The sequence below is a fragment of the Schistocerca serialis genome, chromosome 4 (genome assembly GCF_023864345.2).
Source record: "Schistocerca serialis cubense isolate TAMUIC-IGC-003099 chromosome 4, iqSchSeri2.2, whole genome shotgun sequence".
Taxonomy (NCBI): domain Eukaryota; kingdom Metazoa; phylum Arthropoda; class Insecta; order Orthoptera; family Acrididae; genus Schistocerca; species Schistocerca serialis.
In genome coordinates, this window is record NC_064641.1 from 478,975,488 (window position 1) to 479,119,666 (window position 144,179).

A 144,179-nucleotide genomic window follows, 5' to 3' on the forward strand; every position below is an offset into this window, starting at 1 on the left:
ACTTCCACCAAATTGGCCACTAAGTCACAAACTGGAATTTATGTGTGGATATTTAAAAAACGAAACGGCGACGCGCATGCGTACACTTATTAGAGATTGTAATAATCTAAATGATATTTATCATGCATTTCTATCGGCATATTGGTCAGAAAACACGCAAGACAGAGTCAAACATAGTCTTATTATGCAGCGTAATTTTAAACAGTCTGAGTTCCGCACGCCAGCAGAATACTTTGAAGACATGATTCGGAAGAATCAGTTCCTTTCCAGCCCTTACAGCCCGACTGAATTAATTCGCATTTGTGTAACTAAGCTGCCACAATCCATAAGACAAATTGTTTTAACGGGAAGATGTAAAGACGACATTGAGACTTTTAAGACTTTACTACAAGAACTTGAGTATGACAACGACGACGGGACTTCTTGTAATTTTTTTCAGTAACAGTAATTACAATAGATTTTCAGAGAAAAGGGTTAGTGATCGGAACGGACGTTATATGGGCAATTTTGAGAATGACAGACGAAACAGACAGGACAATAGATACCAGCCTTATGACAATAATAGACGTTCTAACAGAAATTACACAGACAATTATAATAACGGTAATTCCTACCGGAGTGATCAATCATACGGAAACAGTAATCGGTATCATCAAGACAGAAATTATTCATACAATAATAGAAATTCTTACTGCAGAAATAACCAGGGTAGTAGATCTAACAGTAATTTCAGAAGTGACAGTCGGAATTACACAAGAAATAGTTACGCAGACAGACAGGAAAATACAAATTTTAATAACAGACACAACCAAGAATTTGCATCTAACAGGAAGGACCTAATTGGCATCCTCCACGTGACAGAACTTCAGAGAGACAAGTGCAAATCGTAGAAATTGATCCGCGAAATGACGCGAATAATCAGAGACGTGACGCAAACAATCGACAATGACTTGTAGCTTCGGCTTCTGGCAGCAATATAGACGGTTCAGAAAGTCATGACACTACGACTTTACACTACGTACGCCTGGAAGACATGAGAGACATTTTGCTAGACGAAAAGGAAAACAATGTAGACGCATTTTTACATCCTGTTATTGAAGTATGTGTGGATAAGAATAAGTTCACTGCAGTTTTAGATTCTGGGAACCCATTGAATGTCATTAGTGAATCAGTTTTTCGTATATGTGTAAGAACTATTGCTTGTCCGGTGTTACCTGTTCCTAAAACTACAATTCGAGACGCTATTTCTGGAAAAAGTGTGGAAGTCAAACAACAGACCAACTTAAATTTCATTTGTCAAGGATACGAATTTTCTGCTAATTTTTTTATTGTTCCATTACTCAGTACACAAATTATATTAGGTATGGAGTCTCTTAACACACATAAGGCAATTTTGGTCCTCAGGGGATTCGCTACACTAAGTGAATATGTGCCGCAGCGTGCACAGCGCCCCGAGTTGTAGTGGTGCTATTTCCCTTTTAGTTTTCTGCACCGCTGCCTACTCTTCTACTATTCTTTGTATCTATCAAAATAACTCTTCAACTATCAATCTATCTAGAGAATCGGTAAAGAATAACCAGATATGACTATTTTACCCAAAAGTGATTTCAGAAATTACCGTTTGGACTTACTATATCTTCTGCAGCATTCATTCGTACTTTAAACGAAATTTTACCTGTTTATCTTCGTGACAATATTACTTCATATGTTGACGATGTTCTCATTGCTAAACGTTCTTGGAGTGAGCATAACAAAATTTTGGATTCATTTTTACGTATTTTTGCAAGAGTTGGCATTACAGTGAACTTAGAAAAATCTGAATTTGGTCGTTCTCAGGTGAAATTTCTTGGTCATATTATTTCTACAGAAGGTATTCTCCCTGATCCAGAGAAACTAGACGCTATTCGTAATTATGCTGTTCCTACTACAAAACGTGATGTTCGTAGTTTCCTTGGTGTCTGTAATTTTCTTAGATGCTTCGTTAGATTGGACTATTTGGCCACACCTCGTTTATGTGAACTATCTGGAAAGAATTCTAATTGGTGTAGGGATGAGGAAGCTCAATCAGAATTTGAACAACTTTGTGATGCTTTAGTTGCTGCTCCACTTCTTTCACATCCAGATTTATCTAAAGATTTTTGTTTGGCGACGGACTCATTATACAAAGGCCTAGGTGCTCATTTATTTCAAGAGATAGAAGAAAACGGCGTTGTAGTGCAGAAAACTATTGCCGATCTGTTCTCGCCAAATGCAAATTATGTCAAAAGGCTAAGCCGCCAACTATTTCTCACAGAGCACCGTTGTTTCCTATCATTCCAGCGAAATTGAAGGACATGGCTGCAGTCGATTTGTTCGGTCCAGTGGTTCGTTCTACTAATGGTTTTGCGTACATTTTGGTAGCAGTGGAATTGACATCAAAATATGTGTGTTTTACACCTTTACGCAAGGCAACAGCTCGTTCAGTATCTAATGCTTTCATCAAACATTTTCTAAAGAAGTGGGTCATGTTGATAAGGTTATATCAGACAATGGATCACAGTTTCGTTCTAAAATTTGGCTTCGTACTCTACGGCGTCGTAAGATTAAACCAATTTTCATTTCACTTTTTCAACCTCAATCTAACGCTTCAGAGAGATGGATGAAGGAAATCAATAAATTGTGTCGACTTTATTGTCATCAGAATCACCGAACGTGGGATCAGTATCTTCATATTTTTCAAAACATTCCGAATGAACTCCTTAATGATTCAACTTCTTTACCGCCTATATTGATATTAAAAAACAAAGCACCGACAAATCGCATTTCTGAAATCGTTCCTTTTCCGCCTTCACGAAAACTGCGGCATTCTGAAGTTGTCAACCTGACTCTATGAAATATTGCATCTGCGGCTGCTAGATAAGAGAAATCAGCTAAACATCCTGGTCGTTTAAAAATCTTGTCGGTTGGTCAAAAGGTGTTAATTAAATCTCACCGTTTGTCTCACAAAGGGCAAATTTTTTCTGCTTTATAACAGTCCATATAGAGTTCGCAAAATTATTCATGATAACACTGTCGAAGTAGTAACTCTTAAATCTTGTCGCTCTAAGGGAAAACATCATATTTCGAACGTTAAGATTTTTGTGGAATGACATACTTTACAGAAACTAACAGTTATACGTAAACACATGGAGAATGCAAGAATACCGCGCCGTGTTCCGACGGCGACACATACTCAAAGCAACAGTCAAGTCTGCGCGCCGCACAAGGCAGTCGTTGACCGCAAACAATTATTTCCTACGTCACGCGTACCTACAGCTGATCGAGCGTTCAGTGCGAATGCACTGACAGCCGTAAACAAATACACAGTCTAATTTCTCCGATTAAATTCAGTATAAAGCTATAGTGACTTGATAAATTATGTTATTAACGTTCAGTATTTTTCAGGATATGGTTGTATAAAATATTTAAGAACTTCAGGTAAATTCTGTGTGTGTCCGACGTTAAGAGGACTTGCTATCGAGAAATTTTCAGGAAGAACGTAATTTCGAAGAAGAAACTAATAAACTAAAAAGGTAACTATTAATTGAGTTTATTTTTCAGGTAACATATTTCCACTTAGGTACGTGCTTTAGACGTAATTTGCTGCTCGCGATTACGTGATTCATACTTCGTGTTAACTGATTTTGACAATGATTGATTAATGAACAGGGTTATTACTTGTGTATATTATGCATCGCTTGGCTGCTCTGCTTTTTCACTGATGTCATACTCTTTTATTATGTGCCTGCTGTGCGTATTTATTTAAATTGTAATTATCACCTGATTAGTTGTGCTGATGTGGTTAGGTATGTAAGTTATACTTTGTGATTTATCTGCTTGCGCCTTCATGTTTACTTATTAAGATTACATATGAACAATTATTTGCTTATGCTGATATGACGCTAATGACCTGTTTATTATGTAAGATACATATTTGCTGCTTTGCGTATGGATTGCATATTTACACATTTTTGTTTTGTTGTCATAACTATTCTTCAATTTAGAATATAGCAATGCTGATGTACAGTGTACGAACATAGAGTTTAGGTTACACTATGGTATTAATTATTGTTCGCTTGGCAGAGCCTCGTTGTAGGGATTGTGCTGCATCCACTTGTTGACATTCTGTTCTCTACTGGTATATTTACTCGCTATTGCATGTTTTGCCTACGCTCAGTGCTTTATATTTTTAAGATAAGAAAATGAACTGCTATAATTCGACGAACGACATTAGTACAAGAAACTTCATAGAAGTCGCATTAGCTGAAGGTTTTATGGAAGCTGCATAAATTTATGCTAATAGGAAGGAAGCTAACGACATATACGAACACTAGGTTTAGACCATTGACAGTTATTTCACTGCATTCTTCGTGAGCAACTGAAATAGTAAGTGACACTTGACACAAGAAATACTCCACATGTTTGCTTCTGTTTTGCCATGGTTCTTGAAGTGGTGTACACACTGTCAAATATTACGATCATTAACACTCTGTACTCGTACTTACTTTACTGATAGTTATTTAAACTAAAGGCTGTTAGAGGTCACATATGCATTTCTTTTATTTAATGATGGATAAGGTAACCAAAATGTATCTTATAATTCATAATGAGTAGAAGATTTGGGTCAGATGGATTACACAGAGGTTGTGTGAGGACATTGTGTCTTCGGATTGTATGGGATGATGAATTGAGGTTTGCACTAGGATTTTAACTGTACTTGTTCGAGGAGACTGACTAGAGAAAAGAGTTGTTAAGGAAGTGAAATGATATTTGCGATAAGGTTTATATGTGTCGACGTATTGAAGGGGTATTATTGAGGTATTGAGATTGTGTAAAGTTGATGATTATTGGAGTTTTGGTGGACAAGAGGTAAGGTAAATGATATTGATGATAAGGTTTATATGTATCGACGTAAGAGGTGTTATTGAAGTATTAAGATTATGTGATGATAATGATTATCGGAGTTTTGGTGGTTCAAATGGTTCAAATGGCTCTGAGCACTATGGGACTCAACTGCTGAGGTCATTAGTCCCCTAGAACTTAGAACTAGTTAAACCTAACTAACCTAAGGACATCACAAACATCCATGCCCGAGGCAGGATTCGAACCTGCGACCGTAGCGGTCTTGCGGTTCCAGACTGCAGCGCCTTTAACCGCACGGCCACTTCGGCCGGCGGAGTTTTGGTGGATAAGAGGTAAAGTAAGTGAGGAGCATTTTTTTTTTTTTTGTTGGTTAATATGGAACAAGGAGAATGAAGATGGCAGACTAGAACACTCAACTGGAAGGAAGATTGTCTACACACACACTTTGTTAAATCACTAAGCAGTATTTACTTTTTATTTATTTATTTATTTATTTTTTTTTTGGGAGAGGAAGTATCTGCATATCTTGGCACACTGACAGTTGTTCAGCAACCGTACATTTGATTTGGCTTGGCAAACATTGGTCTTGACATGATGACTATGATGTAGACTAACTATTATTGACTGTTATACATAGCTGCCACTACTACTTGATACACATGTCGAACATCAAATCTTTGACAGAATTGCAATTACACAGTTAACACTATTCAATTACACTGTAGTACTTAATGTGGATGAAAGATGAGTGAGTGTGTTTTGTGTGTTTTCCTTTCCTAATCCCAAATAATTGGTACCGACCTATCTCCTAAATATTATTTTCCTTGTTTGTTGTGGCTTGCACTGACACCCATAAATATTATAGGTTTACCGTTATTTGTGTATTGTAATAGTTAATATGACAATTATCTGATACCATTTGTGTGTTTGTTATAAATTGTATGTTTAGTGTAAGAGCATTGATAATAATTTTGTAAAAGCAATTGTGTGTGCATTCAAACTGTTGTTCGTGCTTGCACCTTGTTCAACATTGCTGGGTGCCACTGATGGAACTGCTTCTACTGAAATGATGTCACTTGTTGGTGTCTGCACCTGCTCAACATTGTTGGGTGCCACTGATGGAACTGCTTCTACTGAAGTGATGTCACTTGTTGGTGTCTGCAACTGTTCAGCATTACTGGGTGCCACTGATGGAACTGATTCTACACAAATGATGCCACTTGTTGCTGTCTGCTCCTGTCAACATTGCTGGGTGCCGCTGATGGAATTGCTTCCACTGAAATAATGTCACTTGTTGGTGTCTGCACCTGCTCAACATTGTTGGGTGCCACTGATGGAACTGCTTCTACTGAAGTGATGTCACTTGTTGGTGTCTGCAACTGTTCAGCATTACTGGGTGCCACTGATGGAACTGATTCTACACAAATGATGCCACTTGTTGCTGTCTGCTCCTGTCAACATTGCTGGGTGCCGCTGATGGAATTGCTTCCACTGAAATAATGTCACTTGTTGGTGTCTGCACCTGCTCAACATTGCTGGGTGCCACTGAAACTGCTTCTACTGACGTAATGTCATTTTTTGGTGTCTGCACCTGTTCAACATTGCTGGGGACCCACTGATGAACTGCTTCTACTGAAATGGTGTCGCTTGTTGCTGTCTGCACCTGCTCAACATTGCTGGGTGCCATTAATGGAACTGCTTCTACTGAAATAATGTCACTTGTTGGTGTCTGCACCTGCTCAACATTACTGTGTGCCACTCACTGATGGACTGCCTCTACTGAAATGATGTCACTTGTTGGTGTCTGCACCTGTTCAATATTACTGGGTACCACTGATGGACTGCATCTATTGAAATAATGTCACTTGTTGGTATCTGCACCTGCTCAACATTACTGGGTGCCACTGATGGACTGCTTCTACTGAAATGATGTCACTTGTTGGTGTCTGCACCTGCTCAACATTACTGGGTGCCACTGATGGACTGCTTCTGCTGAAATGATGTCACTTGTTGGTGTCTGCACCTGTTCAACATTGCTAGGTGCCACTAATGGAACTGCTTCTACTGAAATAATGTCACTTGTTGGTGTCTGCACCTGCTTAACATTACTGGGTGCCATTGATTGAATAATACTTATGTAAACTATTATGTAAAATCGTTTGTATGAAAGCATTTATATTCCTTACTGTATTTTATATATTAGATTATTGAAGGGTCAGTGCAAAGCCAAAATTTTAGCTAGTTCTGTGATATTTAATTATTAATATTATCTTTTATTTTTGTTTCTGTTTTTTTGGACGAATTTGGTGGTATTTTCACCACCAATGCTGGCAAAAATACCATCAAATTCTGGCCCGTGGAGGAGGGGCATATGAAAGGTGGCTACACTGAGCCACAGCGCCAGAGATTGCGCCAAAGAGTATTATTCAGCCGCCTCCACTGGCAGTTCTTGTCGAGAAGTCGTAGTAGGCAGTGCTTGTCGAGAAGTCGTGGTGGAGAGTGCTCGTTGAGATGTAGCAGTGGTGAGTCGTAGTTGAAAAGTTGCGGTAGTGAGTGCTTGTTCAGAACTTGTAGTATTGTTTTGATGGGCTAGACACCAGATGTTGTTGGATTGGGAATGCTGTAATGATCAGAATGTGCTTTTCGTCAATATATATGAAGGTAAAAAATTCCTTTTTTTCATTATTTCAATGTCTTAAACAATAATGCCTCTTGGTCACAGGTTCAGTCAACAAAGCATCCGGCTCGTCTTCTTGTATTAGACTGTATTTCTAGTTTCTATGTGCAATTATAGTATTTCTGTTTATTTTTTTAATTACTTCAGTATATATGGTGTTTAAAATATCTGGTCTTATTGAGGAAGAACCGTACCAGATGTGTATGTTGAATCACACTTCCACACACAGAACAGCTACACTTGTGATTAGTTGTTTTCTAGGTTTTATAGTTCCTGGGGACTTAATTAATTAATTGTGTTAACGGAAATTTCGTTTCATTCTTTTCTGTTGTTCTATGCAGTCAGATTGCGTACTATTACTAGTCAGGGCCAACCGGTTACGAAACTGCGTAACCGAACAGACAGCTACTAAATCAAAAAATTAAAAATATTTGCATTCTAAAATAATTAAGCCCCCATGCAATACACAGGCCTACATTCGAGGAAGAAATTTCTGAGAATGTAGGTTTGGAGCACAGCATTGTACGGAAGTGAAACATGGCCAGTGAGGAAACCAGAAGAGAATCGACCCATCTGAGATTGGGCCTACAGAAGATGTTGAAAATTATGTGGACTGATAGGGTGAGAAATAAGGAGGTTCTCCATAGAGTCGTGGGGAGAAAAGGAATGTATGGTAAACACCGAAAAGAAGAGGGGACAAGATGGTAGCACATCTGTTAAGAAATCAGGAAATAACTCAATGCTCCTAGTAGGGGATGTAAAGGGCAATAACTGTGGAGGAAGGCGGAGATTCAAATATATCCATTACATACTGAGAACGTAGGTTGCAACTGCTGCTTTGTGACGAAAAGTTTGGCACAGGAGAGAAATTCGTGGCGGGCTGCATCAAATCAGTCAGAAGACTGATGACTCAAAATTTATACAAAAATAAAAAAATTTCATATAAAATCTTTTTATATATTACTAATATTTTTGAATATGGTATACTAGAGTGGAATTCATAAAATTCTTGCTCGGTGATAGTCGAACTTTTGTGTTTATCGATTATTCCGTGACAGAGCGACACATCCTGCAATCATGTGTTCATTTTCACGTCACACACAATCGATTCGGCAGGATCCATATTTATTTTGGTATGCTTATTTGTTTTGTATTATAATTTGCAGTATGCCGTTCTAAGGGAGCGGCGTATTCAAAATGTATCAGAAACACATTACCCTTATCATAAATGCAGTCAACAACGCATCAACGACATAAATCTTCAAGAGATACTGTGATAACCGAGACTTAAGACTTGAATAGGCTGTGGCGTAATGAAAGAGGTCGTGGTATATGGTGTCGAAGGATGTAGGTGATACGTTGTACTTACTGGAATTAAGGTAAACATCGAAGGTAGGACCAACCAATATAACGTCCTTTTCACAAAACTTTTTTATTTAACATTATATAAGCTGTGTTTTACGGGTAATCGAAGGATTTAACCATGAAATTTTCTTTAACAAATGAACAAATTTGCAAAATTCTTTGACCTTAAACCTTAAGTTCAATAAGCTTTTAATCTTTGCAAAAGAAATCTGAAGTGCCGTATTGCAAAACAGCAAACAATATCACAATGATTACAAGACGGCCGGACCTGCAACCCGCCCGTTATCGGGTGAAACAGCGGTGTTTACTACCGCGCTGGACACACTCTGCCTTATTACATGCCCTTCTGCAACACACGAAAACTATATAAGCACCATTGATGAGAAGAATGATTCAATTACTCAAAACAGATGACTTAACTTTTAATTTGAATGCTGTATGTCATAAGGTTCGGTGTTAAGTTACGTCCGTATGCTTAGGGTTAAACAGATTAGCAAACAATTTGACAATGATAAGGCTTACTTCATAGCAACGAAGCTGTTAATTTCAATCGGCAACCATGGTGCGACTGGATCCCAATCTGTCCCTTTTGAGAATCTTATTCTGGCTCAAGTCCTGGTGACAGTTTGCTGTTAATAATTTAGAAGTTAAACTGACTGTCAGTTATTAAGACCACTCTGAAGGACTGTCTTAAAACATTACTTGTGAACACTTACTACAAGAGAACTCACTCGTCAGAACCGTAAGATCCAGCTAAAATACACTAATAATGATCGGGTCTTTCAAACACGGAAACAAACAGCTTAATACAACAGGTTGTTCAGATTATGACTAATGACTGAGAAATGCAATTACAATCAAAGAACAGAATGATAACGGCTAGGTCTAACCATAAGGTCCCTCTTTTGTCTAACGGCAACCTGTGTCTTAGTACAATCGTTCCGGCTGTATTTACGACCAAGAGCTGATTAATTAGAATATTAATGATGGCCATCAAACCAAAAAGGAAAGGCCATATAATAGGGGGAAAATTTTCAAACAAAAAATGTACAATTCTACTGCCTATATTTACGACCAAAGAGCCTACCATGTAAAACTCCGAGGGTCGTGTACAAACCAGAAAATAATAAGGAGGGAAGGTAGACAATGAAACAAATCACCACGAGGATTACAGAACGTTACTCCCGTTTATCAGCAAGCAGCACGGTTAGACTCACTGGAATCACAGTTAGGATCTGAATAAAAAACAGAGATGGGAACTTTGGCAACACGGTTAGAAACTGATATGGGAACAATGGAAACACGTGGAAACACGGTTAGACTCACGGATAGGGACATGCTTCAAAAACATGAAAGATGTGTTAAAGAAAGAAATTAGAGAAGAAGTACAACCGATTTTGAATGCTCACAATAACAGATTAATTTCAATAGAAATCACACAAAAGGAACAGGATAGAGAACAGGAAGAAAGAGATCGCGTGATAGTACAAATATTTTCAGAGTTAAATTTACAACGTGCAGACGATAAGGAAGAAAGATTTTAAAGAATCGAGGAATCCGTACCAAATGACAGAATAAATAACCTAACACAACAGTATGAACAGTTAACTACTATATGTGTCAATACTGGAACCCGAGTCGCGACACTTACGGAAGACGTAAATAAACAGAAAGAACAAAAAGGTGACTTATCGGAAAGAGTTGAGGAGATTTCAGATAAACTGACAAGTCTTAGTTTAAATGGGGACAGAGATTCAGATGATACAGCTCCATTGCCATTTGCAGAAACCGAAGAGTACCAGAACATTAATAAACATGTTGAAAATCAAGGAAAATTTAATGAACGCGTTAAAAGGGAATTTGAGGCGTTACGAAAGCAAGTCAAACAAATAGAAAGCGAAATCGTAGGAAAGGACAGTAGAAGAAATTTAGAATCACAGATAGCAGAGGGTTTTGAAGAAAATAATTTGTTTCATTTACGAGATGCAACAAGAGAGCGCCAGGCGCGCGAACTTGACAATAATCGACATTCGGACTGGGTCAGACGCGGTAGGACTTTGTCGCCACGAGGAGAAAACTTTGACTATAAACGCTTCTTAACTGTTCGGAAATTTAAGATCTTTCGCAGTTCTAAGAACGAAATACATCCATGTTCATGGTTAGATCAATTTATGTACGCACTTCTACCAAATTGGCCACTAAGTCACAAACTGGAATTTATGTGTGGATATTTAAAAAACGAAACGGCGACGCGCATGCGTGCACTTATTAGAGATTGAAATAATCTAAATGATTTTTATCATGCATTTCTATCGGCATATTGGTCAGAGAACACGCAAGACAGAGTCAAACATAGTCTTATTATGCAGCGTAATTTTAAACAGTCTGAGTTCCGCACGCCAGCAGAATACTTTGAAGACATGATTCGGAAGAATCAGTTCCTTTCCAGCCCTTACAGCCCGACTGAATTAATTCGCATTTGTGTAACTAAGCTGCCACAATCCATAAGACAAATTGCTTTAGCGGGAAGATGTAAAGACGACATTGAGACTTTTAAGACTTTGCTACAAGAACTTGAGTATGACAACGACGACGGGACTTCTTGTAATTTTTTTCAGTAACAGTAATTACAATAGATTTTCAGAGAAAAGGGATAGTGATCGGAACGGACGTTATATGGGCAATTTTGAGAATGACAGACGAAACAGACAGGACAATAGATATCAGCCTTATGACAATATTAGACGTTCTAACAGAAATTACACAGACAATTATAATAACGGTAATTCCTACCGGAGTGATCAATCATACGGAAACAGTAATCGGTATCATCAAGACAGAAATTATTCATACAATAATAGAAATTCTTACTACAGAAATAACCAGGGTAGTAGATCTAACAGTAATTTCAGAAGTGACAGTCGAAATTACACAAGAAATAGTTACGCAGACAGACAGGAAAATACAAATTTTAATAACAGACACAACCAAGAATTTGCATCTAACAGGAAGGACCTATTTGGCATCCTCCACGTGACAGAACTTCAGAGAGACAAGTGCAAATCGTAGAAATTGATCCGCGAAATGACGCGAATAATCAGAGACGTGACGCAAACAATCGACAATGACTTGTAGCTTCGGCTTCTGGCAGCAATATAGACGGTTCAGAAAGTCATGACACTACGACTTTACACTACGTACGCCTGGAAGACATGAGAGACATTTTGTTAGACGAAAAGGAAAACAATGTAGACGCATTTTTACATCCTGTTATTGAAGTATGTGTGGATAAGAATAAGTTCACTGCAGTTTTAGATTCTGGGAGCCCATTGAATGTCATTAGTGAATCAGTTTTTCGTATATGTGTAAGAACTATTGCTTGTCCGGTGTTACCTGTTCCTAAAACTACAATTCGAGACGCTATTTCTGGAAAAAGTGTGGAAGTCAAACAACAGACCAACTTAAATTTCATTTGTCAAGGATACGAATTTTCTGCTAATTTTTTTATTGTTCCATTACTCAGTACACAAATTATATTAGGTATGGAGTCTCTTAACACACATAAGGCAATTTTGGTCCTCAGGGGATTCGCTACACTAAGTGAATATGTGCCGTAGCATGCACAGGGCCCCGAGCTGTAGTGGTGCTATTTCCCTTTTAGTTTTCTGCACCGCTGCCTACTCTTCTACTATTCTTTATATCTATCAAAATAACTCTTCAACTATCAATCTATCTAGAGAATCGGTAAAGAATAACCGGATATGACTATTTTACCCAAAAGTGATTTCGGAAATTACCGTTTGGACTTACTATATCTTCTGCAGCATTCATTCGTACTTTAAACGATATTTTACCTGTTTATCTTCGTGACAATATTACTTCATATGTTGACGATGTTCTCATTGCTAAACGTTCTTGGAGTGAGCATAACAAAATTTTGGATTCATTTTTACGTATTTTTGCAAGAGTTGGCATTACAGTGAACTTAGAAAAATCTGAATTTGGTCGTTCTCAGGTGAAATTTCTTGGTCATATTATTTCTACAGAAGGTATTCTCCCTGATCAAGAGAAACTAGACGCTATTCGTAATTATGCTGTTCCTACTACAAAACGTGATGTACGTAGTTTTCTTGGTGTCTGCAATTTTCTTAGATGCTTCGTTAGATTGGACTATTTGGCCACACCTCGTTTATGTGAACTATCTGGAAAGAATTCTAATTGGTGTAGGGATGAGGAAGCTCAATCAGAATTTGAACAACTTCGTGATGCTTTAGTTGCTGCTCCACTTCTTTCACATCCGGATTTATCTAAAGATTTTTGTTTGGCGACGGACTCATTATACAAAGGCCTAGGTGCTCATTTATTTCAAGAGATAGAAGAAAACGGCGTTGTAGTGCAGAAAACTATTGCCGATCTGTTCTTGCCAAATGCAAATTATATCAAAAGGCTAAGCTGCCAACTATTTCTCACAGAGCACCGTTGTTTCCTATCATTCCAGCGAAATTAAAGGACATGGCTGCAGTCGATTTGTTCGGTCCAGTGGTTCGTTCTACTAATGGTTTTGCGTACATTTTGGTAGCAGTGGAATTGACATCAAAATATGTGTGTTTTACACCTTTACGCAAGGCAACAGCTCGTTTAGTATCTAATGCTTTCATCAAACATTTTCTAAAGAAGTGGGTCATGTTGATAAGGTTATATCAGACAATGGATCACAATTTCGTTCTTAAATTTGGCTTCGTACTCTACGGCGTCGAAAGATTAAACCAATTTTCATTTCACTTTTTCAACCTCAATCTAACGCTTCAGAGAGATGGATGAAGGAAATCAATAAATTGTGTCGACTTTATTGTCATCAGAATCACAGAACGTGGGATCAGTATCTTCATATTTTTGAAAACGTTCTGAATGAACTCCCTAATGATTCAACTTCTTTACCGCCTATATTGATATTAAAAAACAAAGCACCGACAAATCGCATTTCTGAAATCGTTCCTTTTCCGCCTTCACGAAAACTGCGGCATTCTGAAGTTGTCAACCTGGCTCTATGAAATATTGCATCTGCGGCTGCTAGATAAGAGAAATCAGCTATACATCCTGGTCGTTTAAAAATCTTGTCAGTTGGTCAAAAGGTGTTAATTAAATCTCACCGTTTGTCTCACAAAGGGCAAATTTTTTCTGCTTTATAACGGTCCATATAGAGTTTGCAAAATTATTCATGATAACACTGTCAAAGTAGAAACTCTTAAATCTTGGCGCTCTAAGGGAATACATCATATTTCGAACGTTAAGATTTTTGTGGAATGACATACTTTACAGAAACTAACAGTTATACGTAAACACATGGAGAATGCAAGGATACCGCGCCGTGTTCCGACGGCGGCACATACTCAAAGCAACAGTCAAGTCTGCGCGCCGCATAAGACAGTCGTTGACCGCAAACAATTACTTCCTACGTCACGCGTACCTACAGCTGATCGAGCGTTCAGTGCGAATGCACTGACAGCCGTAAACAAATACACAGTCTAATTTCTCCGATTAAATTCAGTATAAAGCTATAGTGACTTGATAAATTATGTTATTAACGTTCAGTATTTTTCAGGATACGGTTGTATAAAATATTTAAGAACTTCAGGTAAATTCTGTGTGTGTCCGACGTTAAGAGGACTTGCTATCGCGAAATTTTCAGGAAGAATGTAATTTCGAAGAAGAAACTAATAAACTAAAAAGGTAACTATTAATTGAGTTTATTTTTCAGGTAACATATTTCCACTTAGGTACGTGCTTTAGACGTAATTTGCTGCTCGCGATTACGTGATTCATACTTCGTGTTAACTGATTTTGACAATGATTGATTAATGAACAGGGTTGTTACTTGTGTATATTATGCATCGCTTGGCTGCTCTGCTTTTTCACTGATGTCATATTCTTTTATTATGTGCCTGCTGTGCGTATTTATTTAAATTGTAATTGTCACCTGATTAGTTGTGCTGATGTGGTTAGGTATGTAAGTTATACTTTGTGATTTATCTGCTTGCGCCTTCATGTTTACTTATTAAGATTACATATGAACATTTATTTGCTTATGCTGATATGATGCTAATGACCTGTTTATTATGTAAGATACATATTTGCTGCTTTGCGTATGCATTGCATATTTACACATTTTTGTTTTGTTGCCATAACTACTCTTCAATTTAGAATATAGCAATGCTGATGTACAGTGTACGAACATAGAGTTTAGGTTACACTATGGTATTAATTATTGTTCGCTTGGCAGAGCCTCGTTGTAGGGATTGTGCTGCATCCACTTGTTGACATTCTGTTCTCTACTGGTATATTTACTCGCTATTGCATGTTTTGCTTACGCTCAGTGCTTTATATTTTTAAGATAAGAAAATGAACTGCTGTAATTTGACGAACGACATTAGTACAAGAAACTTCATAGAAGTCGCATTAGCTGAAAGTTTTATGGAAGCTGCATAAATTTATGCTAATAGGAAGGAAGCTAATGACATATACGAACACTAGGTTTAGACCATTGACAGTTATTTCACTGCATTCTTCGTGAGCAACTGAAATAGTAAGTGACACTTGACACAAGAAATACTCCACATCTGTGCTTCTGTTTTGCCATGGTTCTTGAAGTGGTGTACCCACTGTCAAATATTACGATCATTAACACTCCGTACTCGTACTTACTTACTGAAAGTTATTTAAACTAAAGGCTGTTAGAGGTCATGTATGCATTTCTTTTATTTAATGATGGATAAGGTAACCAAAATGTATCTTATAATTCATAATGAGTAGAAGATTTGGGTCAGATGGACTACACAGAGGTTGTGTGAGCACATTGTGTCTTCGGATTGTATGGGATGATGAATTGAGGTTTGCACTAGGATTTTAACTGTACTTGTTCGAGGAGACTGACTAGAGAAAAGAGTTGTTAAGGAAGTGAAATAATATTGGCGATAAGGTTTATATGTGTCGACGTATTGAAGGGGTATTATTGAGGTATTGAGATTGTGTAAAGTTGATGATTATTGGAGTTTTGGTGGACAAGAGGTAAGGTAAATGATATTGATGATAAGGTTTATATGTATCGACGTAAGAGGTGTTATTGAAGTATTAAGATTATGTGATGATAATGACTATTGGAGTTTTGGTGGATAAGAGGTAAAGTAAGTGAGGAGCATATTTTTTTAGTTGGTTTATATGGAACAAGGAGGATGAAGATGGCAGACTAGAACACTCAACTGGAAGGAAGATTGTCTACACACACACTTTGTTAAATCACTAAGCAGTGTATACTTTTTTTTTTTTTTTTTTTTTTTTTTTTTGGGGGGGGGGGGGGAGAGGAAGTATCTGCATATCTTGGCACACTGACAGTTGTTCAGCAACCGTACATTTGATTTGGCTTGGCAAACATTGATCTTGACATGATGACTATGACGTAGACTGACTATTATTGACTGTTATACATAGCTGCCACTACTACTTGATACACATGTCGAACATCAAATCTTTGACAGAATTGCATTTACACAGTTAACACTATTCAATTACACTGTAGTACTTAATGTGGATGAAAGATGAGTGAGTGTGTTTTGTGTGATTTCCTTTCCTAATCCCAAGTAATTGGTACCGACCTATCTCCTAAATATTATTTTCCTTGTTTGTTGTGGCTTGCACTGACACCCATAAATATTATAGGTTTACTGTTATTTGTGTATTGTAATAGTTAATATGACAATTATCTGATATCATTTGTGTGTTTGTTATAAATTGTATGTTTAGTGTAAGAGCATTGATAATAATTTTGTAAAAGCAATTGTGTGTGCATTCAAACTGTTGTTCGTGCTTGCACCTTGTTCAACATTGCTGGGTGCCGCTGATGAAATTGCTTCCACTGAAATAATGTCACTTGTTGGTGTCTGCACCTGCTCAACATTGCTGGGTGCCACTGAAACTGCTTCTACTGACGTAATGTCAGTTTTTGGTGTCTGCACCTGTTCAACACTGCTGGGGACCCACTGATGAACTGCTTCTACTGAAATGGTGTCGCTTGTTGCTGTCTGCACCTGCTCAACGTTGCTGGGTGCCATTGATGGAACTGCTTCTACTGAAATAATGTCACTTGTTGGTGTCTGCACCTGCTCAACATTACTGTGTGCCACTCACTGATGGACTGCTTCTACTGAAATGATGTCACTTGTTGGTGTCTGCACCTGTTCAATATTACTGGGTGCCACTGATGGACTGCATCTATTGAAATAATGTCACTTGTTGGTATCTGCACCTGCTCAACATTACTGGGTGCCACTGATGGACTGCTTCTACTGAAATAATGTCACTTGTTGGTGTCTGCACCTGCTCAACATTACTGTGTGCCACTCACTGATGGACTGCTTCTACTGAAATGATGTCACTTGTTGGTGTCTGCACCTGTTCAATATTACTGGGTGCCACTGATGGACTGCATCTATTGAAATAATGTCAATTGTTGGTATCTGCACCAGCTCAACATTACTGGGTGCCACTGATGGACTGCTTCTGCTGAAATGATGTCACTTGTTGGTGTCTGCACCTGTTCAACATTGCTAGGTGCCACTAATGGAACTGCTTCTACTGAAATAATGTCACTTGTTGGTGTCTGCACCTGCTTAACATTACTGGGTGCCATTGATGGAATAATACTTATGTAAACTATTATGTAAAATCATATGTATGAAAGCATTTATATTCCTTACTGTATTTTATATATTAGGTTATCGAAGGGTCAGTGCAAAGCCAAAATTTTAGCTAGTTCTGTGATATTTAATTATTAATATTATCTTTTATGTTTGTTTCTGTTTTTTTGGACGAATTTGGTGGTATTTTCACCACCAATGCTGGCAAAAATACCATCAAATTCTAGCCCGTGGACGAGGGGCATATGAAAGGTGGCTACACTGAGCCATAGCGCCAGAGATTGCACCAAAGAGTATTATTCAGCCGCCCCTACTGGCAGTTCTTGTCGAGAAGTCGTAGTAGGCAGTGCTTGTCGAAAAGTCGTGGTGGAGAGTGCTTGTTGAGATGTAGCAGTGGTGAGTCGTAGTTGAGAAGTTGCGATAGTGAGTGCTTGTTCAGAACTTGTAGTATTGTTTTGATGGGCTAGACACCAGATGTTGTTGGATTGGGAATGCTGTAATGATCAGAGTGTGCTTTTCGTCAATATATACTGTATGAAGGTAAAACAATTCCTTTTTTTCATTATTTCAATGTCTTAAACAATAGTGCCTCTTGGTCACAGGTTCAGTCAACAAAGCATCTGGCTCGTCTTCTTGTATTAGACTGTATTTCTAGACACAGGCCTACATTCGAGGAAGAAATTTCTGAGAATGTAGGTTTGGAGCACAGCATTGTACGGAAGTGAAACATGGCCAGTGAGGAAACCAGAACAAAAGAGAATCGACCCATCTGAGATTGGGCCTACAGAAGATGTTGAAAATTATGTGGACTGATAGGGTGAGAAATAAGGAGGTTCTCCATAGAGTCGTGGGGAGAAAAGGAATGTATGGTAAACACCGAAAAGAAGAGGGGACAAGATGGTAGCACATCTGTTAAGAAATCAGGAAATAACTCAATGCTCCTAGTAGGGGATGTAAAGGGCAATAACTGTGGAGGAAGGCGGAGATTCAAATATATCCATTACATACTGAGAACGTAGGTTGCAACTGCTGCTTTGTGACGAAAAGTTTGGCACAGGAGAGAAATTCGTGGCGGGTTGCATCAAATCAGTCAGAAGACTGATGACTCAAAATTTATACAAAAATAAAAAACTATTCATATGAAATCTTTTTATATATTACTAATATTTTTGAATATGGTATACTAGAGTGGAATTCATAAAATTCTTGCTCGGTGATAGTCGAACTTTTGTGTTTATAGATTATTCCGTGACAGAGCGACACATCCTGCAATCATGTGTTCATTTTCACGTCACACACAATCGATTCGGCAGGATCCATATTTATTTTGGTATGCTTATTTGTTTTGTATTATAATTTGCAGTATGCCGTTCTAAGGGAGCGGCGTATTCAAAATGTATCAGAAACACATTACCCTTATCATAAATGCAGTCAACAACGCATCAACGACATAAATCTTCAAGAGATACTGTGATAACCGAGACTTAAGACTTGAATAGGCTGTGGCGTAATGAAAGAGGTCGTGGTATATGGTGTCGAAGGATGTAGGTGATACGTTGTACTTACTGGAATTAAGGTAAACATCGAAGGTAGGACCAACCAATATAACGTCCTTTTCACAAAACTTTTTATTTAACATTATATAAGCCGTGTTTAACGGGTAATCGAAGGATTTAACCATGAAATTTTCTTTAACAAATGAACAAATTTGCAAAATTCTTTGACCTTAAACCTTAAGTTCAATAAGCTTTTAATCTTTGCAAAAGAAATCTGAAGTGCCGTATTGAAAAACAGCAAACAATATCACAATGATTACAAGACGGCCGGACCTGCAACCCGCCCGTTATCGGGTGAAACAGCGGTGTTTACTACCGCGCTAGACACACTCTGTCTTATTACATGCCCTTCTGCAACACACGAAAACTATATAAGCACCATTGATGAGAAGAATGATTCAATTACTCAAAACAGATGACTTAACTTTTAATTTGAATGCTGTATGTCATAAGGTTCGGTGTTAAGTTACGTCCGTGTGCTTAGGTTTAAACAGATTAGCAAACAGTTTGACAATGATAAGGCTTACTTCATAGCAACGAAGCTGTTAATTTCAATCGGCAACCATGGTGCGACTGGATCCCAATCTGTCCCTTTTGAGAATCTTATTCTGGCTCAAGTCCTGGTGACAGTTTGCTGTTAATAATTTAGAAGTTAAACTGACTGTCAGTTATTAAGACCACTTTGAAGGACTGTCTTAAAACATTACTTGTGAACACTTACTACAAGAGAACTCACTCGGCGGAACCGTAAGATCCAGCTAAAATACACTAATAATGATCGGGTCTTTCAAACACGGAAACAAACAGCTTAATACAACAGGTTGTTCAGATTATGACTAATGACTGAGAAATGCAATTACAATCAAAGAACAGAATGATAACGGCTAAGTCTAACCATAAGGTCCCTCTTTTGTCTAACGGCAACCTGTGTCTTAGTACAATCGTTCCGGCTGTATTTACGACCAAGAGCTGATTAATTAGAATATTAATGATCGCGTTCAAACCAAAAAGGAAAGGCCATATAATAGGGGGAAAATTTTCAAACGAAAACTAGTGTCTAGGTACAATACTACTGCCTATATTTACGACCAAAGAGCCTACCGAGTAAAACTCCGAGGGTCGTGTACAAACCAGAAAATAATAAGGAGCGAAGGTAGACAATGAAACAAATCACCACGAGGATTACAGAACGTTACACCCGTTTATCAGCAAGCAGTTCCATGGTCGCAGCGGTTACTGAGTGGTACCGATGAAACCTTGGTAGAAGAGGGCAGCCAGGCCACGAGCGGTCGTCCGACATGAATGTTGCCAACCAACCGACGAGATGTCGGCCTGCTGCTTGTAGTCGACGCTGACCCCGGTGCTTCAGTACCTTCGCCCTGCTCATGCCCTCCTTAAGCAGCTCGTGGCTTGGTCTTGTCGCGACGGTACCGCCAATCCGCAAACTTTGTGCCTCTCTCTCGGGTCAGCGACCCCCGTATATATATCGGAAAGCAAGGACCTTTTAAGGACACAACCCACAGATACCAACTCTTCATCATAGATATCGGCAATGGAGTCGCAATAGGGTAGTCGATACTACACCTGAGCCAGTGGCGTCACACAGAACAATTTACTAATTCAATGGCGCCACGGCTCAGTAGGTACGCATCTCAGAACACGTTAATAATTATTTTCTTATCTGACCACATTCTGGCTCTTTCATATGAATTAATACCAATATTTCTGCAATATTTGATGTTATTTAACATTTCCATCTGCTAAGACAAGGAAAGATGAAATAAATATTTGAGTGTTTATTTCCGTATATGTGGCGATTCCGAGTGTATGGTTAGACAGGAACCTAGGAGGACAGTTTAAAGAGCTGGGAGTGAAACGCTTAGCAGTAGCATTCATATTCTTCTTTGAAACAAATATTTTACGGTTAGCCATGCGGGGTAGCCACACGGTCTGAGGCACCTTGTCACAGTCCGCACGACTTCCCCCGTCGGGGGTTCGAGTCCTCCATTGGGTATGGGTGTGTGTATTGTCCGAAGCGTAAGGTAGTTTAAGTTGGATTACGCAGTGCGTAATCTTAGCGACCTATGACAACAGCAGTTTGGTCCCATAAGATCTTACCACAAATGCCCAAGTTCCAAATTTTACGGGCAACAGTCATCTCACAACTACTCCTTAAAGATAATATCACTTCCGGTTGACAAATTTCTGCTGCTAAGGACATGTGTGAGCTGTTACCCAAGCGAGAGAGGATCACGTTGAAAGGTGGTGGCAGTTCCTGCTGTCGTCGATATTGCATATGACGTCAAAATGAGTGTTACCCGGAATCCAGCGTCATTGAGCGCGCGGTTTATGGTAGTCAGTTGCTACACCACCTGGCGTGGCTTAACAGTTTTTCTGGAGATACAACAAGAAACTACAACCATATTCTTAACAGTGTGCTCGGCTACCTTCGTAACGTAATACTACTGCTATCCTTAGAAGGTTTCCGAAGGCCCTTTGACCCAGATATGAACTCAGAAACCACCCAATTTCTTTAAATTTACATGCCAGTGGTTTGCAGGCGCGCAGATGGCAGCCGTTAGCGTCTGCAGATGTGTCCCATCTGGTTCACATTGGGCGATTTTGTTGGCGTGTACATCACTGTGGGTTCACTATCATGGTCCTCTAACCAATGTAGCGCAATCTGCCCTGATGACAGTGTGAGTTTGTAAGACATCGTGGTCTCCTGACCTTCATTGCTTACATATTCTGCCCTCAGAATCATGTTCCGCACATCAAGATGCTTCATTCGAACCCAGCGAGGTTGAAATACTCGAGGCTGGCGTACACACACACATTCAAGACACGACGGTCACAAAAGCTTTTAGTCCAGGAGAGGCAAACCGCACGCCAGGAGGCCGCTCCCTTCAGAGGACGAGACAACCTATCTACATCGGCGGGCGACAGCCCGTAGAGCAGACAACGTTTGCCCGAGTGAAAGGGATAATGACCCCGTGTTCAGCTTAAAAGCAAATTCCAGTACATTGTGTGGGAGCGCCCAGCGTACGCATTCTTTACAAACATAGCACGCAGTTTCAGAGGTTTTCACAGGGAGACAGCAAATGGGAAACGCCGATCCTATAGATTTCCGGATTGGTCTCCTTAAACGAAACGTCATTCTCCCGTTTTAGAAAAGCAATGCTGATTGGCAGACGATATTCCTGACGCCTTGAGCTGAAGGAGTAATGGAAGAGACTGAAAGATATACCCCTTCATGTGTGGCGTGGAGAGGGGCCACTCCGTTGTCGCTCTTGGAGCGAGAACACATAACGAGAGCGTGTGCGCTCGTACGTGTACTCAAAGAGCGAGGAACAAGTCTCTCCTTAGTACTTCACTGGGAGAGCACTTCTGTTGAGAGCAAATCGGAGTGTGACTCTATATTGAGAGCTTGCGATTAAGCGTTGTTCATGGTGTTGACCACCACACTTTGTGCAGTGTGAACGGACAGAGTTATAGTTAAATGCCTGCGAGCGAATTGTTGAGTGGCATCGTGGTGGACTGGTTATCTGACCGGTGTACCATGCCAATAGTTAGACAAGGGGCGATTAGAGGTCCTTTGTCAGCAGTGAGCGGCGCAGGCAGCAGTCATCGTAGCTTGTGCGCTACAGCTCTTGCAAGCCCCATATTTCCTCCACAACAGTACACTTCACTGAATTTCACACGCAACAGCCTCGACCGTGCCTAGAAACATTCTAACGGATAATTATTCAAGTTGAGTAGGCGCGGCTCTCAGCCATTCTGCCAAGTCAATAACAATCTTAAACTTTGTATAGAAATTTCATTAGCGAATCCTATCCTTGAGAGGTAACTTGACATTCCGAAAGGAGCCCGGAAATAACTTGTTCAGTTCATAACTAAAAATGGCATTGTGATTTCTCAGAATTTTTGGAAAAAAATAATAATTTACGTTAGTTTCATGTTTTTCTTACACTAACTATAGCACCCCTTCGTTCACAAGTTATCACGCCGGAAAATGCCATCACCATCAGTGAAGACATCAAGCATGAATCGATTCATGTGGTCCGCATTAATGTCTATGTAGTCTGCAGCTATCATGGTGCCTTCGGTTACTACCACAGATCCCATGGAAGCCCAGGTGGATATCCCACGCAGCATAATATAATACCCCCCCCCCCTACCCCCGCTGCACCATCGACCTGTGTTCCTGGTACAGTGCTTGTTTCGAGCAGCCGTTCGCCTGGGTGGCGGCGTTTCCGGACACAATCGTCGAAATAGGTGGCAAGAAATGTTGTTCTTCCCACCACACGACACATTTCCATTGATACACGGTTCTGTCTGGGTGACTAATGATCGCCCACTGAAGTTATTTATCAATATGAGAACACTCACGAGCAGTGGTCATAATGTTTCCACTCATCATTAATCATTAATGCCGACACTGTCTGTGTTCATGCTGTAAATGCATTCATTACAATACAATGTCTTTCAGTCATGCATGCGTGTCTAGGTGTCTAGACAAACAGACGCTGTCTTTGACGATCTACAGCTATGAAAGTCATGACATGTTGTCATGTAAGGTTCACCCATCGACATAGTTGAGAAATTTTTGAATCTGGCACTAGAATCACAGAAACGCTTTCCAATACAGCACAACCAGTGGAACAGCAATATCTACACGCGTAAAACTTACGTGACATTAATTTGAAAATATACGCAGCATCTTTGATGTATAAAAAAGAAGAGTTTAGAATGAACTACAAGAAGATCTTGAAATTAGTATACACAACTAGTGGATCCGACCGAAAAGTAAGAAGCTTATAAAACATTTTTCAGTGTGTGTACGGCTTACGTGTAATATTTTTAATACAAGAACTCAACTTATTGCCTTGTAAAAACTGCGAAACAGCACTGTTTTCGAACGTGTAGTAACAGACATACGAACGCTACAGCAACATACAAAAAGGCATCTCAGTAATAATGGATTTTACATTTTTAATAATATATGTACACCACTAGCGAAAAACGACACCCATCCTTCTCGTCCCCGTGGCGAAAACCGAAAACACAATTTTTTGTTACATCACATGTGTATGGCACTTGTGCAAGCAGATACACCTGATGATCGTGGTTGGTGGTGTTCCGTTTGACAATCATCTTCGTATAAAAGGAAAGGAGTTAAAACAAAATACTTAATTAAAAACATTGGCAGCTTGGAATGACAATTCCATAGTAACATTTGATGTAACTGTAATACAAAGTGCCTGATGCTGTCGTTGTGGTTAAAAAGATTACAAACGAACGTCTACCGTTCTACTAAATGTATAGTGTTGTTCGGTCTCTGTATTATGTGGGTATTATCTTCGAGAACGTTACTACTCTTATCTTGTACCAAGCAACTTCCTACTTCGCTGAATCTTTTCCAGTGTACACTTTACAGTGCCTGCCACCGACTTTGCTTTGTACAGTGAACAACTGACACCACACTACTGTTAACTGAACTTAATTGGGTTATTGTCACTGTACATCTCAGTTGAAAGCTAATAAAACATCGCTACCACCTTGCTCGCATCCGTCTGATAAGACAATAACGTACACTGATAAAAGAATCATCTATCGCTTTAGACCGAGCAATGTTTACATAAATGACACAAACATGAGCACTCATTCACACATTCCAGACAGACAGAACATCATTATTGTGTAATAATAATAATAATAATAATAATAATAATAATGGACTATAATATATACACTACGCGATCTAAAGTATCCGGACACCCCCAAAAACATACGTTTTTCATATTAGGTGCATTGTGCTGCCACCTACTGTCAGGTACTCCATATCAGTGACCTCAGTAGTCATTAGACATCGTGTGAGAGGAGAATGTGACGCTCAGCGGTGCTCACGGACTTCAAATGTGATCAGGTGATTGGGCGTCACCTGTGTCATACGTCTGTACGCGAGATTTCCACACTCCTCAACATCACTATTTTCACTGTTTCCGATGTTGTAGTTAAGTAGAAACGTGAAGGGACACGTACAGCACAAAAGCGTATAGGCCGACTTCGTCTGTTGACTGACAGAGACCACCGACAGTTAAAGAGGGTCGTAATGTGTAATACACAGACATCTATCCAAACCATCACACAGGAATTCCAAACTGCACCAGGAACCACTGCAAGTACTATGACAGTTAGGCTGCAGGTGAGAAAACTTAGATTTCATGGTCGAGCGGCTGCCACTGCAAGTACTATGACAGTTAGGCTGCAGGTGAGAAAACTTAGATTTCATGGTCGAGCGGCTGCTCATAAGCCACACATCACGGCGGTAAACGCCAGACGACGTCTCGCTTGGTGTAAGGAGCGTAAACACTGGACGATTGAATAGTGGGAAAACGTTGTGTGGAGTGATGAATCACGGTACACAATGTGGCGCTCCGAGGGCAGGGAATGGGTTTGGCGAACGCCCGGTGAACGTCATCTATCAGCGTGTGTAGTGCCCACAGTAAGATTCGGAGGCGGTGGTGCTATGGCGTGCTCGGGTTTTTCGTGGAGAGGACTTGAACCCCTTGTTGTTTTGGGTGGGACTATCACAGCACAGTCCTCCATTGATGTTTTAAGCTATTCGGTGATGGCGCTTGTATCTTTCAACACGATCGAGCACCTGTTCATAATGCACGGCCTTTGGCGGAGTGGTTACACGACAATAACATCCCTGTAGTGGACTGACCTGTGCAGAGTCCTGACCAGAACTCTATAGAACACCTTTGGAATGTTTTGGAACGCCGACTTCTTACCAGGCCTCACCGACCGACATCGATAACTCCCCTCAGTGCAGCACTCCGTGATGAATGGGCTGCCATTCCCCAAGAAACCTTCCGGCACCTGATTGAAAGTATACCTGCGAGAGTGGAAGCTGTCATCAATGCTAAGGGTGGGGTAACACCATTTTGAATTGCAACATTGCCGATGGAGAGTGCCACGAACTTGTAAGTCATATTCAGCCAGGTGTCCGGATAGTTTTGATCATATAGTGTAGTTTATGCTAGTATATGTGTTTTACTAATCAGTGTCTGCATTTAATGCATTAATCTCCTGTAAGAATTTCTTTTATTTATAAATTGTTATTATTTAGTAAACTCTGTAGCCAGCTTCAATATAACGTCAATGTGTAATCAAAAAACATTGGTGTAACTTTCTCCGCCTTAACGTAAATCACTCGCAGAAAAATCCAAACTTTCAAAATTACTCACAAGGAACATAGATTTAACTGGTTATACATACACAGAAGTTATATGGCGCGAGACTGTAAGATAAATTACAGTGTCTGTGTATTCTCCTGAAATCGGACTAATTTCGGTTAACTTGAGGCTATCTTCAAACTATTACTTTCCATAGGTAAGGCAGAGATTCCGAAATCAGATACTGGATTTTAGTCGCACCCAGGAGAAGATATAGACCCAGATCACAATTTAGTAGTCATGAAGAGTAGGGTGAAGTTTAACAGACTAGTCAGTAAGAATCAGTGTGCAAGGAACTGGGACATGTGTAGCGTTGCTCTTGGAGGACGAAAAGAAAAAGAATTGTTATTTTATTTAATTTTTTTTGAAAAATGTCGAAAAAGTGAATATTTTCGTGGGCCACTTGGCAACAGAATTAGGGATTGATTACACTTTTATAGTAACATACGTTGAGCATTAAATACCTGAATAACAGCAGCATATTGATATATATATTTGAGATCGTTCGGAAGAAACATTATCATTTCTGTGCATTTTTATAGTCGCGATGTAGTCATACCCGGATCTACACTATGGAACCGGAAGATTTATAGACTTTAAAAGAAATGCAACACTACACAAAAAAGTTGGTTCAGAAATAATAGGAAAACGATAATGTTCCTTCTGCCCCATGCTGCGTTCGGCCCGTCAGCGTGATCGTAATTTCTGGTGATGAAGTAACACAAAATAATTATAATTCAAGTAAATGAGGACATGGAAATCATCAAGATTAATTTACTAAAATAAGCAAACTTATCTGTAACACACCTTTTTTTTAATGCTACGTATCTTTTCATATTAAATTGCAATAGATGACCATTGTGGTTAAATACTTTATACATAACAGCCAAAATGTCCTCTTGATGCTGTCTGTTCGTGATCAGTTACAAGAAACTACATGTTTTCTGATTGAAAAAAAATAATATTTAGCATATTCAATCAATATTTTCACATAGAATATAAAATACAGTTGCGGAGCGCAGCAAGTCCGCGTCCACCTTTCATAGAATACAAACAGTAAAAGGTGAGGCGCCAAAAGCCTCATTTGTCTTGAAACAACAAAATTCTTTTTTATACCATTAATCGATACATGTACATAGAGATTTACAGGCTCCGCGCAAGAACGGTAAAGATGAAGAATAATAGACTCTGTCGCTGCTATGCGATCGTTCATTTCTTTTACTTTACAATTGTTCGATAACTTTAGGCCATCAGGCATTTACTATTGAGCGTATATTTATGTTTGTGAGACGAAAATTACTAATATTACACTGCCTCCCATGAGGAGGGAAGGAATACCGAAGGTATTACTTTCATCCTCATGCCCATTGGAATATTTGTAATTTTCGGGTGTAACATACAGGTTATTAAAAGTTTCAGTTCACATTCATTCCATAATAAAAGAATTAACGTTTCAATTTGTAATTACTGACGGTGGATCATTGTGAATTTCTTCTGTGTTTCTATCAGTGTTTGCATGGATTCAGTCTTTCTTGATGATTCTTAAAATTATGGCTATAAGTACACATATTTACAAAATTTATAGGGAAATAGAGTGACACTTCATTTTTCATCGTTGCAAAAGTAATTTGACTATCACAACTGGTACACAACTTTCTGTTTTGACTGTATTCATTATACTGTCATAGTCTTGTCGATTGATTGCCTTGTCTGTTGTCGCACTTAATTATACATTTATTTTCGTCGCACATTCACTATTTATGATAGACTTGAATTGTAGAGCGGCCACTAGTGATGGCTTCGACAAGGAAGTCCATATCTTTCACTTTCAGGGCTCGAGTGTGGCTCTCCGAATTATTTCACATATGAAACAGATAAAATATCTTATATTAGAATAGCCTACAAAACTAATTTTATATACATGTGGGATGGGATATAGGAAGGACCGGATCCTTTTACGTATTGTCGTGTGCTTATTTTCATTCGTATCGTGACCTCTCGTTAAAGTTTACTTTTCAACAGTGTTCAGAGGTGAACTTGTGACTTATCTCTGTGTACAATCAGTCATTATACTAATTACGCTAACTTCTCAATCTTAGAGTCTCTCAGAAGGTTTATGATACATACAAAAATGTTTTCAGTACTGGATGTGAATGTTTTTGCTACAGAATATAGCGCTCAGCAACTGCTGTGAGCAATCTTGAAATTCAGTCTGTGCGCGCGCACGTGACCGGAGCTTTCTTGCAGAGCGTTGATTTCGCGTTTGAGATGCCGTGCGTCGCTTTTGTTCGGCGGATCGTGGCTTTGTGCTTTTTAGATTGCTGGAGGGAGCTTCTGCCACCGAAACTGCCTCACATCACTTCCTGTCCACTATACAATTACGGATTCACAGGTAAGTGGTAGCTACCGCTGCAACTGCATGTGTGGAATGACGCTGATTATTACACAATGCACACATCAATGAATTTTTCACACATATGGTGCAGTAGAATACTGCCACTGAAAATCGTCGAACTTTAAAACTTCACTTGCACTGTGGTGAGCGTCTGCGTGAACGGTGTATTAAAATAAATTCTCGCTTCATAACATCACACAGTGTTTACAAATTGATTTACATACTAATATTTACAAGAGTTCATTTAAATCGAGAAATAATCTAATTGACCACTTTGAATCAGAACAATTGTTTCTTAATTAGTCTTTTTTTTATTTATGCCTATGGTCACAGGTAAGCTATTATAAGTCCTTTTTCTTTGACCAAATTCATTCCAATCTCCTTTACAAATTAATTTCATTCATAGTAATCTTTATCACGCTTGCTTATTCATTTTGTAGGCTCAATACATTTTCTTTGATGCTCATCTTATTCAGTGACTTGTGAGGGGAGCTTCATTTATGTCAAAGTTTCTCTCGTATGTGTTTGTCTTTAAAGAAAGTTCGAGGACAGATTTGAAAATAGCAAATCCGCCTCTGGATTTCGTGTAGAAATACAAACAGTCGAAAAAGAAAAGTGGGCAAAGCGGGCCTACTCGCGGATCGTCGACAGAATTTAAATTACTCCTCAACCAGGTCGAGAATTTAATTTACATTGCGCATTACAAAAGCGATATGCGCGTCGCGAACCTACTCATTTTTATACGTAGTGCCTCACTTCCCAAGCACACGTGCATCGTTACACGTTGATCCTGCGGAGTGGATTGGATCAAGGATCTTAAAGGATTTGCACTTAGGAAAGGGATTCAATAATCACAGAGAATAATAAATGTTAGAGTGCGCACTTAAAATAAAATCTATCACTTCAAGCATTTATATCTAATATATATCTTGCTGCAGCTTGCTTACTACTCTTTGTTCATTTCTTAGACTAAGTCAAGTTCATGCATTACGCATTTGGGTATTAATTATCATTTGTATACATAAGCCTCTCACTAGAGTGTTGTTGTTTGCTGCTGTCGCGACCTGTGAAGCTTGGGCGAGATTCTTATTCTATTTGCTGCTAGCTTGTGAATTTGCAGTATCGCTAATGCTCAATAGTACCGTGAAGTTGCTGTAATAAACCATGTTACTCATATGTTCTTTTACTCAGCTTGTTTATAGTCTGGACTCATCTTACTTTGCTTTATATAATAAACTTCCTTTTTATTCCATCACGCTTTTACTTAAGGTTAACGTCAGGCCTTTTTAGAACAATTGCACTGCGTTATCAATCTGTTCATGCTTAATCCTAGGTACCTGTTTACTTCAAAGAGATGTTATTTTATCGCTGGCACAGCACTGTGCAGGAACTTACAAGTTAAATCTACCGACTGTTTTGCGCTAACAGGTGGTGCCTTATTTACGTCACATTTGAAAACAGGGAATAACCTCATGGAATCGAATCTTTTCACACTACTTTCCTCTTTTGTCTGGACGTTTAAGTATTTCCTTTTAAAACAGGTCATTAATTTGTCCTCGATTAAATTTCACTTTCTAATACTAAGCACATATAATCATCATTTTCATATTACTATTTAGCGAGAGAAGTGCATTATTCGCTCCTTCCTGCTCATTTTCAAATTACTATTTAGCGGGAGAAGTGCATTATTCGCTCCTTCATCTTTCCTCCTTGTAGTACCTCGGGGCTAATTAATACCTCTCGAGTACATCATTTTTCTTACATACTAATAACTAAAGCTGAAAATCGCCTCTAGGACATGTCCTCCTGTTTACATAAAGATTATTCATGTAAATACTTGTCTACAACTTATTCTGTATTTTATTTTCCAGACGCGTTGTTTTAATACATAAGGTTTCCTTTTAGCACCGGTTAACGTCCGTAGCCAGTTCAGTTCAGTTCTTGTCACTCATTGGTTAATCCTGATCTCCAATACCATAGAATTTTCTTACAGCTTAAATTAACTTAATTCCTGGCGTTATAAAATTTTCTTAAATCATGATGATGGAACAATCCTTTGATTTTATTCGTGGCAGGGTCAGATAACAAATAGCTACCAATGTGTGGTTTCCTCATTATCACAAAGGGACCTTCATAAATGTGTTGCCACTTACGATTCTTCTTTAACAACAGGGATGGTTTAAAGTAAGTCCTGACTAATACTTTTTCTCCTTCTTTGAAATCGATAACTCTGTTTACCTTCTTATCAAATGCCTTTTTTCGGAGATTAGCATACATTGTCAATGATATGAGAGCTTGCCTGATTTTTGCGTCTAGGTCCAATTCGTTGTCTTGTAATTTTGGAAGGGGGTCTATCCATTCATTCCTTTCTTTTGATCTTGACATTAACTCATGTGGCGTGAATCTGGTCGACAGATGAGGAAGGTGGTTTACAATCTGTTCGAAAGGTGTTACGAAGTCTACCCACTTAGACTGCTTGTTCGGAATGTACGTCCTTATAAATCTGTTAAATTCGTTGAAGATTCTTTCTGCCGGATTCGATTGCGGTCGAAAGAGGGATACGAAAATTTGTTTGATTCCATGGCGAGCAAGAAAGGCACGCCACGGGCGTGATGTGAAATTTGAAGCATTATCGGACAAGATTGATTCTGGAACCCCGAATCGTGGGAAATAATCATTTTCAATGCGACGAATTATCGGATTTGCACAAGAAGATTTCACTGCGTACAGTCTTATGTGCTTAGAAAAATTGTCCAGGATTGCTACTAAGTATTTAGCGCCTCCCCTACCGGTGGGTAGTGGACCTGCCAGATCAATACTAAGAAGCTGTTTTGGCCTTTCAGCAATTATTGGATTTAGTGGGATTGAAGTGGAAATGTTTAAGGATTTTGCCTTTTGACAGATGACACAGTTTCTCAATAATTTATGGATTCTCTACTGTAGATTCGGAACATAACAGTAAGTCGAGATTTTCCTTTTACATTTTTCTGGTCCGTAGTGACCCCATGAAATGTGAGCGTACCACAGAAGTTGTTCAATGAAATTTCGAGGGATGCAAACACACCACCTCTCAGATGACTCAGACGTCTTATGAACTTTATAAAACTTGGACAACCTGTGGGCTGGATTTTCGTGAAGAATTTGTCTAACCTTTTTCCATTTTGGATCTGTATTTTGAAGAATCTGAATCTGCCTACATATCTGAAGAAAATACTTTCTTTGAATTGGATCTTTCATTAACAAAACTTTATAATTAGACATTTGTTCCACCAGTTCGCTGGTTTCTGGTAAGCCCTCAGGTGAGCGAGAAAGTGCGTCTGCTATAACATTATCTTTACCTTTTATATATATAATGTCAAAGTCATATTCCTGCAGGAGTAAGCACCATCGAGTAAGACGGGGGTGTTGCAACTTGCATGAAAGGAGGAATGATAAGGCTTGATGGTCTGAATAGACTTTAATTTTTCTTCCATAGATATAATAGTTAAATCTCCTAAATGCCCATACTACGGCGAGTGCCTACAACTCCGTAACCGAATAAGACTTCTCACACTCAGAGAACACTCGACTCGGAAAGCTGATCACTTGGATTTGCTCGTGTCCATTTACTAATTGAATCTGGAAAAGACAAGCGCCGATACCCACAAAGGAAGCGTCTGCAGTAATACAAAATTCCTTATCCATCTGAGGATGATGTAGAATGTTACTGTTAGCCAGACTGTCATTAATTTTCTGAAATCCGTTTTGGCATTCCGGCGTCCAATTCCAATGTGAATTCTTTTTTAAAAGGTTGTGAAGAGCGGGATTGTTCAATAGCTGATTGGGAACAAAACGTCTGACAAATGACGTAAGACCGATAAATCCTTTCAGTTGCCTTTTTGTAACAGGGGTTGGAAAGTTTTTTATAGCAGACAATTTTTCCGGGTCAGGTTTAATTCCTTCAGGGGTGATGATGTGTCCTAAAAATTTGATTTCACTTTTTCCAAACTTGGATTTCTTAAGATTTGCTGTAACACCATACTCTCTGAATCGTTGAAATACTTTTTGCAGAAGGGCCACATGATCTTCCCAATTTTTCGATGCTACAAGAACGTCATCCACATAGACTGTTACCTCATCTAAAAGTTCAGGACCTAGTACATAGTCAAGGGCAGAAATAAAAATTCCGGAACTCACATTTAGTCCAAACGGTACAACTTTGAAATGGAAAGATCTACTTGCAAATATAAACGCAGTGTACTTTCTAGACTCCTGCGCAAGTTTTACTTGCCAGTAACTGCTTTTCAAATCAAGGGTGCCCAAATACTTAACTCCATGAAACTTCTGCAGATGCTCTTCAAGAGCCTCTGGTCTCGTTCTTATGGATACTATAATTTTATTGATTAATCTTGCATCTAGGACTAGCCTTAAGCTACCATCTGATTTTAGTACAGATAATAAAGGACTCGAATAAGGTGGATGAGATACTTCTATTACATTCCAGCGTAACATTTTCCTGATCTCGCACTTGACAGCTACGCGTCTCGCATATGGAATGGAATAGCTTTTTCTACAGTAGGTTGAATGGGTCAGCCTTTTATTAGTCCAGGTTTCTTAGAAAATACTTGAACGTAATCTGTTAACAAATTGTAAAGCTCATTCTTCTGTTGTTTGGATAATTCACTGGACTCGCTAGCTTTACCGTATATTCCATTCTGACCGGGAATTAACACTTTCAAGATCTGTCATGTCTTCTGTCTGACTGTACTGTTGTCTTTTAGTCCATGGCCGTACTGCTATTTGAAGCACCCCAAAGTTTGTCTTCACCTTACTTCTTAACAAATTTACAGTTACTTGTTGCTGGCTCGCTACTAGCTACTAGAGTACAGATTCCACACTCGATGTCAATTTTAGCTTTCGTCTGCCTCAAGAATTCCATACTCAAGATACATGATAGGTTTTTAACAATAAGAAAAATGCACGTTACTGAAATAGACTCTATCTGGATTTGAAGCTGAGTCTGAAGATTTACACGTTGTGTTAGTGGACAAATTGCTCCCCAAACGGTGCAACCTTGAATTGGAAGTGATAAAACTTTGCATACAGAGGATATTTGCTTAAATAAACATAAAGATAAGACATTTATATTAGCTCCTATATCTACAATGGCTGTTACTGGTATGTTGGCAATTGATACTCTTATGGAAGCTTGAACTTGTTCGTCCCATACGTCATCATTGTCTTTCGTCTCAGTGTCTGCTACTAGATCATCCCGTAAGTTTGTCTCTTTGTCATACCTAATTGCTTTAATTTCGTGTGGACTAAGGGACAGCGTGCCCCCATTCAAACCTGCAGCATCCTCTAGGAGGCTCAAAGGTGCTGCTTTTAATTTACCGATCGACGCTTACTTTCCTGCTGAATTATATTTCTTAAAGTTTCTTCCGTCTGGAACTGGTGTTGGTTTTGTGGTACGAACTCGGTTGGAAATGGATCTTGTTGTCCTGGCGTATTCGCTTGCGCATAATAAATTTGCGTATTATGCGGGCGTTTAGGCTTCAGACTTCCCGAAGGTCCGTTCGCTTGTTGCGTGACGTGTATAGTTTTTGGCTGAAAGGTATTTTGCTGTGGCTTGTGTTGATTGTAACCGTTACTGAAAGGTGTACGTTGGTCTCCACCTTGATTATGCCATTTATTTCCTTTCCAGTGACGATCTGAATCGTAAGACTAATCGTTTTGATAATTACCGTTGATCGGTTGCGTGTTTCCATATTGCTGGGGCTGTGTATTATAAAGTGCATTTCCGTACTGAGGTGGTGACGAATTATATATTGGATTGTATCTCTGGCCGCTATTCTACTTATTTTTGTATTTACTGTTGGAGTACGTAGTGTGTTTATTTTTGAAACCGTTGTGGGCTTGGTACTGGCCGTCGCTGTGACGCGCTTTCGCTCGGCCACCATTGTTGCCTGCGTATTCTGTATTGTGCTGGCCGCCTGCACTGAGTGGGCGTTGCCAACATCAACTCTAGCGTCCTCGTAAATCAGATCTAACGAGTCTAACACAGATAGGAAAGTGTCCGTATCGTCCTCAGACACGTTTACTAATTTTTCTCTGATCGCAATCGGTAGCTTAGTTTTTAGAATCATAATAACATCTTTGGCGGTGATCGGCGAATCCCAGAACTTGATTTTCGCTAAATACTTTTCAAAATATCTTCTCAAACTACAGCGCTTACTGTTAAACACTTCGGCGTTGTAAACCTCTTTTCTCAGGCGCTGCTGCACACCAGAACTCCGGAATTTAGCTAAAAACATCTGTTCAAACTCTTTGTAACTTTTACAAGAGTCGACCATTTCGGTTCCCCATAGGGCAGCATCGCCTACGATAAATCCAGTAACGAATTGAATTCGCTGGCGGTCACTTCAGCTATTCGGGAAAATTCCTGAAAAATTTCGGAGGAACACTATAGGATGAATTTCTTTTTTCTGTGGGTGAAAAGTCGGAAAAACACGATGTTTCATCACGCTTTCCTCCTGCATTAACTGACAAAAGTGGGTGGGCTGGTACTCTGGTTAAATTGTGCTTCTATAGAACTATGAGTTTGAGCGTTATCAAATGGTGAACGATAATGTACCTGCTGTTGTTCATTACATCGTGGTCAATTATTCCACTCTCCTGACACGGGAGGTGGGGAATTTTCAACTTGACATTTTAGTGTACGAACTTCATCAACTATTTGTTGACGCCATTCAGGTAAATCTTGAGCTAACGTTCGTCTTATCTGGCCTAATTCTGACATTACCGTGTCTCCTGTTTTTCCAGCGGCTGCCAATATTTCAAAGGTCACGTTTTTGACAGTTTCCCTGAGTTCGTTCTTGACCTTGTTTTCTATGAATCCGTCTTTGTTTTTAATCCACTCTTGGTAGTGGTCGGACAGTGCTTCAGCATGTGCCTTAACAGTATTCGTTATTTGATCCTCTACATTAAGAGTCTCAATCTGTTTGGAAAGATCATCAACAACATTCTCGATCGTGTCTACTGCGGTTTTAACTCCTTTGACCTCATCAGAGATTGCAGTATAATCTTCTTTTAAGGTCGCAGATTGTTTTTGATATTCCATCACTTGAATTTATCTCTCCCTTGGCTGCTTCGGTTTTTTCATCTAACCGTTTTGAAATATCCTCTATTTTTGACTCTACTTGTGTGTCAATTTCTAGCCTCATGGTCGTGATCTGACTACTGATTTGGCTTTGGACATTACCCAACAGGGTATTTAAATCAGCTGTTATGTCTGCCTTTAGTTCGGCCTTTACCGAATTTAACCGTGTATTTAGGTCATTTATCTCCGTTTGCAGATCTGTTTTTACTGAATTTATGTCTGCTTTTACTGAATTGCACAGATTTGTAAGGACCTGATTTTTATTATGCCGTCTTTCGGCCTTCTCTTTTTCTTAGCGGGCCTTTTCATCAAATTTTTCCTGCTTTTCACGTTCCTGTCTTTGCGCTTCTCTCTGTCTTTGACTTTCGAACTTGAGTTCCATTATCGCTTCGATCATTGCGGCCAAGTAATTTTTTTCAAAAGCGGGAATAGTTTGCACACTAGGACCGGCTTCTAAAACTTCGGTCGAGGCTGCTTCTGCCTCCGCTCGTGTACCTATCGCGCGTGATCGTAATGGATAGTGAGGTCCATTCGCATCACCGCTGTCGTCTGCTTTTGTTTGTGTCCGCTGTTTACCGTCAGCCATGTTCATGAATTATTTGTCAAACGTCAAAATGCTACAGATATTGTTTGTCACTGCCGTCAGTCGTTTGTCTGTGACGTAGTGCTATGGCTTACTGGGACCTAAGATGAAATTTTAACTCTGGGTGACAACTGACGTTCATGTACGCCAAGAAGACAAGATGGTTCCTACTAATTACAAACAAATGAAATATCACACGTTTTACCAGTTTTGAGCGTAGTTATCCGCCATATCGTATTTTTTTTATGTACTGACAACAATGGTACACTTTCATTGAATTTAACTATATAAGAATGGACTATGGACAAATTGAAATAAAGCTGTTACAAAAAGCAAGGAAAGACAGGTTTACGTTCTGATCAACTCGAAGGATGCAACGTCACTACGAAAGCTTGGCTACTGCGTATAAAAATTTGACTTACTATGGCTGTCTTGATGGTGATACGGCTGGATACTCGCGTTTTTTCGTAATTTCATCAATCGTTCTTCTGAATTAATTAAAAGGTTTTCCCACTTCTCTTTCTCGGTTGAATTGCATCCACATGAAAAAATGAAACAATTATTAGAACTACGGTCGCAGGTTCGAATCCTGCCTCGGGCATGGATGTGTGTGATGTCCTTAGGTTAGTTAGGTTTAAGTAATTCTAAGTTCTAGGGGACTGATGACCACAGCTGTTAAGTCCCATAGTGCTCAGAGCCATTTGAACCATTTGAATTATTAGAACAAGCACTGAAAAATTTTTAAACACATACATGAAATGATTTTTGATCAAGTCCCTGTTCGGGCGCCAAGTGTAGCGTAGCTCTTGGGGGACGAAAAGAAAAAGAATTGTTTTTTTTTTTTTTGAAAAATGTCGAAAAAATTAATATTTTGGTGGGCCACTTGGTAACAGAATCAGGGATTGATTACACTATTATAATAACATACGTTGAGCATTAAATACCTGAATAAGAGCAGAATATTGATATATATATATATATATATATATATATATATATATATATATATATATATATATTTGAGATCGCTCGGAAGAAACATTATCATTTCTGTGCATTTTTATAGTCGCGATGTAGTCATACCCGGATCAACACTAAGGGACCAGAAGATTTACAGACTTTAAAAGAAATGCAACACTACACAAAAAAGTTGGTTCAGAAACAATAGGAAAACGATAATGTTCCTTCTGCCCCATGCTGCGTTCGGCCCATCAGCGTGATCGTAATTTCTGGTGATGAAGTAACACAAAATAATTATAATTAAAGTAAATGAGGAGATGGAAATCATCAAGGTTAATTTACTAAAATCATCACACTTATCTGTAACACACCTTTTTTTAATGCTACGTACCTTTTCATATTAAATTACAATAGATGACCATTGTGGTTAAATACTTTATACATAACAGTCAAAATGTCCTCTTGATGCTGTCTGTTCGTAATCAGTTACAAGAAACTACATGTTTTCTGATTGAAAAAAAAAATAACATTTAGCATAGCCACTCAATATTTTCACATAGAATATAAAATACAGTTGCGGAACAAACAGTAAAAGGTGAGGCGCCAAAAGCCTCATTTGTCTTGAAACAACAGAATTCTTTTTTATACCATTAATCGATATATGTACATAGAGATTTACAGGCACCGCGCAAGAACGGCAAAGATGAAGAATAATAGACTCTGTCGCTGCTATGCGATGGTTCATTTCTTTTACTTTACAATTGTTCGATAACTTTAGGCCATCAGGCATTTACTATTGAGCGTATATTAGTGTTTGTGAGGCGAAAATTACTAATATTACACACGGAAATATTAAGGAACGCAGAGAGATGCTTGAAGTTCTCTGAGATGTCGATACTGGAGTAGGCAGCACAATAGTTACATCACTTGAAGAAATGTGGACATCTCTTAAAAGGCAGAACTGAAGTTGGGCAGAAAAGCGAAGAAACCGTAGATAACACAAGAAATACGGTACTCCATTTGATCGACGAATGAAGAAAGAACAAAAATGTGCTGGGAAATTCAGGAATACAGAAGTCATTTAGGGACGAAATAAGTAGGGAGTGCAGGGAAGCTAAGATGGTAAGGCTGTATAAAAAATATGAAGAAATGGAAAAATAAATTAATGTCGTAAAGACTGACTCAGCGTGTAGAAAAGTCAAAATTCGGTTAAATTAAAAGCATTGGCGGTAACATTGAGAATACAATGGAAATTCCTCTGTTAAATGCAGAGGAGGGAACGGATAGGTGGGAAAATTACACTCAAGGCCTCAATGTGTGTGTGTGTGTGTGGGGGGGGGGGGGAGGGGTTACTTGTCTGATGATACGATTGAAAAAGAAACATCAGTCGACAGGAAAAATATAGGAGATCCAGTATTAGTATCAGAATTTAAAAGAGCTTTCGACTACTTGAGATCAAATAGGGCAGAATGAAGAAAGGGTAGATAACATTCCATCGGAATTTTTAAAATCAGTGGACGAATTGACAACAAAACGACTTTTCACATTGGTGTGTGGAATCAATAACAATTTCGATGTACCATCTGACATTCGGAAAAACGTCGTCCACAAACTTACGAAGATACCTTAGTCGACAAGTGCGAGAATTAGCGCACAGTCAGCTTAACAGCTCATGCATTCAAGATGCTGAAGATACGGAAGAGTGGAATAGAATGCTGAGAATGTGTTACATAACGATCAGTTTGACTTTAGGTAAAGTAAAGGCACCAGCCAACGGCCTTGCCGCAGTGGTAACACCGGTTCCCGTCAGATCGCCGAAGTTAAGCGCTGTCGGGCTGGACTGGCATTTGGATGGGTGACTATCCGGTCTGCCGAGCGCTGTTGGCAAGCGGGGTGCTCTCAGCCCTTGTGAGGCAAACTGAGGAGCTACTTGACTGAGAAGTAGCGGCTCCGGTCGAGGAAACTTAATACGGCCGGGAGAGCGGTGTGCTGACCATGTGCCCCTCCATATCCGCATCCAGTGACGCCTATGAGCTGAGGATGACACGGCGGCCGGTCAGTACCGTTGGGCCTACATGGCCTGTTCAGGAGGAGTTTAGTTTAGTTTAAAGGCACCAGAGCGGCTATTCTGACGTTGCGGTTGATAATGACAGCAAGACTAAAGAAAAATCAAGACACGTTCATAGAATTTGTTGACTTGGAAAAAGCGTTCGCAGTGTGAAACAGTGTAAGATTTTGGAAATTCTAAGAAAAATGAGTTAAGCTATAGGGAAAAAACGGATAATATACAGTGCGTACATAAGCCAAGAGGGAACAATAAGATTGGAAGACCAGGAACGAAGAGCTCTGATTAAAACGGTTGTTAGACAGGGGTGTAATCTTTAGCCCCTATTTTTCAATCTATACATCGAAGAAAGAATGATCTAAATAAAAGCAAGGTTCAAGAATGGGATTAAAATTCAGGGTGAAAGGATATCAACGATAGGATTCGCTGATGACATTTCTACCCTAAGTGAAAGTGGAAACGAGTTACAAGCTAGATTGAATGGAATGAACTATCTAATGAGTATAGAATATGGATTGAGAAAAAATTGAAAAAAAGACGAAAATAATGAGAAGCAGCAGAAATGCGAAAAGCGAGAAATTTAATATCAGAATTGAAGCCGCCTGGAGTGCCGTGCGGTTCTAGGCGCTACAGTCTGGAACCGAGCGGCCGCTACAGTCACAGGTTCGAATCCTGCCTCGGGCATGGATGTGTGTGATGTCCTTAGGTTAGTTAGGTTTAATTAGTTCTAAGTTCTATGTGACCTCAGAAGTTAAGTCGCATAGTGCTCAGAGCCATTTGAACCATTTTTTTCAGAATTGAAGATCACGAAGTAAACTATGTAAAGGAATGCTGCTACCTAGACAGCAAAATCACCTGTAATGGACGGAGCAAGGGGGTCAGAGAAAGTAGACTAGCTCTGGAAAAAAGAGCAATCCTGGCCTAGAGAAGTCTACTAGTATCAAAGATAGGCCTTAATTTGTGGAAGAAATTTCTGAGAATGTACGTTTGGAACACAGCATTGTATGGAGTGTCAAACAACAGGAAAAGGAGAGCATCTAAGCATTTGAGATAGGGTGCCACAGAAGAATGTTGAACATTAGGTGGAGTGATAAGATAAGGAATGAGGAGTTTCTCGGGATAATCGGAGAGTAAATGAAAACAGCGATAAGAAAAAGGGACAGGGTGGTAAGACATCTGTTAAGATAGCAGGGAATAATTTCCATGGTGATAGGGGGTGCTGCAGAGCGTAAAAACTGTAGAGGAAGACAGAGATTGGAATACATCCAGCAAATAATTGACTATGAAGGGTGCAACTGCTACTCTGAGATGAAGAGGTTGGCACAGGAGATAAATTCGTGGCGGACTGCATCAAACCACTCAAAAATCTGACGACAAAAATGTTCAAATGTGTATGAAATCTTATGGGACTTAACTGCTAAGGTCATCAGTCCCTAAGCTTACACACTACTTTAACCTAAATTATCCTAAGGACAAACACACACACCCATGCCCGAGGGAGGACTCGAACCTCCGCGCAGACCAGCCACACAGTCCATGACTGCAGCGCCTTAGACCGCTCGGGAGATCCCGCGCGGTGAAATCTGACGACAAGAAAGTACAAAAGAAAAAGAACGGTTATTTGCTACAGCTGCTAAATATTTGAAGAACACCATTTTTAAGCTATCAGCTGTACACACTCGACTTTATTCTTCACGTGTTCCGGTTATTGTTACCATCATCACTAGAAGAAGAACAGTACATCAAGTGGATCAAAAATGCATATTACTCATAAATGATTCAACAGCACACCAAATACAACGATAATCAATAGTGGGACGTAAAATAGAAATAATCTGGCTAATGTCATAAATGACACAAGTAGTTTAAAGTACTATATATGACAGATTACGTGAAGGACTGCTGACTGATAACTGGCAATGTCATCAAAGACAATCTTCCAATAACAGTAGCCGGTGAAGAACGAAGCAGAATATCATTTTTAAAGTGTTCTAGTTCAATTTATTTTATTATTTCTAATCTTACTACAAAAAATGTTTTGAGGTTAATTTCATTCACTTCTCTAAAATGATTTTGTAATTATCTCGATATCTGTTATTTTGTGCCGTCTTCTGTAAGCTGTATTTCTGAGATTACCCTGGCTCGGGCAAAAGACCGTTAGCTGCTGCACAGCATCGGCAGGATCGCTCTGTCTTCGCTGGACGAGACAGCTGCGAAAATGGGGCCGTCTCCAGATCAAATAACCAAAGTTAAGCCGAAAATTAATAGAGCGAAAACTTCAAACAATATTTTTATGTACATTAAATGTGTTGAATAAGCCAAGAGGATCTTCAAGATTAATTTAGGTCATGTATTTTAAAGCAGACTAAGGTTATTACTAACAATCAGAACTAGCGCTGTTGATATATTTGGACAAGCGAAATGCACTTTCATTTCAAACGTTCGTTTCCACATAACACGCAATATGCCCTCACAAATTACTCCTGCTTGACATGATAGGCCACAAAACAGGCACTTATTCATAAACATAATTTACTTGCCACAGTCAAAAATGGTTCAAATGGCTCTGAGCACTATGGGGCTTAACATCTGAGGCCATCAGTCCCCTAGATGTTAGAACCACTTAAACCTAACTAACCTAAGGACATCACACACATCCATGCCCGAGGCAGTATTCGAACCTGCGACCGTATCGGTCGCGCGGTTCCAGACTGAAGCGCCTAGAACCGCTCGGCCACAACGGCCGGCTTTGCCACAGTCCGTCTGCACGACACATTATACGTACGGCTTCCACTTTGGTGGCGAATAATTTTTTTCTTTTGGCTGCACACCCCTTTCATTCTTCTCCCACTTCCTTGCCCACAAGTCTTCAATCAGATTCCAAATAGTTATTCAAAATTCTTCCAACTTAACATAGCCACCGTTAAGCATTACACAATTCTTGATCTTTTTGTTCTTACCTTCTCTATTGCAAATCTTCATCAGAAAACTAATTCCCGCCCTTCTTTCGTTTTCCAATCTGGATCTCTTCTTTCCTGATACACCTAAACATTCTTTGAATATTCCGACAAAAAAAGTCAACTAACATGTTCTACTACGACGCATTACCCGATCTCTGCTGCGTCCTTCATCAGACTGACTGTTTCTCAAAATAGTTTCACTTTAACCGCGCCTCCATACAATACTTCTTGCATTCTCTTCTCTACACGTCAAGGTATAAATATTTCGTCAAAATACTTCATCTTTACCTTCTAACATAAACCGTTCTTCCACTAACGTACCTACGTCCTTCACGTCTCACTGCGCAAGTGCTAGTCCTCGTCCTCCACAAAAGAAATGGATGATTTGGTCACAGTGTCTACAGAAAACCCACCCTCACCGGCCTCTACTTTCAGCCCGTTAGGCATAATCATCTGGTACACAAGCGCACTGCATACCGAGCATTGGTGCATCGTGCAAGAATAAGTCTGACGCTGATAAACTGCCCTATGAGTTGAGCCACGAACGCAAGGTCTTCAGGAGCAACGGCTATAGCGCCCATCATAAAAACGAAGTAATTTCAAGCAAGAAACCAAATAGAACCACCGACGAGGAGCGGGAAACGAAATTTTCTTTTTTGCCGTTCTGTGGCTCCGTGTCGGGTAAGATAAGTTCCCTGCAGAAGAGATAAAAGAACAAATCGATTTTCAGTCTCCGATAAACATCCATCAATTACTGAGAGCAATGAAAGATGTAGCAACTCTCACAACACTTGAGGTCTAAAAGATACCTTGCGAGCGTGGGCATTCTTACGTCAGACCAACAGTACGCACTGTGGAACAACGCATTAAGAAGCATTAGAGGTTTTATCGCCTAAGCTAATCCGAAAATCTGCTTTGGCTGAACATGCTTTGGAAAACGATCGCCGGATACAACTTGACGTAACATCCCGCGCAGCTCGCACTAACGGCTTCCGGGATTGTGTAATTAAAGAAACCATTGAAATAAAACTCACCGACAACACCCTAGATCGAGATGATGGACTGCAGCTCAGCACGGCATGGGTTCTAACGACTGTGTGATTTAAGCGGGCATATTGAACGCCAAGTCAACATATGTTCTTATATGGTGATGCTTCGAGCACCAGTGGCGTCCAGCTGGCAGCTAGAGTGTGTAAGAGGCTTTCCAGCAGCCCACTGGCAGTCGTAACACTTAACAATGGCCGAGTAGTCTTTGGCCTGAAGCTCGTGTAATTATAATCACTTGAAGCGGGTGGAAACCATAGAACTTTTCATTCAACGCGACTCATTCATTAATATTTTGATTATTTCAACAAAACCCGTTACATTAATAGATATAAACTGCATAAGACGAAAATCTCCTGCACTTGATGTTCATACCAAAGATTAGTTTGATACATGTCTCCAAGCTAACCTCTCCTGCGTATGCCTCTTCATTTGTGCATAAGAAGTGCAACCAACATTAATTTGATTCCGATTACTTCAGTTAAGCCTTGGGCTCCTCCGAAATTTTCCCCCTGCACTTCCTCCCATCACCAAATCGACGAGTTCTTAATTCGACGAGTTCTTTATAAGTCAGGATGGGCACAATTAACCGAGCCCTTCTTTTAGTCGTGCCAGAAATTCCATTTCTCCTCATTTCCGTTCGGTACATCTGTAAGTAGGCTGTTAGGCTGTTTAGGTTTTTTTATTGGTAACGCCACCTCTGTATGAAAATCACTGGCTGTGCTGTGTGCAGTCTGTGGCTGCTTTGCATTGTTGTAATACTCGCCATTGTAGTGTTAGGCAGCTGGATGTGAACAGCGCGTAGCGTTGCGCAGTTGGAGGTGAGCCGCCAGCAGTGGTGGATGTGGGGAGAGAGATGGCGGAGTTTTGAAATTTGTCATGAACTGCTATATTTATATATGATGATATCAAGGTAAATACATTGTTTGTTCTCTATTAATATCTTTCATTTGCTAACTATCCCTATCAGTAGTTAGTGCCTTCCATAGTTTGAATCTTTTATTTAGCTGGCAGTAGTGGCGCTCGCTGTATTGCAGTAGCTTGAGCAGCGAAGATTTTTGTGAGGTAAGTGATTTGTGAAAGGTATAGTTTAATGTTAGTCAGGGCCATTCTTTTGTAGGGAATTTTGAAAGTCAGATTGCGTTGCGCTAACAAAATATTGTGTGTCAGTTTAAGCACAGTCGTGTATAAATTGTTCAAAGGGAAGTTTCACATCTTGCTTAGTTACACGACCTACTCATCTAACCATTAGCATTCTCGTTTAGATCAACATTTCAGATGACCCTTTATCATAATTATTTGACATATGGTTAAGCACTTTTTACACAATGAACGAAAGTCTTCAAGAAAGATTATAGTTTACTGAAGTACTTCAAGCCTACTATGCCAAAACCATAAAAAAGTACAATATCTTGTCACAGCGTGTTTAAATGATAAATGTAGACAGCGCTTACCGCTAATAGTACAACAGTGCCAAAGTCGTGATTTCACATTAGCATATCATTAATTATTAATGAAATTTACAAATATTTAAAAACTTCTGTGAAAATAATTACGAAAAGCGCACAGTATTCACTTACTCAGAAACTTCCTTGTCATAACGAAACGACCATAAATAGAAACAAATGTTAACATACGGTAAGTGTGCCAGAAAGCAATATGGCAGACTTAACACTCAGCAGACACGTGACCACAGCGGACAGCTACTAGTCCGCGCACGCGCATTGAGGCCACTTGTACCGAATTTAGAACTGGCTTTATTCCTTTATCCCTAGAAATATCGCGCGTTGGTACTAACGCGATCATAATAGTGAGTCCGTCCATACGATAGAAGACCGCCTTTCACGCAACTGGCAGTCAGTCGATTACAAGTTCGTTTATCGTGTGAAACGGGCATTATACTCCAGACAGCTCACTTCAGGGAATGGATGCTAATATTTCAGTTTACATTTAAAGTCAACAAGTTTTTCTTTGTCGAAACCGATTTTCTTCTTATTGCCTTTCTGCATTTCATATTCTCTCTATTTCGACCTTCGCCACAAACTTTGTTACCAATATTGCATGACTCAACTTGCAGAGTGTCATTTCCTAATCTAATTGCCGGCCCATGTGGCCCAGCGGTTCTAGGTGCTTCAGTCCGTAACCGCGTGACTGCTACGGTTGCAGGTTCGAATCCTGCCTCGGGCATCGATGCGTGTAATGTCCTTAGGTTAGATAGGTTTAAGTAGTTCTAAGTTCTAGGGGATTGATGACGTCAGATGTTAAGTCCCATAGTGCTCAGAGCCATTTGAACCTAATCCAGTTCCCTCAGCATCGCCTGATTTGACTACATTACTCGTTTAACTTTACCTCCTGTAATCTCTTTCCAAAACACTGTGCACCCCGTTCAACTGATATTGTAGTGTCATCGGTCAAGCTTCTATTTTTTCTCGCTGAGCATTAATACCTCTTCCAAATTTACCATTCACGCCGTGTTCACTGTACGGGGAAGTGCTGAAAGGTGATGCCCCCAAAATTCTTATGCGAAAACTCTTACAGCTTTTTAAATGAAACAAATATTTTTAATATCCCACTTCATTATTCTCCATGTCTACCTATTTATTTCTCAACCTAGTCACCAAGGCGACAAACACATTTCTCCCAGCGAGAAACCAGTTTGTTGGTACTGTAGAATATTTGACTTTGTTGACGGAGCCTCTGCTTGCACCGCTTCATCACTACCGCAATGTAGTCCTTGAATGTGTTCTTTAAGTTTTGGAAACAGATGAAAATCGGATGGGGCAAGTCTGGACTGTATGGAGGATGGTCGATGAGACTGAACCCAAGGCGGTCGGCCGGAGTGGCCGTACGGTTCTAGGCGCTACAGTCTGGAGCCGAGCCACCGCTACGGTAACAGGTTCGAATCCTGCCTCGAGCATGGATGTGTGTGATGTCCTTAGGTTGGTTAGGTTTAATTAGTTCTATGTTCTAGGTGACTGATGACCTCAGAAGTTAAATCGCATAGTGCTCAGAGCCATTTGAACCCAAGGCGTCGGACTGTTGTAGATGTCGCCGCGCTCGTGTATGGTCTGACATTGTCATGCTAGAGAAAGAGGGTGCTCCCAATGTGGACGAAGTATTAGAATTCGAAGCTGGCTTACAGCACACTGTTTCTCCTGGACCGATATGGTAACGTTACAAACCACCATGTTACATACTACAATTAGTCAACTGATGTTTCGGTATTATTAACATATATAATATACTAAATTTTCTTTTATTGTAATGTCTTACAAACTTCCTGACACCTGACGGTATTTCACAATCTGACACAATCTGCGTATTAAGTGGAATACATGTGTATTGCATCTCACAAGGATCTCAGTAATTGTAAAGCTATTTTGTCGACCTCATGGGCGATCCCCCGATTCAGATGTTTCAGTGCTCTGTTAACTTTTTCTCGCCGTATCATAGCTCCTATCTCATCTTCACCAATTTCCTCTTCTACAACACTGTCTTAATGTTAGTCACCCTTGTATGGATCATATGTATAGTGCTTCCGTCTTTGAACCTCTGTTTCTTAGCACAGTACTACCTTGCAATTTGAGCTCTTGTTGCTTGTGCTTCTTTTTTCTCCAGCGCTATCTCTAATTTACCAGTAGAGAATATCCAGATTTCCAGTAGTCATGCACGCTTCTACAGACTTGCATTTCTCCTCCAGCCAGTCCTATTTTGCCATTAGCACTGAATATCATATCAGTTTTAGAGGTCTCTATTGCCTTTTAACATTTGCACTAGTTTTATATTTTCTCCATTCCTCAATTAAATTTATTATCTCGTTTGTTACCCAACGATTGCTAGTTTTGGTATCGTCTTGAAATAGTACAGCCGACTTCAAATTTCGCGTGACTGACATAGAACATGCTGTAATTTATGACTTATCTGTCCAGCCATGTTCTTTGAAGACAGTCCATTGTGGATGTAACGCTACTTCTAAGGCAGAAATCTACAAAAAGGCGGGAACTGTAGCACCCAGCAGATTTGTCACGGGTGGTAAAGGAAGCAATTAATTACTCATTTTTCGAATACAAGTAGCTCGTTCTCTGGTTAATTCTGGCCGTTAGCTGACGGAGCAAGGTGAAGCAGCTCTTCGCTGTGGAGAGACGTGTGTTCGTGTGATGCAAGGCGCTGGTCGCTTGCCAACGTTGGGCCCATCGCTGCCACGGCGCTAGCAGCCCCTTATAAAAGCTGGTTGCTTCAGCCACTGAGCACTGTCTTGTCCACTCAGACGTCGCCAACATGTTCAAGGTACGTCTAGCGCTCTGGGCACTTAGTAAGCTACAAGAGCCGTGTTCTGCAGCCGCACACTTAGTCACCTATTACCAAATAAGGACTTTTTTCGTAAAAGCAATGGGAAATTTATAAATAAAACATATTCCACGTGTTTTAATTATTGATTATTGGGACTACATCTCGCTCAGTGTTATAGTGATACAGATTCCGTGATATACACTACTTGCTTTCCCATCAAATTATAAACAGGAGAATCCATTATACATCTGATCTCCTTCTTCTACAGTTAGTGATGGAATATTATCGGGCCAGGAGTTGAAGGGAGAATCCTCTTTTGTATCGTTGTGTGATGTCCTATGTGTTGAGTAGAGAAGTCGTGCTCGGAAATGTTACGTGTAAGGAACACGTGAAGGGTTACTTTCCACTGTAGTGGAAAATGATCAAAACATATGTTAGGATACTCACTCCTTACCGACAAGTGGCTTTGGACAATAGTTTCAGAATCTTACTAGTATCGTGCACATATAATTCATCACGCGTAAATGAATCATTGTGATTCAGACGTTGCCTTGGAAGAAAAGACCGCGTTCCCATTGTTTGTCAGAACTGGTCCAGGAATTTGGTCAGTATCCAGGCAAGGTCGTAAATATTACCCCACCGAGCTATCATTCTCCTCGCAGGCTCAATTGAGGAAACAGTCGGTGGTAGCTTCAAACTAAGATTTTGGATATCTTCCAGTTCAAATCAAGTAATCAGGAAACTGTGTTCACGAATATTGTCCAGCTAAAAAATCAGTTCCTCCTGCCTGCAAGTACTGATAAGAGCCGCGCCCTACGTCACACTTCCTGCAGATAACTAGCTAGAGACGGGGCGTAGCAGGAAGTAACCGCGCTCAGAACAGCAATGGCGTCACCGGAAGCTGAGTTTTCCAGCGGATCGCGCTTAGTTAAAACTATACCGCGATCCTCCAAGCTCTAGCGGCAGCCGAGCGAACTACGTAGGCACTGGCGCTGTATGTAGCTGCAGCAGCTAAGTCAACACAGCCATATATATATATACGATAGAATTCGCAAAAGAGTACGCTGCAGCTTTCATTGATCTATTCTCCTTAAGCAAATGCCTTAAGTGGGGAAATAGCTTGAGACGTCACCGTATGTTAACGAACGAACGATACGCCGTAGACACTAGTCGAAGGTGATGTTCTGTGGCAAGAACGCTGGCTGCATCTGCTAAAGTGACAATATTATCAAACGGAGTTCCAAAAGTGCTGAAAGTAATGAGATACTGTGAGGAAGGTAATATTTTGAACAATACGGTACAGTCAGTGTTCTGTTCTACGTCTCTGTGTGATAGTTTTGAGTGTATGGTTCCATAGTGACATCTGTTCGTGTATTGCTTAAGAGAATCTTTAGAACTGAATGTTTAATTAACAGAGACGTCTTAAACCACAATGACATTTGACATTCAAACACTGTGGGCGAGTCCTAATTCTCATATTGATCCCATAACGACAGGAGTTAGTGAAATATGTTACTGAACAACGCATTTTGGCAGACCCCTTCATAATGGTGCAAGCCACACATATGAATGATTATCACTTACAACAGTGGAGGATCAGCTCGTATGGCTACAGACGACATTGTGCCATCCATAAATCGACCACTGAATTTTGCTGCTCTGTCAGAGGTATGTGACAGCAACCGGTTTCATTGCTCGTAGACTGTCTGGTAAGAAACTTTTGCTAACGGTTCTGATTGACATATTCTGCTGTGCTCGTGAGAGTATCAACACTGTCTGCACATGCCCATTACAGTACCATACACTTACATAGTGAGGTACATCAGATGTCTCACAAGTGACGGAATTTTTTTTGGAACAGCCATCCCTTCTACTACATAATCTTACAAACTGTGAAACACTGTTTGCAGAAAATAGTTCTAAATTGGATAGAATGTGTTTATCCAGAGCGTTCCGACATGTCTAAATTGATTACAAATCCTGTATGATCCTCGTAACGAAATATTACTCTGTAGTAAATCAAATATGATTGCACTATGATGCAATATCTTAAGGCCACATATACTGTACAGCTCTTCAGTGACCTCAATGAATATTTGATGAGGAACTGAACTTTAATGACAAATTTATACATTTTTCCATTTTCTGCTAGTCTCATAACACCGCAATGGAAATATTGTTCGTAAAGACACGAAGTTCAGAATATCATAGGAATCGCCGTTAGGGGATGTGGTGAACTTAAACTCCTCAAATGGCAAATTAAATTTATCAAGGTATGTGGTTCACGATCACATAGGAATCATCACCAAGTGATGTGAAACCTCCTGGCAGATTAAAACTGTATGCTGGACCGAGAGTCCAACTCGGAACCTTTGCCTTTCGCGGCCAAGTGCTCTACCAGCTGAGTTGCCCAAGTACGACTAACGACCCGCCCCCACAGCTTCACTTGCCCCAGTACCTCGTCTCTTACCTTCCAAACTTCGCAGAAGCTCTCCTCATAAGTCGTCCTAAGGTAGCTCAGTTGGTAGACAACTTGCTACAGAGAGGCATAGGTCTGGCACACAGTTTTAATCTGCCAGGAAGTTTCATATCAGTGTACACTCCGTTGCAGAGTGGAAATCTCATTCATCAAGGGACGCAAGCGAAATTTCTGAATGTAAACACCTTACCTCACAAATTTTGTTTATGATAAGAGTTGACTACTAATTTTATGAGTGAAAATTGCTACGGTACCCCCTATTTGTTCATGATCTTCATTCTGATGCAGCTCCTATAACGCAATATCTTTCTTGTGTTTTCATTCTGAATACTCGGAACAGTGTTAAAGCAGTAGTTCAGCTGTAGAGTGATTTCTGCTTTCTTGGACTGCGTCCACTCTCTGTATCTTTTCATTTACATATGCTACAGCTTGTGCTGATCGTCGTCGTGGCCGCCTGCTGCGTGAGCGCCGCCCCTAAGGCTGGCCTCGCCCCCCTGGCCTACTCCGCCCCCCTGGTGGCTGCCGCCTCTGTGACCTACGCCGCCCCCGCGCCGGCCGTCGTGACGGCGCACAGCTCGCAGTACATCGCGCAGAACTTCAACGGACTCGCCGAGGCAGCCGCCGCCCCCATCGTCGCCGCCCCTGCTGTCGCTGCCGCGTACCACGCAGCTCCCGCCTTTTATTACAAATAAGCAGCCCTTGATTGACACACGTATATTTAACAAAAAAATAAAATCATCTTATTAGCAATAAGGAGTGTTTTATTGTCTTCCATCTGAAACAAAAGTAGAACAAACATGACATTCCTTGCATATCCAATCATTGTTTATCGCGGTAAAATCACACATAATAATAATAAGACTAAGATATCATAGCAAGAACGAGGAAAACAATTTTCTCATTTTGATCTACAGATGTCTTTCGGTTTGAGAGTTAGTATATAATAATAATAATAATAATAATTTTCGTGATCTGGTAATAAAAATCATGTCAGGAAGTCAATGATCTTGTTAAGATTAATTAAAAACAATTTGTCACAGACGACAGCAAAATATCAAATAAGTAGAGAGAGAAAGCACGTGTCAATGTAAGTGTTATTGCAGTGAATTTGGCGGAACATACAACAGTTAATCAAGCTAAAGTATTTTTAGAAAAGTCAGTTACTATGTGTTCCATGTATATCAATGAATACACGAGCATTCACAAGAGACTGTAATTGGTAACCTGGCAGTCGAAGTGCTGAAGTTAATGGAAGATCTCTGTTATCTTTTCTGTGATGGCATTTTCATTAGTGAAACATCACTCCCTCATTGTCAGTTGGATAAGGATGGGGAATGAATTTGGCTTACTGGAGGTTATAGGCTTCTCCCTCATACATAACAGCATACAGTCTGTAGATAATTTCGAGTTCTACACTAGAAACAACATGATGTTTGGTAACTACTATGCTATGCACCAGCGACTTCTTACTGAAATGAGATATTTTCTTACCACACGGGTGATCTCAGTGTAAAACTTGGTATTTATTTCTGTAAGTATCCATCTTCTTCATCATCTGCCGACTAGATTTGCCCCTCTTTGTATGCCTCATTCCGTGAATATACTGGATCAGCTGTTGTCTCATCACTTGAGACACATCGTCTGTACAGTCATTTCCCTCGTGGTTTTAGATGTTTACAAAGTTTAGCTAGTCTGTGGGGGTCCATACATTTATTTGCATTTTCTTTTCTACGTTGTTCCCTTATCGACACATTTGCTCTTTTGTCCCAAACGGTTACCCTTTAGATCTGTCTACCTACATTTCCAATGTCCTTAACTTGTGTTTCATCTTTTTCGTTTCTGCTCAAGTTTCTGCTGCATATCTCACAACAGGACCTGCAGTTGCATGATTTTTTTTTCTCTTTAGTTGTCATAAATTTATTCCTCCATACAATATTTTGCAGATGTCCGGCTACAATTACTGCATTTGTCACTTGATTTTTCACCTCCATGGTTGTCTTTATAGCTGATGAAAACAGTCCCTAGACTATTAATGCTCATCACTTGTTCAATTCACACACCTTAATCACTGAAGCGTAAAAGGTACGCTACATTGCCAAAAACTGTCACATCTTACACTCGACATCCAGAAAGATTTTTTAATTGGGCAAGTAGTCCATTATGCACTGAAGAGCCAAAGAAACTGGTACAGCTGCTTAATATCGTGCAAGGCCCCCCAGGAGTACGTAGAAGTACCGCAACACGACGTGGCATGGACTCGAGTAATATCTGAAGTATTGCTGGAGGGAATTGACACCGTGAATCCTGCACGGCCGTCCATAAATCTGTAAGAATACGAAACATCACGTAGTAAGGCATCCCAGATATCCTCAATAATATTCATGTCTCGTCAGTCTGATTGCCAGCGGAAGTGTTTAAACTCATAAGAGTATTCCTGGAGCAGCTCTGTAGCAATCCGGGACATGTGGGGTGTGGCATTGTCGTGCTGGAATTGCCCTAGTCTGTCGGAATGCACAATGGACATGAGTGGGTGCAGGTGATCAGACAGGATGCTTGCGCACGTGTCACCTGTCAGAATCGTACCTAGACATATCAGGGGTCACACGTCACTCCAACAGCACGCGCCCCACACCATTACAGAGCCTCACCAGCCTCACCTACTGACAAGAAACAGGACGCGTCCGACCAGTCAACGTGTTTGCAGTCAGTCATCAACAGTCCAATGTCAGTGTTGACGGGCCCACAGAGGCGTAAAGCTTTTTGTCATGTAGTTATCAAGGGTATACGAGTGGACCTTCGGCTCAGAAAGTCCATATCGTTGATGTTTCGCTGAATGGTTTGCCCGCCGACATTTGTTGATGGTCCAACATTGAAATCTGCTGCTATTTACAGAAGGGTTACACTCCTGTCACGTTGAACGATTTTCTTCAATCGTCGTTGGTCCCGTTCTTGGAGGATATTTTTCCGGCCGCACCGATGTTTGAGATTAGATGTTTTACCGTATTCCTGATATTCACGGAACACTCGTGAAACTGTCATACTGGAAAATCCCTACTTCATCACTATCTCGTAGATGCTGTGTCCTGTTGTTCGTGCGCCAACTATATCACGACGTTCAAAAGCACTTAAATCTTGATAACCTGCCACTGTAGCAGCAGTAACCGATCCAACAACTGCGCCAGACAATATGAAACTTTTTGAGAACGCCATGCGGGATCGTACAGCTGCGTCATATACCTTCAGTTGGGAACTGCGCTTGTTCGTAACAAGACAAGTAATCAGAAAGACAGTGCGACGACATCTGGAGCAGCACGGATTGACGGAATGTCAACCGTTGTTGCGGTTTTCGTTGACGTACAGCAGAGAGGGAGGCACGCAGACGGTGATGCGCCCGGTGCAACCCCGGATACATGAGCGGAACCATTCGTCTGAAAAGACGAGTCCGACCTATGCAAGCAGTTATAACGTTTAATCATAAACTTCAGCCCCGTTAGGCCACAATTTTGCCACTGTCGGATTCCGACACCAAATAAACAACAAATCCGCACTATAAACGAAGCTTTTGTACAGAATGTAGATGGCCTTACTCCTACATATTTTGAGCAGTTGCGCTGGAATGCTTTTCAGTTGTATATGCAAGCACGTAATACACATTGTGTTGTGGTTTTAATGGGCAGCAATGTGTCTTTAATTTAGTATAGCCTATCGTCTCTAACGGCAACACAGTAAATTTTGTCCAATTCCAGTCCGCAAAACCAACTGCACTACTCCTACAGGACTAATTGCGTTTATGCCTCATAGCTTCCTACTTATACAGTTCAACATCTCTCTGGCTTCTGGTGTCGCAGATCTGCGACAAAGCTGGTATAGGACCTTCCTGACAGAATAAAACTGTGTGCTGGACCGAGACTCGAAATTGGAACCTTTCCGGCTTAGAGTCTCGGTCCTTGGCATAGTTTTAATTTTACCAGGAAGTTTTGCTTCGACCCAGACTCCACTTCAGAGTGGAAACTTCATTTTGGATACATAGCATTATCAGTACAACACAAACTATTTAAGTAACGTATCTTGCACAAAAGCTGCGATCGGTACTGCATACACACTCTAAACACACAGAAAGAAGAGTAACTGATGTCCTACACTGGTTGGTACGTGACATTAACTGTGTTTAACGTTATACATAATTGTACAGATTTATCACACACAAGAAACATACGTAGATCATATGGTAAGTGTGTAGGTATAGTTTTTTTTTTTTTTTTTTTTTTTTTTTTTTTTTTTACAGAAAACTATCTCCTCTTTAAACACGAGCATAGAGATCCGTGGCTCACACCGTCCTCTCGAAATTTCCGTATTTGATGTTAATCGTAGTATGGACTATACAAATATGAATATATTATATCTCCGGAAACCGTATTATGACGCTACAGTGCTGCTAGCTTCACATTCTGTTGGCTGACATACGTTTACTGTTGCAAATACATTACAAAGTAATAAATGTGTAATTATAACACATCGCGTTTTGCGCTAGTCCGCTGCATTGTATTGCAACTCTGAGTAGCTGAATCGACGGCCTTTATCACCAGCTATCTAATGATTTCATGATTGTGAAAATATGGCAAGCACTTTTTGTGTTATTAATCTTACAGGTACTAATGCTCTTTACTATCTTCCACTGTGGGTATCATCAGTAATTTTCTTAATGCATTCTCTGTAAACTGGTGTAGTTGCTTATTAAGTAGCTTTTCGGTAACATATTGTTACGTTGTTCCTTTGTAATGTTATCAATCCATTGCGTCATACTGCTCGTGTTTAGGACGGAAGCCATTATCCAGCTTCGATTAGTAATGTCTATTGAAAATTATTTTAGATTGGCAGGTACGGTTGATGTTGTAGAGGGGGAGAGGGGGGTGCGGGTGGGGGGGAGGGAGGGGAGCACGCGAGAGGCAAGGCCCGTCTTCCGCCAATCCCACGAGACCTGCAGCCCCAGCAAGTCCCCGAAGTTGCCGAAACTTCACCACCACCACACAACTCTTCCCGCTGATACCGTGCTTCAGTTTCAGGCAGCTTGCTACCATGCGTTATCGTTGCACCCTGAGATTTTGTTTGTCGTTTTTGCCAGTACAGGAGATGTTATTTTATTTGTTGTGTGGTACTCAACAGTATCAGAGGGAAGTTCGTCAACAGTTAAGAGAGAATCGAAAATTCAGAAGCGACAAGACAAGGAGTCCATCCGTGTGTTTAGTGCACAATAAGGCGAATCTTGCTTGCGACGGTCAGGCACGGCCTACTAGAATCTTGACGACGACTATGCCTGCCTTCACATTCCTGTACTGCCTGACATAGACCCACTGCCACAACCGAATGCCCAACAAACCTGCATATTGGACGTTTCGACCATCTGACCAAATGGGGACTGACAGTCACCTCTTTCAGACTCTGTCACGTGCCGATAACATTGTCCCATACAAGTGCGTGGCGTCTCCGTGTCCTTCGGGAGGATCACCGAACATGTGACGCTGTTTAAGCCACATCTATGACCTACCAAGCCCGTAACAACACTAAACATGATCAGAACTAATGCAGTCTGGTACCCGTTCTACCTGTCATGGGGAATTACAATTATAATCATTTATACACCCGCTGATGATATGTACGCTTACGCAATTACTGTGCATTTGACCATTTCTGCTGGGTGTCTCATGTTATTTGCCAGGCAGTGTATTTTGATGGTGGTGGTGATGGTGGTCTGTAGAGAGCGCTCAACAATGGGGTCATCAGATCCCATACTCAACCAGAAGAGTATAAGTGAGTGTGTCTGAGAGGTGCCACGGTACTCTCTCACTTCAGCATTATTGTCTGTCTAAACATTCACATTTTAGGACATGATCTCGTTACCTCCCTATACTATTTTGCTATGTGTTGTTAATGAATTTTTCTACATGAAGAAATCGTAGGCAGAATGTTGTTGTAACAGCATGTGTAACCTGTAGAGAGCTTGTACCTGGGGGGACACAGAACAGGGAACAACATGAATTGGGGGCGATAAGTGGTGAGTGCAGCGACCTGATAATGCGAGTGATCCTGGAAAACAGTGTTGAGTGGTTCTGACCTGCAGAGGGACTTCTGGCTGACACGCTCTCCTCCTTCCACTTAGGTTCGGATAGAAGGGCGCTGGTTCACAAAACAATTTACCTGCGCCAGGCGGCAGTCCATCGTGAAAGACACCCAGATGGCTCAAAGCGGGTGGGGGAAAGTTATTTAACAGAGACTGCTGTAAACTGAGCTTTTGTGCAAGGTTTTGAAGTCATAAAACTCCATAAATTTTCATGTTAAAATCTGGAATGATGTGGACAAAGCTGGTGGTGTAGATGTTGTAACGTCTCTTAGTAAAAGACATATTATATGTGGTAAAAAAGAAATGGAGAAAAGAATAATTGTACTGGATGATTGTAATTGCGTGGAAAACGATTGTGTAAACTTTATGTAATAAAGAGAAAGCATTATGTGCCATGTTTTGTTCGTGTATAGAATTATGTACTAATTTTTTTAAAGATAATATCTGTGTCCGCGAGTACTGAAACCGCCACAGACGATACTTATTAAATATCAAACAAAGATGAGAATATGTGACTAGTATAAATAGTAATGACCGAACATTAATTTCTCTGTCGTCTCCTTGTAGTTACGTGAGTAGGAAGAGCCTGTGACGTTATATTGTACGCTTTCGTAGCATTCTTTTGTCGAGATTGAGAGAAGGTCTCCATCAGACACTGATTTGTAGACGTGTGTAATAATTTAATCTGTTTAATGGTTTTGAATAAAGTTACTTAGTGAAAACTTGCATTATGATTTGTAATAAGCTTGCCTGGTATTTTATCCCATCCCTTTAAGACATTTTCAGCTATTTAAATATTATTCGTGGTGCAGAGCTGCGCTACGAACGAACGAGCCGCTGCCGCGGCGCATTCAAACTGCATTAAATGAAAACAATCATACCGCAAAGAAGCGGACAGGTAATAGTAAACTAAAATTATTTCTTTCAGCTTTCGGAATTGCAGGGCAGAGCAGCAAATTTTATGATGTGTTTTACAGGTTGACGCGGGCTGCTGATGATATATTATTAACAGTACAAAAAGATAATTTACCTTCATAATATAAAAGAAATCTTGCTGTGCGTAGTTCTGATCTGGCAAAAATTATAGTAAAACCATCTTTTTCTCTGATAATAGTCTCATGTTCTCGTGTTAGGCGTGGTACTTATTGGTGTTTTACTGTTAACAAAAATCCACTGCAAAATTTTGCATGTTGAACAAACATTGCGTACTGTAGCATCAGTATTCATAACGAAATAATTTTCAGTAACCTTTTCAATAACTGTAAAATCAGGAAGATATGTTGAACTTTATGGCGAGTTACAGTAACGAAAAAATGTTCCTTTAATAGAAAGCCAGATCCAGAACAATAAGAACGTAATATAATTTGTTTTGTTGAAAATTAATGATCCAAAGAATGTCACAGCACAGTATCCCTAAAAAGTATTTCGGGGCTCTTTTCATAGCAACATATTTTATCTCATATATTAGTTGTTACGCGAGTAATGAAACAAATAGAGAGCCAGCGAAAATGTCTAGTGGAAGTATGACTGTAACCCCCCCCCCCCCCTCCTGGTGTCATGATATCGTCCGTTATTTTAGTGCGCGGAAAAAAAATACGAGGGTTGTCCACCAAGTAAATTCCAATCGGTCGCGAAATATACACCACAGTGAAAACCCGTTGAATCTTTGCACAGATGTATTGGGTAGTGTCTCTAGTATGACCGTCGATGTCATCAAGACGCTCTTTTCAGTTGTAGGGGCACTGTAAGCGAGTAAAGGTGCCTAGAACAATGATGTCTCCCACCAAGTAGGAGGGCCCGCAGAGAGGCTTCGCCTTAATGAATGCAGCCCATCTAACACAATTGCCATGCACTTCCTTCTTCATGTCAATTCACAGCCGCAGTCTGCAGGGGCAGCCAAGATGCTCATGCAGCCTTTTCAATGGGAAGTGTTCGATCAACCACAACACAGCCATAATTGGCTCGTCCTGAGTATCATCTCTGTTCACATGAAACGCTGGATACGAAGACACCACTTGGGCACAGGCTGCGCGCTATAGACCACCGAGAAATATCGGAAAGCACAGGCGGCTGCCTTCTGTGACGATGGTGTTGGAAATTTGGTATAACGCTCCGACAAACGTCTTCGTCGGAGCGACGACTATGTAGAGAAGTAGCTGGAAAGTGTAGTTAACTTTTGCAAATAAAATGTTTCTCATTTTTGCTGTGGTTTCGATTTAGCGACTGATCGGAACTTAATTTCGGGACACCTCTCGTATATTACGTGGGCATGACTGTCTGGGAAGCTTAATAACCTTCATTCAGCAATTGGAAATCGTCAGCCCAGAAAGATTAGATCATTCCGTAAATGAGGGGCTGTGGTTCCATCTAGGTAGATGTTTTTTGCCAATATATGACCATGCTTACCGTGAGAACGACACCTAGCTGTGTAACGTTCCCTGGCAAACTCACATTATTAAAAAACAAGAGTTTATTTGTACCATATACGCCGCTCTGGGCAAGTTGTATATATCGTAATTATTGAACAAAAATATTACTGAATGTGGTGTAAAAGACATTTGTTATTCTCCTTATATTTTTTGTTGTAATATTTCTCTGTATTTAGGATAGGAATTTTTCTGTATTTATTACGTGATTGTAAAATGTGTCAGTATTTGCGATAGCAGAGATATGTTGCCAGAAGAGAATAATATCGTCAATTTGCAAAGAAATGTTAATAGTCAGCAATACTATTTAAGCACAATGCATTATGTATTCTTTGGTCTTCTCTGTTCAGAAGTCATTGCGGTAGGACACTGTGAAAGAGTTTTTTACGAATGGGTAGACTTCTTTTGTCTCTGTCTGGACTTAGCCGCCATTAGACGATGCGTTACGAATTAATGTGAGTTGTATTGTTGTTTGATCTAAATATATTAGAGTTTATCAAAAGTGTGAATTATTTATGTAAATTAGCTTGCCCACGTCATCTATAAAATTTCTTTAAGAATTTTTCAGCATTTTTTTTAGCGGTGTTGTTGGGCTGTGCCGCGACCAACAATAGCAAACCCGTAAATCGGGAACAGATGCATAAAAATCAATGGTGAATTAAGAAATTGTTCTTCTTTTTCAGAGATCCTGTGGCTGATAAAATTTGAATTAATTATACGTTTGTGCATTCGTAGGCGGATAGCTAATGTTAGTTAACATTGAAATTTAAACAGTTTGGTTCTTTCAAAATATCTTAAATGTGTAATGAAGTAGGTTTGATCAGTGATAAATGTCGGCTTGGCAATAATTAAAACATTTTCTGCTAATAGAGGTAATCTTGTGTTCTATGGCTAGTGCCGGGATAAAATTCAGTAAAAATATTTAACAAAAAACCCACTGCATCTGGAAAGTGTATGCCAAGGCCGAAAGATTTAAAGGACTCAATTCTCAACCTAATATTCTTAACCAGTTCATATGAGTTCACGTAAATATTATTTTTTCTTTAGATGTACGTAATTCTTAAGAAAGTAAAAATTTTTATTACCACACGAAAATAAGAGAGTGGTTCTACAACAAAGTTCGCACGAAAGAAAATTAACTTAAAGCAAAAGATAAAATTTATTATTCTTCTTTAACGAAATTTCAAATCAATTCCATTCATTACGACGATTTCGTTAAATTGGCGTCCAACGTGGGGCTCGAATATGCAGTGGCCACTAAATACCCGTGAGATAACTAGGGAATTAATATAGTCGAACTTTGTTGCAGAACATTTAATAATTTTTCTATGTATTGTATGTATTGCATAACCAATATTGTGTGGTAATACCTGTCTATGATTTTTTGCATGAGAACACTATGTACCCAGAGGCAAGCTGAAGAAGAGAGCTCAATATTTCGAAAAATTAATTACCTACCACAATATCAGGGGGCAGCTGCACCCAAGATAGATGACCAAAAGGTAAAGCTACAGTGTAGTTGTCCTGTGGGTAGTAAAGTAGCCTCAGTGCAGTGTTCTCGGATCATTAGTGGTGTGCTTGTTGTTATTACTTTGTTTTAAAATAACAGGACATTTAGGTAGTTAGTCATTGTAGTATACAGTAAGTGTGTATTAGTTAATGTCCATTTCTTGTGTGATTATGTCAGTAAAACCTGAGTGTTAGGATATTTAGTTCAGATTTTATTTCTTTTGTTTACTATGGTTAGATTGCGTAGTCAGAAAGATATCAACATGGATAATGAGCAACAGTCAGTAAGTAGTGATACCGAGTTGGAAAGTGGGACACAAAGTAATGTTAGTGACGTAGTTCAGGAAGTACAATGTGAGAATCTGGGGGCAGAAGGACAAGAAACGTTGCCACTGCCACCCAGTGATTCAGTTGATAGCGGAAATACTGTGCCATCCGCAAGCACTGGACACGGATCAGAGAGTGGTGTGATGTCAGAAGTGCGATCATTAAGAGTTATGTTCGAGCGCATGCTCAATTTCCAAGCTGAATTTGTACATATGCAAGCCGAGCGTGACCAGAGATTGGTAGCTGAATTTGCATGCAAACAAGCAGAACGCGATAAAGAACGTGATGCTAAACAAGCAGAGCGTGATAAAGAACGTGATGCTAAACAAGCAGAGCGTGACCGACGCCTGCATGAGAGGGACTTGCAGTTGATGCAAACTTTAGAAGTTATGCAAAGTGAGCTTGTTAGTTTGAAACAAAAATATGAAACCATACCCAAAACAGTGCATGAATTAAGCGAAAGAGTAGACAGTATTCAAGTGGCTAACGCCAATATCGTAGAGGAAGTTAGTGTCCTGACTAACAGAGTCGAGCAATTGGAAATTGACACAACTCAAATAATTGAGGACAAACTGATCGAACAAGTGCACAAAGTAGAAAATGAAGTCATGAAAGAAATAGATCAGAAAGTGCACGCCGCAATTGAGGCCAGAGATGTGGGCTCAAGTGCGGATGTGCAGGATCTAAAAAAGATAGTGCACAAAGACATTCCGCTGTGGCAGCGGAGTGTGGACCGTCGTCTTGCCGAAATGGAGCTTAGCTTGCGGCATGACGAGGCACAGGCGTATGTCACGCCAGCCAGGTCCAACAATGATAGGCATATAAATACTGCAGTAAAAAATTGCGACTGCGAGACAGAACAGGCAACCAATGTAAGCGAAACAAATAAATGTCATTCCAAAGTAGTGATTAAAGAAAGCTTGATTAGGAACCGACAGTTTCAGATCTTTACAACGGAGAAGAGATCTGTTCACCCTGTAGTGTTTATCAAGGGATTTAGAAACATTTTGCCTAGCGTTTGGAGTCATACCCAGAAAACACAGTTCGTTATGTCCTACATACAAGGAGATGCTGCATTATGGGCAACCGAAGCAGCTGACAGTTGTGATACATATGAGCAATTTGAAAAAGCATTCTTGGCCAAATATTGGTCAACATGTATCCAGGAGAGATTACGGAAGGAGGTATATAATCCAGAGCCGTATTCTCCACGACTAGGCAATTTGCGAAAATATTTCGAGAAGTACATTAATAAGACCCGTTACTGGGACGAACAGATTTCATCCCGGGATTTGATCAGGCTTTTGAAATCACACTTGCCGATACATGTAAAGGAAAAGCTTATACACGTGCCTGAAAATGATATGGAACATTTCTTGTCTGTTCTGGACTCAATTGACCTGATTCAGGAGGACGTTAAGGCAGCCTCTGAACAGGCTAGAAGTAACGGAAATGGTTATAGAAATGCTAGAAATAACACGCCTCCACCAAGTAATGGAAACGGCGGAGGTAATAATAGGAGACGAGATTATGCACAAAACGGAAATAGAGGTAGAGACCGGAACGGCAATAGTCCGCCGGTGAATAATGACCGGAAAAGGAGGTTCGATGACCGGTATGAAACAGGCCCACCAAGCAATAGTAGATGGAAAAATGCCAAGGGGCCGAGCAACACTAATACTTATAATCATGCAAACCGAACTTGGCCGCAGAACCAGAGGCCCAGTCCGGACCGGCAAAACAGTGATAGGTATGACAATAACCCACCGCCACCACAAAATGCGCCAATTGCGCAACCGTGGCGGCCGACGCAACACAACGTGCACATAGTGGAGGTCAGTGACACAGAGCAGCCACGCCCATCCACTAGCAATAATTCAACAAACTAGATGCAGCCGAGATACGCTCTCCATCGTCGGCTGAGGTTTGGAGTGAGAGCAGCCCGACACAGAACAAAACACCGAACAAAATCTGTATCCTTAGGTATAATGACGGGGTACAGATGGGAGATGAATTAATAACTGAACCATCCACGTGCGTAAAGGAGCACAAATACAAAGTACAAGCGATAATAGAGATCAAAATTAACAATATTGATGTGCAAGCGGTCGTAGATACAGGTGCTACTGTCAGTGTTATGAGTATGGACTTATTCAAAGTACTGGGGAAGGAAAGGCGTATGCTGACTTTTCCCGTGAATGATTGTAAAGTCACTGGAGCCATAAGTGCACAGCGACAAATAATTAAACTCCAAGTGCGGGTAGAGATGTATTTAGGGGATGAAGCCATAGCGTGCTCATTCCTGGTAGTAAAGGGTTTAAAGGTATCCTGCATTTTGGTGGTAGATTTTTTGAGAGAAAGGGACGCAATAATCGACCTTTCTCGGGGAAAATTAAGTTTGATGAATGCTGGTAGGAGAATAGAATTGTCCATGCTCAGATCTGAAGAGGTACCTGTACCTAATTGTAATGCTATTAACATAAAGTGTAGGAATCAGTCGATACTACATTTAGACAATCATTGTCTAGGACAGAACCTCTATTATCCTGACGTACAAGGTGATCAATTAAAAGAAAATGTGGACGCACTTGTGAACAAAGTATCACAGTCCGAGAATTTGAACTCTATGCAACAGCAGGAGTTGGTACAGTTATTATTTAATTATGCAGATGTATTTTCTGAACGACCAGGAATTGTTAAGGGATATCAGTACAAGATCGAGGTAAAGCCTCACAAAACTTACTGTCGAGCCTCATACTCCATTCCTTGGCCCAAGAAGGAAAAAGTTTTTTTTTTACGAACATTTGGAGAGTTAAATAAATTGTTCAGGTTATACATTGTACAACCTTACCAGGTGCGCTAAAAAAGGGAAGAAAAATATAATCGACATGTGACGAATAACCAAAAAATTTAGTGTTGGGGACTTGGTACTCTTACGCAATCATCCTAAGTCCTCGGCATCCTTGAAACAGAATAGCAAGTGGCAATTGGTGTACAATGGACCTTTTAGAGTAGTAAGTGTGCCACATGAGTGTAGCTATCTCTTAGCAGATCCCCACTCAGGGAGAGTACGGGGACTGTATCCGTGTAAGGATGTAAAAGCATTCCTACAGTAAAAGACTAATAGTCATATGTGGACACCATTCTTTTGTAAATAATGAACATTAATGATGTGTGATCTTTAGAGATAATGTACTAGTGTAGAAGTGTTTAGTTATAAGAATATGATTGACTTTCTCATGTGTATGGATATTTGTGTTATGTACTCTTTTAATTTGTGTTATCTAGAACATGCTCTAAATGTTTGCACAGATAATCTGATTAGTGCAATTATTTGTAGTGTTAAGCTGTGACAGAGTTCAATCAAAAAGACCATTTTAGTAATGATTAGTTAGTGTACTACATAATTTTCTATGTGCCCAAATTTGAAATATTTCTTGGCACAATCTTTTCTATTATGTGTATGTATGTAGATATGTGTAGCTGTCAGATTGACAGATTCGAACCCAGAATAATATCAATAATATGAGGCCCTGAGAACTTAATTATCTCACCAATGTTATTAGAGAAAATAATGCACCCAGTAGTGACCCGAGGGCACCACGGGAGGCAAACTTGTTGCAAATTTATGTAATGCAAAGTTACGCACAAAGAAGCTTCAATTGAAGCATGTGCAGATTCAAACAGTAAAAAAGAGCTAGCCAGATACAGTCCAAGTCAATTTTTGCCTACAGAGACTACACTGTAGTTACGTAGGACGTTGATAGTAAAGTGTGACATGAGTTCAAAGGAGTTATTGAACAATATGCCTGAATCCGGCTGGAATGCACAAATAAAATCTACTCGAACACGAATATAGATGACTTTTGGGCAAACTAATACCAAATTTTAATATTTTGTTACCATGTAAGCAAATATCACACCTTGGTAAAGAGTTACGAATGTGCTATTACAAAATATATATATATATATATATATATATATATATATATATATATATATATATATATATATATATTTGCACAGCGGACATTGTAAGTAAAAATAAAGGAACTTAAACAAAAGTGCAGTATTGTGCGGCAGAGACAGACAGTGACTGTTAAACCTGCAGCAATACGTCACGGAGTAGTTGTGTATAAGTGATAAAAAAATGTATCATCGCCGTGTGTGCAAATGGACAAGGAACTAGCACGACACGAACAGTGAACCGATAACGGACGGTGGATCAAGCTAGTATCAAACTTTAACTCTTTGTGTGTCAAGGGACGCTAGGAAAGCGCATTGACTACAGAGATACATTTTGTCCAAAGGTGAAAACTTGCGTGTGACTAATGACAAGTCATGACATGGTGAAAAATATTGTATGCCCATAAAACGTGTTACTGTGACAACGAAACATTGTGCAAACCAGACTAGTGAAGGCCTACTGAGTAATAACTGCCACTAACTGTGTGCGTTCTTTCCCACAGCAGGAAAAATGCCTATAAGGATAGTACACTGTTTCTGAACTTGTTGCATGTTTCCTGGAGCACTGCAAGAAGACGTCGCACGGGCGAGTGGATATCCAACGCGCATCCGGCTACAACAGCTATGCAGCGGCCGCAGCAGCCCGTAGCAGACCAGACAGACAGCCACGCTCCTCCGCGCCGTAGCTGTCAACGCCGGGGGCGGTGACCTACACGGAGTCAGCGCGCCGCGCCGAGCGCCGCTCAACAATCACTCCGCACCGCTCACCAAATACAGCATTATTGATTTTTTTTATGTTCACATAAACTGAATAACATGTCAATGACTTCATTTCGATAAACATTGAACATTTACTACGTAGGGCAAGTGACCTTGTAGTGTATCACAAGAATAATAGTATCACACACAAAAAACTTCAGTCGAACTGTATGTGACTGTGATATTGTATAATTGTGTAACCGTTTGTGACGAACTGCATTTAATTCAAATGACCATGAACCAACTGGGATGGCTGGGCTCCGGCACAGTTTTGCCCAGGTTTCCTGTTTGCCTACGCCCAAATGGGGGAGCCATGAACCCTGGGACTAAATAAAAGAGCCATTCCGTAAAATATACAAGTGTAAAGAACGTTACTGGCACCATTGTGTCAAAGTGAAAAAACTCTTTGCCAAATGCTGCCAGAGGGCAATGTAACGTTCCCTGGCAAACTCACATTATTAAAAAACAAGAGTTTATTTGTACCATATACGCCGCTCTGGGCAAGTTGTATATATCGTAATTATTGAACAAAAATATTACTGAATGTGGTGTAAAAGACATTTGTTATTCTCCTTATATTTTTTGTTGTAATATTTCTCTGTATTTAGGATAGGAATTTTTCTGTATTTATTATGTGATTGTAAAATGTGTCAGTATTTGCGATAGCAAAGATATGTTGCCAGAAGAGAATAATATCGTCAATTTGCAAAGAAATGTTAATAGTCAGCAATGCTATTTAAGCACAATGCATTATGTATTCTTTGGTCTTCTCTGTTCAGAAGTCATTGCGATAGGACACTGTGAAAGAGTTTTTTACGAATGGGTAGACTTCTTTTGTCTCTGTCTGGACTTAGCCGCCATTAGACGATGCGTTACGAATTAATGTGAGTTGTATTGTTGTTTGATCTAAATATATTAGAGTTTATCAAAAGTGTGAATTATTTATGTAAATTAGCTTGCCCACGTCATCTATAAAATTTCTTTAAGAATTTTTCAGCATTTTTTTTAGCGGTGTTGTTGGGCTGTGCCGCGACCAACAATAGCAAACCCGTAAATCGGGAACAGATGCATAAAAATCAATGGTGAATTAAGAAATTGTTCTTCTTTTTCAGAGATCCTGTGGCTGATAAAATTTGAATTAATTATACGTTTGTGCATTCGTAGGCGGATAGCTAATGTTAGTTAACATTGAAATTTAAACAGTTTGGTTCTTTCAAAATATCTTAAATGTGTAATGAAGTAGGTTTGATCAGTGATAAATGTCGGCTTGGCAATAATTAAAACATTTTCTGCTAATAGAGGTAATCTTGTGTTCTATGGCTAGTGCCGGGATAAAATTCAGTAAAAATATTTAACAAAAAACCCACTGCATCTGGAAAGTGTATGCCAAGGCCGAAAGATTTAAAGGACTCAATTCTCAACCTAATATTCTTAACCAGTTCATATGAGTTCACGTAAATATTATTTTTTCTTTAGATGTACGTAATTCTTAAGAAAGTAAAAATTTTTATTACCACACGAAAATAAGAGAGTGGTTCTACAACAAAGTTCGCACGAAAGAAAATTAACTTAAAGCAAAAGATAAAATTTATTATTCTTCTTTAACGAAATTTCAAATCAATTCCATTCATTACGACGATTTCGTTAAATTGGCGTCCAACGTGGGGCTCGAATATGCAGTGGCCACTAAATACCCGTGAGATAACTAGGGAATTAATATAGTCGAACTTTGTTGCAGAACATTTAATAATTTTTCTATGTATTGTATGTATTGCATAACCAATATTGTGTGGTAATACCTGTCTATGATTTTTTGCATGAGAACACTATGTACCCAGAGGCAAGCTGAAGAAGAGAGCTCAATATTTCGAAAAATTAATTACCTACCACAATATCAGGGGGCAGCTGCACCCAAGATAGATGACCAAAAGGTAAAGCTACAGTGTAGTTGTCCTGTGGGTAGTAAAGTAGCCTCAGTGCAGTGTTCTCGGATCATTAGTGGTGTGCTTGTTGTTATTACTTTGTTTTAAAATAACAGGACATTTAGGTAGTTAGTCATTGTAGTATACAGTAAGTGTGTATTAGTTAATGTCCATTTCTTGTGTGATTATGTCAGTGAAACCTGAGTGTTAGGATATTTAGTTCAGATTTTATTTCTTTTGTTTACTATGGTTAGATTGCGTAGTCAGAAAGATATCAACATGGATAATGAGCAACAGTCAGTAAGTAGTGATACCGAGTTGGAAAGTGGGACACAAAGTAATGTTAGTGACGTAGTTCAGGAAGTACAATGTGAGAATCTGGGGGCAGAAGGACAAGAAACGTTGCCACTGCCACCCAGTGATTCAGTTGATAGCGGAAATACTGTGCCATCCGCAAGCACTGGACACGGATCAGAGAGTGGTGTGATGTCAGAAGTGCGATCATTAAGAGTTATGTTCGAGCGCATGCTCAATTTCCAAGCTGAATTTGTACATATGCAAGCCGAGCGTGACCAGAGATTGGTAGCTGAATTTGCATGCAAACAAGCAGAACGCGATAAAGAACGTGATGCTAAACAAGCAGAGCGTGATAAAGAACGTGATGCTAAACAAGCAGAGCGTGACCGACGCCTGCATGAGAGGGACTTGCAGTTGATGCAAACTTTAGAAGTTATGCAAAGTGAGCTTGTTAGTTTGAAACAAAAATATGAAACCATACCCAAAACAGTGCATGAATTAAGCGAAAGAGTAGACAGTATTCAAGTGGCTAACGCCAATATCGTAGAGGAAGTTAGTGTCCTGACTAACAGAGTCGAGCAATTGGAAATTGACACAACTCAAATAATTGAGGACAAACTGATCGAACAAGTGCACAAAGTAGAAAATGAAGTCATGAAAGAAATAGATCAGAAAGTGCACGCCGCAATTGAGGCCAGAGATGTGGGCTCAAGTGCGGATGTGCAGGATCTAAAAAAGATAGTGCACAAAGACATTCCGCTGTGGCAGCGGAGTGTGGACCGTCGTCTTGCCGAAATGGAGCTTAGCTTGCGGCATGACGAGGCACAGGCGTATGTCACGCCAGCCAGGTCCAACAATGATAGGCATATAAATACTGCAGTAAAAAATTGCGACTGCGAGACAGAACAGGCAACCAATGTAAGCGAAACAAATAAATGTCATTCCAAAGTAGTGATTAAAGAAAGCTTGATTAGGAACCGACAGTTTCAGATCTTTACAACGGAGAAGAGATCTGTTCACCCTGTAGTGTTTATCAAGGGATTTAGAAACATTTTGCCTAGCGTTTGGAGTCATACCCAGAAAACACAGTTCGTTATGTCCTACATACAAGGAGATGCTGCATTATGGGCAACCGAAGCAGCTGACAGTTGTGATACATATGAGCAATTTGAAAAAGCATTCTTGGCCAAATATTGGTCAACATGTATCCAGGAGAGATTACGGAAGGAGGTATATAATCCAGAGCCGTATTCTCCACGACTAGGCAATTTGCGAAAATATTTCGAGAAGTACATTAATAAGACCCGTTACTGGGACGAACAGATTTCATCCCGGGATTTGATCAGGCTTTTGAAATCACACTTGCCGATACATGTAAAGGAAAAGCTTATACACGTGCCTGAAAATGATATGGAACATTTCTTGTCTGTTCTGGACTCAATTGACCTGATTCAGGAGGACGTTAAGGCAGCCTCTGAACAGGCTAGAAGTAACGGAAATGGTTATAGAAATGCTAGAAATAACACGCCTCCACCAAGTAATGGAAACGGCGGAGGTAATAATAGGAGACGAGATTATGCACAAAACGGAAATAGAGGTAGAGACCGGAACGGCAATAGTCCGCCGGTGAATAATGACCGGAAAAGGAGGTTCGATGACCGGTATGAAACAGGCCCACCAAGCAATAGTAGATGGAAAAATGCCAAGGGGCCGAGCAACACTAATACTTATAATCATGCAAACCGAACTTGGCCGCAGAACCAGAGGCCCAGTCCGGACCGGCAAAACAGTGATAGGTATGACAATAACCCACCGCCACCACAAAATGCGCCAATTGCGCAACCGTGGCGGCCGACGCAACACAACGTGCACATAGTGGAGGTCAGTGACACAGAGCAGCCACGCCCATCCACTAGCAATAATTCAACAAACTAGATGCAGCCGAGATACGCTCTCCATCGTCGGCTGAGGTTTGGAGTGAGAGCAGCCCGACACAGAACAAAACACCGAACAAAATCTGTATCCTTAGGTATAATGACGGGGTACAGATGGGAGATGAATTAATAACTGAACCATCCACGTGCGTAAAGGAGCACAAATACAAAGTACAAGCGATAATAGAGATCAAAATTAACAATATTGATGTGCAAGCGGTCGTAGATACAGGTGCTACTGTCAGTGTTATGAGTATGGACTTATTCAAAGTACTGGGGAAGGAAAGGCGTATGCTGACTTTTCCCGTGAATGATTGTAAAGTCACTGGAGCCATAAGTGCACAGCGACAAATAATTAAACTCCAAGTGCGGGTAGAGATGTATTTAGGGGATGAAGCCATAGCGTGCTCATTCCTGGTAGTAAAGGGTTTAAAGGTATCCTGCATTTTGGTGGTAGATTTTTTGAGAGAAAGGGACGCAATAATCGACCTTTCTCGGGGAAAATTAAGTTTGATGAATGCTGGTAGGAGAATAGAATTGTCCATGCTCAGATCTGAAGAGGTACCTGTACCTAATTGTAATGCTATTAACATAAAGTGTAGGAATCAGTCGATACTACATTTAGACAATCATTGTCTAGGACAGAACCTCTATTATCCTGACGTACAAGGTGATCAATTAAAAGAAAATGTGGACGCACTTGTGAACAAAGTATCACAGTCCGAGAATTTGAACTCTATGCAACAGCAGGAGTTGGTACAGTTATTATTTAATTATGCAGATGTATTTTCTGAACGACCAGGAATTGTTAAGGGATATCAGTACAAGATCGAGGTAAAGCCTCACAAAACTTACTGTCGAGCCTCATACTCCATTCCTTGGCCCAAGAAGGAAAAAGTTTTTTTTTTACGAACATTTGGAGAGTTAAATAAATTGTTCAGGTTATACATTGTACAACCTTACCAGGTGCGCTAAAAAAGGGAAGAAAAATATAATCGACATGTGACGAATAACCAAAAAATTTAGTGTTGGGGACTTGGTACTCTTACGCAATCATCCTAAGTCCTCGGCATCCTTGAAACAGAATAGCAAGTGGCAATTGGTGTACAATGGACCTTTTAGAGTAGTAAGTGTGCCACATGAGTGTAGCTATCTCTTAGCAGATCCCCACTCAGGGAGAGTACGGGGACTGTATCCGTGTAAGGATGTAAAAGCATTCCTACAGTAAAAGACTAATAGTCATATGTGGACACCATTCTTTTGTAAATAATGAACATTAATGATGTGTGATCTTTAGAGATAATGTACTAGTGTAGAAGTGTTTAGTTATAAGAATATGATTGACTTTCTCATGTGTATGGATATTTGTGTTATGTACTCTTTTAATTTGTGTTATCTAGAACATGCTCTAAATGTTTGCACAGATAATCTGATTAGTGCAATTATTTGTAGTGTTAAGCTGTGACAGAGTTCAATCAAAAAGACCATTTTAGTAATGATTAGTTAGTGTACTACATAATTTTCTATGTGCCCAAATTTGAAATATTTCTTGGCACAATCTTTTCTATTATGTGTATGTATGTAGATATGTGTAGCTGTCAGATTGACAGATTCGAACCCAGAATAATATCAATAATATGAGGCCCTGAGAACTTAATTATCTCACCAATGTTATTAGAGAAAATAATGCACCCAGTAGTGACCCGAGGGCACCACGGGAGGCAAACTTGTTGCAAATTTATGTAATGCAAAGTTACGCACAAAGAAGCTTCAATTGAAGCATGTGCAGATTCAAACAGTAAAAAAGAGCTAGCCAGATACAGTCCAAGTCAATTTTTGCCTACAGAGACTACACTGTAGTTACGTAGGACGTTGATAGTAAAGTGTGACATGAGTTCAAAGGAGTTATTGAACAATATGCCTGAATCCGGCTGGAATGCACAAATAAAATCTACTCGAACACGAATATAGATGACTTTTGGGCAAACTAATACCAAATTTTAATATTTTGTTACCATGTAAGCAAATATCACACCTTGGTAAAGAGTTACGAATGTGCTATTACAATATATATATATATATATATATATATATATATTTGCACAGCGGACATTGTAAATAAAAATAAAGGAACTTAAACAAAAGTGCAGTATTGTGCGGCAGAGACAGACAGTGACTGTTAAACCTGCAGCAATACGTCACGGAGTAGTTGTGTATAAGTGATAAAAAACTGTATCATCGCCGTGTGTGCAAATGGACAAGGAACTAGCACGACACGAACAGTGAACCGATAACGGACGGTGGATCAAGCTAGTATCAAACTTTAACTCTTTGTGTGTCAAGGGACGCTAGGAAAGCGCATTGACTACAGAGATACATTTTGTCCAAAGGTGAAAACTTGCGTGTGACTAATGACAAGTCATGACATGGTGAAAAATATTGTATGCCCATAAAACGTGTTACTGTGACAACGAAACATTGTGCAAACCAGACTAGTGAAGGCCTACTGAGTAATAACTGCCACTAACTGTGTGCGTTCTTTCCCACAGCAGGAAAAATGCCTATAAGGATAGTACACTGTTTCTGAACTTGTTGCATGTTTCCTGGAGCACTGCAAGAAGACGTCGCACGGGCGAGTGGATATCCAACGCGCATCCGGCTACAACAGCTATGCAGCGGCCGCAGCAGCCCGTAGCAGACCAGACAGACAGCCACGCTCCTCCGCGCCGTAGCTGTCAACGCCGGGGGCGGTGACCTACACGGAGTCAGCGCGCCGCGCCGAGCGCCGCTCAACAATCACTCCGCACCGCTCACCAAATACAGCATTATTGATTTTTTTTATGTTCACATAAACTGAATAACATGTCAATGACTTCATTTCGATAAACATTGAACATTTACTACGTAGGGCAAGTGACCTTGTAGTGTATCACAAGAATAATAGTATCACACACAAAAAACTTCAGTCGAACTGTATGTGACTGTGATATTGTATAATTGTGTAACCGTTTGTGACGAACTGCATTTAATTCAAATGACCATGAACCAACTGGGATGGCTGGGCTCCGGCACAGTTTTGCCCAGGTTTCCTGTTTGCCTACGCCCAAATGGGGGAGCCATGAACCCTGGGACTAAATAAAAGAGCCATTCCGTAAAATATACAAGTGTAAAGAACGTTACTGGCACCATTGTGTCAAAGTGAAAAAACTCTTTGCCAAATGCTGCCAGAGGGCAATGTAACGTTCCCTGGCAAACTCACATTATTAAAAAACAAGAGTTTATTTGTACCATATACGCCGCTCTGGGCAAGTTGTATATATCGTAATTATTGAACAAAAATATTACTGAATGTGGTGTAAAAGACATTTGTTATTCTCCTTATATTTTTTGTTGTAATATTTCTCTGTATTTAGGATAGGAATTTTTCTGTATTTATTATGTGATTGTAAAATGTGTCAGTATTTGCGATAGCAAAGATATGTTGCCAGAAGAGAATAATATCGTCAATTTGCAAAGAAATGTTAATAGTCAGCAATGCTATTTAAGCACAATGCATTATGTATTCTTTGGTCTTCTCTGTTCAGAAGTCATTGCGGTAGGACACTGTGAAAGAGTTTTTTACGAATGGGTAGACTTCTTTTGTCTCTGTCTGGACTTAGCCGCCATTAGACGATGCGTTACGAATTAATGTGAGTTGTATTGTTGTTTGATCTAAATATATTAGAGTTTATCAAAAGTGTGAATTATTTATGTAAATTAGCTTGCCCACGTCATCTATAAAATTTCTTTAAGAATTTTTCAGCATTTTTTTTAGCGGTGTTGTTGGGCTGTGCCGCGACCAACAATAGCAAACCCGTAAATCGGGAACAGATGCATAAAAATCAATGGTGAATTAAGAAATTGTTCTTCTTTTTCAGAGATCCTGTGGCTGATAAAATTTGAATTAATTATACGTTTGTGCATTCGTAGGCGGATAGCTAATGTTAGTTAACATTGAAATTTAAACAGTTTGGTTCTTTCAAAATATCTTAAATGTGTAATGAAGTAGGTTTGATCAGTGATAAATGTCGGCTTGGCAATAATTAAAACATTTTCTGCTAATAGAGGTAATCTTGTGTTCTATGGCTAGTGCCGGGATAAAATTCAGTAAAAATATTTAACAAAAAACCCACTGCATCTGGAAAGTGTATGCCAAGGCCGAAAGATTTAAAGGACTCAATTCTCAACCTAATATTCTTAACCAGTTCATATGAGTTCACGTAAATATTATTTTTTCTTTAGATGTACGTAATTCTTAAGAAAGTAAAAATTTTTATTACCACACGAAAATAAGAGAGTGGTTCTACAACAAAGTTCGCACGAAAGAAAATTAACTTAAAAGCAAAAGATAAAATTTATTATTCTTCTTTAACGAAATTTCAAATCAATTCCATTCATTACGACGATTTCGTTAAAGCTGATCTACAATCTTTTTCTACAGACAAGAGAATTCTGGAGTGGCTGATAGACATCTCTCAGAATATACAAAGTAGGCGCTTGCTCCCCGAGCATTGTAACCCTGGTGCTGTATATGGAATGACTACCAGGCTGACGGTACAGTCAAGATGGGACATTCGATGACTAGAACACAGTTTGATTGGTTTGTGCAATGTGGGTATGGTATTGTTTTACTAATTCGGCTTCCGTATCGTGGCTTGGTGGAAAGTAGTTGCGATTTGTTAGTTTCTTTGTCTTATGGTCCTCCCCTGGAGGAGAACTTCAGCCGGCCGCGGTAGCCGAGCGGTTCTAGGCGCTTCAGTCCGTAACCGCGCGGCTACTACGGTCGCAGGTTCGAATCCTGTATCGGGCATGGCTGTGTGTGATGTCCTTAGGTTAGTTAGGTTTAAGTAGTTCTAAGTTTAGGGGACTGATGACCGCAGCTGTTAAGTCCCATAGTGCTTAGAGCCATTTGAACCTTTTTTTTTTTTTTTGAGAACTTCAGGTACAGCAAGACAATGTGGATATACAGACTCGGGTTTGGCGCTATGCGTTGTATCTCGGCAATTTGTAGATATTGCAGTTTTTATATTTCAGTTTATGTATTGTTTCATTGGGTCTTGGTGTCTTGTCATTGGCTTTTGCGTCACTTGTTGCCTGATGTTGCGTCGTTGTTCAAGTTCTTGTGGAAAAAAGTTTTTTATGGTGATGTGTATGGCATTGTAGAGTAGATTTTCTTTCATGGGCTTAGGCGTAAATGTGTGCATTATTTAAAAGAAGATCAGAGTAAAGTTGAAGAGCATGATGCATTAGAGTTGGAAACTTGAGGAAGTAGTAATCAATTTGAATGCTTACAAGAAGGAAAACTCATGTGTGTAGCGAGAAGGGCTGCGCCCTAATGTCGTAAAAATGGAGCCGAACAAGACAGAACGGCGAAAGAGGTTTACTCAAATCAGTCTGCAAATAGGGCGCGAAAATGTCAAATGCATACTCTGAAGACGAGGAATCCGTTCATTCAGGAAATGAAAATGAAAACGATGCCGAGGCAGCAGATTCTGCAAATATGGCAAAAGATACAGTCAGGGAAAGTAACAGTCCGATTTCGCGAACAAGGCATCATAGAGCAGTGCGTCTAATACAGGGTTCGTTACTGGAAGAGACGGAGAAGTGATGTCTGGAAAGGAAAGAGAAGAGATGACAAGTGGAGAGAATACAGAGGAAGGAAAGGGAAGAAAGGTGACGGCAGGATGAAGACGAAAGACAGGAGATCCTCATTAATGAAATTATGAAAATTCAGAAGCGACAAGACAAGGAGGAAAAGAGAGAGGACGAAATCATGAAAGAAATTCAGGAAATCCAAAGGAGGGCTGATGAGTTTGTCGAAAAGTAAAGGTCAGGAATAAAATTAAGATAGTAAAAGCAGAGACTGAAGACATTAGGAAAACGCCAGTTCAGAGGCGTGAAGTAGCGAAAGAATCCAAATGTGAGGCTTTAGGACAGCCAGATTAATAACACGAGATACGCATAAAAATGGCCAAGCTGCGCGAGATCAGGCAGCGCTGGCAAAAGGTCGAAGTGAGCGCAACCAAGAAGGCTATTTCCGCTCTCAAAACACAATGGCAGAGAGTAGCTGAAATGACACAAGAGGAAAAGCTAGAACTCAGAGACGAGCAAACACGTCCCACTACCCAACAGAATGAAGTGGCCCATGAGATGAGACAAATTTGCGAACGGTTCGCTCCTGTAGAAATTCAGACAGAAGCAACAGCACGTCGCCGTGAGATCGTTGGTCACCAGGAATGTCACAGACAAAATTTTTCAACTAAACTCGTAACTACATCCCAGGCACAGGGCAACAAACGGCAGGAGTGCCAGCTTGACGGGGTACGACGCTCGGCGGAGCGCGCGCAGTCAGTGGCGTGTAGCACAAAAAGTGCAGAGCCGGACCACGACTGCGCGAAACTCAGACGTGAAGAAACTGAATTACATGACGCTGATGACGTGAGACGAGGGTACAACAACATTCAACCATCAGTCGCCCACGAAATCCTGGGTGCACGCGTGCCAGAAGTTATAGAAGGTCCAGTGGCGTGAAATGACGAATACTTCTACTTAACAAAATGTTGAAACGTGTGTGAAATATTATGGGACTTAACTGCTACGGTCATTAGTCCCTAAGGTTACACACTACTTAACCTATATTATCCTAAGGACAAACACACACACCCATGCCCGAGGGAGGACTCAAACCTGCGCCGGGACCAGCCGCACAGTCCCAGACTGCAGCGCCCTAGACCGCTCGGCTAATCCCACGCGGCTCGACTTTACACATTTTCTCTAAATTCAAACAATGATACATAATGAACGAAATAAGCAAGATGCGTCTGATAGCAACAATGACGGGCAAAACACAAATAGAAACAGGGAGATAAGAAACAAATATCAGGATCAATATTTAATAATGAGCCTCAGTGGAATAATAGAAGCAGATGGGTGATGAATGGAGATAACTTTCAAGAAAATAGAAATAGAAAGAGGAGGGAAATGCAAAATTCTAACTAGTCCTTGCAGTCCATATGGAATTATATCCCAAGTCATTTATTGCTCAGTATGAAAGGCTACAACCCGAGTAATGGTCTCTAGTACACAAACTGAAATTAGTCTGTGGGTACCTGGAACATTCAATAGCAGGGCACAGGCGTAGCGTTGCTGCAAACTGCCGTAGCTACAGAGAGGTTTTGCCTAAATACTACTGGTCACAGGACACCCAAGAAAGGATTAAACAGGTGATTATGAATGATTACTATGCATCGGAGTGCCGCAGTCCGACAGAGTTTTTCAAGATACTTGTCAACAAGAACCGCTTCCTAGACCAACCGTGTAGTCATAAGAGATAATGCAACACTGCTACATGAAACTGCATTGAGGTACCAGGAACCACTCATTATCAAATGTAATGACACAATAGAGTTGTCGAACAGCGCACTACAAGAGTTAGACTGTTGTCAGGGAACCATAAAACGCGAGAGACCGAATGAGACCTAATGAACGAAATATGCAAGATGCGTCTGGTAGCAACAATGATGAGCAAAACACAAATAGAAACAGGGAGACAAGAAACAAATATCACGACCAATATTTAATAATGAGCCTCCGTGGAATGATAGAAGCATATGGGGACGTCGGAGGTAACTTTCAAGAAAACAGAAATGGGAAGAGGACGGACATGCAATATGGAATTTAGGGCAAACAAGGAATACTGGAGGTATTGGTAGACGAACTCCACAACATGATCACCAGATTGATGTAGGGAATCAGACCACCTAATCCCTCAAACAGAAAGGCAGCAGAAGTCCACGTAGCAATTGACAGTCAGACCAAAACAAAGCCGCACATAATATCGGTCTGGCAATCTTGTAAGAGTTACATCATTACAGCGGATAAGATCTGGCATCTGATAAACGAGTTAGGAGCTTGTAGTTTTCTGTACAGCATTTGCATTTTAATTATTTACTGCAAATTTGAGATGTACTGGTATCCTGTCATGTTTTACAGAAAGAAAATTATTTCGTGGGTAAAAATGTGCGGATTTATCGGCAGAAACTGCTTGGGTTTATGATAAAAATGGTTGGTTTAACACTTGAGCATTGCTATATTAGTAGCTTGTCTCGCCACAGCAAAGGTTTGTGTTGGAACAGCGTGAAAATTGCATTTTTGTTTCAGAAGTAATTGCACAATTCTTAGAGACACAGTTCCTCTTAGAATTCCTCTTGGAATGTAGTAGTGCGGATTCTACCGTTAACATCCTCTGCATTGCCAGTGGAGCGAATGCACGATCTGTTCACCATTCGTAGCGAGGAGCCGATAGTGGCGCCACAGAAGTTGATCTGCGATCCGATAGTGGATCTTGGCGTGATTTTGATGACGCCACCGATACCTACTTGGGTACCTTGCGAGATGAACACAGGTTATCAACTCTAGAGACGTGTTGAAGTTCAAGTGTTTATTTGTTTATTTTTTCTTTCTGTTGTAGTTCGATTAAGGTTATTGCCAATGGAACGATGTGTCGTCGTTTGTGGTTTTCGAGTGTAGTTACACTCATGGATAATCGCCTATGGTACGATATTTTTTAGTTGGTGGTACTTTTTCGACTCTCCTGACCGCCCAGTAAGGAGTGTTCAGTTGGCAGTGAGTGGTATTCAACATACATTCTGCACCAGGTGACCGCATCAGCATCACCATCCAATAAGCTGGCATCAGGAGAAGTATCAAAATCCAGCTTAACATAAAGCAGAAAGAGTTAGAGGTAGCTGGATTTGGTAATGGGTAGGATATAATGAGAAGTACGTGTTGCACTGTGTGAGAGGGTTTGATATGAATGTGCAGGTTGTGCTGGTTTAGCCCATTGGGATGCATGAGTGGTGTTGGAAAACTAACAAAACAATGGCATACGCTACAGCAACATGACTTCACCACTAGAAAACGATTAGTTTATGTCTTTTAAATAAACGATTACTTATCGATGATTATTGAAATCAAAAAGATCTGTAAGATATTATATTTTTTAAAGGACCTTATTAGTAACATTGTTCCAGTAAAAGAAATCAGTAAGGCACATTTCAGTTTTTTTGCATGAATCATATTGTAATGTTTCAGTTACAAACAGTTCTTACTTTTGTTATGATTTTCGATCTATGTGGTTTTGCAAACATTCATTTTAAAACCACAGCACAAAAATATGCGCTAAAGATTATGCAGAGAACTACAGCGTTCCAAACGGCGAGCGAGAAGCAGACCCCTGGCCGACCGTGGCTGGCTGCTGGGCTGGCAGCACTCGTTACAACACAGCTGAAGAGACGTGGTGCGAGCTCACTGATGAAAGAGCTATGACAAGTGCAGCTGCCGCCGTGATACACCACATGGCTATCAACTGGATCGAGCGACCAGCTCATTTGACATCACTACGTGGCCACACAGGCAGCTGCTAGCTACAGGCAACCCATCTCCCTTCTCCCTCCCCTGAGGTGACAGGGCGGGGGGGGGGGGGGCAGCCGGCTGACGTGACTCCTACAGTGGGGTAGCCCACAGGCGATAGACGTGTGTACAGAGTCCTGTTCATCCCTTCCACTCCCATCAACAGAGAAGGAAAGGAATTCGATTCACTATGGCGCATCAGTAGGGGAGCCTTGTTTGCTGCTAGCATGCAATGTAGGCTCGCCCAGACGTCACGCAACCACCTTGGCCACAGTTGTTTGATGCAAGAGTCCCAAGGGAGCGGACCTTAAGGCAATGTCACTGCCGAAGAGGAAAGGTGGGACTAGAGAGGACGAATCAATCGATTGACATTTCTGGCCACTCACCAGAACATTGACATCTGCTGCTGGTGGACTGTCTTCAACAAGGGCTGCCCCATCTCTTGACTGTCAATGGTGCAGATGCCTACCTGTTGCTACCACACACAGAAGACAGGTGCAGCCACAGACTTCACTGCCACCACTGATGATGTTAAGTGAAGTAGTAGCCATCTCTTAGCAGTAACTCACCCCCTACAGCAACCACATCCAACCTGTTACAGACATCATGAGTGTAGTGCTGCGTTTATTTGCATGATTAATGTAAACTTAGTTTTTGGACTCTCTAAAGACCCTTGGAAGAGAGCAACACGAGACTTAAAATATATCTGTGTTCTTTTTTCTTACTTTTGTGTGCCTTGCTGTTTTTATTTTACTAGGTGAAATGTAATTTTTCACTTTTCTTTCCTACTATGTTGGTCATGAGGGACAAAACCGTTTTCAGATGCGTATAGGGGTGCAAGTTCACTCTTATCAAAAATTTTAAATTGACAAAGGATAACAAACAACAGATACATTAATATTCAAAACACTTTTTGAACTATAGGGGTGCAAGTTCACTCTTATCAAAAATTTTAAATTGACAAAGGATAACAAACAACAGATACATTAATATTCAAAACACTTTTTGAAACTGACTCATGATTTTATTTTGTCTTTGTCATTTGTATAAAGTCTCACCTGTTTCACATGTCATTTAAATGTTTATTTTGTGTTAACACCATTTACACATGTGTACTAAAAGAACAAAACGACTACCTTTCCTCTTTCCCATTTAGGTCAGATGGAAGGGCGCTAGTTTGCAAAACATTTTACCCCGGACAGACAGCAGTCGATTGTGAAAGTGATGAGTTGGCGGAAAGTGGGTGAGGAACCCATTTAAGAGAGACTGCTCTAAATTGAGCTTTTGCGCTAATGGTGGAAAGGTCATAAGCCTCTTTGCATTCTCAATAGCTGGGATGATATGGACAGTGTGGCTGGTGTACATGTCTAGTGGAAGTAGAACTGTAAACTCCACACTAATGCCAGGAAGACGGCATAATCTTTTATTGAGTGGCAAAAACATGTATTTAAGGGGCATGAGTGCCTGGGAAGCTCAACAGCCTTCTTTCAGAAATTGGAATACTACAGCCCAGAAAGTTTAGATACCGCCGTAAATGAGTAACTGAGGTCCCATCTAGGAAAATATTTTTTTGCTAAATCATGACCATGCTTACCGTGAGAACGACGCCTCACTAATTCATAATCTTCTTTAAACACGCAAGAGAGATTATGAGTCACTGATTGACTCCTCTCAGGATATGCAAAGTAGAGCCTTGCTGCCCCAGCGTGGGAGCCCCAGCGCTATGTCTGGATTGGCTACCAGGCCAACAGAACAGTCAAGGGGAGAAATTCAGTGAATAGAATATCATTTCGATTGGTTTGTGCAATGTGGAGGCAGTTTCGTTTTGCTAATTCGGCTCCTGTACTGGGGCTTGGTGGAAAGTGAACATGATTATTTAGTTTCTTCGTCTTCTGGTCCTCCCATGGCGGAGAACTTCAGGTCTTTCCTTACTGGGTAAGACTTGTGGTCTGTATCTTCTGGTGGACTAAGAGCCTGTGGCAGATTCCACCTGGTCCAACAGTGGAACTGCATGTGATCTCAGACGCATCGAGTGTCATGAGAGTGAACTTATTCGTCCTGAGTTGGCTCCTGGTGTTTAACAATTCCAGCATGCACCGTTGTGCGTGTAAGTGAAATTCGTTTGGCCAGGCCAGCGAATTGATACACCTCACACTGGAATCTGACCGGAAGTCAGGTGTCCGATAGGGAAGTACCCCACGTTCTGATAAACACCAGACTGTGTCAGAACATTACAGTTGCCGCAGAGACCGCTCCTCGTCAACAGCGCGCCGTTTTCTGCTGCAGCCTGAATCAAGATGAACGGGTAAAAAACTGCTGCACTGACGTAGAGTTGTTAAATGATATTCACATATCATTGCCCTCAGGTGATCAATAGTATGTGGATAGTTGATCGTAGTTAATTTCATTTGAATAGAGGTGGGCCTCCCAGTGGGTTCTTGCAAACAAAGTCTGAATGCGTTGTAAAAGAGAAACTGTGTAGCTTCCACCCCAATGTACGCTTTACCTATCAAACACTATTACTTATCCGATTTGTGTTTGTCGTTTTTGTGTAAGATTTATCAGATACTAGTAGTACTAAAGGTTGAATAAAATTTGTCATCATTTCGTAAACTTAGCCCCCTTTAGTGGTAAAAACAGATGAGGAAGGATATTTAATTATGTTAGGGATGACATAACACTGCAATTAGTGGGTAATTACAATTTTCCAACTCGATTTAGTTTACGAACTACAGTTGACTCATACTAGCAAGTGGGAAGTACGAGTATTTTTCCCTTTGCCACTTTTCATCATGAGGAAAGATGATGACAATACCAATTTTGTTTTAATCATTTATGTTATTTCCTCGTAAAATGACAGAAAGAGTTGAAAATAACACACTATTGAGTAAAAACAGATTATTTCCCATTAAACTGGCGAGATCGTGGATCCACGCTCAATGGGAAATTGCAAGCTGTGCATGTATACCGAGTTCAGTGTTAAATCTGCTTACTGCTGCAAAATCTGAGACTCCGATAACTGCTTCTCAAAATAGAATGATGGTTTCCAATCTGTGATAGCGTGATGTCCACAGGAAATATTGCCTTTTTAGCAAGATATGACGGTTACCATGAGAAAAAGATTGAATAATCAACGAAAGGATAACGTTCTACGAGTCGGGGCGTGGAATGTCAGAAGCTTGAACGTGGTAGGGAAACTAGAAAATCTGAAAAGGGAAATGCAAAGGCTCAGTCTAGATATAGTAGGGGTCAGTGAAGTGAAGTGGAAAGAAGACAAGGATTTCTGGTCAGATGAGTATCGGGTAATATCAACAGCAGCAGAAAATGGTATAACAGGTGTAGGATTCGTTATGAATAGGAAGGTAAGGCAGAGGGTGTGTTACTGTGAACAGTTCAGTGACCGGGTTGTTCTAATCAGAATCGACTGCAGACCAACACTGACAACGATAGTTCAGGTATACATGCCGACGTCGCAAGCTGAAGATGAACAGATAGAGAAAGTGTATGAGGATATTGAAAGGGTAATGCAGTATGTAAAGGGGGACGAAAATCTAATAGTCATGGGCGACTGGAATGCAGTTGTAGGGGAAGGAGTAGAAGAAAACGTTACAGGAGAATATGGACTTGGGACAAGGAATGAAAGAGGAGAAAGACTAATTGAGTTCTGTAACAAGTTTCAGCTAGTAATAGCGAATACCCTGTTCAAGAATCACAAGAGGAGGAGGTATACTTGGAAAAGGCCGGGAGAGACGGGAAGATTTCAATTAGATTACATCATGGTCAGACAGAGATTCCAAAATCAGATACTGGATTGTAAGACGTACCCAGGAGCAGATATAGACTCAGATCACAATATAGTAGTGATGAAGAGTAGGCTGAAGTTCAAGACATTAGTCAGGAAGAATCAATACGCAAAGAAGTGGGATACGGAAATACTAAGAAATGACGAGATACGTTTGAAGTTCTCTAACGCTATAGATACAGCAATAAGGAATAACGCAGTAGGCAGTACAGTTGAAGAGGAATGGACATCTCTAAAAAGGGCCATCACAGAAGTTGGGAAGGAAAACATAGGTACAAAGAAGGTAGCTGCGAAGAAACCATGGGTAACAGAAGAAATACTTCAGTTGATTGATGAAAGGAGGAAGTACAAACATGTTCCGGGAAAATCAGGAATACAGAAATACAAGTCGCTGAGGAATGAAATAAATAGGAAGTGCAGGAAAACTAAGACGAAATGGCTGCAGGAAAAATGTGAAGACATCGAAAAAGATATGATTGTCGGAAGGACAGACTCAGCATACAGGAAAGTCAAAACAACCTTTGGTGACATTAAAAGCAACGGTGGTAACATTAAGAGTGCAACGGGAATTCCACTGTTAAGTGCAGAGGAGAGAGCAGATAGGTGGAAAGAATACATTGAAAGCCTCTATGAGGGTGAAGATTTGTCTGATGTGATAGAAGAAGAAACAGGAGTCGATTTAGAAGAGACAGGGGCTCCAGTATTAGAATCGGAATTTAAAAGAGCTATGGAGGACTTACGGTCAAATAAGGCGTCAGCTTTCATGATGTAAAAATGTTGTCAAACACCACAGGTGTAGCCTCCTCATGCACATATTCTGTTAGTATGAGGACTACTCTTTCCCCTAGTGAGTAAACATCACTACTTTTTGATTTTCCAGTATAGATATCGAAATTCAGCACCTATCCTGTCCCTGCGTCGTATAAACACCACACTTTACATCCATTCTCGACAGGTTGAAATCGGCATGTACTGCTTCATACTGGAGCGGCCTTTGAAAGCAGTGATGCTCTCGTCAACAGATAGGAAAGAGGAGTGGTCGTAATTTGCTTTGCAATTCTCTAGAAGTTTTGATAGGAGAGGTCGCAGTTTGTGAAGGCTGTCATACTGAGGGTGGTTTCGACGTTTCTGCTGCAATGGATATTTTCAACAATCTCTTATGTTCATTACTTGTGCTATAGCGTCAACTCTTAGAAATGCATCTGAACTCCAAAAATTTGTCAGTGCTGGAGGTTCATGAATGCCCATAATAATAAGGCATCCAATGAAGGCCTGCATCTCCCTAATCTTTGTAGGATTCCTTCCTTTTGGTGTACCAACATTACCCCTGTACAGAGCTCTATTTTGAGTAGCATATCTATTTGTTTCTTTTATAGTTATGCCGAAAATATCGACATCAAAAAGTTTTGAAGAGTAGCATAAGTTCATTGTCATTGTCATTGAAAACATGTTTTGAAGCATTACTTTTTACTGAATGACACCTGTCCCCCTCCACTGATAAGATTTTGAGTCCATGTATCATCTGTAGTATCTGCAAAGTATCTCCTTCAGCCAAGTTCTCCGCACATTCTTCATGCACATAAGCACATGGTACGCACAATTTTACTGATGTGGGATGAAACGATTCATACAAGTTATTGAAATCGCCAGTGGCTCATAAATGACATTCTACTTCAGAATCACTGTCATTCTCCGGCAAAGAAAATAAAATATTCAGCATCTCTTCCACACGTTGGCCGGCCGGAGTGGCCGTGCGGTTCTAGGCGCTACAGTCTGGAACCGCTTGACCGCTACGGTCGCAGGTTCGAATCCTGCCTCGGGCATGGATGTGTGTGATGTCCTTAGTTTAGTTAGGTTTAAGTAGTTCTAAGTTCTGGGGGACTGATGACCTCAGATGTTAAGTCCCATAGTGCTCAGTGCCATAGTCGCTATATAGCGGAGATGTTGAGTCGCAGATAGACACAACAAAAAGGTTGTCGGAAAGTGTTCTTTCGGTCAACAAGATCTATGGATTATTTCACATCAACCCGGCAGCCGACCAGCCGGTATTTTTTCCGGGCCGCCACGGGACCTACTGCCTCTTCACACGTAGCCGACAGCCGCACGGCATGCCGTTCCGTCCTTCCGTGTCTTGTGCATATTCAGTTGACCTCGACTGCAAATGGAGCACGACCAGCTATTAGCGTGGTATTTCTTGTACAGTCGTTGGAAAAACAGTAGAAGAAGAAGAATGCATTGGGTCCATCCACTCAGTATGAGAAGGGACGAAGAGAGTGCATTCTTTGTTCTTTTTGAGGAATTAAGGGGAGATGAAAATAAGTCTTTTAGTTATTTTCGGATGGGTTTACGAACTTTTGACGATATATATGCACGAATGAAGAGGTCGATTCAGTGCCTTAATACATCCTTCCGAGAATGTATTCAGCCTATACAAATATTGGCAATTCCAGTCATGTGTGTGGGAAAGAAAACAATAGCTAAAATTTAAAGAAAAAGTTATTATCCTAAATGAGGTACATTTCTGTTATCACCTTAAAAACTGAAACATTGGTTAAATATTTCCACAATCAGTAAAATAGTCAAATGTGTGTGTCAAGCTATTTGGTCTCTGCGTCATGAATATATGCCTCTACCCAACAAAGACGACTTTGAAAGCATTTCTGGAAGATTTGAGAATAGAGCAAATTTTCCTCAGTGCATTAGAGCTGTAGATAGAAAGTACATTCGTATCATCCATCCATGGTCCATGTAACTCATTGTATCACATTTACAAAGGATATTCTTCAATAGCGTTGATGGCTGTGGCTGACTCTGACTATGAATTTATCTACGTAGATATCGGCAGTTATGGCAAAGAGAGTGTCTCTTCCACATTTAAAGAATGTTCTTTGTAGAAATCACAGATGGAAAAAAAAACTGTTAATTCCTGAAGACAAGTGTCTTCACAGTACAGTAAATCCAAAGGTATCTCATTTTTTTATTGGTGATAAAGCGTTTGGACTGCATCAACACCGTGTACGAGCATACTCTGGACACCAATTAACAGCTGCCAAAAGAGTGTTCAATTATCACCTGTCAAGAACTCGGAGGTACGTAAAATGTTTATTTGGGATACTGACTAATAAATTGAGGATTTTCCACAGAGCTATAAATTTAAAACCCGATTTTGCTCTTGACATTGTCAAGAAGTGTGTTGTTTTGCACAATATCATTGTTAAAAAAGAAGGATACTTTGTCCATAACTAGACTTTAAAGTATAACAAGAAGTGAAGTGTACGTGGGGGAATTTCTGGCAATAACGTACGGAAAATGTTGGATTATTTTACGACACTGGAGGGATCTGTGAAATGACAATTATCTAAAATTTCATGTGTCACTGATGTAAATAAATATTGTATTTAACATAAAAAATAAAGATTTGTACTTATCACGGTCGTCTCTGTCTTTGCCACACATCCGTTCAAACCGTTCATTCAGTTCTTTGCAAACTTCAATCCGTGCATTCCTTGTTTGTATTTTGTCGTTATAAGTACCTAAAGTCTTGTTCCACAGAACTGGTCGTTCCTGAAGTTCAACTGGCTCTGAGCACTATGGGACTTAACTTCTGAGGTCATCAGTCTCCTAGAACTTAGAACTACTTAAACCTAACTAACCTAAGGACATCACACACATCCATGTCCGAGGCAGGATTCGAACCTGCGACCGTAGCGGTCGCGCGGTTTCAGACTGTAGCGCCTAGAACCGCTCGGCCACCCCGGCCGGCGTTCCTGAAGTAATGTTTTAATGATTTCCATATCAATTTCCGCTTTGACTAGAAATGTCCAGAGCAGATTGAACCACCAACAAAGCAAAACACAACTGGGCGGCACACTATGGTTGTCCGGTATATTTGTAGCGCTCTACTGTTCTGCGTGCCCCACCACCTGCGCCGGTATTTCCGCAAACCGACATCTGGCCGACACAGTGGGGGCCGCCGGCATCCCACAGCCTCGGCCTGGCTGTCGACTGTCAGAATGGTTCAAATGGCTCTGAGTGCTATGGGACTTAACATCTGAGTTCATCAGTCCCCTAGAACTTAGAACTACTTAAACCTAACTAACCTAAGGACATCACACACATCCATGCCCAAGGCAGGATTCGAACCTGCGACCGTACCGTGTCGGCTGTCGTTCAGCCGTCCACGTCGTCTGTCGGCCAGGTGTGAAACGTCCCGTAAGCGCCACACCCTCACAACCGGCTAGCCGGTGCCCGTTGTCGAGTGACGGGTAGATGTGAAATAAATCAATGTCGACAGTAGACAACAGAACATACCCACCCTGCCACGCACACACACACACACACACACACACACACACACAAAATAATTTCTAAGGGACCAAACTGAAGTCATCGGTACCTAGACTTTCACACTATTTAAATTAACTTATGCTAAGAGCAACACACACACGAATGTCCGAGGGACGAATCGAAACTCTGGCGGAGGGGCCGCGCAATCCATGACATGGCGTCTCAAACCACAAACACACACTCACGCAAACGCAACTCATACACACATGACAACAGTATCTAGCTCGTTGTGCCTATATGCGACTCAGCTCTCCGCTATATGGTGAGTAGCAACTATCCTTTTCATGATATTGCTACATTCCATCCTAGATTTTCCATTGTTTAAAGAAATATATTCATATGTTTCCATAATGAATATATTGTTAAAACTTACCTTTAACACGAAATATAATCAAAAACTGATTATTCTGACAAAACGGCACCACTACCATAACACGTTCTGCACCACAAAACGGCTGGTGTCACTAAGTTCACAACGGAGTCCCCCATATGGCAGCACGTCACGATTGTGAGAAATCCGCACCCCTGGGAATCTTTTTCTTTATTTTTAAGCAGGGAAGTATAATTCTCACAGAAGAGTTAAATAAGTCACTGTTTTCATTCATACCCCCTCTACTATCCACTGTTTTTTCTATTGTGATGGTACATGAGTAGCTTCACTCAGACAAATATTTATGATAAAAGCGAGGGACGGCTTGCATATTGCCATAGGTTATGACGTAATAATAAGGAGGCATTCAGGTTCCCGTCAGAAATTCAGTGTATATCACATAAAACAAATCTGACTGCAAGAACGTAGTTGCTGCAATACTGAAGCTCTAAATTTTTTATATTGCTTTTGTTCTTCCCCCTAATACCGAATGGCTCATTTATGAAAAGTTTTCCCACTGCGAAAAACCTGAGTAGTCTTCTAATTTATGTTAGAAATAAGTAGATGGCTCAGAAAAGTTAATAGCAGATTAATTCTAAACGTAGTGATCTGTGTCTCTCGACGATATAATTCGGGAAACTGCTTATGACATGACGTGGTAGCCGATTATTGTGCGTCACATTTAGCTGAAATTATCTCGTTTTAAAAATTTTTGACAGAATTCCAGTTTGGAGTAGAAGATGTATTGTTAAGATTTCATTCATATGGTGTGTTTACTTAATTTAATCGCAAAAAATTTCGATTATGTAGAAAATTTGGTAGAGTTTTTCGAAAATGTCCATATAACGTCTTAATAATTTGTTACAGCAAATAAAACCAAAATGGAAACTTAGTGCAATTTTTCCAGACCATATCTTTAAGCTGAATAGTTTTCCTGTTTGCTCGGGTTGAACGAAACGTAAGATTACGCTCGTGGTCCATATCGGACATGGTAATTCTCTTCTGTGCTTCTGCGGAGCTGCCAATCCCAATATAAGTTTCAACTGACTGTAATGCCCGCCATATTTTCCGCTGTGTCACTGTCGGGACCTCAGAGCCTGAGGGCGACAGGTCCACTTCGCATGCGCATTTCCTCCCACGGGACTCACATATCAGTATTATTGTTTGGCATCCAGACATATTAGCCATCCTTTTAATTATGATAGCAAAAAAACTTTGTCTCACAGCACTTTATGCAATGCGTCTGTGTGAGAATCCCCCGCTCCCTATATTTGTTTCCTGCAAGTGACCTGTCAACATTGCTAACTCAAGTTTCAGTGGCACGGCAAATTTTCTTGCTTGGTGACGAAAGGTGCTACCTGTCAGTTACGATATGTTACTGCAACAAAGCAAAGCATAAACTGCATAATCCGTTCATCATAAGAATAAACCAGATGTAAACAAACACAAACGAGATGATTGGTCAGAAGCCATAGCACATGTACACTGGTGTTGTTACGCTCTTGGAAGTAGGTCCTACTTGTGTATTAGATATCTTACTACTAAGTTCCATGAAATGAATCTTTAAGATATTGAAATATATTAGCAACATCAACGTTTTTCTTAATCACGCTTTAGTTAACTAGTTTTTATTTCTAAAATCGTGTACAGTAACAGTCTCTGTACTGTTGTGCTCTGATTGTCGCGCTGTTAATGCGCAGTATGAAAATGGCTGAGGCTGCTTTCTGTTCCGTAGTGAAACACGCGCATGGAACACCGTTAAAAAGTGCCGAGAAGTAGGCTGTTCTTAATGTTTTTCATAAATGTACGGAGATAATCAGCTTTAAAGTTTTCCCATAGTTGAATATAATGCAGTTGAGAGACAGTTTCAGATTGACCTCGTAGCGCAGTCGGTAGCGTAATAGAACATAAACGAAATGCGATTAGTCATGCGTTGCTGTATATCTCCCTATCGTAATTTTTTTTTCTCGTTCAATTTGGCATACCAACATCTCGTAATTATAAAACTCATCATAATTTTTATGAATAATGCACATCATCTTATTTCTATTTACATTTGGACGCCGGCCGCGGTGGCCTTGCGGTTCTAGGCGCTGCAGTCCGGAACCGTGGGACTGATACGGACGCAGGTTCGAATCCTGCCTCGGGCATGGATGTGTGTGATGTCCTTAGGTTAGTTAAGTTTAAGTAGTTCTAAGTTCTAGGGGACTGATGACCTTAGATGTTAAGTCCCATAGTGCTCAGAGCCATTTGAACCATTTTTTTTACATTTGGACGATAAATTTCTGTTTGCATTTCAAATACAAATTGTTAATTATCTATCTTTTATGAAAGATTGTTGATAAAATTTGTATAAATTAAGAAAACGTAACCGTTTAATTCTTAATGCAAAAATGAAAAACCAAATCCTCTTTATTTGGACTATGTCCAACGTTTTATACCACAGAGGTAGCTAAGTATCGTAGAAATATGAAAAACAATCATTTTGCATCAGGCACATCAGACAACAAATGCTGCATTTTTACGTTTGCTACAGTACCATTACGATATGAACCCAACAGAACTGATCCGGGGCCAAGCTGCGGGATTTGGCCCAAGTAACAAGACTCTTAAGCTGCCAGACGTACTGTAACTAACGCATGTAGCTTTTTCACACGTCACTGCCGAACGCTAGCGGGATATAAAACTACTCGTCATAAAAGAAGAAGAGAGAATGCTGCGCCTGGTTGGATTTGTGGATTCTGTTGCTGAAAGGCTCGTTATCAACTGAAATGAATTTCTCGGATTCGGATGAGAAAGGAGCTAGGAGGTTAACAAACGACTGACTGTAAGTATTACCTTCACTGGCTTCAATATTCAACTTTACGATGAAATCCTTCAATACTCCCTTACGTTACACACAGTTTACGGAGAAAGTCAGGAATTTTCATCATTCTTGTTTTTAATTACAATAGTACGTTAGCTAAAAACGATAACATGTCGCGGTTTCCGACTAGTCGTCAAAGGAGCGTATTGTGGGAGATTTGCAGAGTATTATTTCATTCTGCTTAAAAATTAACTAACATTCGAAGCTGTATTGCTCCTCTGCTCGTCTCTTTTTACTTGTGAACTGCAGCTGCCCGCTTCACTGCAAGCTAGCTGTACCAGATGAGCGGTCAGTGCTGTCCAATTTAAATGCACCGGTAAAGCTGTTGTCCCGTATTATCGCCAAGTTGATGTGCACATAACGCACAGCACAAAACGCACCCTTATTACCGTATCTCACATGAAACGAAATCCGATGAGGTTCCAGCAAACGCAAAAAAATTCATAGCGCAATGTTTACATCAGGTTTATTCTTATGATGAACGGATTATAGCTGCCATACGCTGTATGATTCCGAAGATATAATCAATATGCCGGTTCAGTTTTAACGGTCGATCGTCGATGGCATAAGCGCATTGGTAGCAGTGGCTTTAGTAGTATTCACGATTATAGAAATTTTCTTATCACGGTCTTATTTATTATTTTTTCGACATAGCAACCCAAAGATATTCACTTTCTGTCAAGTTTTCACAGTAACTGATCTTTGGTCCTAGTCACGTTTAATGCTGGAAGAGTCTGTGACTTTTCGCTAAAAAGAATAAAAATCACAGGCTCACGAAGTTTCACTTTTAAACAATAATTGGCTTTTGGACTAGTTTCAGCCAACACTTTTCCATAAAGTAAAAATACCCAGCGACTTTAGTATAGTGCTCCGCTGTAGTTGCTGTCGATTTATAACTGTCACTTGAAAATTTATTTCGTCTGTAATTTGATAAAACTTCGTTTCTGGAATGTTATGAATTAAGATTTATCTTTTGTATGCCTGTTGAAGAGAATCTCAGTATCCTAGTCACCGTGAGGTATAGTCCATAAAATATCACGTCCATGCATTCAACATTCCAAAGATAGCATTATCCCATATAATTTGATCTCCAGCTTCATTAAGCTCACTTCAACTTTAAAAAATCAACTTCAATTAATCCCCAATATATCCACTCGGACTCAATTCGTAACAATTATCTTCATATAAACTTTTCGACTGATCACTTTAAAATTAATAACTTCACGTTTTATGCACTTTATTACAGTGAAATCATACAGTTATAAAACCACGTGTCAAGCATTAACAACGTGGATGAGTAAGTTTTCACCCATTCGTGACAAAAGCTGACCATGAACTCTCTCGATCTTTACAGTATCAATTCCATAAAAAAAAATTTAGTTTCTAACATTCTTTTTTTCCATTATTAACAGCAAGGTTGGACAAGTCGCTTCGGGACGTCTTCTCTGGAACTCGACCGTCGTTGTTACGTTTCTGATGGCCGGCAACTCTGACTATGTGACGACGGGAAGACCTTTCCTTCCGCCACTGCCACACCCCCGCTCGTATCATGAAACAGAAATAAACACAAACATTTCTTCCAGTATTACGGTTGTAACCACAAAATATAAAATTCATTGTACCATATCTAAAAATTATAACAAATCTACAGCTACTTACATTTCATGTGTCACGTGGCAGGAACAAATCGGTCGTACAGCGCTCCAAAGGCTGTATCATCATATAGTGTATAAATAGCAACTAGTAACAGGGTATGAACGTCTTCACTGGGATTTACCTAGCTGGTGTCCCGTAATACTCACCAGAATGTAATAAAGTATTCACTTTCTAATTCTTAGCTAAGTCCACCTTTGAATTCTATGTGAACGATAAACTTCTTCTAATCACATTACTGGGCCAGTGGTGGCTGCCGTTTGCAGAACAGGCGCGGTCCCGGTGCACTCATCCAGTGCGCTAATTGAAATTCACCAACATTAGCGCGTACTTGGCCGAGCCGAGGGCACTGCAGAACGTGCGTATCATCTGTGAGACACAGCTTTCGTAAATACAACGAGTCTCTCACATTACACATAGTGTAACACTTTCCGTTATCATCGTGTTCTTGTAGGAGACGCTAATAGAAATCTATCGTTCACATAGAATTCAAAGAGGGAAGCGGCTAATAACTGGGTGATGAGTACTTTATTACATCCCGGTCAGCATTACGGGACACCAGCTAAATAAATACCAGTGAAGACGTTCGTACCCTGTTACTAGTTGCTATTTGTACACTTATGTTAGCAATATTGACAGGTCACTTATAGGAAAGAAATATAGGGAGACGGGGCTTCTCACATAGACGCATTGCATAAAGTGTGGAGAGACAAATTTTTCTGCTTTCGTAACTAAAGGGATGTCAAAAAAGTCTGAATGCCAAACAAAAATATTGACATGAGATTCCTGTGAGACGAAATGCGCATGCCAACTCGTCGCGTCGCCCTCAGGCTTTCACAATTTGCCTGACTACTCCTCTCCAGTGGTTCAGCACTCTTCAGGGGGCTCTCCAGTAATTTCAGACAACGTCAAGATGCTGTACAGTGAGCATGATTCTCAGCGGCGGTAATATAACATACGCTCCTGGAGAAAAGAAAACATCTGCCCATTGCTAGAATTATGCTTTACTTGTACTGTTACTCTAGAAACTATAGTTCTACGTGTTCTCTAAAGTCATTACCAGTCGCACGGAAGAAGCAATGAATTATAGTCACGTAAAGGAACAAACTGACGTTATAAGTATATGTTGCACAATAAAAGTTACGAAAGACGTCATGGGACGCTGCAGTAAATAGATAGCACCTTTTAATTTCAACTGTATCAGTAGTAACAGCCTTTCAAAATCAAGTTTGTGACCTGGCAACCAATGGACGTTATTAGTTACCGTTTGATTCTTTTTATAGACGGTTGTATTTATTGCTTTCCATTGCTTTCCACATTATTTACAATCTTCTCAAATCCACAAGGCTCGATCTTCAGGAACACAATGCAACTAGCAGTGTACAACACATCTTCAAGAATATAATCTTGTTTCCATACCTGTTGATTTATGGATGAGCTGCACTATGACGAGATGTTATTCTTAAGAATCTGCTGTTAGAAATGGATGTTTGGAAGCATTAATAAAATACAATAAATAATATTTATTTTAAGACACAAAAATGTTTGCAGCTAATGTCTCCAACTATTGCATCGCTACTGAAACACCAGATTATCACTAGTTCTACTTATGTTAGTGTAATGGATGAAATACAAGTCAGTTTTAGGGTTGTCTACATATATCACCAGCAAAGTGAGAAAACCAAAGTGTAAAGAGGAGTCAGGATAGAAATTTTTATTTCTGGTAACTATTCTTACTGTTTCTCGACGAAACATTTAAATTTTTAAACCTGAAAAACTTTGAAGTAAGCTGGTTAGTTGGACAAATGTTATCCTCTACTTTTTTATGATTCTGAACAATTTGCATCTAGCTTGAGAACAGTCCTGATGCGCAAAAATAATGTTTAGTTGCCATGTTCAAAGAAAGTTGTCCACGGTAACAGTAAAGTCATAGAACCATTTTATGACTCCTGTATTTGTGGCACCTGAAATCAAGAAATAGTTGGAAAAAAGTAGGAAAATGCCAGTCTGTGCTGTGTTTTTTGTATATAAATTCTTTAAGTATTTTAACTAAAACAAACGTTGAAACTTCCTGGCAGATTAAAACTGTGTGCCGGACCGAGACTCGAACTCAGACCTTTGTTTTTCTTAAACAAATGTTATTAACGTATGCCTACCCAATCTTTATTCTTCACGTTTACATATTTATCTCTCAACGTACTCACCCTGACAATAAACACAGCTCTCCCAAGGGATATCAGTTTGTTGATACCGTTGCTGTAGAATGTTTGACTTTGTTCACGAAGCCACAACCTCACATCTGCTTGCACCACTTTATCGCTATTGAAGTTATGTCCTCGACTGTATTCTTCAAGTTCTGGAAACAGATGAAAATCGGATGTAGCCAAGTGGTGATGTATAGAATACGATGGATAACAGTCATCTCAAGGCGTCGGATTGTTGCAGATGTCGAAGCGATGTCGTGTGGTCTGGCATTGCTATGACGAAGGAGTATTCGAAACTCGATTACACTACACTGTTTCTCATGTACTGGCATAGTTACATTACACACCGCCATGCTACAGGCTACAATTCGGAGCCCTGTAGCGGCAGAGAGCTGCAAAAATATGAAGACATGATGAATGAAGATGTAGAATGTTAATAACATTTGTTTTAATTAACAAGCTTTAAGTGTTACAACAGAAAAATTCGGCCGCATTACATTTCAGCAAGCCCTCTTAAATATGGCTTCAGAGAGTACAAAAATGTGTGGAAATTATACTCTGTAGGAATATCAAATCATTAAATCCACGTTTAGCAGAATCTCTGACCGTTTGCTTAGTAATTTTCATAGGTGAAGCAAACGTCCATTCGATGATGAGATGAAAACAGACAGGATAAGTCCTCCTTGCATAAGGTCAGGGAAAGAAATAGGCCGTATATTTTTCGAAGGAACTACCTCAGCATTCGATTTAATCAATTTACCGGATTCACGAGAAATGAAAATGGGGATGGCCAGCTGAGGTTTAGAGAACCCTTTCCTCACAACCCCACCGGCGCTCTATCGCGACGACTCAGACAGTTCAATAACATCCTTCCTACCCGTAGATTGTCAGGATTTAAAAGCAAAAATGCATTTGTATTTGCGTCGTCCGAAATCAGTCTTTGTACTTAACAAAAGTCTCTTGCTTTTCCCACATCTTGAGGTAACAATCGGAAAACAAATATCAGAGGCAGGACGTATGCCAACCAGTGGCCGCAGTTGTATTTTGTTCCAGCCTGAGATAAGCTCTATTGTAGCAGGTCCAAAACAATGTCCAACGGACTGAGAACTGTAAGCACACAACACATTTGCAGGGAATGATAAAGATAGTGATTTTTTTTTTCTCATTTCTCAAATGGCGGCAACGCGTAGACACTGGTTAAAGCAAATCCTCGGCTAACCACCAAGGAAAAGCAAGCCCGCACTGTGTGGAGATGTGTAGTCCTGTGATGCAAGGCGCTGGTCGCTTGCCAACGTTGCGCTCATCGCCGCCATTGCGCCTGCATTCCCCCTATAAAAGCTGGCCGTTTCAGCCACTGAGCACTGTCTTGTCCACTCAGACGCCGCTAACATGTTGAAGGTACGTCAGTGGCTGCTGGGACTTGAATGAGCTTCAAGAGCTGTGTTGAAGAGTTCTACATTTTTTCGGTTCTCGCTTGCAGTAGTACTGTAATGTCAGCAATACTATGCCAAATTCCTGAATGATCAAGTGGCATGTAGGACACTATTCGTTTACTTGTGTAAAGGTCTGGAACAGAAAAATTCTTACACTAGAGAAATAATGTATTAAAATAGTTTTGTAACAAGTACCAATCAATTTTGCTAATAACCTACAGTGCCGGAAAGGGTATGCATTGATCGTTTTGATTTGTAGGGCGGATAGAAGAGATAGCTAAGATTTATCAGAGCCGATTTCTGTACCTCAGAGTTTCGAATCCGTTACTGTGAGGGAGCTATTTATTTTATTATTTATATTTTTGTGCCATCGATTTCTTAGTTCTCGTCTATCAGTAATCTGAAGACGTTTCGTTTTCATTGTGTTTCAGGAATACACTGAAAGTCAATCTCAATATATGGCATCATTCACTGTAGGGTAGGGTTTTATAAATTTTATATATTTTGAATGCTTCTCATTTCCGGTTTCAGAACCAGGTTGGGTCTCTGAGCAAAATGAACAGTCTAAAGTAATAGTGACACATAAAAGTAAACTATATTATTTTACAGGAAATATTTTGCATATCATTACAACTGAAGTAGCTAACTAATACTGGATAATTTGTCATGGACAAAAATGTCCATATATTGTGATATAGTGTAGAACAAAAACTCACAGTAATACAAGATATCTTCTTGGAAGCTGGCAATACAGGCTAGCTAATCTTGCTGTACAGCTGCTCGTGGAATGTTGCTCGTAAAGCAGACAGGACCGAACACTACCATGCTTATATGAATTTCTGCATAAGAGTTTTATGCTTAGAACGTTCTTCTCACTCATTCAAAGGGTGACATCACTGGCTTTACCGCCCAAATTGGTGTATTCATGTTACCAATCTGCAGGTGTACATTATTCATTTCCCACTGACCTGACAACAAGACGTCTAACTTTCAAACACTTTGCTCGTTTTATGTGAATCATAGATACACTGTGTTGAGCATAAACAGAGGGCATTAAAGAAGTCATCGCTGTTTTAAGCATAGATAAAAAATTTGAGAGCGTTTCCTTACACATACAAATAGCAGAGTTCTGAGCAATTTTGTAATAAGACTATTGGGTACAATATGTGTTAACAATGTTATGATCTTTTCTTAGAATGGAGTAAAATGTGCCTTTACCGACACAGTATCCACTGTACCTTCACACTCTGCTGACATTAGACACTGTTAATACACTGGTCAATTTCTATCAATTGTCACATATTGCATGCATTCTTGTTTGGGACGTACTCTAGGATCCTCGTCGTTCTTCCTGCTTACAGCTTGTTCTGGTGCTGGCTTTGGCCGCCTGCTGCGTGAGCGCCGCCCCCAAGGCCGGCCTGGCCCCACTGGCCTACTCCGCCCCCCTGGTGGCCGCCGCCCCCGTGGCCTACGCCGCCCACGCGCCGGCCGTCGTGACGGCGCACAGCTCGCAGTACATTGCGCAGAATTTCAACGGACTCGCAGTGGCCGCCGCCGCCCCCGTCGTCGCCGCCGCCCCTGCTGTCGCTGCCGCGTACCACGCCGCGCCAGCCGTTTATTTCAGATAAACAATTACCTGCAACCACTTTATAATGATAAATAAAGCCATTTTAACTGAAAGCGTCGTGTTTATGTTACTGCTTTTGTAAATATTCGTTCATCCTACTTTCTGTACACACTCTGGAACTGGCAGAAGTAAAGCTGTGAGTACCGGGCGTGAGTCGTGCTTCGGTAGCTCAGTTGGTAGAGCACTTGCCCGTGAAAGGCAAAGGTCCCGAGTTCGAGTCTCGGTCGGGCACACAGTTTTAATCTGCCAGGAAGTTTCATATTAGCGCACACTCCGCTGCAGAGTGAAAATCTCATTCTGCAAATATGATTGTTTCACAAGTTATTAAAAGTATCACCTGTTGGATGAAATCACTACTATTCTATAACGCTTTGTACATTCCTCTGTGTAGGTGGCGCACCAGTCTGATTTGCTAATCAGAAGTGGTAATTAACGATAGAGAGGGTTACCAAAAGTTGTTCTTCTCCGGCAACAGTTTCAAAGAGTACAAAAAAATGGTTCAAATGGCTCTGAGCACTATGCGACTTAACTTCTGAGGCCATCAGTCGCCTAGAACTTAGAACTAATTAAACCTAACTAATCTAAGGACATCAAAGAGTACACGAAAGAGTCACCCGATAATCAAAACCAATTACAAAATGATTTAGATAAAATACATGTACCGTGCGAAAAACGGCAATAGACGCTAAATAATGAAAAGTGTGAAGTCACTGACATGAGTAATAAAGAAAATCCCCTAAATTTCCTTTACATAATAAATCACACAAATGTAATGACTGTAATCGAAGTAAATGCTTAGCGATTACAAACACAAACTGGAACGATCACATGGAAACCAAACTAAAGACTGCTCTTTATTGGCACAACACTTAGAAAATGCAACAAGTCTACTGAAGAGACTGCTCACAGCGCGCTCGTCCATCCTCCTCTGGAGTGCTATTGTGCAGTGTGGGATCCGCATCAGATGAGACGCAGAGGACACAGAAAAAGTTCAAAGAAGGGCAGCTCGTTTTGGATTATCGCGAAATAGGGGAGGGAGTGCCACGGACATGATACCTGAATTGGTATGGCATTCGTTAAAACAAAGGCGTTTTTCTTTGCGTCAGGATCTTCTTTTAAAAATTTCAATGACCAACTTTCTCCTCAGATTGCGATAATATTCTGTTGGCGTCCACCTTCATAGGGAGAAACGATCATCATTAGAAAATAAGGGAAATGAGAGCTCACATAGTGTTATTTAATTGCTCTATAATCCGTGCGCCGTTCAAGAATGTAACGTTAGAGAATTTGCTTGAAGGTGGTTCGATGAAACCTCTGTCAGGTAATTAATTCTGAACTATACAGTTATCAGGTAGACGTAGACTTAGATGAAAGAGAAACATTATAGTGCTACTCAAAGTAAGCTCAACGAACAAAAATTTTTCACTCCTTAAAGGAGAACACTTGTCGCTTTTGAGCACTGTTGATAGTAAAGAGCCAGTGTTAATCGCGTGACAATCCACCGCTGGCACAAGCCATAGCAGGCAGCGTGTGGTGCCAGACAGTGGTATGGAATCAGCGCAGTAAGAAGGGTTGACGTAGAGACATGACAGATGGATGATAGGAGCTACCTTGGTTGAATGTAACCACGACCACGCCATGAGTGAAGTTGTCCTGTCCGTAGGTGTGTCAACAAGAACTGTCCAAACGAAAGGCAAAAAATTTTGTTAACTCCGACCAGCCTCGGGAAAAATAGCTGTCCTTTGAGCCTGCACAGCCACCAGAGATGTGGTCACTTGATTTGTTGGGGTCGCCAGTGCAGATGTGAATTACTCCCTGGAGGAGCCACCTGTATCACGCCGACTGTTCCTACGTTTTAGCTCACATCTATATGTAGTGGGAATCCTAAAAAGTCTCTCAGAAAATAAATAAAGAGGGGCAAATCATTACGTTAAGGCTTGAAAAGAACTTTTCAACGTCGCTCAGAAGTTGCAGCCGTAACTGTTTTACTGTTGTTGCTATTGTTGTTGTTGTTGTTGTAGTGAGTCTTCTACGTTAATCTATCCTGTCTAAGCCTCTTCATGTCTGCATAGCTATTGCAACCTACCGCCTTCTAAACCAACTTACTGTAGAAAAACTTCATCATCAAACTATTCTTGGACGCCTCAGGATGTGTCTCATAAATATATCCGTTCCTTTAGTCAAGTTTTGACACATATTTCTCTTATACATAACTCCATCCAGTATCTCTTTGTTACTAAGCCGACTAACCTTCTAGTACTCTCTTCTCATGTGTACCTATTTACGGTTTTCTAATATTATGCATTAAACGAAAACAATATACTATCCTAACAATAGGATGCTCGTCGTTCAACAGATGTTATATCAATGAAAAAATGCTTCGTTAACTGTGGGTGTGGCTATGGAGAAATAATATTTGTAGTTGAATAATATTTCAAGTGCATCGTTTAATCAACAGACATTACATTAAGTAAACGTGACACGACGAAAACGGAAGATGCAGCGTCTCCTCAGGAGACATACAACGACATAGTCTACTGTAACTCAAATTTTAAAGACTGAAGTGGAAAAACAAGCTTTGAACTTTTGTATTTGTAAAATTCAACTATTCAGAGGCAATGTATAGGGAACTAACGTTCATCTTGCATCTCCGGAATGATAGAATTTCGTGGAAGTGTACGATTAAAGTTACTGGATATGTAGCGGTTGGAAAATTAAGTTTTCTCATCAACAATTCCTTACTAATGTTTGGATTTGTGCGTATAAGTTCTCGTATTTTAATGACATCAGGCATTGCGCTTTTTTTTGTAGTAGTGACGTTGTTTATGAGCTTGCATACTTCATACATGTTCTGATTTGCATATGACATACCTGTCCCACAAAGATTTGACGAAAATAATTAAATTTGAAAGAATAAATAATGAATTCTGCAAAGACAGGACAACTTTACCAGTAAGTCCTTTATTTGTAGGCACGAATAGTTTCGGAGCATGTTAGCTACATTATCAGGATCAGTCTGTACAAACTAAAGGACAAACACTCACGTAAGGTAGCAAGAAAAGATAATTAAAATGAAAATTTAAATACGGCATGAACATACCCACAAAATTAATTCATGGCCAGATCTATAAAAGAGAATGGTATTACCCAGTATTCACAGCCAGCAAATTTTCGTTAAGTACTGGACGTCAAAAATAAAGTGACATGGAATGCTCTCGTGATACCTATAAAGGAGGAAACTAATAAAAAGAAGCCCTAATAATAATCTATCAGATACCTAAAAACTGATAAATACTAGTCACCCGGAGTAACAGAATCTAGTGAGCTAACGGGATTCCTATATGCCAAATGATGATCAAATAATGCAAAAATTGAGCAACTTGCGTTCCCACACTTGCCTAAAATTGATTGAAACAGTAATTCAGTGTAAAAGAATAGTTAATTTCCCAAAAATATCCGCCCTAAAGCTATTTTAAAACTTAGCACGCGAAAGACATGAAGTAAATAACGGGAATGAATATTATCTCTTACTTAAAAAGCTCAGTCGATAGAAAGCAAAGCACAGCGAGAGCAGATAGCAGGAACTTATCTACAGCAACCCGCGCACGGAATTGCGTAGTAAGCGGAACGCAGTTGCAGCAGCAACAGCTAGCGACGTGGACAGAGCAGTCATGCGCGGTGCGCATGCGCATGTGCGGATAGCTAGACAAGAGCAATGATAGCTGAACTGATAAGAAGTCTAGATAATTTCTTACAACGCGTCTTTTCCCTTTTTTTAAGAAAATAAAAAAAGTAAATTCGTAAAATCTGGTATCAGTTCCAATGTTGCAAAAGGTAGCCGAGGGAAAAGCATCGCGTTAATTGCAGCAGAAGATAGCAACTACTTAAAGGTTATAAAACATGACATGTAACGATATCTAAAGAACTAATATATGCTAGGATGTAGATTAACGAGATGCCCTGTACATGAATCGTGCTTAATTTAAATTTAAGTAAAAAGCATGAAGCATCACTAACAAGACAAAGTATTCGAAAGTAGCACCAAAGCGAAACTGGAATAAACCGATCCAGTCCAGGTCATAGAGGGAATTGGATGAAAGTGAGTAACAAATTTTTTCCTTGAAGTTCCGAATCAACACAACAGGATGATACAACGTAATAAAACATAATGAAACGAGAAAAGGCAGGACGCAACTCATAGTGAGCATAAGCAATCACTGAACGCTGATGCAGTCGTAACTGCCCAATAAACCGCGGTGTCTGAGCTCAACTTCACCAGTGGAGGTACGTTCAGAGAACTTTTTCAGAGAACGCACAATTTCCACATCCTCAAGAATATACTGCCATTATTTGCCCTGTGTAGGACCTGAATATAGCTGGAAAATGATAGTTACAGCCTGTGTTCTAACAGCTGCGAACTTAGGCCAATTCGAATTTCTCAGCTCTAGACGCTCTTTAAATTGCACATCAAAACTGCTACCCGTCTCACCGATACATCTCATTGCACAGTCATCACATGAGGTGCACTATACGCTAGTCGTTTTAAATTTATCGGGAATAATCTGTTGTTTATGCCTAAAAACCTGAACCACACTTTTGTGAATAAAGTAAGATGGTTGAATCTTTCTTCAGTGCAATTGTCTACCGATTTCTTCAGAAATTCTATCGAATTCTCAGACGTGCTTTTAGTCCTTTGTCCTTACACGAGACATAAGATCTTCTCGGATATTATCAATATACAAATGCGATTTATGAATGAGGAACCAGTTACGTAATCTCTCTTTATGTACAGTGAGTAGATGGCGTAATTTCTACTTACGTTGTGGGACTGCGCTGAAATGCTAATCACTTGCATATCCAAGCATGTTGTACACTTCATCCCAAGTTGACCTTTCTTGCATAATGTCTCCATTACGTTGCAGGTTTGGTGCTCAGCGTTGTAGCTACTTTAAAAAAAGATAATAAAAAGGAGGAATACACCGTGTTTTTTTCTCGACGAGTGTCAAAAGCATCCTGATTTGAAAGTTAATTTATATGACGATATTGCAGTATCCCTGGAACACAGAACTATCTCTATTGACTACTAAACATTAACTCAATTTGGAATACAAGCACTACATCGATATGAGTTGGATGCCTACTGTGATGTTGAAGAATTTAATATGCGACACAGTCTCGCAGGAGACACGTGACCAAGAACTAAACTTGAGGGTACTTATTACGTCAATGCTAAATGAGTCGCTAGAAATGAACGGACCACTTGTCGTTCACAATTTTTTTGTATTGACGCATTTCCGGCGCAGTCCATCAGCCAAACCAAAAACCAACTCTTAAGGGCAAGTATCATTTTGAAAAAGTCATCTACATCTACACACATACTCCGAAAGTCACCAAACGGTGTTTGGTCGAGGGCACCATTTACTGCTACTATTCACTTCCTATCCTGTTCCACTCGGAGATAGAGCGAGGGAAGAACGACTGTCTGTATACCTATGTATGAGCACTAACTTCTTGTATCTAATCTTCGTGGTCTTTACGCAAAATGTACGTTGCCGGCCGTGTATTTTCATAATTTTTATATATTAATAAGAAGGTCTTGTAAACCACTCTCCAAACGTATTTCATCTTAGAAATTCATGTCATACAAAATCAATAGTGCTTATTACAACACAATTACTGCAGTACTAAAGCTGTGTTTTTTAGACTGTTTTTGTTCTTCCTCGCAATACCGGTTGACTTATTTGAGATGATGTTTTCCACTGCTAAAAGCCTAAAAAATCTTATTTTATTCGTTAGACACAAGTAGGTGGATCGGAAAACTTAATAACAGATTCATTGTAAACCTAGATTACTTATAAACGTAGTGATCATTATTTCTACAAGAATTAATATGAGAGACCGGTTACTACTTGACGAGCGAGCCGATAATTCTGCGTCACATTCAACTGAAATTGTCTCGTGTTAGAATACATTGACAGATAGAGTACACGAAAATATGGTGTATTGTTAAGATTTCGTTCACGTGATGTGTTTACCTAGCTTTAAGAACAAAAAGTTTTCCATCATGTCGAAAATTCACTAAAGTCATTAAAAAAATGTTCAAATGTGTGTGAAATCTTATGGGACTTAACTGCTAAGGTCATCAGTCCCTAAGCTTACACACTACTTAAACTAAATTATCCTAAGGACAAACACACACACACCCATGCCCGAGGGAGGACTCGAACCTCCGCCGGGACTAGCCGTACAGTCCATGACTGAAGCGCTTTAAACCGCTCGGCTAATCCCGCGCGCCAAAAGTCATCAGAAAACGGATTTTCATAAATTGGCCTTATAACACCTTAATTATTTTTTGCCACAAATAAAACTAAAATGAAAACACTGTGCAATTCTTACAGAACACAATGATTTGAGTTCTATGTCCTGGTTGGTTCGTGTAATACTCAATAGGATGTAATAAAGTGCTCACCATCTGACACTTAGGGGATTCCTTCTTTGAATTCTATACAAACGACAAATTTCTTCTAATCATGTCTCCCACAAAACACCGATGGAGATGGAAAGTTTTGCACTATGTATAATGTGAGAGACTCGTTATGTTACTGAAAGTGGCGACTGGCAGATCATACGTGAGTGTTTTACAAAAAATGAATGAAACGTAAGATTAGGCACGTGGTCGGTGTGGAAAGTGAGAAGTCCGGTCCGTGCTTCTGTCGCACTGTCAGTCCCAAAGTAATTTTGAACTGACTATAGTGCCCATAACGTTTTCCGTCAAGGCACTGATATTGTGTTAGTGGGTCAACGGTCGCTGCCGCTTGCAATGCAGGTGCGGTCCCAGTGCACCCTTTCAGCATGCTAAACAAAATTCACCAACATTGGATCGTACGTAGCCGAGCCTAGGTCCTTGGCACCACTCACGTATGATCTGTCAATCGCCACTTTCAGTAACATAACGAGTCTCTCACATTATACATAGTGCAACACTTTCCATCTCCATCGGTGTTTTGTAGATGACATGATTAGAAGAAATTTGTCGTTTGTATAGAATTCAAAGAAGGAATCCCCTAAGTGTCAGATGGTGAGCACTTTATTACATCCTAGTGAGTATTACAGGAACCAACCAGGGTATATCCCACCCAAAACGTTCATACCCTGCTGCTATTGGTACGCTTGAGTCAACAGTCTTGGCTTCTCACTTTAAAGGCAAAAAGGCAACAAATACGTAGGGGGAGGGAGTATGGGGCTACGTTCACACTGCCGCGCTGCATAAAGTGCAGCTAGATAAAAGTTTTCTCTCGTCCTAACTAGATGGGTGACACAAAGTCTGACTGCATGCCAGACCTGGCCCGGCTGTCAGACGGCTGTTGAGTACTGCTCTGCAACAGTTCGGCGCTCTGCAGGCATCGCTCGGAAATCTTCAGGGCCTGCAAAACTGTTGTACAGTGAGTGTGATTCTCAGATCCACTAATGTAACACGCATTCCTGGAGCAAGGAAGACAACTGCTCAGTGCTAGAATTACGCTTTAACTGCACTGCCCTCTAGAATCATAACCAGTCGCATAGAAGGAGCATTGAATTTTAAGCAAACAAAGGAACAAACTGACGTTACATATATAAAAATTAAAATAAACATAATTTCCTAAAATCTGTATTGGAGGAAAGGGCGCGCTGAAAGCAGAGATTTTTTTTCCTTCTGCAAAAACTTCAAGAACGCCAACTCCCACTCTCCACTGCTCGAAAAACATGCAAAATACCAACAAAACCCCTACACAAAAAGTACATTAAATTTCCTACAAAAGTCGGGTATAACGTTCTGTTGTCACATAAGAGGGTCGGAAGCAAAGCGAAAACTAGGAGAAATGCCTTCTGTGTCCTACAGCTAAGCGACCCCTCCGACCTGTCTATGTCTCATCGGCGCTATACTTCGGTGTATTAAACTTAAAACTGGTTGTTTTGAAAAAATTAATAGGAAGTAATGATTGACGAAAACATTAAAAAGTATATTTATAGGGCAATAGCTCAGAATGGCTCTGAGCACTATGGGACTTAACATCTGAGGTCATTAGTCCCCTAGAACTTAGAACTACTTAAACCTAACTAACCTAAGGACATCACACACATCCATGCCCGAGGCTGGATTCGAATCTGCGACCGTAGCGGTCGCGCTGATCCAGACTACAGAACTCGAACGGCTCGGTCACTCCGGCCGGCAAGATGATAGCGACCAGAGAGCTAAATATGGAATCGGCTTGTAGTAATGTGCATGTGTCATGAAATTAATGAATATCGAGCCCAGGACTCGCTCATCACTTCGAGTACGTTCGCCAATTAGAAAAGAAATATGGAATATTGTGATATAATATTCAAACAAAAGTCAGATAAGTCGTATAGTGACATTAGAAGCACTGCAAGTAGGGTTTACAGGACATTGCCAAGTATAAGGAAGAGGCTCACACTGCGAGACACAGCCCCTACTGGAGGTATGGTGGGCCTATTTAACAGGTCACAGTCCATGTCCCAAACATTTGCATTCATTGGGATGTGGTAACACACAAATCTACGAATGTGCAGAGGAAGATATAGCTGATCATGTTAAGAGACTGCAGACAATTAGGTTGCGGTCTGCAGACAATTATTGTAAGTAACCAAAACTTGTGCACTACAGTCGATATGACGGAACATCGAATATCTAAAAGGCAACCGAATAATTTTCAGTCTATAATATCAATTGGACGCTCTGAGTATCAAAATAACGTCAACAAATCACAAGAAGCTTATATAAGAAAAAAGAAAGCTAATATAAGAGAAAAGAAAGAATTATATGACCACCCATCCAGTTATGCGTAGACTTTAGAATTGCTGAGGCATGCTCGTATCATTGTGGGTGATGTAGAATAGTGCAGCAACAATAGATTCAGTAGGAGGTATAGCTGTATTCAGTCGGCAAACCTCGTGTTATTCTGAGGATAACAGCAAAAATCAAGTAATATAAACTGGATGTTACTCACTCGTAAATTGAATTAACCTCTTTTATTTTATGTTTTTCTTTTAATGGATTCTTACTTTTTTAGTGTTTTGTTTTATTTCTGTAATAATATGACTAATGGTTGCTTTTGAGATAACGTATTAATATTTACATAATATAAAACATTGAACATTGCCATAATTATTGAATATGTATGACGTAATTAGAGTTTCCAGATAATAGGTCTAAAATTCGTGGCAATAAATTATACTGAAATCTTACTAGTGTAATATCCATCTGTACTGATGTTATGTGTGCAGTTTACTTAATTCTCTCCGTTTAGCTGTTGATAGCCCAGGCAATGTCTCTTGGACCGCGTAAAGTCCACGTGAAGAGTACTCGGCAATGTAAGGTCCAAGCAAAGCGTCAGGGGCTGTTTATGGTCCAGACTGAGCAGTGAGATGTTGCTGTTATTCAACTGAAAATATTGAATTGAATGATAAATATTATGATGGAGAAAAATTGATTACTAAAGATGCAAAAGTCCCCAAAATATTGCATGAATTGATACCTTCTAATGTTCTCGCAGAAGAACAAAGATATCACTACTGTTCAGCGCATCCACCACCGATACCATTCATCAGAATAGCAAACCTGATTAGTGCCTTTTGTAGGAAATTATGTCCACATTAATTTTTTATGAGTGGTCACCTTCGGAAAACACATACATGGTGGCGCACAATAAGTCATCCGATTCAATTTTGATCCTGCAAGTGTACTATTAGGGCAATAGCTTTCAAATTGAGCACTCAATTTCGTGCCCTTCATGAAAATTACGCCAAATGTCGTTGCGAGTTCATCGCTTCCGTTGTGAGCCCGCCATTTCAGTTTGCCGCGATGACGAGCAAAGGATGGTTGACCGTCGCACAGAAGACGAAGGTTGTGTTACTGTTCGAGGCAACGAACAGCGTCACACAGAGAAGGTTTCATGTTCATTTCGGTACGCGGTGGGCTCCCAGCCCACAGACAATACGCAGATTACATCAAAAATTTAGTGGTACTAGATCTGGTTTGGAGTGTAAGCGGCCACATGCATGTACTGTATGTACGAGCGGCCACATGCACGTACTGTATGTGCGAAGCATTGAAGCAGTTCGAGTGACTTTGACTCGTAGTCCGAGTAAATGAAGAAGAAGAGCCAGTGCCAAGTTGGGAATTTCATGACTATCTGTACACAGAAATATTCAATCCGACCTTCGCCTGTATCCATACAAGATGACTGTGGCGCATAAGCTTATTGCGCGAGATAAGAAGCAGAGAGCGCAGTTTGCAAGGTGGGCAGTCGGAAAGACCAGGAGGCAGCGCTACACAACACATGGTTTTCTGACGAAGCTTATGTTTTACGTGAATGGTGATGTGAACAAACAGAACGTTCGATCCTGGTATATGAACCTCCGCGAATAATCCACACGGAAGACACCTACGGAGAGAAAGTGTGCGTGTGGGTCGCGATGTCAAGCCATGGAATCATCGGTCCGTTCTTCTTCGATGCTACACTATTTACACATGCGGTAAAACCAGTTCTTTCGTCAACTCATCGCCTAACGTCTTCCATTGCAGACACAATGTTTCATGCAGGATGTAGCACGCCCCCATACTGCCAACGTTGTACTTGATTTCCTACACGAAAGACTTGGCCTTAGGGTATTGTCAAACAGATTTCCAGAACGTTATACAGGAGGAGGAATGTGGACGCCCCACAGCCCGGACATTAACCCATGTGACTTCTTCTTTTCGGGGTTTCTTAAAGAGAAGGTGCATCACAGAAAACCCGAAAATGCAGTGCAACTTAGGGCCATCATTGTGTAGTTGTGCCGCGCCATTCCAAAAGGTTTGTGTCGGAGAGTAGTCACAAATGCGACTTGAAGAAATTGTAAATCAAAACGGCAGTCATATTGAACATGTGATTCATTAGGTTGTATTTTCAAGCTGTATTCTTTACTTCTACATCAATAAATTACAAATCTTGTCAGCAACAAATGTGTTATTCATGAAGCAAATCAGGTGCCTTATCGTGCCCCACCCTCGAGTTTTCGAGATAAAAGCGAAAAGCTGAAAAATGGTGAAAATATTAATGTTTTTTGCATTGTCTATTGCGTAGCCAACCCCCAACATGGCAGTAAACATGTAATTCAGATTCAGCTCCCAAGAAAAGATATATAACGGCTGTCATAAGAGATTCCGCAGTTACCATTTGACTGGCCCGAAAGTAAGAAAACAAGAGTTGAAAGAGAAGTCAAGGTAGATATTGTTCATCTCAGAAAACTGTTTTCATCGTTCCTAGATGAAGAATTTAGCATTTAAAACATGGCAGACGTTGAAGGAGGCTAGTCAATTTTATAAATACCATTCTCTACCTTTTTTATGATATTAAAAAGTATCCCACTTGCTTGAGAATCCGTCCTGGTGTTCAAAAATATGACGGTTGATTCACGTTTTGAGAGAAGGTTCCGCAAAGCAATAGATAAGCCATAGAAACATTCAATGGCTTTTGCACCTAAAGACAAAAAGTAAATGGAGAGAATAATCAAAGGAACAGAAAAGTAAATATGACATTGAGAGGTAATAATAGACAGAGAACACAAAAATGTGTGGAACTGATATACCGTACAAATATTAATAATCAAATCCTCGTCTCGCAGACCCTATGATTATTTACACAAAAATTTTCGTAGGGGAAGCAAACTTAAGATTAAAGCATGCACTTGACTATGAGATGAATAGAGACAGAACACAAGTTCTCCTTGCACAATCCACCGTCCTAGTGCGACGACATCCCTTCCAATAGTAGATTAAAATGGTTAAAAAGAATACATGCAGTTGCATTTGCATTGTCTGGAATCAGCCTATGTACATCCAGATTTGAGTACTTCTTTCTTACGTTTATCTTTGTGAAGACATATTCTAACACAGCACTGTCAAAATATAAAGCACAGACCACAGTTGTATATTATTCCAGCCTCAGAGCTGGTCTAATGTAGCAGTTCACAAAACTCTAATCTCTAATGAACTGAGAGCTGAAAACTCACCAAGTACTCCCAGGCAATGACAAACATAGCGATTAGTTGCTCGTTTCTGGGATGGAAGCAACGCATAACCATTGGTTAACGCTGGTCCTCGGCTAGCCGCTCGAGGAGAAGCACACCTGCACTGAGTGGAGATGCGTAGCCCTGTGACGTAAGGCGTTGATCGCTTGCCAACGTTGCGTCCACCGCTGCCACCGCGCCTGCAGTCCGCCTATAAAAGCGGCCCGCCCTAGCCACTGAACACTGTCTTGTCCACTCAGACGTCGCCAACATGTTCAAGGTACGTATGATGCTGCTTGGCAACCAATGAGCTGCAACAACTGTTTGAAAAAGGACAGTAACGTCAGCAACACTGTGAGAAATCTCTGGGCGAACCAAGTGACAAACTGGAGACCATTTGTTTACAAGTGGAAAGGTTCAGAACAGACCAATTCTTAGACTAGAGAAACAAATTTTAAAGCAATTCTGTAACAAATTCCGATCAATTTTGCTTATAACCTTCCGAGCAGGAAAGGGTATGGGTTAACCATTTCGATCTTCCACCTCTCCAGCGCGGGTAGAAGAAATAGTGCCAGATATGTCAGTGCCAATTTCTTTAGCTTAGAGTTTCGAGTCTTTTTCTGCGTGTGAGCTATTTATTTTGTTACTTACACTTTTCTGACTTACGGATTTTTAGTGCTAATCTATTCACAACTGGAAGACTTTTCGGTTTCACTTTACTTCAGGAATGTACCAAAGGCTAACCTCAAGATATGGTATCATTTAATGTGGCCTAACGTACATGCAATTTTGTAAATTTCATTCTCATTGTATGCTTATAATTTTAGGTTTCAGAGGTAAGGTTTCATCATAGTGCAAAATGGTCTAAAGTTAATGGTGTCACACGAAAGTATACTCCATTTAAATACGTACTTTAACGGACATACTTTGTATACCATCTAATCGCAGGAGGTAACTCACACTGGATAATTTGTCTTGGACAACAATTTCCATATCTTGTGCAATTTAATACAGAATAAAAAGCCACAGTGATGCTAGACGTCTTTTTCGAAGACGGCATTACAGGCTACTTCCATTTGCTGTGGAAACGGTTGTGGGATGCTCCTGGTACTCCAGACGACAAGAAACACTGTCATGTTTCTATGTCTTGCTACATAAGACTTTTGTGCCTAGAATGTCCTTACCGATCATTCAGCAGAATGGCGCTTTGCTTCACTGGATTTACTAATCCTATTAATCTCGTGAAATTTCTGTTATCAATTTACAAATCTAAATTTTTCCACTGGACATCGAACTTTCAACCACATTCCTCGTTTTATTCTAGCTATAGACAATGTGTCGATGACAGTGAGGCAGTGTAAAAGAAGTTATCATCTGCGATAATTAAAGGTGAGGTATTTAAGAAAGACCCCTGATATATAACTACAGCAAAGCCTAGAGCAATTTTATAATAAGACTGATGGGTACAACACGTGTTAACAAAGTTACGTTTTCTTAGAATGGAGTGTAATGTGCTTTTACCGACACAATATCCACTTTACCTTCACACTCTGCTGACATTAGATAGTGTTAATACATTAATCAATTTATATCAGTTATCACGTATTGTGTGCATTCTTGCTTGAGATGCTCTCTAGGACCCTTGTTGTTTCTCCTGCTTACAGCTTGCTCTGATGCTGGCTTTGGCCGCCTGCTGCGTGAGCGCCGCCCCCAAGGCCGGCCTCGCCCCCCTGGCCTATTCCGCCCCCCTGGTGGCCGCCGGCCCCGTGGCCTACGCCGCCCACGCGCAGGCCGTCGTGACTGCGCACAGCTCGCAGTACATCGCCCAGAACTTCAACGGACTCGCCGTGGCCGCCGCCGCCCCCGTCGTCGCCGCCGCCCCTGCCGTCGCTGCCGCGTACCACGCAGCTCCCGCCGTTTATTTCAGATAAACACTTACCTGCAACCTCTTCATAAGGATAAATAAAGTCATTTTAATTGCAAGAGTCTTGTTCATGTTATTGCTTTTCTAAAGCTCCATTCATCCTACTTTCTGCACATTCTCTAGAACAAGTATCATTACTTCACAAGTTACTAAAAGTATGCCTGTTGAATGACATCATTATTATGCTACAATGATTTGTACATTTCTCTGTGTAGGTGGTACACCAGACTGATTTGCTATTCTGAAATGGTAATTACTGACAGAGAGGCTTGCCAGAATTTGTTGTTCTCGGGCAACAGTTTCAAAGAGAACAGGAATGAATCATCCGACAATCAAAACCAATTACAAAATGATTTAGATAAAATACATGTATGGTGCGAAACGTGACAATAGACTCTAAATGATAAAAAGTGTGAAGTCCTTGATATATGGAACAAAAGAAAACCACTGAATTTCCTTTACATGATAAATCACACAAATGTAATGACTGTCATTTATCTAAATGCTTAGCGATCATAATTAGGAGTAACTTAAACTGGAACGATCACACAGACAGTGTTGAATGGAAAGCAAACCAGAGACTGCAATTTGTAGGCACAACACTTAGAAAATGCAACAAGCCTACTGAAGAGACTGCTTATACCACGCTTGTCGCCCTATTCTGGAGTACTGTTATACATTGTGGGATCTGCACCAGATGAGGCTGACGGAGGAAATTGAAATAGTTCAAAGAAGGGCAGTTCGTATTGTATTATCGCGAAACAGAGGAGGGATTGCCACGGGCATGATCCGTGATTTGGGATGGCTGTCATTAAAACAAAGGCATCTTTCGTTGCGGCAGGACCTTCTATTAAAAATTTCAACAGCCAACTTTCTCCTCCAGTTGCGATAATATTCTGGTGGCGCCCACCTACATAGGGAAAGATGATCATCATGAGAAAATAAGGGAAATCACAGCTCATACAGAACGATTTGAGTGGTCTTTTTCCCGCACGCCTTTCAAATGTGGAACGTTCGAAAAACTGTTTTAAGGTGGTTCGTTGAAACCTCTTCCAGGTGATTAATTGTGAATTGTAGAGTTATCATGTAGATGTAGACGTAGATGAAAGAGAAACATTATAATGCTACTTAAAGAAATCTCAACGGACAAAACATTTTGCAATCCTTAAAACAGGACACATGCGCTTTGGAGCACTGTAGATAGTATAGAGTTAGTATTAATCATGTGACAATTCACAGCTGATGTAAGCCATAGCAGACAGTGTGTCGTTGACAGTCAGTGGTATAGTATCAGTGCAGTAAGACCATGAATGAAGTTGTCATGTTCGTAGCTGTGTCAACAAGGACTGTCCAAACGAAAGGCAAAAAATTTCTTAACTGCCGCCCACCTGGGGAGAAATAGCTGTCCTTCGAGTCTGCGCAGCCACCAGAGGTGTCGTCACTTGATTTGTTGGGGTCGCCAGTGCAGCTGCGAATCGCTCCTTGGGGGAGACACTTGTATGGTGCCATTCGTACGTCTTTGCTCACACCTATATGTAGTGATAATCATGAAAAGTCTCTCAGAAAATAAATAAAGAAGGTTAAGTCATCACGCTAAAATAAATCATTACGTTTAGCGTTCTTAAAAAACTCTCCTACGTCGCTCAGTAGAAGTAGCAGTAACTGTTTTATTGTTATTGTTCTTGCTGTTGTTGTCGTGGTGAGGCTCGTTTGATGCAGCTTTCGACATTGCTCTATCCTGTCTAAGCCTCTTCATGTCTGCGAAGCTACTCCACCGTGGCTCCTCCTGAACAAACTTACAGCAGTCGAACTTTGGTTGCCCTCTACAATTTTTACCCATTGCACTTATCTCCATCATCAAACTATTACTTGATGTTTCAGGACATGTCTTATAAATCGATCCATTTTTTTAGTCAAGTACTGCCACAGCATTCTCATCTCCATTATTCTGTTCAGTACCTCTTTATTTGCAAGCCAACTACTCTTCTTTTCTGAACTATTTACAGTTTTCCAAATGTTGTGTCCCTTAAATGAAAACAACATACTACATGACCAGCTGTAAGCATGTCATTACACATATTAAACCTATGTATGTCAGTCAAACATGCTTGCCAGTTCATGTGGCTACAACTGAATCATATTTATAGCTACATAATATTTGAACCAGATCGTTTAATCTACAGACACTATGAGACATAAAAGTGACAGGAGATAAACGGATGATTCATAGTAACCTTAGGATATAATGGATTGCAATTCTAATTTTAAAGGCTGAAGTAGGAAAAAACATGTTTTGAATTTCTGTATCTGTAAAATTGACCTATTCAGGGCCAGTATATGGAATTACCATTCATCTTCCACCTCCGAAACGACAGAATTTAGTGGAAACTTAAAGTTACTAGAAATGTAGTGGGTTAAAACACTAAGTTTTCTCAGCAGAAGTCCCTTAAAAATGTTTGGATTTTCATGCATACTTTTCTAGCATTCTAATTACGTCAGGAATTTCGCTTTTTCTGCAGTAGGGTCGTTGCTTAAGTTCTTACATACTTCGTATATGTTCTCATTTGCATAAGACATATCTCTCCCATAAAGGATTGACGAAAATAGTTAGATTCGAAAGAATAAATAATGAATTCTGCACAGAAAAGACCACTTCAGCGGCATGTCCTTTATATATAGGCATGACCGGTTTCGCAGCATGTTAACTGCATCATCGGATTCAGTCCGTACAAACTGATTGACAAAAACCCATGTAAGGTAACAAGAAAACATAACTAAAACGAAAATTTGTGTACGGGATGAACATATCCACAAAATCAAGTCATGAACAAATCTAAAAAAGAGAATTGTATAACCCAGTATTCACAGCCAGCAAATTTTCGTTAAGTAGTGGACGTAAAAAATGAACTAACATGGAATGCTCCCGTGATACCTATAAAGAAGGAAACTAATAAAAAGAAATCCTAATAATAATCTATCACATACCTAGAAACTAATTAACACCACTCACCCGGAGTGACACTATCTGGTGATCTAACGGGGTTCATATATGTCAAATGATGATCAAATAATGAAAAGATTGAGCAACTAACGCTCCAACACTTGTCTAGCATGGATTAAAACAGTTATTCAGTGTAAAAGAGTAGTTAATTCCCTAAAAATATCTTTCCTAAAGCTATTTTAAAGCTTAGCATGCGAAAGACATGAAGTAAATAACGGGAATGAATATTGTTTCTTACTTAAACAGCTCAATGGGCAGAAACCAACACATAGCGGGGGCAGATAGCAGAAGGCTGAACATATCTGCAGCAATGCGCTCACCGAATTGTGTAGCAAGCAGAACGCAGTTGCAGCAGCACCAGCTAGCGACATGGACAGAACAGTCACGCGCCGTGCGCATGCGCATCTGCGAATAACTAGACAAGAGAAATGATAGGTGAACTGATAAGAAGTCTAGATAATTCCTTACAACGTGTCTTTTCCCTTTTTTAAGAAAATAAAAAAAAGTAAATTCGTAAAAACTGTTATTAGTGCCAATGTTGCAAAATATAGCCCAAGGAAAAGCATCGCGTTAATTGCTGCAGAAGATAGCAATTACTTAAAGGTTATAGAACATGATATGTAACGATATGCAAAGAACTAATATATGCTAGGGTGTAGATTAACGTGGTTCCCTGAACAAGAAACGAGCTTAATTTAATTTTAAGTAAAAAGCATGAAGCATCACTAACAAGACAAAGTATTCCAAAATAGCGCCAAAGGTTGTCTCCATACGAGTGCACGTTCATCCGCTCGACACAATTTGAAACGAGACTCGCACGACCACTCAACATGTTTCCAGTCTTCAACAGTCCAATTTCGGTGTTGACAGGCCCAGTCATGGCGTAAAGCCTTGTGTCGTGCAGTCATCAAGGGCACACGAGTGGGCCTTCAGCTCCGAAAGCCCATATCGAAGATGTTTCGTTCAGTGGTTCGCACGCTGACACTTGTTGATGGCCCAGCACTGAAATTTGTAGCAAATTTTGGAAGGGTTGCACTTATGTCACGCTGAACGATTCTTTTCAGTCGTCGTTGGTCCTCTTCTTGCAGGACCTTTTTGCGGCAGCTGCGATCTTTGAGATTTCATTTTTTGCCAGATTCCTGATATTCGTAGTACACCCGTGAAATGGTTGTATGGGAAAATCCACACTTCATCGCTACGTCGGAGATGCTGCGTCCCGTCGCTCGTGTGCCGAGTATAACACCACGTTCAAACTCACTTAAATCTTGAGAACCTGCCATTGTAGGAGTAGCAACCGATCTAACAACTGCGCCAGACACTTTTTGTCTTATATAGGCGTTGCCGATCGCAGCACCGTCTTCTGCCTGTTTGCATATCTCTGTATTTGATTATGCATGCCAGTACAAGTTTCTTTGGCGCTTCAGTGTATGATGAAAATCATAAATAACATGAAAAAAGAAAAGAAAGAATGCTGTGACCAGCCATACGGACATGCGTGGACTCTAGGATTGCAGAGGCATGCACATATCTGTGTGGACGATGTAGAATGGTGTAGGTTTAGAGGTGGGTATAGTTATAGTTACTAAGCAAACCTTGCTTTATTTAGAGGATGCCAATATCATACCTAGTAGTATAAGCTGGAAGTTATTCATTTGGAACTTCAGTTAATCCCTTTTATTCCATGTTTTTTATTGATTCTTACGTTTTAATGTCCTGTTCTACTTCTACGTATTACCGATGGTTGCTGTTAACATAATTTATTACTATGTACATAATATAAAGCACTGAATGTTACCACGATTATTCAATGTGTACGACGTATTTAGAGTTTCCAGATAGTGGGGCTAAAATTCGTGGCGATAAACTGGACTGAAAAAGTGAACTGTCCATGCACGAAGAAATACCTGTACTGATGTTGTCACGTGCACGCGTGCAGTTTCCTCAATTTTCTCCATTTAGCTGTTGATGGCCCAGGCAATGTCTCTTGGGCCGTAGAAGGTCCACGTGAAGGGTACTGGGCAATGTAAGATTCAATCAAAGCGTCTGGGGCTATGGATGGTCCAGACCGAACAATGAGACGTTGCTGTTCTTCAACCGAAAAAATTGTAATTGAGTGATTAGTATTATGGTAGAGAAATATTGATTACTGAAGATGCACAATTCTGCAAAAATACTGCATGAATTGATACCGTCTGTCGCCTTAGCTGATTCGGACAGTGGTACTGCACGGGGCTTGTCCAAGTCGTCTTCGTCTTCCGTATCAAAATTGTTGTCGATGTTGAAGTAATGCTCCTCACATCGCTGGCACTGTTTCGTGCGGAGCAGTCCTGCACGCCTGCAAGCCTACACCGACATCGGCCTTTGGCGGTCTGGTTTGCAGCTGGAAGAGATAAGTGGAAGAAGCTTGTCGGAAGCCGGAGGTTTCGTTGTGGTATTTGGAGACAAACAATTTTTTTTTTTCAACGTCAAACCTCACTAGTCTGGATCCAAGCAGTTTGAGATCCACTGCTGCACCTGATGGAGAACTCTGAATGTGTGTTTCTGAGCTGCAACTTCAATGGGAGGTAAGGAAGCATGTTTGCTGATATCTTGTAACTTGATGTCACATACTGCTTATACCTCGGCTTGTTGAATGTAGTAGTTGGGTGACACCACAATGAATGGTAATCAGATATTTTCCCCAGCAGCTGTTATTTCCTTTGGATGGGCTGAGGGATCAGTGAAGTTAGTAATGTATGATTCAAGATCCGGATTTTTGGAGAAGTATTTGAGTAATTTAATTCTGCCAGGGTTGAATAACTCAGACGCAGAGTCGCAACAGTTCATTGAGTGGAGGAAGATCATTTGTTTGGCAATGCTTTTGAACACTGCACTTGCTGGATGGTAGAGGAGCTGAGGGGCTGTACCTCTTCCTGGATTGAGGAAATATACATTACAAGGACACTGGAGACCTATTATCATGAGAAGAAGGTTAACACCTTCCCCACAATTGCGAAGTCTTGTGAGCCAAAGCCAGAGATTCCGCAGTACATACTATCAGTGTGTCAGTATCATCAGCTGCCTGCATAGAGGCGATTCCACTTACATTGCAGTTTGTCATCAGCATGGAGATTAGTCTATCCTTGTTTTTCACATTCAACAGAAAATTTACGTGTACAGTTGTTGGTGTTATGACGCTGCTAAATTATATCACCACAAACTGGTTTTTGCTCAACCTCTTCAAGCGCTACATTGACTTGGCTGGATTCTGTCCATCTGAGTACCCATCGAACACAAATGCCGCACTTTGGATGTTCTTCCTTCTTACACACTGGATATAACAGTCGCAAATTTGTTCGAGGGTGTGCCCGTTCGACCATATGAGCGTTTGGCGCCATTGGCCGGGAGGCTCCTTATGGGGCAGGTCCGGCCGCCTTGGTGCAGGTCCTATAACATTAGACGCCACACAGGGCGACCTGCGCGCCAGATGTGGATGAAATGATGATGAAGACAACACAACACCCAGTCCCTGAGCGGAGAAGGTCCCCGACCCAGCAGGGAATCGATCCCGGGCCCGTAGGACGGCATCCGTCACGCTGACCACTCAGCTATCGAGGCGGACTCGACCATATAAATATGTGCAACATAGCCCCCATCAATCACATACTTGTATCAAGTACAGTGGGAACAGAACTGGTTGTTTCCCATTCCCACAACGAAATCCCCGGCTCTCGTGAACCTTCTTCATCTTATATTTTGAAAATGCATGCCAGACTACCAAGGTAGGTGTGGGTGAAGGCTGACAGGACTGTTTTGCACGAAACTGTGCCAGCAGTGTGAAGGGTCGTGCTCAAACATCGACGTCAATGTTGATATGGAAGACTGTGACGATCTGGAGTAACCCCCTGCAGTCCCACTGTCTGAAGCATCCGAGGCTACAGAAGACCTTACATCTGCACCTTATAATGCCCAAGATACATTGTCTGGATCATCAACAGCTAAAAGGAGACAATAAAAAAAAGTGCACACATGATATCAGTGTAGGTATATCTTCATTCATTAGGGTAAATCCGGAGGAAACGCAGCATGCGTTATATAGGATGATCCATTGACCGCGACCGGGCCAAATATCTCACAAAATAAGGGTCAAACGAAAAAACTACAAAGAACGAAACTCGTCTAGCTTGAAGGGGGAAACCAGATGGCGCTATGGTTGGCCCGCTAGATGGCGCTGCCATAGGTGAAACGGATATCAACCGCGTTATTTTAAATAGGAACCCCCATTTTTTATTACATATTCGTGTAGTACGTAAAGAAATATGAATGTTTTAGTTGGACCACTTTTTTCGCTTTGTGACAGATGCCGCTGTAATAGTCACAAACATATGGCCCTCAATTTTAGACGAACAGTTGGTAACAGGTAGGTTTTTTAAATGAAAATACAGAACGGAGGTACGTTTGAACATTTTAATTCGGTTGTTCCAATATGATACATGTACCTTTGTGAACTTATAATTTCTGAGAACGCATGCTGTTGCAGCGTGATTACCTGTAAATACCACATTAATGCAATAAATGCTCAAAATGATGTCCGTCAATCTCAATGCATTTGGCAATACGTGTAACGACATTCCTCTCAACAGCGAGTAGTTCGCCTTCCGTCACGTTCGCACATGCATTGACAGTGCGCTGACGCATGTTGTCAGGCGTTGTCGGTGGATCACGATAGCAAATATCCTTCAACTTTCCCCACAGAAAGAAATCCGGGGACGTCAGATCCGGTGAACGTGCGGGCTATGGTATGGTGCTTCGACGACCAATCCACCTGTCATAAAATATAATATTCAATATAGCTTCAACCGCACGCGAGCTGTGTGCTGGACACCCATCATGTTGGAAGTACATCGCCATTCTGTCATGCAGTGAAACATCTTGTAGTAACATCGGTAGAACATTACGTAGGAAATCAGAATACATTGCACCATTTAGATTGCAATCTATAAAATGGGGGCCAATTATCCTTGCTCTCATAATGCCGCACCATACGCTAACCCGCCAAGGTTGCTGATGTTCCACTTGTCGCAGCCATCGCGGATTTTCCGTTGCCCAATAGTGCACATTATGCCGGTTTACGCTACTGCTGTTGATGATTGACGCTTCGTCGCTAAATAGAACTCCTGCAAAAAAATCTGTCATCGCCCCGTAATTTCTCTTGTGCCCAGTAGCAGAACAGTACACGACGTTCAAAGTCGTGGTACATAGAAATATGGTACGGGTGCAATCGATGTTGATGTAGCAGTCTCACCACCGACGTTTTTGAGATTCCCGATTCTCGCGCAATTTGTCTGCTACTGATGTGGGGATTAGCCGCGACAGCAGTTAAAACACCTACTTGGGCATCATCATTTGTTGCAGGTCGTGGTTGACGTTTCACATGTGGCAGAACACTTCCTGTTTCCTTAAATAACGCAACTATTAGGCGAACGGTCCGGACACTTGGATGATGTCGTCCAGGATACCGAACAGCATTCACAGCACACGCCCGTTGGGCGTTTTGATCGCAATAACCATACATCAACACAGTATCGACCTATTCCGCATTTGGTAAATGGTCCATTTTAACACGGGTAATGTATTACGAACCCAGTACGGCCATCTTGGTTAGCAAGGTCATGGATTTGTAAGATACGACGTATCCCCCTTCAAGATCGGAATACGTGCAGAAATAAAATCCGCTTCATATTCCACGCACTTTTTCGTTAGGGATACTTGCCGAACAAATCAGGCAATAGTTTTAAGTAAATGACAACATTTCTGTTGATATTTTTATCACTTAGCATGCATTTCACACAGTCTCAGGAAGATCAAAGTACAAAATTATGCAATATTCCCAAATATATATAAATTACGCGATTACTTGTAATTTACTCGCCAAATACTAACAAAGTAAGTAAACCCAATTTATAAATAAAATTAAATTTCTAATTTTTAGAGCAAAACACATTCTGAAACTGGTAGTTGTATGTGGTTTATTTTGGGCTTCATAAAATTGCCTACCTTTTGCAAACGGAAACCACAGACCAAACCTCGGGATCTTTGTGACCCAGAAAGGATAAAGGAGGTCATTACCAGAATACAGGTGGGGCATATGTCTTAGTTTTAATGTTTTCAACAATCAATAAATTAACTAGTTTACGTAACTAGTATGTAAACCAGTGAAATACTTATATATTCAACACTTCATTATTTGTTCTTCACTCCAACATACGCACACACACACAGACACACACACACACACACACACACACACACACACACAGTGTGTAAGGGATAGATGCTTAAATATAAAGATGTTTTCATGGTCAGATATTACTTTTAATTGTTACACTGAAAAAAATAAAGAAATTTATTTTATAGACAACTGGTGTGTTTCGTTGTACACAAAAGTTTTTACTAAAAGTGCACCATCGAACGTCATATATGTTATTTTGGAAACCGGGCCATTTCTCCCGGATATACCCTATAGTTCACCACACGACTTATCTGTCTTTTATCTCCATATTCTAAATTCGTTATTTCTTTGTAGGCGGAAAGCCTACTGGAAGTCAGGACTCGAAGTGATAACCTAATCCTGGGCTCAATATCCGTTTTATGACACATGTACAGTACTATATACATATTTCATATTCAGCTTTCTATGCAGTGTCATGTACTTAATATGTCGTAAATATAATTTATTTATGTTTTAATCAAAAACGATTTAACATATTTTCATTAAAAACAGCCAATGCACCGAAAGTATAGCGCTGGTAAGAGATAGAGAGTTCGGTGGGATCCTATGTCTACAGAGTGCAGAAGACATTTTCCTTAATTTTCGCTTCTCTCTGTTCCTTACGAGGAAATTGAATATTACAGACATCTCTTGGAGGAAATTTAATTTGTTTTCACGTGATGTAAGGTTTTTTATGATAACATGAATATTTTTGAAGTGATACAGTATGGGAGTGAGTGTCTTTGACGTTTTCGCAGAAGGGCAAAGAATTGCTAATATTCAGCGCATTTAGCACCGATACTGCTCGTCGAAATAACACACCGTATTAGTGCATGTTGTAGGAAATTATGCAAAAAATCTGTGGTAAGATCTTACGTGACCAAACTGCTTAGGTCATCGGCCCCTAAGCTTACACACTACTTAATCTAACTTAAACTAACTTACGCTATGGACAACACACACACCCATGCCCGAGGGAGGACTCGAACCTCCGATGGTGGGAGCCGCGCGGACCGTGATAAGACGCCTGAGCGGAAATTATGACTACATTAATTTTGTGCAAAGTGGTCATCTTCTGAAACCACATAGTTTTCGTAATACAAGTGAAAAACTGAAAAATGGTGAAAATATTGATTTTTTTTTCATTGTTAGTTCCTAAGCCGTACTCCGAAACGGCAGTAAACATGGAATTGGATTCAGAATCCCAAAAAAAACATATATAACCGCTCTCAAAAGACTTACCGCAATTACCAGTTGACCGGCCTGAAATAAAAAGACCAGGTTTGAAAGAGGAGTCAAGGTCGAATTTTTTCATGTCAGGCAACTATTCTCATCGTTTCTCGACGAAGGATTTAGCTTTTTAAACTGGTAAACGTCGAAGAAGACAAATTAGTTCCATAAATACTATTCTCTATCTTTTATGATATTGAAAAGTATCCCACTAGCTTGAAAATCATTCCTGATGTAAAAAAAATATGACATTTGATTAACATTTTGAAAGAAGGTTGCGCAAAGTAAATGTTAAAGCCATAGAGCCATTTAATGACTTTTGTATTTACGGTACCTGAAGATATAAAAGCGGATGGAGAGAGTAATCAAAGGAACAGAAAAGTAAATATGCCATTGAGTGGAATAACAGACAGAGTGTAAAAAAGTGTATGGAACAGATACCTTGTACGAATACATATAATCAAGTCCTCATCTCGCAGACTCTCTCATCATTTGCACTGAAGTTTTCATAGGGAAAGCAAACTCAGAGTTAAGCATCCAGTCGACGATGAGATGAACAGAGAGAGAAGACAAGTTCTGCTTGCACAGTCCACCACCCTAGTGCGACGACATAGTTTCCAATCGTAGATTGCAATGGTTTAAAAGAATACGTCCAGTTCCATTTGCAATGTCCGGAATCAATCCATGTACTTCCAGATTTAGTTTTTCTGTCTTATGTTTGTCTTTGTGAAGACACATTTTAACGTAGCACTGGGAAAATATAAAGCTGAGGTAGGACGTATGTCAACCGGAGAACATAATTGTAGATTATTGCAACCTGAGATCTTCTCTATTGTAGCAGTTCCAAAACACTAATGTCTAATGAACTGAGAGCTGAAAACACACCATGCGTTTCCTGTGAATGGCAAACATAGCGATTATTTTCTCTTTTCTGGGATGGAGGCAACGCGTAACTGGTCCTCCGCTAGCTGCGCAAGGAGAAGCACGCCTGCGCTGAGTGGAGATGCGTAGCCCTGTGACGTAAGGCGCTGGTCGCTTGCCAACGTTCCGTCCACCGCTGCCACCGCACCTGCAGTCCGCCTATAAAAGCGTGCTGCCCTAACCACTGAACACTGTCTTGTCCACTCAGACGCCGTCAACATGTTCAAGGTACGTCTCTAGCTTCTGGTCAATCAGTGAGTTGCAAGAGCTGTTTGAAAGAGCACGTTAACGTCAGCAACACTGTGACAAATCTTTGGACGACTCAAGTGACAAATAGCAGAGCATCTGTTTACTTGCGTTAAGATCTGGAACAGACAAATTCTTACACTAGAGGAAAATTTTATTAAAATAGTTTTGTAACAAATACCGATCAATTTCGCTTATAGCCTCTGCAGGGCTGATAGGAGAGAGAGTTCCAGATGTGTCGGCACCGACTTCTGTATCTCAGAGTTCCTTGTTTGTTCCTGACTGAGCTATTTATTTTATTTCTTACACTTTTCTGACTTACGGATTCTTAGTTGTCATCTATCCATAACTGGAAGACGTTTCGGTTGCACGTTGTTTCAGGAATGTACCAAAACTTAATCTCAAGATATAGTACCATTTAATGTGGCCTAGTGTATATACGATTTTATAAATTTTACATTGATAGAATGTTTCTAATTTTAGGTTCCAGAGCCAAGGTTGTATCATAGAGCAAAATGAACGGTCTAAAATGATGATGCCGCACAAAAGTAGACTTCATTGAAATACGTATTTTTAAAGGACATACTTTGTATATCATCGTAATCGCAGGACCTAACTCAAATTGGATAATTTGTCTGGGGTAACAAACTCTAAATCTTGTGCTGTTTCATGTAGAACAAAAAGTCACAATGATACTAAATGTCTTCTTGAAATATGGCATTACAGGCTAGTTGAACTTGCTGTACAGCTGGTCAAGCACTATCAAGCTTATTCGTACTCGTGCATAAGACTTTTGTTCTTACAACGTTCTTCCCACTCATTCAACGAGTTAACATAACTGGCTTTACCACTCTAATTAGTATATCTATGCAACAGATGTACAGGTGTACGTTGTTCATTTTCCACTGCCTTATTAACAAGACATGGGACTTTCAACCACTTTGCTCGTTTTATCCTAATCATGGATAGAATGTGTTACTCATAAATAGAGAGAATAAAAGAAGTCATCACATGTTTTAAATACAGATAAAATATTTGAGAGGTAATCCTAACTTATAAAAAAGCAGACTTTAGAGATATTTTATAATAAGACTGATGGGTGCAATATGTGTTGACAAAGTTGTCATGTTTTCTTAGAATGGGGTGTAATGGTTTGCTTCAGTGTTTATTCAGACTCGAAAGACAGTGGTAACTCAACACTTGTCCTGTCCTACAGATTGCCCTGGTGCTGGCTGTGGCCGCCTGCTGCGTGAGTGCCGCCCCCAAGGCCGGCCTCGCCCCCCTGGCCTACTCTGCCCCCCTGGTGGCCGCCGCCCCCGTGGCCTACGCCGCCCCCGCGCCAGCCGTCGTGACGGCGCACAGTTCGCAGTACATCGCTCAGAACTTCAACGGACTCGCCGTGGCCGCAGCCGCCCCCGTCGTCGCAGCCGCCCCTGCCGTCGCTGCTGCATACCACGCCGCACCTGCTGTTTATTTCAGATAAACAATTACACGCAATCACTTTATGAGGATAAATAAAATCAGTGTAACTGAAACTGGCGTGTTCATGCTATTGATTTTGTAAATATTCATTCGTCCTACTTCCTGTACAGCCTCTAAAATAAATACGATAATTTCACAAGTTACTAAAAGTGTCACCAGTTGGATGACGTCATTATTACCCAAAATGCTTTGTACATCTGCCTGTGTGGATGGCACAAGAGACTGATTTGCTATTCAGAAGTGCTAATTAATCATAGACAGGCTTGCCAAGAGGTGCTCTTCCCAGGCAACACTTTCAAAGAGGACAGGAAAGAATCACCCGATAATCAAAACCAATTACAAAAAGATTTAGACAAGATATACGTATGGTGCGAAAAGTGACAATGAACTCTAAATACTGAAAATTGTGAAATCATCCACGTGATTACTAAAATAAGTAGCTTAATTTCAGTTACACGATAAATTGTGCAGATGTAAATGCTGTAGTTTAACTGAATACTCAGCTATTGCAAATATGAATAACTTACACTGGAACGATCACATAGACAATGTTGAAGAGGAAGAAAACTAAAGACTGAGATTTGTTGGCACAAGGTTTAGATAATGACAACTGTTCTACTAAAAAGAGTTTTTACACCATGCTTGTCTACCCTCTTCCGAAGTACTGTTGCGCCGTGGTAGATCTCCATCAGATGAGAGTCACAGGGGACATCGAAAAAGTTCAAAGAGGGGCAGCTCGTTTTGTATTATCGCGAAATAGGGGGGTGAGTGCCACAGACATGATACGTAAACTGGGATGGTAGTCATTAAAACAAAGGCGTCTTTCGCTGCGTCTGGATCTTGTAGTAAAATCTCTATATACAACTATCTCCTCCGAATCTGAAAATATGCTGTTGGTGCCCACCTTGATAGGGAAAAATGATTATCATGAGAGAATAAGAGAAATCAGAGCTCGCGCAGAATGATTTAAGTGCTGTTTTTCCCGCACGCCGTTCAAGAGTGGAACTTTGGAGAAATTGCTTGAAGGTGGTTCGATGAAATTATTGCCAGTTGCAAAATGGTTCAAATGGCTCTGAGCACTATGGGACTTAACATCTGAGGTCATCAGTTCCCTAGAACTTAGAACTACTTAAACCTAACTAACCTAAGGACATCACACACATCCATGCCCGAGGCAGGATTCGAACCTGCGACCGTAGCGGTAAAGCGGTTCCAGACTGAAGCGCCTAGAACCGGAATTGCCAGTTGCAGAGTTATCACATAGATGTAGATGTAGATGAAAGAGAAACATTGTAATGTTTCTTAAAGTAACCTCGATGAACAATTTTTTTCACGCCTTAAAAGAGCATGCTTGTCGCTTTGGAGCACTGTAGATGGTACAGAGCTAGTATTAGTCATGTGGGAATCCACCGCTGACGTAAGCCAAGCCACAGCAAGAAGTGTGTACTTGCCAGGTGGTTGTATGGACTCATTGCATTGAGGTGGGTCGACGTAGAGATATGACAAATGGAAGAAAGGAGCTACCTTGCTTGGCTGTAGCCACGACGTGCAACATGAAGTAAAAGCAGCGATAGTAAAAAGCTCTTAACTCACGGGTCCCGGTGATGAGAGTTACGTTGCTCATTAACAGTCGTTTCGAACCTGACAGTGGAAGCAGGTCCGTGTCAACCTGTTTCGGAGCATTCAAATCAAAACATTTTGTTAACTCCCACCCAAAAAGAAAAAAAATGACCGTCTTTTAAGGCCAGGAAGCCATCAAATTTGGCTTGATTTGTTAGCGTCGCCAATGCAGTTGCGAATCATTCGCTCGAGACACCACCTGTATCGCTCGAACTGTTCCCAGATCTCCATTCAGATCGATATGTAGTGCACATCCTAAAATGTGTTTCGGAAAATAAATAAACAAGGGTAAATCATTACGTTAAGCCTTCGAAAACACAACTGAAACATCGCTCAGTGGTAGTAGCAACAGTAGCTGTTATTGTTATTTTTGTTGTTGCTGTTGTTGTGATGGTGTACAGTCCAAAGACTGGTTTGATTCAGCTTTCTACGCTAGTCTATCCTCGCTTCACGTCTGCATAACTATCGCAACCTACCTGCTTCTGAACCAACTTACTGTAGTCAGACTTCGGTTGCCCTCTACACTTTTTACCATCACACTTCCTTCCATCATCAGACTATTCATTGGTGCTTCGGGGCTTATCTCATAAATCGATCCCTATTTTTTATTCAGGTTTTAGTCACACATTTCTCTTCTCCACAATTCGATTTAGTACCTCTTTATTATGAAGCCAATTATCCATGTAGTATTCTCTTCTCATATGTACCTATTTACGGTTTTATAAATATTGTGCATTAAATGGAAACAACATATTGCCTCAACAACCGGATGCACGTCTTTCAACAGATGTTAATTCAATGAAAAAACGATTTCTTGCCAATGGGTGTGCCTACGAAGGAATATTTGTAGCTGCATAATATTTGAATCAGATGGTTAAATATACAGACTCTAAACGACATAAACGTGACACGAATAAAGCGGAAGATGCAGCGTTTTTCCTGTATAATTCACCTATTCAGGTCCCGTGTATGAGGAACTCCTCGTCGAGGTCGACGTAATGGAGTACCACTATAGTCCCAGCAGGAATAGAATGTTAGTGCACGTAGTGACGTGGTGGAGTTTTAGCTGATTTTTAAGTGTAATGAGCTAAAACAGACAAGGAGTGAGCAAGTGCGAGATTCATGAATGGTCGCTTCCTAAGGCCGCTACCTCGCCTCGTCTCCTGGGATGTGTAGCATGAGACCGAGCACTCCGCTCGCTGTCAGCCTTGGTCTTCGCCCATAGGGAGCGCAGCCTCTAGAAATGCAGCTATGTCTTGTGGAATATAATAGTAGCCAGCGTATATAATACAGGAAAAGTGGTGTCTACAGTGAGAGAACTGTTACGTCTATTCTCTTGTTCATTATAATGATAACGTTTGACGCTTTATAATAACAATGGAAACACGGGAGTTGATCAACAATTTATTATGAAGAAGCAATTTTAAAGCATAATTTAAATATTGGTTTCTACAATGGCTCAGTTAAACGCACTGTTGGCCAATAAAATTGCATCACCATGAAGAACAGCAAATAATGAAACTTTTTTACTGTGTGAATACAGTACGGTAGAAAAAATTGCAGGCATATTGCGGGTAACAAATTTAGTACACATAGTTCCCATCTCTGTCACTAACAATAGCCGTAACACTGCTGGGTATCGAATAGAACTGACATTAATCGACAGATACTTCGTTACATGCTGTTTCACTTATACGGCAGAGTTCCTCATAGCAGTGGCTTGAGAGTTCTGGCGTCCAATCTCTGAAAGTGCCATTACTAAAAGCTTCCAGTGGGTGACAGCTATAGTGGTCATGTTGACAAGGATGTCAAATCAAACACCTTTCAGCCGTCTAGTTTCCAAACTTATTTTATTTGGCTGCCAGTTTCGACGATTTACTACACCATCTTCAGGTCCTTGACCGACGTGTAGGAAGAGTCCACCTCTGTTCTGGTCAAAATAGGGGCCTGCAATACTGTTTTAGTAGAGTTCTTCTTGCTATAGTGATCACTATCCTTCAGAATGAGATTTTCACTCTGCAATGGAGTGTCCGCTGATATGAAACTTCCTGGCAGATTAAAACTGTGTGTCGCACCGAGACTCTAACTCGGGACCTTCTTTGTGGGACTGCGCTCAAATGCGAATGATTTGCACAGCGTTGTATACTCCATCTCAATTTGACGTTTCTCACGGAATTGCAACGTTAATGGCTAGCGGTGTAGCTGTGAGGGGCCTTCAGTAAGTAATGCAACAAATTTACTTTTCTCGGACTGTTTCGGTTGAAAAATGTGTAATTTGTTGTGGGACAGCTTGGAATATTCCCTCTTTAACTCCAAAACGACGCCTGTAACAGAGGTACGTTCCAAGCAGGGAGCTGTCACTGAATTTCTCTAGGTAGAAAATCAGACCAGCTCAGATATTCCTAGGCGCTTACAGAGCGGTACGGCGACCTGGCAGCGGACAAAAGCACGGTGAGCTGTTGGGCGAGGCGCGTGTCATCATCGCAAACCTGTCCGATCTCTACGTGCTGGCCGGCCGCACACAGCCGTAACTCGTGCAATGTTGTAACCTGCGAACACTCATTCGAGGTTATCGACGGATCAGAATCAAACGCCTCACTGCACAACTGGATGTCTCTGTCGGTATTGCTGATACACTCTTCCACCAGTTGCGGTACTCACAGATATGCTCCCTCTGGATTACTCGCCGCCTAACAGAAGACTATAAAGAGCAACGAAGAACCACCTGTTCGGCCCAATGAAGGATGCACTCCCGGGGAAGAAGTACGAGAAGGGGAAGTTATTAATGCAGCAAGACGTTTGTTCCACGTCGACCAGTAAAGTGGTACCATGCGCCCACACGGGCCCTTCCAGTAAAGTTGTGTAACGTCGTCGCAATGGACGGAGATTGTGTTGAAAAACATGGTTTTGTAGCCATCAGAGTGCGGAATCATATAATGTATTGGAATCCGTAATAAAACCAACCTGCTTTCAAACACAAAACCGATGCATTACTTATGAAAGCCCTTCACACTTTAATGAGGATAATGAAAAAGGAGAGTACACACCATTTCTTTGCCTGTATGTGTCAAAAGCTTTCTAATTTGAAAGTTAATTTCTACGACGATATTTTAATATTCCTAGAAGACAGTACTGCGATCGCATACTAAAAATTTTGGAGTACAAATACTACAGAGATACGTGATGGACACCTGTTACTTATGTCCTGCGGCCAAGAAGTAAACTTGAGAGCACTTATTATGTCAATGCTAAATGAGTCGTTAGAAATGAACGGGTCACTTCTTATTCATAATTTTCTTTATTGACTCTGCCAAACACAATACGAAGACATGTGGAGAAGTGCAATTCAGAGAAGTAATTAAGAATAGAGATACAGAAGGTATTGGAGAAATATTCAAAAATACTCATACCAAATGGAATAGAAATCACAGAAAGTGTGGCATCACATGCGTCCGTCGTCACCGTCGGTGCTCAACTGACGGGAGTCGCTGTTTCAAACTCTGATTACCAGATATTGCCATTAGGCGGCGTGGCTGCGTGGGTACAGTGGTGTTACTAATGTTCACAAAAAATAAATGAACAACTTGATAATAGTAGTATTAAAAATTTTGCAGAAACAGACACCCAAATATATAAATTAATACTTAAGGGTATACACTGCAGCATAATGCATATACAACTCAATTGGGGCTGTTAGGGAAGGGGAAGGTAGGATAAGGAGGCGAGGGAGATTTGGAGAATAACGAGCGAACCAAAGTACAAAATTCGTGCAAAGAACCAAAAAATTTAATGCAACAAAAATACCCTTAGTACTACATGACGTAACGGTCCACTGCACCGATTCAATATTTAGCAAACCACGGGGTTTTCTAGTAACCTAGAAATTTGTAAGCAAATTATACACTTCCAAGTAATACAAAAATGTTTTATAAAACCTAATGCAAAGGTCTATTAGAATATAAGGTTAATTATATGTATATATTAGTGGAAGATGAATAACATCCGATCGTTGAGAGCAGTAGTTTTGTGTGCTCAGCTGAATTTTAAAGAAATTTTAATATATTTGTACGTAATGGTTTCCGTTGCTTATTACATACTACATGGCTGTTCATACTTCCACTAAAGTGTATCTCTTTTTAAACAAGAGCGTCTGTGATTTTAAGGTTGTTGAAAGTATTTTAATTTCATTCGTTTCTTAAAATTCAGTAAAATAGTCCTGATTGCAAGAGATGTTTATTATAGTTGGTAACCGGTTTCGGTCTATAATGTAGACCGTCTTCAGGCCGTAAGCACCATGATGGTGGCCGGTAGCTGTGGATGGAGCAAGATCCATAAGGAGACGGGAGCAGCTGCTGTCAATTTCTTTCTTGTTGGTGTTCTGTTTTGATAATATAAGGTCGTTAACATATGTTATCTGAGTCTGCGGATCTTATTGTCGCTACACGTGCTGCAACATTACGTCATAGCACCTTGATGTCCCAGTCCTATTTGATTAGTGACATAATTTTTTGTGTTTCTTCATTGTTAAACCTGTCTAGGCTCACAACGATCGAAAGTTGTCCGTCTTTTCCCAATTTTGATATAATTTGTCTCATATTCTGATAGTCTATAGTGTACGGATTTGGAAAACATTGTTTTTCACTGCTTTTTGGCTTTGGTAACCTATTCGTAATTACGCTCAGTTATATTTTATGTAACGATGTTTAGTGTTATTTGGAAAAGGACTCATTGGTTACAGACGCTTAGATTAATAGAAAACTCTGTGGCGCATTAAATATTCAGTCAAGGCAGTGGCACCATTAATACATTGAAGATACTGCCCCCTCATCCATGATTTCTTCCCTTATTTAGCGGTCCACTTGAATATTTATGTCATCTAATAACAAGAATGATTTTGGGGCGTTGCTTTTTTTGGTTCTTTGTATAGATTTTGTATTGTATTAGTGTCCCAGTACGCTGTTCTTCCCTCAGTTTTCTCCTCTCCTGTCGTTTTTCCCCTCTTCCTTACCGGTCCTAACTGAGCCACGTATGCGTTTTGCTGATGTGTATAATTTTTTGGTGTTTTTTATTTGCTTTTATTATATGTTATTGTTTCTGTTTCTGTACAGCCGGCCGGTGTGGCCATGCGGTTCTAGGCGCTTCAGTCTGGAACCGCGTGACCGCTACGGGCGCAGGTTCGAATTTTGCCTCGGGCATGGATGTGTTTGTTGTCCTTAGGTTAGTTAGGTTTAAGTAGTTCTAGGGCTCTGATGACCACAGATGTTAAGTCCCATAGTGCTCAGAGCCACTTTAACCATTTTTTTGTTTCTGTACAAATTTAATACTATTGTTCTCACGTTGTTCATTTATTTTTGTGAACGCTAGTAACGCCACCGTACTCACACAACGTCACCACCTAGTGGTATTTTCTGGTAGTTAAGACTTGAAACAGTAACTCTTCACCATTTAGGCACTCATGGTGACGACGGACGCATGTGACCCCATACTCCATATGAAGGTTATTCTGATGCTATGAATATTTTGGAATTTTTTAATGCTTTCCATATCTTTCCTAATAATTACTTTTGTAAATTACGTTTGTATTTACGATTTTATATTTTGTTTCGCAGACGTTCTGAAGATGAGCTGCGCCAGAAACGTGTCAATACCAAAACTTTGGAGTGACAAGTGATCATTTCGTTTCTAGCAACCCATTTAGCTTTGGACATAATAAGCGATCTCAGAAATACATGGAATGCATAAACAATTATCAACTGAGATCCATAATCGAGGCTGCCATATCATCATGATCCACGCAAAAAAAGTGGTATTCTAGTTTGTCTCTGGTGGCAAAGGAAAAGCATTCCTGCTTAAGGGGGGTAGGACGTCAAACGGGGCGACTTGGAGCAGGAGAGGCAACACAAGACATTTTAATTTCCAGTGTCTATACTTTTACAAATAAGTTCATAAAACTTTGTCAGCATCACCAGGAAGGATTCAGGATTCACACTCATTGAAGTGGAAGTTCGAAAACATAACAAAATAAATTTCTTTTTTAAGTTCGTAATTTCATTATTTTATCACGTATAATGGCTGCATTTGTTGCTATAGGTACACTTTTCTTCATAAGTTAGAGAGATTCTTCGATGAATTTTGCACAGCACACATACCATACCTACAGCTGTATGAAACTCTAGAATTTATTTAATTTATGAAAAAAACGAATGAGCTGTTATATTTTAAACTTCATGTTTAGAAGAAAACACAAATTTTGTGGTTAATTACCTCAATTTTTACCACAGTTTTTAATAGATTTGAAAAATTCTAGAGTTTCATGCACCTTTAAGTATATTTTGTATGCTGTGAAAAATTCATCGAAGAATCTCCCTTACTTATGAAGAAAAGTGTACCTATAGCAACAAATGCTACCATTAGTAAGTGAAAAAAATGATGAAATTTCACATGTAAAAAAATTACTTCGTTATGTTTTAGAACTTCCCCTGCTATGAGTGTGAATTCTGAATCCTTCCTGCTCCAAGTCGGTCCGTTTGACTTCATACCTTCCTTAATAGGATTATACACGAAGTTTGGCCGTAAATGAAATAGCTCTTTCTCTAGATTCGCCGGATATTCCAGCTACGGTAATAGATGGAGAAATAACACTTCATTCTGGTTAGGAATTGTCCGCGAATGAAAGTGCACAAGGATTCTAAGTTAATGTTGCACGGAGAATGTCGACAAGTAGAAAAATTCTGAGACTGTGCAGCGTTATGATCCGAAATGAAGGTACAGTGACGCAGGTGCAAACATTTGAAGCACTGGATAAAATTCTTCATAATGAAAGAAAAATAAGTGACTAATCGGAAGCGTCCCATTCATATTGTCATCATGATGTACACATCACGATGATAAACAAAGTTCAAAGGTCAGTTTCCAAGATAATATCTGTTATGGTCATTTTTGTTCACTCACAAGTTAGAACATCACAAAATATCTTTATTATGCTCCAAGTAATTCAACTCTGAAAATAGTTTTTAAGGTAGTGTTTCAAACACTTAGTGTCATCCACTGAATGAACAGCAGATGAATGATGACCACCACAGTTTGCCGGCCGGTGTGGCCGTGCGGTTAAAGGCGCTTCAGTCTGGAACCGCGAGGCCGCTACGGTCGCAGGTTCGAATCCTGCCTCGGGCATGGATGTGTGTGATGTCCTTAGGTTAGTTAGGTTTAAGTAGTTCTAAGTTCTAGGGGACTGATGACCACAGATGTTAAGTCCCATAGTGCTCAGAGCCATTTGAACCATTTGAACCACCACAGTTTCTTGAACTTAATATTACACATCGCCGCTGTCCCATCGCTAACTCACTGTGAATCCACAAATGTTTGGAGTCTTATGCAGAGTATTTACGCAGTAAAATTCTTCTGCTTGCAACTCGTTATCATCTAATTTGACCTCCGAGAAAGCGAAATCCTAGAGGCAGAATTTGTTGTTCTAGATCTCTAGGTTTACCCTAACTACATGTGAGGATTCTCCACGAAAATGGTCTTCTCATACTGTTAACAGTAATTGAGAAACGATTACCTCTTAGTATATTTATCAAGATAGAACATTTATCAATGTCATGAACATGCGAAATAAAAAAGAGCTTCTAATCTCGTCTTCTAGGATTAAGCATTTGAACCTCAGTCTCCATTGTGTCATGTACTTCCCTATAGAATTTACAGCCATCGTATTGGGCGTAAACATCTCGGAAGCATGTTATTTTGCTTTTACTGTTACCATACCCTTCTCTTCTTCTATCCGTCAGTAAAAGTAAGGATGGTAAAAGCAAGACAAGGCAATTTCCACTTTAAAATTCTGCGCTTTATCACAAAATACCAGCTCTTATTGCTGTATACTTCAATGTGGCTCTATCTTACCATGAGACTAACTTTTATTCTTTAATTCCAGGATCAAAGTTGGATTTGTTGGACAGTACAGATGATATTAATCTTTATTTATGAAAGCTTACTTTCTGTGCCCAATTGCGCTTGATGAAAACATGTTCTGAAGATTCTTCCTTGAGGTAAACACAATTTCTTGTTTTCTCTTCATCCATACTCGTCTCGGTGACATTTCACCGTCATATCTGTGTTTCCATTTTCTTCCCTCCGACAATAAGCGTATGTTAAGGAAAATAAATTCAGTTTGCAACTGCTGTCATTAAATTCGAAAAGTTTTAACCAGAATGTATACCTTACTTTGTTGTTCATGTGGCTGTCTTCTGCAGTACAGTTGATAGTTCAATGCAGGTTGTAATCTGCAACTTATAGGGCTTTGCTATGCACTATATTTTATATGGAACGAAATAGATGTAGGACTAAAACGGATTATTTTGGTCTATGTTAATGTTATTCATCATACTCCTGTTATTTATTTGTTACTTCTACCGTCACACGTCTATGCTAATTATATTTATCGTCTGTTTACTAGATTACTTTAACTGTGTACATATGTTTCTAATTTATTTGACTTACTTTTTGTGGTTACTATGTTCAACAGTATGAACGAGCACTGTAGTACTACAATGCGTTCAAGAGGTGTGTGGGTGAAGAAAAAATAAACTATGTTTTGCTCAGGGCATCTTACAATACACATGATTTTGTTTTTAAACAACCAGGTTGTCCATGCAGATGAAATAGCTGAGTCAACTTCTGAGAAGTACCTCAGTTGAATAATGTGCAAATGTGCAAGTGCAGAACCAAGCTGAAAGTTCGCGTGGAGCGTGGTGCTAGAGGCATCCCGGTGTCTTCACAGCATTACGTATGGTGCCGTTGCGCTGCGCTGCGTTGCGTTACGTTACGTATCGCATGCTCACGGCCTGGAGCAATACCCTGGCCGTCACCCAGCGTGCAGGCCACGCCCGCGTCGCCTCCGCCTATAAAGACGGACCTCAGTGCCGGCAGCGCCACTGTGTCCTCAGAAGGCAGCAGCTCCCCACACCGGACAACATGATCAAGGTACTCTTTCTGTCGACGAGCAATCTTTATTTGTCTTTCGAAGACACCTCTAAGCTGTCACGATTGTGTAAGCAATGAGGCAAAGAAAATTTTGGTGAGATATTTTGTTTTCTGCATGTACACTGTTTTGTTTGTCAGTGGAAGATTAATACTCTCTGATACACACCTGCAGTTCGAGGGCAATGCGCATGTGCTACCTGAATCAAAGTTTCGATCATTCACAGGCTCAGGTACGAATGAGTGAAGAGTAACCTGTGCGAAGTTGAAGCTCTGACTCATTCCATGTGGCTTCATTAGTTATTGAAATTGGCTACGCACTATCAGTGAAAGGCAGGTATCAGGGATTGTATCAGGTCCGACAATAGTTTTAACCTACGCTGATTATGGAACAGTGATTTCATCGGCGCAACATAGGCTTTGAACCTCGTCAGAAACGTCTGAAAGGATGTGCGTGAATTACAGCAAAATGTTAGATTGAATAATCGGGAAGAGTACTGTACACAGTGGCTTTTCAGTTCAAGTTATATGCTGGCTCTCATGTAGAAAACGTCATAATATATTTATTATTTTGACTGGTTGCTCTAACTTTCGCCCCGTGAGAAACGATTTACTGTTATAGTATTATCCCGGATACGGAGGGGACGTTTTTTAACACAGCGTGTGTTGATTTGTCTTCAAACAGAAAAATGCGAACTTTTATCCGTTCATTATTGAAATTGAGGCTCCTTTCACATTAAAATCTGCGTTCTGATATTCAGAAATGCCGCATCACATGACTTGTATCTCACGCACACGAGGGAACTGTAGATCAACAGTAGTACCCACGGAAGAGAATGATGTCCTCTGCGACACTTAAAATTACATGACCTAAACATTCCTATTCCTTCATACTGTGTGTCGCAGTAAATCATGTTTTATGTCTGGTTCTGCAGGTAACACATGATATACGCTGCGAAATAACAAAATTTTTCCAGGTGTATGTTTACGTGCAAATGGTCAGTTCGCTATAACATCAGGAATCTACTTGAAGGAAACATACAGTACATTTTACAGCTTTTTGTCGATTTATTTCCCCTTGCTTCTTTGCCTACAGCAATTAACATAACTAGACATCCTTTGGGTAACTTAGAAAACTATTGTATCGAATTGTGTTTCCTTCTTCTCTTCCCTCCTTGACTACGAAAAGTTATTCCGGTACCAGGATTAAAAAGAGTTGGCCATGAGGAAAAGTTGCCCCACCCTTCCTTCCACCACAAAGGATATTTTAGAAACCTTGGTGACGAAGAATAGTTGTAAATGAAAGGAACATCAATAAATAGTTTGGAGATTACTATTCCATGAATTTTTTTCTAATAATAATTATCAACAGCGATGTCTTTACTGTCTTTTTAGTTGTTTCTGGACTCAGTATGAATATTCCACTAACTCTACGTTAGTTACCATTTCTTATAATTTATCATCCTGTGAGTACCATATCATAGTTAACAATTCAGCACAGACACTAGATGCTCACTCGCAAAGTAAAATGAATATGCAGTGTTCTTTAATGTTCAACATTAGGAACTTCATTATGTGTAGTGAACAGAATTTTTTATGTGAATGCACGACTGGTGTTTGTACTGCAATTGATGAAAACGTTCTACCACCGCCGAAACACTTGCAAGAGACTTGTAATTACGGTTTCATGGACTCTTCTGAGAGAGAATGGACTTTCTGGCATACAGGACTTTGTATGTGAACATGTGAGCAATGTCCCACTATGTATGAGGCACACGTATTACCACTGTCAAAATACTGCCAGAATTGTATGTGCCCAATATACTACTGTATTTTTTTTCTACAGATTGTATTGCTGTTGGCTGCGGCCGCCTGCTGCGTGAGCGCCGCCCCCAAAGCCGGCCTTGCCCCCCTGGCCTACTCCGCCCCCCTGGTGGCCGCCGCCCCCGTGGCCTACGCCGCCCACGCGCCGGCCGTCGTGACGGCGCACAGCTCGCAGTACATCGCGCAGAACTTCAACGGACTCGCCGTGGCCGCCGCCGCCCCAGTCGTCGCCGCCGCCTACCACGCAGCCCCCGTCGTTGCTGCTGCATACCACGCTGCTCCGGCGATACTCGGCTGATAATGTACAGCCAATTCACTGTGTGAAAATATAAATAATAAAAAATAAATAACTAAACTGGAATGATCTCTATTTTTGTAAAAAAGATACACTTGTTTTCTTCTTGAGACCTTCTTTACTCGGATTAAGCTCAAAAATGAGTTATCACAGAAGATTAATCTAATAAGATTATCTTTGGACAACGGAGGACAACTGCAGCATAGCGTAATTTTCTCTTTCAGAAGCTACTGACGAAAACTGGAGCACAGGCAGTGGTGATATATTCTAAGAACTATTGCAGGAAATTTTTAATTCCGGTTTGGCTTTTAGTATTCATACAGAGGTAGACAAAAGATAATCACAGGCGCTTTCCCCAGGAGAGAAAATTTAGTGAGAATGTCAGATAAGACTGCGCAGCAAATGATGATAGAAGATAGTGTGATGTGAAAATGACTCACTGATATTAACTTTAATTTTATGTTTTGTAGCAATGGGTGCTTGGGATGTACCGTGGGGCACATTGTTCCACAAATAGAAGCCAGGCCGTGTGATGAGAGCCCCTGTTTTGCATTATGCAAAGAGGCCAAGTATGCAAACGCACGCCTCAATCCAAATGCATTTAGGTGTGAGACAGCAATTTTCAAACATTTAACATAGATAGTCAGCGTGACAAACGCTGTGTCCAAAAGAGCAGACACCATGTGCAATACGCAGCTATGATACGTATTACGTAAATTAGAGGTGGAGGGGGTGGAATGGAAGAAGCTTATCTGCAGAAACCAGTACGGTTTTAGGAAACAGCAGTCATGCGAGACACAGCTGCCCTCTCTGTGCGTGATATACAACAGGCTCTGGAGAGCGGCTCCCAGGCTGATGCCATATTTCTCGACTTTCGAAAGGCGTTCGACTCCCGCAGTGTCGTTTGTTCCAAAATTGCGCGCTCACGGCCTATCCAATGGCACATGCGGTTGGATATATAGTTTTCTAACAGACAGGGAGCAGTGTGTCGTCCTGAACGGGGTGAATTGAACAGAAACAAGCGTAACTTCAGGTGTGCCCCAGGTCCGCTGCTTTTTACGATTTGCATAAACGATCTGGTTGATGATATTGACAGCGGCGTTAGACAGTTTGAAGATGATGCTGTACTCCACAGGAAAGTAATATTACACGTAAGTAGTAAGCAAATCGATGAGGATTTGCAGAAAATAAATGCATGGTGTAACGACTGGAAGATATCTCTCAATATTAGTAAGTGTAACTTACTGCGTATAACAAGGCGAAAATCCCCATTAATGTACGAGTACAAAATAAATGCCCAAGTCTTTGGAAACGCTAACATCCGTCAAGTATCTGGGTGTGACTATTCGAAATGATCTCAAATGCAATGATCATATTACATAAGTAAAGGTTCAAAAACGTTCGAATGGCTCTGAGCACTATGGGACTTAACACCTGAGGTCAGCAGTCCCCTAGAACTTAGAACTACTTAAACCTAACTAACCTAAGGACATTACACACATCCATGCCCGAGGCAGGATTCGAACCTGTGACCGTAGCGGTCGCGCGGTTCCAGACTTAAGCGCCTAGAACCGCTTGGCCACACCGGCCGGCACACAAGTAAAGGGCAAGCTGAACTCTAGATTGCGGTTTATTGGTAGAATCCTGAAGCGATGCATTCAACAAAGGAAATAGCTTAAAATACGTTAGTTCGGCAAATGTTAGAGTATTGTTCGTCTGTATGGGACCCTCACCTGTTGGGTATGATTCAAGAGATTGAGAAGGTCCAAAGAAGAGCGGCAAGATTCGTGACTGGTACATTTAGCCATCGCGAGAGAGTTACAAATCTCACAGAAAGTTTGAAGTGGCACACACTTGCAGATAGACGGCGCGCTAAACGTAAGGGTCTCCTCACTAAATTCCGTAATCCCATCTTCGCCGAGGATGTAGAGCATATATTATTACCAACAACTTGCAAATCGTGCAATGATCACCATTCAAAGATAAGGGAAATTAGAGCTCGTACTCAGGCGTTCAGACAGTCGTTTTTCCCTTGCGCGATCCGTGAGTGGAACAGGCGGGGGGAAATATGACTTTGGCGCGAATCGTGCCCTCCGCTACACACCGCTTGGTGGCTAGCGGAGTATATATGTAGATGTCGATGAAGAATTGAAAGGAAATGAATTATTAATAGCAGTTGCATAGGGACTTTATGTGTTTTTGAAAGCGATGAGTTAAAGTGTGTGGTGGACTGAGACTCGAACCCAGGATCACATGCTTATTAGGCAGTTGCATTAACCACTGCGTCACCTTTTGATCTACTGCCAACTATCCGCACTCCTGGTCAAAATGGTTCAAATGGCTCTAAGCGCTATGGGACTTAACATTTGAGGTCATCAGTCCCCTAGACTTAGAACTACTTAAACCTAAGTAAGTGTAACTTACTGCGTATAACAAGGCGAAAATCCCCATTAATGTACGAGTACAAAATAAATGCCCAAGTCTTTGGAAACGCTAACATCCGTCAAGTATCTGGGTGTGACTATTCGAAATGATCTCAAATGCAATGATCATATTACATAAGTAAAGGTTCAAAAACGTTCGAATGGCTCTGAGCACTATGGGACTTAACACCTGAGGTCAGCAGTCCCCTAGAACTTAGAACTACTTAAACCTAACTAACCTAAGGACATCACACACATACATTCCCGTGGCGGGATTCGAACATGCGACCGTAGCAGCAGCGCGGATCCGGACTGAAGAGCCTAGAACCGCTCGGTCATAGCGGCCAGATCAGTCCCGGTCCATTTCCTCCATGACGCTAATTTTAGATTCCACTGGAAGCCAGTTGGTATCTTGCATCTGTACTAAAGGTTGTCTATTAATTGCCCAACGAAAGAACAGACACTATGCATTCATATAACTGATTCACCTCGATAGGCAATGAATCCACAACCTCCAGTGAGGAAGCACAATATCGTTGGGCTCCCAGCTGGAGCATGGAGGACATGGATACGGACTGTAGATAGTTGGCAATTGGTGGGAATATGGGTCGTTCGGGAGCGTTCCGAGGCAGTCAGCGCATTTGCGATAAACACTGCATCCGGATGGTGCAGTGGTCAACGCAAATGCCTTGTGAGTAGGGGATCCCGGTTTTGAGTCTTGTCCGTTACACATTTTCAGCCGTCGCCGCCGATTTCGCATGAAGTCCCGATGCATCAGTTTACATAATAAGTTTCAAGAACTTTTTGTGCAGCTTCTAATTAATATTCCAAGTTGTATACCATGGTACTATGAAATATTTTTGTTCCTAACGTTCCGTCTAGAACTCTGCTGGACATCTTCAGAGTGCACGTGGTTCTGTTGAGCCTTGCCCATGATAGATCACACGTCAGCAGGTGCAGTGTCCCTTTTGCAATATTCACCATTATCGAGGTGAAACATAAATAAAAATGACTGTATGTGACTCAAAATAAAATTACAAACATTGATTTATCTGCGAAAGGTAATAACACTAACTGTAAAAATATTCAATATAGATCGATAAATGCAGAAAAGACATTATTTTTACTGTGTGAGATTATAATGTGATTATCTTTGTAAGAGTATAAAATACTATGCAATGCTCATTCTTCTGTCTAGTCTGTTTTGTTCTGTTCGTTCTGGTGTTAGCCGGAATAAGGTACGCAAGCTGCGCTAGCACTTGTTTCTGTCGTAACGTAATTGCAAATATTTAATGGCGTAAACTGTGTCCTAGTAAGAATATATTAGTATAAAGTGATCTCCGTGTGTTATTTCAAGAACCTACGCCACATTTATATTATGAAAAGAATATTTAATGAAAATTATTTAGCATGTTTCCAGCTGCTGCGGAGCGAGTAACAGTGATCTCTGACTGTTAACAATTAGCCGCCATTACGCGGTATATTTAAAAATATTTTTTCATAGCACAATGTCTGATAGCCGGAGCGGAAGAAATTTTGTTAAAATATTCAGTGAGATTAATTGAAGGAATCCAGTGAAATAATTTTATTAAAACTTGTCTATTTTCTGTGATAGTAATAATTTCAGAGCTGAGTAATACTACGCTATTTTATTTATAGTAATTTGAAGGGAACCCGGCGCTCGGTAAAACCAGATACAATACGTAATTGGCAACCTACGAAATTCATTATTTTGCTTATTATATCTCTTTTGCATTCTTTTGAAAGCTAAACGTAAAAACTAACTTCACTAAAAGCCAGTAAAAGATCACGATAAATCAAAGGACAAACAAATTTACTAAGAGAGTGTTTCCTCTAAATAAATAGTTACATTAATTTTTTTAAGAGATGTAATAAATAGCGCCCTGTTACGTGGGGCCTGAAGAGATAAAATATTTTTTTTAGAGTTTGTATGTATGTAATTGTTAACATGTATTGTATGTATTCTAATGTCTATCAAATTCCACTTCATGTATAAACTTGAACGAGCAAAGCGGAAAAGAACTGTATAGACGCTGAGAGGACGAAATAGCAAAAAGAAAAGAAAAGAAAAGAAAAAAGAAATCAAGATAAGGACCACTATGCATAAAAGCTTGCTACATAGGCCCGTATCATCAAAGTATAGTATCATAGATGGTACATGGTGTACAGTGGTGTAGATATTAATATTTTGTGATTTTGGAAACAATAAGCAGTTTGACTTGTGAACTTAGTCCGCATTTGTAGTTTGAAACAATTTTTGTAGTTAGCCCAGTGAAAGTTATCGTCATTATGGGAAAAGTTGGACGCGTGTTAGATTTGCAACCAGATAATGTGTCCAATGTTACAAATAATGTGCAATTATTGAGCGATATGGATAGTGACACTGACTTACTAAATATTAATAGTGATCGGGGGGGGGGGGGGGAGAGAGAAAATGTAAACAATTTAGTTTCCGGTGATATGCCAGGAAGTAGCCAGCAGACGAAAACAGTAAAACCGATAGGTACTACTAGTAGGTCTAGTGATAATTTTCCAATGATTAGAACAACTACCACATCGGTATGCTCACCAATACCGGATCCATTTGCTGAATTTTTACGGAAATTAGAGAAAAAGAACGAACAGCTAGTCAATAAGATAAGGGAACAAAACGAAGAAAGAGAGAGATTGAGGGAAGAGAGGAATCACCAGCTAGTTAAGCAGATAAGGGAACAAAACGAAGAAAGAGAAAAGGTCTTAATAGAAAGTATAGGTACAATGTTGGAAAAGATACATTCAGAAATGACAGAAATAAAGAAAGCCCAAGCCGAACTGCCGAACATTGTAAGCAACATAGCACAAGATGTGCAAACGCTTCAAACGGCACATACAGTCATCCGGGACGAAGTAGAACAGCTTGTGAACCGAATGGACAATTTAGAAATGACACAAAAAGAAACCATAGAAACAAATTTAAATGATCAAGCCCAGAAAGTAGAAAAAGAGTTCGATGACTGGCTCACTGAAAAAGGAAGCCAGATCACAGAACGTGTAGAAAGCAAAATACAGTCTGCTCTGCAAAAAGTAACTAACGGAGTAGCTGTATGTAAACAACCCACAGTAGACACGCTACCACTCGCAGGTGAAAAAAGGGAAACGAAATACAAATTGCCAGTACCTCTGTGGCAGCAAACACTATCACACAGCGTTACTGACTCCCAGCGTGCACATTTACAAATGCTTAACAACTGTGGCACGCATGTTACGAAGGTGTACGATAATGAGAACGTTATGTACAGTTCATACCAACAAAAAAGCGATTCGGAAAGAGAAAACATACAATTTACAGGAAGCATTCCTATTCATAACCCCGTGGGGGCAGCTTCTACTTCCACAAGCAATAACATTGATGAAAGCTTAATAAAACACAGACAATTCCAAATATTTAAAGCGGAAAAGAAGACAGTGCATCCGGTAATCTTCATAAAAGGATTCCGCAATGTATTACCGAGTACCTGGAATGAACGCTAAAAAATTCAGTTCATAATCGCACACATACAAGGCGACGCTGCCTTATGGGCAAATGAAGTCATAGAAAATTGCCATAGCCTGGCACAATTTGAAAAATCTTTTCTAGACAGATACTGGTCTAAGGCTATTCAAGAACGCCTGAGGACTGAAGTATACAGCCCGCAAATTTACAATCACAAACAGGGTACACTCCATAAATATTTTGAAAAATATATCAACAAAACTAGATATTGGGATGACCCTATATCAGCCCGTGATGTGATCAGAATCTTAAAATTACGATTGCCCGGTTATATACGAGACAAATTAATAAATGTACCCGAAAATGACCTGGAACCGTACTTGTCTGTGCTGGACGAAATCGATCTCTCCCAGGGAGAAAATAGGATAAATATAGACCGGGAAAACAGTAATGGCTCACCACGCTAGTTTAAAAATGGCAACAACAATTCCAATTTTGGAAGCCACGGAAATGGAAAGGAAGATCAATCCGCAGAACAAAACAGGAAGAACGGAAACGGTCAACCATCTTACAATCAAAAACGTAGGTGGGAAGATAGAGGACATTCCGGCTACAGTAACAGTAATACTAACTACAATAACAAACGTCGAAATGAAGGTCAATGGCCGCAACAAAGCAGTAGTGCCAACAACCGCACTTACCCTGTGCAGTGGATGCAAACTTCTATGCCACCACCACCGCCTCCTAACGGTAACCAGTACCAGTGTAACAATAGGAATTCTATGCAGAATACTAATGCAATACCACAAACATGGACAGACTCGAATAGCAGCGTAAGGATAGTAGAAATGCCCACAGACGGAAACCACCATAGTTCAAGACCGTCAAACGAACAACGGCCACAATAAGCTCCGGATTGATGGTCGGCGAAAAAACAGGGGGCACACCTATAAACAATACACAAGGTAATATATTATTACTGAGGTACCAAGATGGAAACAGTACACAACATGATTTACTTATGGAATCAAACCAATGTAACAAAAAATAAATAACTGAAGTACAAACCATCATAAAAGCTAGAATTAATTAATTGCCAGTAGAAATAT

The 144,179-nt window shown here is 40.4% G+C and overlaps 3 protein-coding genes, 1 non-coding gene and 1 pseudogene across 4 annotated transcripts; all 5 read left to right on the top strand.

Moving 5' to 3' along the window:
* Positions 1–39,255: 39,255 nt before the first annotated feature.
* On the top strand, positions 39,256–39,373 carry LOC126476115 (5S ribosomal RNA; annotated as a pseudogene).
* An 8,460-nt stretch (positions 39,374–47,833) lies between these two features.
* Positions 47,834–111,554, top strand: LOC126474550 (cuticle protein 38-like). The gene is made up of 5 exons (XM_050102024.1): positions 47,834–47,842; positions 50,753–50,956; positions 97,069–97,278; positions 111,050–111,253; positions 111,525–111,554. Exons 1-5 carry the CDS (start codon positions 47,834–47,836, stop codon positions 111,552–111,554), a joined length of 657 nt encoding a protein of 218 aa, XP_049957981.1.
* Positions 97,492–97,566, top strand: Trnas-uga (transfer RNA serine (anticodon UGA)). Its single transcript has one exon. It is a non-coding gene; the product is annotated as a tRNA-Ser (tRNA).
* Positions 111,555–122,920: 11,366 nt separating the features above from the next.
* On the top strand, positions 122,921–124,457 carry LOC126473139 (cuticle protein 16.5-like). Its single transcript, XM_050099998.1, has 2 exons — positions 122,921–122,939; positions 124,174–124,457. The coding sequence occupies exons 1-2, from the start codon at positions 122,931–122,933 to the stop codon at positions 124,438–124,440; spliced, it is 276 nt and encodes a 91-aa protein (XP_049955955.1). The 5' UTR covers positions 122,921–122,930; the 3' UTR covers positions 124,441–124,457.
* A 10,545-nt stretch (positions 124,458–135,002) lies between these two features.
* LOC126475203 (cuticle protein 16.5-like) lies at positions 135,003–137,192 on the top strand. Its single transcript, XM_050102854.1, has 2 exons — positions 135,003–135,038; positions 136,882–137,192. The coding sequence occupies exons 1-2, from the start codon at positions 135,030–135,032 to the stop codon at positions 137,155–137,157; spliced, it is 285 nt and encodes a 94-aa protein (XP_049958811.1). The 5' UTR covers positions 135,003–135,029; the 3' UTR covers positions 137,158–137,192.
* Positions 137,193–144,179: the final 6,987 nt, after the last annotated feature.

What these genes read in the sequence shown, in the direction of transcription:
- LOC126474550 (XM_050102024.1), top strand. An exon ending in CCGCCGCCCCCGTCGTCGCC is followed by an intron (nt 97,279 to 111,049) that starts GCCGCCCCTGCT and finishes TCCTGCTTACAG; the next exon opens with CTTGCTCTGATGCTGGCTTT. An exon ending in TGGCCGCCGCCGCCCCCGTC is followed by an intron (nt 111,254 to 111,524) that starts GTCGCCGCCGCC and finishes TTCTCTGTGTAG; the next exon opens with GTGGTACACCAGACTGATTT.